A 125,306-nucleotide genomic window follows, 5' to 3' on the forward strand; every position below is an offset into this window, starting at 1 on the left:
GCTCAACAAATCTTTGTTAAATGAATGAATGAAAAATTAGCCAGTTCCCCATTGGGAAGGTACCTCACACATTTTATGCTTGAGGAAACTGAGCTGCAGGAGGGTTATATGTTTTGCCCAAGGTCACACATTTAGCATGTGGCAATGCTGAACTTCAAACCAAGATCTTTTCACTTCAACAGATGGATTTTCCACTTCTGTACACATTATATTAAAGAATATGTTAAAGAAGCATTTTCAACAAACAATATCTTGTGGGGATATTAGAACTTAATAGTGACAATAGCTAACATTTCTTTGAGGACTCGTTATGCGTTAGTGTTAAAAACAAGATAGAAGGCCCAAAATGGCGTCGCTTATGCTAAGTCCCACATCACCAAACCAAGACTTAATTACAGTTGAGTTCTTCCAGAAATGAAATCTTAAACCAGTCAATCAGGAATTGCCTGATCAGCATTAGTTGGGTCATCTGCTTGATAAGCCCTTGTCATCCTCTATAAGCAAGGAAAGTAATCTTGAAATAACTAACCTGCTTTTTTGCTCAGCACGACTTCCTTATTCCTGCTCCTTTCTGCCTCTACAATCTCTTGCCTTGTATAGCTCTTTGAAAACAGTCAATAAGGCCTTTAAAACGTACTTGGTTGAATTGTTTAATACTAGATACTCATCTAATCCTCTCAGCCACCTTATGAACTGGGTACTCTCATTACTCCCATTTTACCGTGAAGCAACTGAGACACAGAGAGGTTAAGTAGTAACCTGTCCAAAGTCACAGAGCTGGAAAGTGGCAGTGGCAGCGTCCAAGCCAGGATCTGCATGCTTAATACCACACCGCCCCTCAGGTTGTTTGCCACTTCATACCTTATGCTGGAAACTTAGGCCTGTCTCAGAAAGGAGAAGACCCTGATCAGCAGGTTGATGGGTTCTTAGGACTCAAACACAAAAATTCTCAGGACAAGCAAGTCCAAAAAAAGTGAACGCAACACTGTATCTGACCTATGAGATGACAACGTCTCAAAAAACACAAAAGCAGAGAATTAAAAGGAAAAGATTAAAAATAGAGAAAAAGAATTAAATAATCTAGAATACAAAACCACTGGGCAACAAGAAGTTTTACAAGTTAAAGATGGTATTTATTGTCTGGGAAACTTGTATTGCATTTCCTTGACAATTACATGGTGAAATTATTTCAAAATGAGCCATTCCAGTTTATCAGCATTAAAACAAACAAACAAAAAAAAACACAAAACAACACTCACTTACAGGAACAAAACAGCTTAAATCAACTACTTTTATTTCATTTTTCTCTTTTTCTTCCTGCTGAGAGAAGTATATTTTGCACATGGATCTTGTATCTTTCTCTTGGATGTGCTCCTGGGTTTTTCAAAGGCTCCCAACAAAAGCCCAGGAAGGTCTATGTCACACTCAGCACTGCTCTAGATGCTGATGAACTGGAGTTAGTGTATAGTCTTTTAGAAAGAAGCATCTTCAAATTATTTTGGATCCAGTTTTGACATGTGATGGCTTCTACATGTAGCATCTGTCTAGGCTGTTTACCTCGTTATCTAGATGCATGATGAAAGCCTCATCAGAACATTTTTCACAGTTAATTATGTTTTTTCAAGGTGTATATGTGAGCTTACATTAGAATATATGCATGGTGGAGCACAACAGAAAACAAACTCTAATTTGAAATGTTACATGTATGCTGTATAGAAAATAACTGTCTACATTCCAAAAAGACTTAGCAACTGAGAGAACCAAACATTGCCAAGAATGAGAAAACCTGAGTTCCTTCCACAGTAATGCCCCATGTTTTGGGAAAACTATTTAACTTTATCATTTCATTTCCTCATTTGTAATAATAAACTAGGTAAGATTGCTTTTATTTCCATTATTAAAGCTTTTCCCCAGAGCTCTGATTACTCTCAGTGAGATTATTTTCTATTATTTTAGCAGAAATTTCATATCATGCACATATCAGCTAATTTGTGCAGTACAATATTTTCAATTGGTCCCTAAAAAGGGGCTCCCTGCCCCATTTACATTATGCTAGATTTGTTCTTCAGCTGAAAAATATCTAGTATTTCAGGGGTAAATAACTAGAGTAAGGCAATAAGTAGTCTAGCCAAGTTGCATCACTGCAAGTAAGGAATAATCCTTATATTCCACTCTTTCCTTATGGTTCCTCAGGGTACACAGAAAGGGAAGGGATTTCTCCCCAATTCTTTGCTTGAATCCACTTATTTGAGCCAAGAATCTCTTGCCTACAGCTGAGAATGCTGTAGTTGTCTTTGCAGTTGTCTTTGGCTTGTATCTGGCTTGTATCTGCTCATTTCAGAGAAGGTTCTCTTTATCTGCCAAGGTCCCAAATGAAAGTTGTTCTCTGTGAGGACTCCTCAGACCACCCCCTCTGACCCTCTCCTCCAGAAGGTTTAATCATTCCTTCCTTCATGTCTAATAACACTTTGTAACCACCATTTGTACAGCACATAAAACACTGTACTATTTATATTTGGAAAGGAACTCTTTCTTATTTATCTTTGTATTCCCAGTACCTAGATTTATGGCATGTGTATCAATGCCAAGCATAATGCTGAGCCCTGTTTATTGAATTTATTAAAAAGAATACAGTGAAGGTTTAGGGACTTTACTTAAGGTCCTTGAGTATAATGAATATAATGAGGAGAAATGGATGGCAGAGACTGTTTTCAGTACTCATTTCCCTTTTCCTCCATTGTAATAGAACCCCTGGTTTTTGGCTGGGGACATGGCAATACAGAATACAGATAGGATTTCTCAGCATCCTTTGCAGCTAGGTAAGGCCATATGACTCAGTTTTAGCCAATGGGATGTAAGTAGAAGTGTCATGTGACAGCTTCCAGGAATCCTCCTTAATAGAGAGCTGGCATGTACCATTTACTCTTTTTTCTTTGCCACTTTCTATTTCCTACTGCCTGGAATGTAGATTTGATTGCTGGAGCTAAGCAGCCCTGTTGGGCCATGAAGTGATTGAGGAAGGCTATGGATGGTAGAGCATCAAGACAGAGAGAGGAATAACTTAAGTGTCCATCAATGGATGAATGGATTTAAAAAATGTGGTATCTATCTATCTATCTATCTATCTATCTATCTATCTATCTATCTATCTATCTATCTATATTCAGCCATAAAAAAGAATGGAACCTTGCCATTTGCAACAATGTGGATGAACCTAGAGGGCAGTATGCTAAGCGAAATAAGCCAGACAGAGAAAGACAAATAGTGCATGTTATCCCTTATATGTGGACTCTTAAAAAACAAAGTCACTCATAGAAACAGAGAATAGAATAGTGGTTGCCAGGGACTGGGGGTGGGGGAAATAGGAAGGTGTCAATCAAAGGTACAGACTTTTAGTTACAAAATGAGTAAGTTCAGAGGATCTAATGTACAGCATGGTAAGTGAATAATAATGTATTGTATGATTGAAATTTGCTAAGACAAGTGTTATATCTCAAGTGTTCACACAAAAAAAGATAACTATGTAAAGTGAGGAATGTGTTAACTTGATTGTGGTAATCATTTCACAATGTGTACATATATCAAATCACTAAGTTATACACTTTAAATATATAAAATTTTATTTGTTGATTATACCTCAATAAAGTTTGGGGTGGGAGGGAGAGAGAATCTAGATCCCTGAAGCCCTCCTAGAGTAAAGCCCCCATACCAGCCCTAGACTGTCACTTCTGAACTTCTACGTGAAAGAGAAACCTCTATGTTGTCTAAGTCTTGGTTATTTGAAGTCACTGTTACTCACAGCTGAGCCTACTCCTGATACTGTATTGCATTTTGCTGCTTCCTGGTTGGTATATTTTTGTAATTTGTTATATAAAAAAGAAAACCTTCCCCCAGAGGTTTAGATGAGTCATATCTGGACTCTCTAGACTGGAAAATTAAATGTATTAATATTGTCAATTATACACACACACAAACACACACATTTTGGGCATCAATTAGTAGCTTTGGTTATTGAGTGCTTACTGTATACCAGATAGTATGCTATACTTTATATGCATGCTTTTATCTAATCCTCTTTTTAAAAGCTTATGATGTAGGATTATTATTATCTCCACCTTCTCAATGAGGTAGCTGTAGATTAGAGAGGCTAAGTAAACACCTACCCAGTAGCCAAGGCAGGGGGGTCTTCCCTTTAAGCCTCTGAGTTAACCACTCCTGGGTAGAGTGGTTTCAGCTGTTTCAGGAAGAGATGAGGAGAGACCTCTCCCCTGCCACCACACGACCTTACTTGCAAATCTATTGAGCATCATGCTGCAAATGCCAAGTTATCCAGGATGGAATTCTGCTATCAGCAAGGGTACACCCCAGGGAGAGAACCGGAGAAAACTGAAGAGTAAGGAACTCCTCTGCTGAGTTCCTGATAAAGAGCAAGAGGCCAGAGGAATTCACCTCTTCATGGGTAAGTTGGTGTGTAAATAAGGGAGTAAGAGGGGTGTCACTGCACAGGCGCAGTGGAACTGAAGTCTAAAGTCAGACATAATGACACAGGAACATGGAAACCATCAATCCAATCAGATTGATATTTAAAGACTGGAGGATCAAAGACCTAAAATTCATATTTAACAAGAAAGGCATTTGGAAAAAAAATGATTTATAAAGTTTGCTACTCTGACCTCAATGATAACATTCCAAACATACTGAATGAGTAATTAATTCCCTTTCATTATCCAAGGCATAAACAGTCATTCATTCGTGAAATAGGTATTGAGGGACTGCTATGTGCATGGGCTGTGCTAAGCAGGAATTGGGACACACAATGGAATGAGGGCTTCCAGGATGGCACAGTCAGGTGGGGGAGACCCACCTGTAAACACATCTTTACAGACCCACGTGCCCTGACAGAGGTATGTACAGGGCTGCGTGGACCCTAAATGAGAAGCATCCTACCTTAGGGAAGGTCTCCGAGATGATAGAGGAGAGTTTTGAGGGATGACTAGGACTTCACCAAGAGAAGGGGTGACAAAGAGGAGAAAACATGATCCTAAGAAAGGGAGGAGCAAGTACAAGGCTCAAGAGAGCCTGTCACCTTCCAGGAAATGCGCTTCCTTTGTAAAGCTAGAGCCAAGGCAGAAGGAAAGAAGAGGCAAAGAAGAGAGTTGTTCTTAAAGTGATCAGTTTAATGATATGCTACAGTGTTTCCCCAAAAATAAGACCTAGCCGGACCATCAGCTCTAATGAATCTTTTGGAGCAAAAATTAATATAAGACTCGGTCTTATTTTACTATAAGACCCAGTCTTTATAATATAACATAATATAATATAACATAACATAATATAACATAATATAATAACAGGTCTTATATTAATTTTTGCTCCAAAAGACACATTAGAGTTGATTGTCTGGCTAGGTCTTATTTGGGGGGAAACAGGGTATATCAAATTTATATTTACATAGTCCACCAGCATTCCTCGTCCTTTTCTTTGTCGTTCATGGTAGTTGAAAAGACAGTGGTTTAAAACTCCACTCCTCTGAAAAACAAGGCGGTGAACCATTGTCTGCTACGAGTGTCATCTTTCTTCTTCTGTAACAGAGCACATTTCCCAGTTCTTCACACATATCCATTCCTACTCCACATGACTCCAGAGGTGTTGGTTCATCTCCAGGTTAAGGGGTGGATGCTTGTTAGTCTGAGCCAGAGGTCTGCCCATGGGCCCACTACCTGTTTTTTTATAAATAATGTTTATTTAAAAACAACCACACCCATTATTTCCTGTGACTGCTTTTGTGGTACAACAGCAGAGTTGAGTAACAGAGACTGTATGGCTCACAACACCTAAAATATTTACTACCCGCTCCCTATCTGAAAAAGTTTCTTGACCCCTGGTCTAGACCAATCAGAGCACTGAATTCCCCAGGCAAATGTTATTGGTCCAGTGGTGGGCTTATTGCTTATATCGGCCAGTCAGATTAAAGGGAAAAACTTATACTTGGAGCAAAGATTCTCTCATTTCCATCACATGATGACCCCAGTGCTGCTAACAGCCATCTTAAAATCATGAGGTGTTCTAGAGATCGCAGAACCAAGAGAGGGAAAGATCTCGGTCCCTGATAACAGCGTTAAAGCAAGCAACTTGGAAGCCTGCCCTAACTCTGGATTTAGTGGCACATGACATAATCCATTTCCCTAATGCTTAAATCAGTTTGAGTAGAACTGTCTGTTACTTGGAAGAAGAAGCATCCATCACTGCTGTGTAAGGAATGCCATCTTGTTCAAGGTCCAGGTTCACAGCAGGCTAAGAATCTAAAGCACAGTCACAGACCCAGAGTAAAAGAAAGGAGAGAATAATAAGAATAAGCACCATAACAAACCCATACACACTGCCTGCAGGGAGTATCTCGAGGCAACCACACCCCGTTATCCACAGTTGATTGAAATTTTTTGAAAAATAAAGTTTTTAATTCAATAAATTCATGATGGTTTTCAAAGAACAGCAGATTTGAGGCAGTAAATTGGAAATTGGGGGAGTGGGGAACTTCTACCTGAAGGAGTCCCTTTGACAGCAGGAAAAGTGACAGCTGACTGCCTAAGAGGAAGGAGAAAGACAGCTTAACCAGAAATAAAAAACATAGCTTATGCCAATTAATATAGAGTAATTACAAGTAGCCTGCAATATCCCTACAAGTAGCCTGCAATATCCCCAGGAGCGACACTATTTATGTTAGACAATCACAATCCATGCTTATAAAAAGTGGCCTTGAAACACCAAGAATAGAATTAGTAATGTCCAGTCGACTCTATTTAAAGAAGAACAAAGGCTCTTTGTTTCCCCAGATCTTCTGACTCTCCTCACAAAAGTTTTCTCTTAAAAACAAAGTGACAATTCAGTGATATGGGACACACACCCTGTTTCTAAAATGCTAGATGAAAGGAATCTTTGCAGGAGGAGTCCTACTTCAAGACACATTTTCATTGTTCCTGGGACTGCAGGACTGTACTTTTCTAACATTAAACATGGGCTCAATTAGACAGTATCTCAGAAAGCAGGATCTAGGTACGGAATCACATTTTTGGTGTAGAGGCCAGTACATTGAACAAAGCACATGCACTGTAGGCAGGTAGATCTGAACCCAAAACTCAATTCCATCTCCAAACTAGCTATATGGGCTTCTATTTACTAACACATCAGACAGGAATAATGACATATAGATGCATGATTGTTGTAAGACCGCAGTTATATACAGATAACATATATAAAGCATCTAGCACAACATCTGACATCTATTAGGCTTCCATTTACGGAAACTATCACTGTCTATTATTGTTATTGCTATTATTATTGTCATTCTATTCCAAGCATTCCAAAACTTTGCGTTTAAGAGGCAAAGTTGCTATAGGACAATTTCAAGCTACAGATGGACAACCTCATCTGCCTTGTTTGAATCTTAAGTGACTTTCTATTGGTTCATAAACTGGCCTCCACACACAGAGGGCAAGGAGAGCCCAAAGAAAGAGGCAGACCACTCCAGATTGGCAGGTGGCATATTATATAAGTGAAGGAACTTACTTACAAGGCTGGCCTTTGGCGGCAGCAAGACAACTAGATCTCCACACTCACCTGCTAGCATCTTAATATTTATATAGGGGCCTAAATAGTGTGCAGTCAGGTATACCATCTAGATGGTCTCAATGACACCTTGCTCTCTCAGGACCACGTCCTTGGAACAGTTCTCACTGAGGGAACAGTGAACAGAGCATAGATTCCAAGGACAGGGGAAGGGGCGAGGAGCCTGTGATTGCCTGGGTCCAGCTCATGGGTCAACCAGTGGTCATATCCTCTTGAAGACCTCTCCTCTAACACCTTCCAGGAGAAGCAGAGTGAGCCAAAGTGCTATGACCAAGAGCCAAGTCCTCCGTAACAAGAACGAATCTACTTTATTCAGGAACAAGAATGCCATGAAAACCTATTCATGGATTCGGAATGATTTCAAATAGCCACTGGATCCAGACACCCACTGCCACTCCCAATGTGCCAGAGCTGGGGTGATCATTTAAATAAACAAAATGCAGCAAGTGGCTGAGGCAGGTGTCAATATAGCCTCTAACATGCCCTAGACAGCCCAAACCATTCAACAGTAACCAGCAATTAACAGAGACATGCAGAAGTTAACTGTGACCTCTGGAGGCCAGGAAGTCCAAGATCAAAGTGCTAGCTGATTCAGTTCCTGGTGAGAGCCCTAGTCCAGACAGTTACCTTTCCACTGTATCCTCACATGGGAGAGGAAGTGAGCTCTCTCTCTTCCTCTTCTGATAAAGCCACTAATTCCATCATGAGGGCCCCACCCTCAAGATCTCATCAAATCCTGACTACCTCCTAAAGGCCCCACCTCCAAATACCAGCACATTGGCGGTTAGAGTTTCAACACATGACATTAGCGTCAGGGGTAGGGGTGGGGACACAAATCAGTCCATTGTGTGATCCTTCTGCGGCTTCTTCACCTAAAACACTCCTATAATTCAATTCTTCACCTAAAACACTCCTATAATTCAATTCTATAATTGTCATATAGAAAATTGTCTATATGACAATTTTCAAAGTCATAAATAGTTTCTGAAGTGAGTTTGGTCAGACTTTCCAAACTATTTCTTATTTTAGCCATGATTAAGCATGAAGAATTTCATCTCAGCTGGGAGAACATTGGCGAAAATAAGCTCTGTATGAGTAGGGTACTTTTATAAAGGAAGACTTCATGACATTCTTCTCCACTGCAGAACATTTCGAAATTACATGAGGTCAAGGGAGGGTCAGGGAGAAGAGAAAGGAGGATAGAAAACAGGCCCGTGTCAGCGAGAACTCAAGCATCCAAACAACAGTTCTGTTCTCTCTCTGATTAGCCAGAGTTGAGCTCTGGAGCCAACGGTGCTCCAACCGAGACACATGCAGTTTTGATGACCAAATATGGTATACTCGTACCATAAACCTCAAATTTGTGAGACAATTAGTTGAGGGGAAGAGATTGAAAACAGTAGTCAGCTGTTGACTGGCCAAAAAAATAACTCCAAAGGAAAATCCACCAAAAGAGCGGTTTATTCGGGAAAAGAAAAAGAAATGAGATCACCCCAGTAGTGTGTGAAAGTGCACTTTCCACCGGTGCTCCAACCGGCCGCCCACGTGTATAAAGCCCGAATTCCCAAATGTCTATTCTGTTTATTCGCATCCCTCCCCCGGAAGTTACCACAAAGTTTAATAGAAAGTCAGGACTAGAGAGTGAACAAGGGGCCCAGTTCCACCCATAGTCTTCCCTGCTCTATGGTTAATTATCTTAAGATGCCAGTTCACTTTTATCACAGCATTTAGTGACTTTCTTGAGCCTAAGGGGGTTCTTCTCTGAAAGAATTTCGTGAGAAAGTCCCAGCTGGTGCAGGGGCTAAAGGGCTGTTTTCATGTTCATTCTAGGTTGACTTCTGCAGTGGTTGGGGAGAAAAAAAAATGAAACAAAATGAAACAACTCTGGCTAGATCAAACATCCATTTCTTGGTACCTGAAAATGGAGTGGAGAAAGAGAATCCTGAGTAGAAGGTGGAAGCAGAGAAAGTCTTAAAATATGTATGACTGATTCGGTTACCTCTTGGGACGTGCAGGGAAAGGAGGAGGAAGTGAAATGACATTTACTGAGAGCCAACTAGAAGGAAAGGTTTAGATGGAAGGGCCTGCCTGTCTGGTTCCCAGTGTTTTCCGAGCTTCTGACATGAGCCCTGACAGGCAGGATACACTCACTGCATACCTGTTGCAGGAAGGACAGATGTGGCACATAACCCATTATACAGCGGGCACTCATAGACATTTTTGAAAGAATCGATTAACTAATCGATTAACTAATCGATTAACAATACCAGGCATTGTTTCATTCCTTCATTCAATTTACAAGTAGTTTATTAAGCGAGGTCCTATCGTTTGCCAATCACTCTGCTGGCACTGAGAACTCAAACCAGTAAAGAGATAGTCCCTCCTCCTCGAAGAGCTTACAGTCTTGGGGAGATAGATGCGCGAGCAATAGTGATGCAATTTACAATGACCACAGGCTGTACCTGAATGCAGGGAAACATAGGAGAAGGGGATTTCAGTTTCCTGGGAGAGTCGAGGCCGTCTTTATAGAGTAGACAGCTGTTGAACTGAGACTTAAGATGAGCAGAGGATCTCAGACATTTCAGGCAAAGAGAATGGTGAGAGAAGATGACAAGAAGTTCATCCTTATAAAAGAAAGAATTCGGTGGGGCAAAGAAAGTAGGAGGGTGAATGCAGAAAGAGATGAGGCATAGGCCTAGTCATAAGGGGTCTGGTATTTTGTTTGAAGGAGTTTAAACTCACCCTGTAGAAAACAGGAAGCAGGACTGGCTTCATGGGCAGGTGACCTATGCATTCCCACAGAACTGCACGCTCAGGTGGGCCCCATGCTTGCTTTACTGCTCTGCTGTTAGCTGCCTTCAAATTCATAACTTTGTCTTTGAACTTGTGTTTTGTAAGTGAAGTCCAGTGGGACCATGGAGCAGGCACATGAGCAGAGAAGATACATACATTATGCATGTCTGCGTTATCTTGCTGCTTCATTCGCCTGTAGTGTTCACGAAGCCCCGTGGGAGCGGAATTCCAGTACACCTACCCTGTGTGGGAGCTTAGCAACTCAAAGCAAGTACAAAGTAAGCATGTTATGGAAGCCACCAGCTCCCACTGAATGTTGATAAATGTGTGCATACTAAGAAGTGAAATGAAACAGTTGGATTAGTTTTGTGCAATGGGCTACAAAATACAAATTGCATCATTTCAGTGATTCCACATGAGTCAAAAACCCTATGTTTGCATTTAAAACTGGCATTGCCCAAAATAAGGATGAGCAGTAAAGTTCATGCTGATAATTTATAATCTGAATTTTTCTTTACTTAGAACATTAAATGACAAAAACACTATGACAAGTTGAGAGAGAGACACTACCCAAAAAAAAGGAAAGGAAAAAGCTTCATATTTTAGTACATTTAATGGCCCTTTTCCCTTCCTTTCTAAACACTTTGTACCAGGCCACAAAAATTATGTAGCTGGCTTTGATGGGGAGCCATTGAAAAAAAAACAAAAAACAAAAAAACATTTTGAGCAGGGAAAAGACACAAGACTATTATTTTGGAAAAACAATTCTCACCAGAATGTGGAAGTTAGAAGAGAAGGAGGTAGAATGAGGAGAAAGGTTGATGAGGTCTACATGAAAACAGGGGCAGGGAGATGGAGAGAAAGGAACAGAGGTGTGAGGAGTTGGTGGGCAAAATACTAGGGCTGGTGATTTAATCCATAAGGGAGATAAGCAAGAGGGAGGAATACGGCTTGACTCCCACATTTCTGGCTTCAGCCATGGGGTGATGCCATCCACTGACATGTGGAGGAGGAGGAAGAGGGAGTCTGGGACACGTGAGGGAAAAAGGAAGGGTTGAAGGTCAAGGTTGGTCTGGGACTTGGGATAGACTTCTCATGCCTGGATATGTTCGGTGCTTCTCTCTCCACCTTCTTCTGATAACTGATCCCACTCTTCTGGCCTCAGGGGTATTGCTATAACCTAGGCTGGGGCCCATCCTGGTACCTGGTACACAGCCACACCTAGTGGTCCAAGGAGTAGGCAGGTAGGTGTCCTAAGCCAGAGTAAGCAGAATTTTTCCCTAGGCTTTTTTCGTACTAAAGCTGGAGTCATCTCCTTTCCTCTCTAGCACCAGAAGTGAGTCTGCAACTGCCAGGAGACCTGGTTCTAGTGACCCTGAGACTCAGGTCTGGGAGTTAAGCCAACACAGAGAGCATCAGTAGTGAGAGCCTGCCCAGGGCTTTGAGTCTCTAGATCTGGCAGTTCCCAGCTTCACTCTGCCCTTCCTGGTAACACAGTCTAAGAAATCCAGCCTTCCCTCACTCCCCTCCATGCTCTCCCAGCCTTTTATGTTTTTCTTAAGCTAATTGGAGGTAGGGCTGTGTCACTTGCCATTGATTAATACAGGACACATGGCTAGGTGCCCATGGAAACAGCTTGTGCTAGAAATTATTCCCATATCATGGAGAAGTGAACTGAGGCTCAGGAAGGTTAGAGAACTTGCCCAAAATCTCATGGCTAGCAAACCCAAACCACAACACCAAGACTTAAATGCAGGTTTAACTCCAAAGTTAGTGATTTTCCTATGATGCCACATTTTCTTCTTATCTGTTCCTGATTCTTAGCATCTCTTTCTCTAAACTTGGGGCTTCAATTTTAGGAATATTCATACTACTGAACTTCCAAGTTTCTTGCTTAACGATGCAAAGCAATGATGGCCAGACAATGAGTTCTCTGGAATGTTTCCCAGGCTCTGACTACTACCATTTAAAAAGTCACTGGTAGCAGAGGGCCGAGTTGCTAATTTTGCAGAAATTTAAAGTCAGTGACCTTCTCACTGAAATCTTAGTTTTGTAAACTCTATTGTGTTTTATGAGTTCAAATGGAAAGTCAAGTCTTAATTCCCAACAGAGTTAGAAGGAGATGATAACAAACGGAGCCCAAGGCTTCAGAATTTGTGAACAGCTCTCTCTATTACTTTTTTCTCGAGCCTGACTCTGTTCACTGTCCTGTCCCCTTCTTTGTAGAATCTTCTTTTCTTTCTATTCCATTAATCCAAATGTAGTCTAACGAGAACCTTTTCTAATTCATTTTAGGGAATTGTGGCAGAGACCATTATCCACAAATTGTTATTTACCCCTCTTTTCTCTCAGTAACAGAACCCCACATTTAAAAAATTACTTATTTTTAATTGAGATAGAATTCAAATATCATAAAATTCACTGTTTTAAAGTGTACAATTCAATATTTTTGTAGTAGATTCACAAGGTTGTGCAACCATCATAACTATCTAATTCCAGATCATTTCATCACCCCCATGATAAACCCTACACCCATTAGTAGTTGTTCCCCATTCTCTCCTCCCTCCAACCTGTCTGGCAACCATTAATCTTTCTATCGCTATCAATTTTCTTATTCTGGACATTTCTAATAGTTCGAGCCATATAATATATGGCCTATGTGTCAGGCTTCTTTTATTAAGCATATTGTTTTCAATGTTCATGCACATTGTAATATATATAAGTACTTCATTCCTTATAATGGCCAATTAATGATGATGATGATGATGATGATGATGATGATGATGATATTCCATTGTATGGGTATACCATAATGTTGATCCTTCTATAGTTGATGGGCATTTGGGTTATCTCCCACTTTTTGGCTATTATGAATAATGCTACTATGAATGTTCACGTTTTTGTGTGGACAGATGTTTTCAGTTCTCTTGGGTACACACTAGGAGGGACTTCCTGGGTTGTATGATTACTTTATGTTTAACATCTTGAGGAACTACCAAACTATTTTCCACAGTGGCTGTGCCATTTTACATTCCCATCAGCACTACAGGAGGGGAACCCTTGTTTTTAAGCACAGTATACTAAGCATGGCAAAAGGTCAACTATCCAGTTTTCCTATAGCTGTGTGTGGCCATATGACTAAGTTCTGGCTTATAGGATGGGACATAAGCAGAAGCAGCATGTGCAATTTCTGGGAAACATGACCTCTATTGCTTCCTCCAACCTGCTAGTTGTAAGGTCAACTTACTGACTGGATGGTCAGCAGCTATCGTTGGCTATGGAGTGACTTTGGGAAGGAAGCCAGAGGACAGGATAGAAGGAATCTGTGATGACACCGTGGGGGTCCATGCTCACCTTGGACTGACCATGTCTGGACTTCTTAAATATGAAAAAGAAATAAATTTCTATTGTGTTTCAGACACCATTATTCTTTTCTTATTAATTAAAGCCAAATTTAACCATGATAACATTACTGAATTCCTCTGCTCACTGGGCAAATTTTCTCTGAAAGCCAATTAAAAGCCATCTTGGTCTTGGTGTAAAGAAACAAAGATGCATGAAATAAGGACCTAGTAATTTAGGGGCTCACAGCTGAGTCAAGAGAAATAGGCATGTAGATAATTACGACAATGGGAGTTTGGTCAAGATGGCAAAGTAGGTAAATGCTGTGCTTATCTTCTCTCATGACCACATCAAAATTACAACTAAACTACAAAACGACCATCATTGATAATTGCCTGAAATCTTGCTGAATCAAAGCCCTACAACTAAGGCCATACAGAAGAAGCCAACTTGAGACTGGTAGGAGGGGCAGAGACGTGGAACAGGCTGGTTCCACACTCATATGTGACCATTAAAAATTGGGAGGGGTATCTATGCTTCAGGTGCCTCCTCCCCCCAAAGGAGCAAGGGGTCCTAGTGCCACACCAGGCTCCCAGCCCAGGGTTCCAGTGCCAGGGAGAGAAGTCCCCATAATTTTCAGTTGTTAAAACCAGCAGACATTGTAGCTGAGTGAGACAGAGGGTGACTGGAGTTTCAGGAGCTCCTCTTAAAGGGACCACACATGGGTTTACTCACTGACAGAATCACTGGCTCTGAGTTCCAGTGTTGGGGCAGCAGGGAGAGGTGACAGGGACATAAGGCGGGGAAATGAGCTGTCTGGCTTCAAGGCAAGGGCTACAAGGGCAGCTTTTTTCAAAATGGTGGAGCTGGCAGAAGTCATAGTTTCTTTGTTGAATCCTCCCCCTTCCTGGCATGCAGACACAGGTGGCAGCCATATCTGAGTCTTCACCAAGCTGGCTGACACCATTCATTCATCACAGTCTGGTGATTCTGAGATCCTGCCCCACCTAACTTTCAGGCACACCCAAGCTACTTCCAGTGGCTTTTTCATACAAACTGCCTGCCTTGGCTCATGCTGCAGGCTTTCTTAGGGTCTCTCAAAGGTTCTCAGAACCCAGACGAGGAGCATCTGGCCTCAACATGTCCTATACTTCCAGCTGAGCCCTAAGTCTGGCATTAGAGGCAGATGGCCTTGGTTCACAGCTTGGCCTCTCAAGGCATTCCAAGCACAGCATAGGTGATGGCCATCTATGGATTGCTGTGTGGCTCCTGCTGGGTGGCCCTAGGCAGAGCTTGGGCTGCAGCTGAACTTTGTCTGCAGCGGGTCCCCTTGCAGGTGGCCCTGGGTCTGGCACATCTAGTGGCCAGCTTTGAAACAAGCTGGAGCATCACTCAGCCACCTCTAAGGATGACACACCCTTAGAGGTGGATTGGGCAGGTACCAGAGCCCTGCTGAGGCAGGTCCTGCTCTATATAGAGGCAGGTTCAGCCCCTCCACCACAACTCCTCCACTGTAGTCATGGCCAGTCCTCACAACCAATGAGTCTGAGGGTCAATCCCTCCCATTGACCCAAGGCTCAATTATAAGAGGTGGGCACACACAACCCACATAAGGGACACACCTGGACTGTGTGGCTCAGGTGATCAGGAAGACGACACCACTAAACACCACAGCACACCTACTACATAAGGCCACTCTACTAAGACCAGAAGACATAGCAGCCCTACTTAATACATAGAAACAAACACAGGGAGGCAGCCAAAATGGGGAGACAAAGAAGCATGTCCCAAATAAAAATAGAACAAAGCTCCAGAAATAGAACTAAACAAAATGGAGACTAGCAGAGATGGCCAGTTGGCTCAGTTGGTTAGAGCATGATGCTCGTAACACTGGGGTAGCCAGTTCTATCCCCCACATGGGCCAGTGTGGGCTGTGCCCTCCACAACTAGATTGAAACAACTACTTGAATTGGAGCTGATGGGTGCTGGAAAAACACACTTAAAAAATAACTAAAGTTTAAAAAAAAAATGGAGACAAGCAATCTACCAGACATAGAGTTCCAAACACTGGTTATAAGGATGCTCAATGATCTCAGGGAGAACTTTAACAAAGAGATAGGAAACATAAAAATAGGGAGAACTTTAACAAAGAGATAGAAAACATAAAACAGAACCCGTCAGAAATAAAGAGTACAATAACAGAAATGAAGACTACATTACAGGGAATCAACAGTAGATTAGATGAAGCAGAGGATCAAGTCTGCGATTTAGAAGATAAGGTAGCAGAAATACCCAGTCAGAACAGCAAAAAGAAAAAAGAATTAAAAAATGAGGACAGTTTAAAGGGCCTCTGGGACAACATCAAGTGTACCAACATTTGCATCATAGGGGTACCAGAAGGAGAAGAGAGAGAGCAAACTTGTTTGAAGAAATAATGACTGAAAACTTTCCTAACCTGGCAAAGGAAATGCAAGCCCAGGAAATGTAGAGTCCCAAACAAGATGAACCCAAACAGGGCCACACCATGACACATTATAATTAAAATGCCAAAGGTTAAGCACAAAGAGAATCTTAAAAACAGGAAGCAAAAAGCAGTTAGTTACCTACAAGGGCTACCTACCCATAAGCCCATCAGCTGATTTTTCAACAGAGACTTTGCATGCCAGAAGGGATTGGCAGATATCCTGGAGTGTAGTAGGCACAGTCCTGGCCTTTGGAACTTTGGCTCTGTCATTTGTTTGAGCCTCAGTTGCAGCATTTGTAAAATAGAAATATTAATACTTGTGCCTCATCTCCCCATGCCCAAAGATGAGTTTATTATACTCTTTCCTTCATCCTCAAACTTCCAACACCCTCTCATCATTGCTTTGAGCCAATGGCCTTGCTTCCTATTTTCCTGAGAAAATAAAAGCAACCAGAACTCCTTCATCCTCTTCCAGTTAATCTACCAATCTACTGTCATGTGCATCAATCTGAATGCACTGACCCTGCTTCTATCCCCTTCATGTGTGATTTGGAACCCACTCCTTTTAGTCTGCTCAAGGACTGTGCTTCTGCAATTGTCACTTCACTCTCCTGTACCTGCATTCCCCCCCTCCCCACCCACTGGATCATTGTCATCAGAATACAAATAATCTAAGACATACAGTCTCCTCACCCCTTAGTCTCTCCCAGAGACTGAGGAGTGTTTATGTTTTCTTTAAGTTAACTGAAGTCAGGTTTCTCTCATTTGAAACTGAAAAACTAAAAACTCCAGGTTAATATAGGACACACAGATAGGTGCCTATGGAAATAGCTCCTGCCCTTTTCCCAATTGGCCATCACCAGGTAAAAGGTTACAATACAGCTCCATAGAGTTCATCCTTTCTCTCCCCAAAGGACATGGTAACTCTAAATTGTCCATCTTTGTATTTCCTGTTACCAACCTCCCAGCTGTCCAGGGATTTCAGGTACAGTTGGGTGGATGTTTGAATTCCACCCTCACAATAGTTTAATAGGAACAGATACTTTTTAGTGAAACTTAAAAATTTGTGCATGCTTATATAAAAGTTCCTCTTATATGATTTTTTGCAGATTATCTGTTGAAGGGAAAATATTTGGCTTCAGAATTTAAATGAATCATAATAAGGACAGTAAAATAAATAGGAGACACAGTGCTTAACATTAAGTGATCTATATCTATTAAATGAATGGATGATTGGATACACTAATAAAAGAAATGAATTACATGAACAATTTGAAAATGTGTTCTAGTCCCAGAGTTATTTTTGTAACTTACTTGTTTTAAATTTAGGATGCATTTACCCCACAGAAACAATGTTATAAATGATACTTAAGTGCCAAGTAATCCCACTAAGGCCATTTAGCCTACAATGTAGCAATAAAATGTGAAAAAGTAATGACATTGTGTAAAAACATAGTTTAAACAATTTTGAATGCTGGTGTTTGAGGAAAAATAACTTTAATTAGATGAGGTGACACATGAAATATGTGGTGATTCCCAAGGGGACTTGTGAGAACTTCCCAGGTATCTGGAGGGCATAGCCTCCTTTTAAAATCTATTTTCAAACTAAAATGTGTTTCTTTCCCTTGGTACAATCTTATACTATTCTTATCATCAGCAAGATCATGATTGTTTTCCTAGTAGGCAACTAATAACTGTTGTGTTTTCCAGTTGGATGGAAGGATACGAACAAAGCAAGATAGAAGGTTGGGGAAATTTTCTCTTAATTGGGAAAGAGTTGACCGAGCATGTCACGAACAGCAAACATGTATTTGTTATAATGTGTCTCAGTATTCAGAATAAAAGAATGGTGACATATTATGCTCTTGAGAGAGTTATTATGTAAAGAGGGAGTAAGACCTACACATAGAAAGAAAAAGTGCTACAGGGTAAGATATGCTAAATGACAATCAAGGCGCTGGCTGTTCAGAGGAGGGAATGATTTTGGGGGCCAGCAGGGGAAAGGAAAAATTTGCATATGACCTTGTGGAAGAGGATTTCAGAGAGGAGAGAGTTGGAAGAGCGTATGAGGTGAGAGTAAACTGGATAATACTTGACAGAAAATACAGGAAAAAGAAAATACATGACATGAACATTATTCTACCCAAGAAGAAGAAAGAATATAATGGGGAAAAGGATGCTGGATGATTTCCCCATGGAGGCCACACAGTGGCTCAGCAAAGATTGTGCTGGTTAGAGCCCACTGGGAAAAATGGCCTTGGAGTTTTCAAGTGATCAGACAGGATGTGACCAGACTTTCAGAGATGTCTGAAAATCAGATTTTGACTTAATATACCTCGGTGTTTTGTAGAATACAGAATATATAATTTTTCATATCCTGCCTGTTGATTTTAGTGACATGTGTCCTTGTCATGCAGGGTCTCTGGTCCCTCTCGCCACACAAGAATGCAGGATATGGTGAGGCCAAAAAGGAACACCAACGGAGCCATAGATAGAGGAGTCATACCACTATATTCTCGCTGGCAGCTGGGTTGGTATCGTGCAGGAGACCCTGCTTGCTATGCCATTTGTTGTGCAAGGTGGCCTGAGGGGTGAATGCAATATCCTGGATACAGCCTGGCTCTCTGGACACAGCCAGGGTTTCTCAGGGCACTACGAGTACTTCTGGGCACAGCCAGACTTCCTGGGCTTTTTAGGTACCACCAGTATCCCTGGGCACAACCAGAGCCTGTCAGGGCATTGCTACTCTCTCTGGGCACAACCAGACTTCCTGGGTTCAGCCAGGGCCTCTCAGGGCACTGCCACTCTCTCTGGGCCTCTCAGGGTACCGTGCTGGAACAACAGCAACTCACAGTCAAGGTGCTTACATATTCTCAATGGCAGCCGGACGAGACACAAAAACAAACATCCACCAGTTCTACTCATGGTGGTATGTTCCCAAGCAGTCAAGCGGTCCATTAAATTAGGAATGGAAGGCAATTCCCCACAGTCCATAGTCATTCACCAGGGCTGTCCTGGGGTGAGGGATGACCTTGAACTCACCCTTATCTCCCAAGGAGGACTCAGCAAGCATCCACAATGACCTTCGCTTTCTCCAGCCTGTGCTGGTTGGGGAACCGTCCACATCTTTCCACCCCTCCAAGGGGTTCCAGCTCTCCGGCAGGCGCTCCTCCTTGTCTACCTGCGACTGAGTGTTCATACGCACAAACTGCTCCAGCGCCCTTCTGAGAGCTTTGGCCAGCACCGTACTATGCTTTCTGCGCCATTTGTCATGTGGGAGACCCTACTCGCTGCACCATGTGTTATGCAGGGTGGCATGCGGAGTGTCAGGCGGGGTCTCTGGTCCCGCTCCCCACATAAGAACGCAGGATATGGCTAGGTCAAAAAGGAACATCCACAGAGCCATAGATAGGGGAGCCATACCACTATAGTCTCACTGGAGGCTGGATCCACACCACCTGCAACCTGCTGTCCGCTTCTCTGCCTGCCAACCAACCGACTGACCAACCAACGTAGCCACGGCAGTCATATCAGTGACCAATTTGCCAACTGGTTACAGCTGACGGCCAACTAGCCACAAGTGATGGCCATCCACTACTTGAACCAGCACTTTTCCATGTGAGGCAACTGCTCTCTGGGACTCCTTCCTCACAGTGTCCTTTGGACAAATTCTAATTCCTAAAGAAGAAACTTCTGAAACCCCTGCCTTTGATATTAAAAAAAAAAAGAAAAACAAAACAAAAAAACACCAAATTACACTTGCCAATCTTCCCCCATCACTCCCTCTCTTCCTTCTTCCTCTAGCTTTCATTAACTGTTTGACCCTGACCAAATCACTTCACTCTCTAGGTCCTCTTTTTACGTTTCTAAGTGACAACACTGAACTAGACGCCTAAATTTTCCATTTCTAAAATCTTGATTATGAAGTTTTCCAAAAATGACAAAACATGGCAAACCATGAGGACGAAACGTTAAGTTATATTGCTCACATCAAAGTGCTGTGGTTTCAAAACTGGTTACGTCTGAAAATCACAAATGATTCGGGTATCCCGTTTTTCCTAGAATTAGGTGACCTCTCTGTTCTCACAGCTGTTTCGGGGATACTGAGATTTATCTAGAAAAAGTGGTGTAGAAGTATAAGGGTTTTCCTTCCGTTAAAAACGTGGCGAGTCACAGCAGCAAAATCTGTTCGCACCTATCTCCTTCGATTCAAAAGTTTTCTGGGTACTCACAGAGATTAAAATCTTATCTTTCCGCCCAAGGTTCCCCTACTCGGGCTGTCTATGCACTGACTAGCGTAAGGACCGGGGCCCCTTAACCGCGGATGTCGACACCCCTGGCGTTCAAATTGCTGCTCGGCGGCCGGGAGGGTCTGCGGTTTCCCGCGAGCGGCGGGCGCGGCGGAAGCGGGTCGCCACACTTCCGGTGGCCATGCCGGGCGCCGGCCACACTTCCTGTTGATCCTGCTCCGCGGAGGGCAGGGCTGGGAGGAGGGCCGGCGGGCGGCCGCGGCGGCCACTGGCTGGGCGTGGGCGCGCGCGGGCACTGAGCGTCTGCCTGGTCGCCAGAGCCCGGAGCAGCCTCCTGCCCTCGGCCCTTCCATCCAGCCCTCGGCCCCGCCGCGCGGCATCATGCCCGCCGTAGACAAGCTGCTGCTGGAGGAGGCGTTGCAGGACAGCCCCCAGGTACCTCCCGCCGCTCCAGTAGCCCTGGCCGGAGCGCTGAGGCCGAGGAAGCCCCTCCAAGCCCTGGGTGGAGGCGGGGACGGGGCGGGCCCGGCCCTGCGTCCTGAGCCCGGGATGATCCGGGAGTGGGCATCCCTCTGGCAAAGCTGGAGACCCCGGGGGAGCCCCCTTTTGTGTCATGACCTCTTTCCCAACTCCACTGAAACTGAGGCTGCCGGCCTGAACTTCGGCTCCTCCACTTACTAGCCGAGCGCCCTGGGCAAAGAAGCTAACCTTTTGGTCATCTATAAAATAGGGATAATAGTTGTGCCAGCCTCGTAGAGTTGTTAGAATTAAATAAGGAAATAAATGCCTGTAAATGTGCTAGCCGACAATGATACAGAGTAAGGAGTTACCTCTATTATTACTACTGCTATTACTGAGCTGAGGGAACTGGTGGATTTTAGGGCCACTGAGGGAGGCAGCGCCTGGATCTCTTTCCCCGCGGTACCAGGCCTCCCTTTGGCACCGTTTTCCCATTTGTGAAGACAAAATTAACAATACCAGCTCCATTTTTGGCACCGGAGAACTCAAGTTCTTTGAGCTCTGCAAGTGAAAGTTTGTATGTAAAGATAGCGAATAAGTGCAGAATGACATTAGTTCATAATTCAGAGCACCTTTTCCCCAGGGAACGTTTGTTCTTTTCCATTAACATTTCCCCAGCTTCATATCTACTCTCCTGGTTCTCTATGCCTGGGTTATTTAAATAAGTCTCTTTATTCCCTTGTGTCTCAACTCGTGAAAAATTAGAATAGGATTGACCTGTTTTCCTTTCACAGTTTCCCTTCTCTTTTTGGTTCCTTTCCTTTTTCTTGCAGTGAATTGTGGTCCTGGGATGGTCCTTTGATGGGCTTAACTACAGCCACTCTGCCTCCCTCCAGTTCAGAATAAGTAGTCAAAGGGCTGTGTGCTTAGTTGTCTTGTGCTCCTTTCTTTGTAAGAAACTATAGGCAAGCTGTGATTTTTTTTTTTTTAAATTAGCATCTGCTGGTCTAATTGACTTTTCAAAGGCCTCTTTGAAGTCTCTAGACTTCTGGCATTTTAATGGATCCCAAATGGGACCCTTAGTAGAAGTCATTCCGTCCATCCTCACGCATACTCTTTAGGAGCGAAGATAATACAGAATTTCTTACGACACGATTTTGAATGAGGATTTCCATTTGCTTTTAGTTGGAGAAACTGAGGTACAAAGATGTATTGCTTTCCTAACTGAACGTGGAGATGGCTGAGCCAGGTTAGAGAGGTTACACTAACCCATAAGTTACCTGATTTTTGGACTCTGACATAAATCAATATGCATTATTTCTGAGTGGTTTACAGGATTTGCTCAGCTGTGAGGAAGTAGAAAGAGGCCTGGCAAACAAGTCAGGAGACCTGGGTCCTAATTCTAGCTCTAACACTGACTTATCATTTGGACAGGTCACTTATCCCCATCCTATGACTGGCTCAGTTTTCTCATCTGCAGGAGAGGGACATGGAGCAGATAATCTTCAAGGGGCTTTAGAAGCTTAAATTCTTGTCATATCTGCATAGTTTGTAACTCTGAGCTTGTATGTGGAAGAGGAGGTTCCGCGGAGTTGTCATTCCTTTTTACTGTTCCTCCTAAGGTAGGGAATTTGTGATTGCTTTTGAGACTTGGATGTCACCCTACTAGGGTTCTTGGTGAGGTTGATGGATGGCAGCTAACTTTCAAGAAGGTCTTTGATAATTATCAGAGCATATTTATTTAACACTCTTGTATGGGGAATGTGCCTAATGCAGCTTTACTCCCAAGGAAACTCAGGGACTTGGAACTGGAAGGAACCTAATTCAACGCCTTCATTTTGTGTATAAAGAATAAGAAGAATAGCAAACACCTATATCATACATGCATGTTTTGTGCCAGGCACTGTTCTAAATGCTTTACCTATATTATTAATTCACTTAGTCCCCCCAACACTCTTTTGAAGTAGGTGCTCTGTTAAAATTACCAAGGAGCACAGAGGTTAAATAACTTGCCCAGGGTTATCCACTACAAAGTGGCAGAGTCAAGATTGGAACCCAGACAGTCTGTATTGTTAAAGGTAACTCAGCCACCTACCACCTGGCTTTATTGTCATTGGTGACCTAAAATGTTGTTTCACTAAAAGGGAAAAGATCCTAAGAAACCACATATTGTTTGTTTCCTCTAGTTTTATGCTAAGTCTTTATGAGGGTTGCTCTAGTAACCTGGTTGCACAAGATTCATTAAATGAACACAAAGCTTTTGTATTTGAACTCAGTGACCCAGGAAGAGCTGAAGAGCAGTTGCTTGACCTTGGACACATCTGTTCATTTTCTCCTTTTTATTACTGCATGATGTGCTGTTATATGACTTGTCTATGTGCCTCCACACGTTATCTCTGGTTACCTCTGATACATGAAAGGTCGAATGTTTTAGGAATTAAGATACCCATCCCCATTGCTGTCTGGGAGCCTCTGCTCCTCACCAGGCGTGTTAGATGCTGGGAAGTAGCGACAGGTGAGATAAGGGTGCCTGCCTTCCACTGGTTCACAGTCTGTTCCGGGAGACAGATAAGGAAAGCAGCAGTCCCAGTACAATGTGAATACTGCTGTGATAGGAACACAAATGCAGCTTTGAGCTGCTGCAGCTCACACTTCTTCAGGGGCTTATTCTCTTTTGTGTAAGGAGTCTGCTTTTGAGGCAAGGTGAAAACAAAAGCACTATTGCTTTGCTGTTTTGATTTGTTTCTTTGTTTCCTTTGCAGTTGGCATAACTGAAGCACAGAGAGATTAAGTAAAGACTTAGTTCTGAGATGATGCAGTGAGTGGTCCAGCTGGGAACAGCCTTCTCTGACCAAACCAGGCCTTTCTTTACTCAAGGAAAGGCCTCAAATATAACCTGGTGGTTATGTCTTCATTGTGGAGGGGTTTTGCCCTGCTGTTCTCTATTTATAATACATTTTTCCTTCAGTAGACTTGGTTATACTGAGACATTTCCCTTCCTCTGCCAAACTATGAGTATAAGAACTTTATTTTTACTTTGAAATATACATATATATATATATATATATATATATACACATATGTATATGTATGTATAATGACATATATATACTTACCTATAATTTATATATATATATGTATATATTTCATAATCAGGCTATTAAAATGATGCCATTCTACAATTAGATGCTATTCTTGAGTAAAAAATGTCTATGACTATTTTGTTAGGTGACACCCACTTTCTTTCAGATAGAGGGATGAGGTGGAGTTGAGCCTATATCCATAGGGGGTTTGGTTTTGCTTTCCTGGCCAGGCATACTCTTGCGAGTGTAGGGTAGTAGGAAAAGGATGAAATTTACATCCTGATTCTACCACTGCTACCTTAGGCAAGTTACTCAACCTCTCTGAGCTTGTGTTTCCAGTCTGTAAAATTAGAATAAAAAGAGTTACTTAATGGAATTCTTATGAAGAATAAATACCCTATGTGAAGTGTCTTCATGCCTGCATGTCACAGCAACTCTATAAATGATTGCTGTTATTGTCTTCATAAGTGACATGCACCGTCTTTCAGACTTTTTTGTAGCATTTTTGAGCAACTCGTGTACCTTTGCCTGTTCCTTGGTCTCATTCCTTCTTTACGTGTCAGACCATTCCTGTTACAAATATAAGTTTAAGCAGATGCGGAGCTGATAAATGTGGATATCAAAACAGTGTCTGAGATAGCTGGGGGTATTTTTTTTCAGGTGTGACCATGGCCCTAGTTGAATTAGAAACAGAAGACTGGAGTTTTTCTGTCAGCCCTAATGGGTGTCCAAACTACAAAGAAAGAAAAAAGACAACACTTGTGATGTAGTTCTTTGGCAGTTATCACAGGTGAGAGAGCATGGCAGTAGGATGACCACAGAGAAGCCAGCTCCAGGCAGGATCGCAGGCTGCAGACCACTGGTCACACTCACCCTGCTGGGTGCGGATGCCGCCTCCTGCAGTGGAAGAAGCGTGGCCAGTTGGTACCAGGCAGGCGGGGGTGTACATCAGCCCTGCGGCTTCCCAGCTGTGGGCGTTGGAGCAAGTATCCCAACCTTGATGAACTTCAGTTTCATCATCTGTAAAATGGGGTTAATGTAACCATGGTATCTACCTCAAAGCTGTTGGATTAAATGAAGCAACAAATATTTAGTGCTCAGCAGTGTCTGACACATAGGTACAGAGTAAACGGTAGTTTTCATTTTCTTTCCGTTCCTTTTGTGGAGGACATTAATACAAGTCCTCTCTTTTCGTCTTACCTCTCATTTTTCATTCTGTTTTATTCCTAAGAGTATTAAAAACAATAAATAGGACTTGACTAAATGAGTATTAGCTGTAGTAATCCAGTTATATCATTTTCTTCCCTTCCCATTCTCCTAGATATATTAGTTAGAGCAAAGAAAGGTGTCAGAATCATAAACTTTGGCGGGATCCCAGCCTTGGCACCATGAGTCCAAAAAGGTCCTCTACGATGCGATGGCATTTATGGATAACTGTGTCGATAAGTGTTGCTGAAGTGTTAAAACCATGTGTAAAGCTCTTAGTGTCCAGAATACAATAAGCAACGAAAGTTCATTATCTTCTTCATAATATCATTTGTGATCACTCTGTTTCAGGCACTATAGACACTTTATGTACATTCATTATCTCATTAACTCTGCAAGTTTGGATCCAGGACTGATGACACAGTCCCAAGGTGATCCCAGATCCTCTGAGAGGCGCCAGCAGGCTATAAGCTCCTGGAGAACATAGGGTCACTTCTTATCTGTTCCCAGCACAATATTTCATCAGATATTGGATGAAGGCAGAGATGTGTGCATGAATGAATGTAGAGTGATAGACCACCAGGTGCTGAAAATGTCTTTTAACAACTTTTATTTTTTCCAAAAAAAAAAAAAGTATTTTTAAAAGATGGAATGAAGAATTCAAAACCATTATTTTTCACCCACTGGTTGATATCCATTCATTGATTATGAGATCCAGTGGATCACAACCATGATTTTTGTTTAAAAGGGACTAGAACAGAAAAGAATGGAATAGGAAATAATCAGAGTATGTACGCATACTAATGATACTGTTTGGTAAAATGTGTTTTGTGGTGTGGATTTTAATTTTTAAAAGTTTGAAGAACGGTTCTAACACACGAATGCACCCTGTAGTGTTTACCTCTCATTGAGAGCTTTTAAAAAAACCTTTCTTACATTTTCATTATTCTTTGCGTTCTGATCCTTCTCTGGATAAGGACTGGTACTGAAGAGAGTACATTGGTCTCAGAACAGGTATTTTTAGCCTTAAAGATCACCTGGGGCAAAGCCAGGATAAGCGTATACTGCTGTGAAGTGCACCCGAGTTTGTGGAACAAAATCAAGGGTGGAACAAACGATCCAAATGCCTACGTTCCCGTCCTAGTTTATTGGAGGTTCTTTGAGGTCAATAACTGCTCTCTTACCTGAGATAGGCTAGAAAAAGAAAGAAGGATGTGGAATTCATTTGCCCGGAAATAATGAGCCTTAATGGATTGTTCTTTGTGAAGGATTTTGATATCACCTCATTAAAGGCATTTCTGTAACTTTGCATTTTAGACGTGATGGGTTATTTTCTGAAATGGAAATCCCATTATCACTAACGTTGTATTTTAAATTCTCACCATGCTGAGCACGTTAACAAAAGTACCTTGAGTAGATGTAGCCTCTTATGTGACACCTTGATCCTTCCGACACCGTCCATTAAATAAATATTTCGTTAGTGCTCAGCGTGTGTCAGATAGGAGAAACCTTTCATCTAATGACATGGCTCCACTGTTCTCGGAGCACTGGGTGGTTAGTCTTCCCGAAGAAACTGAGCTAGTAGTGTTCTTGTTAAGTTGCTCTTTGAGCTTTGTGCCCAGATGTACCGCGAGTGGGCCGAGGTTACACGAAATTTCCTGGCCATGAGTTTGATATTGGTTGAATGAAATATGACGAAAGACATGAAAACTGACTGTACATAGTCACTTTCCACTATAAGAGGAAAGAATGACACACTCTTGTAAGATGTCCAGGATGGCAGAAAGCCAGTCAGATGGTTAGCTGCTGGGATGACACGGTGCTGAGTGTCCACGCCCTACTACTCACACAGGCCCGGCGTCGTGTCAGTTTATGGGCTTGAAGGGAAAGGCTGCCCTTGTAACACTTGTCTTTTTTTCTTTTTTAAAGCCCCTGGTGCTTGGTACTGGCTAACGGCAAGACAGATAAACAGCCTTTGAGTCTTAACCTTTTAAAAATTGGCTTTCCTTTTCTGGCCCCAGTACTCTGTTGTATTGTTTGCTTCATTCTATAGTCTAAAGGATTAAAAAAGTAGCTCTTAATTCAAGCTGCAGGAATCATCTCGTACTGGTATTACCAATAAAAGAATAAAGCCATAGAACAGGCACCTTCCCCCCATTTCTGTGTGTGTGTGTGTGTGTGTGTGTGTGTGTGTGTGTGTGTGTGAGCGGGGGGGGGGGCGGGGAGGGGTTGGTTCTACCTCCTTTGTAACTTTCCACTTAGAAATAAAATTGGCTTCTTCTTTCCTTGCAGACTCGCTCTTTACTGAGCGTGTTTGAAGAAGATGTTGGCACCCTCACGGATTACACTAACCAGCTGCTCCAGGCCATGCAGCGCGTCTACGGAGCCCAGGTAGCCGGCTGCCCCCTCACCCCGAGAGGAGCAGGGTAGGGACCCTCTGCCCTCACCTGGAAATTTGAATCAGAACACCACCACTTAAAATTTTGCAGAATTGTTTTCTCTTCTGCTTATCTTCAAAAACTGCGGACAGTCTGTTTGCATTGCTGAAGAAAGAGGGTAATTTTCCGATAAGTAGTGGAACCAGTAGAGAAGGGCCACATCACTGCTTTTCATTTTTGTTTTAAATTCAACCCCAAAGGGAAACATTTGAGTCTCCTCTTCCTACTTGTGAATGAGTGGGTTGAGTATTCTGAAACATGCTCTTTGTCTTTCTCATAATTGGGCAGTCTTAGATGTCAGTGCAGGAGGGTAGAGATATTTGTTCAAATGCTTCCTCTGAAAAGACTTGAGTCACAGTTCTGAAACTGTTGGGTGGCTTCTTTGTTTTGAGGAACAAGTATCTCTGGCTTGCAAAACCAGGGAGAATAAATTGCCAAGTAGCAAAAGTGAATCTTTTTAGATCAAGAAGTGCCTGTGTATGTTACTTTCTAAGAGAAGACTTACGGTTTACTTAAAAATAAAATTCATTATGTTACATATCAAAATATCATGGCCGTTGATGCTTTGGATTATGAATTTTTTTGCTGACTTAAGTCTATGTGTTAATGTCTCTTTTTCTCATTGATGATCTCTAAAGAAATACCACAGTCAGTATATAATAATGTATATTAATACTGTTATCTAGTCATTTATTATGTAGCTCTTAATATCTGTACATAATCATTTGTTGTCATTGTTTTATTAGTCATTTATTCATTTCACACAGGGGAGGAAGCCTCAGTCCCTGCCATTAGGGAGCTTATAGTTGGGTAGGGAGTCAGACAAAACAACTACCTAAGAGTGTTTGTTAGCAGCGCTAAGAGAGAACATCAGCTAAACCGGAGGAATTGTGCTGGGCACCGAAAAGGGAGAACGACTGATAGTTGAGGTGTATTGAGTACTTAATAGTTTCCAGGCCTGGTTTCAGGGGCTTTTCCATGGATCGTTTTATTTAAATTCCCCAACAACTCTGTGAGGTTACCATTGTTATTATTCTCATTTTATATCTTATCCTCGTTTTAAATAGGTAAGGGTTCTGACGATGAGTAACTTGTTTTAGTGCACCCCTTAACACGTGGCAGAGCAAGCAAGTCAGCCTGAAGGCAAAGCCTAAGCTCTTACCCACGAAGCCTGGGGATAGTAGCCTGAACTAGGGAAGTGGCATGAGAAATGGAGAGAAGTGGATGAATTTCAGAGGGCAGTTAGGAGGTTGAACAGTACTTAGTTGGATGTGAAGGGGTGAGGTGGGTAAAGGATGCGTCCAGAGCAATGCCCAGGTGTTGGAGTTGGACATCAGTGTGGATAGTCTGGGAGAACGCAGGAAGCCTAATGTGTGTGTGCAAGGGGAGGGAGGGGATGTCAATCATAATTTTCTTAAAAGGCTGATTTTGAGGTGTCCATGGGACATCAACGTGGGGAAAGAGATTTTGTTAAAAGTTCAGCCCCAGAGGTCAGGCTGGAGAGATGGAATTGGAAACTACACTGTATTATACAAGTGTAACTGATTAATTGGAACTCATTTTAATGGCCAAATTGATCGTGCTCATTTATAATTTTGCTTGTTGGTTGGGTAATATGTTCAGAAACGGGACATATTTTGTCGATTTTTTTTTTAAGCCCTATTTATTTTTTATTTTTCCCTATTCAAAATTTAAGAAACTAGAAAAATTTTAACTGGGCTTATACCTGAACTTGCTTGTTATTCAGCCATTTGAATATTGTCATTAAATGATTTGTTTTCTATTTAAGGTGTAAGAGTACTTGCGGGACTGTGTCTCCACTCCTCCCAGTAGCCTCTGTTCTTTCCGTGCCTTTCCCTGTCTGTCAGGATCATTTACTTGGAGATGTCCAAACACTCTCTTACGCGTTTTGTCTTTTGAGCCAGAAAACTACGTCTTGCCAAAATTAAGTGGGTCTTGCAGTCCAAGAGGCTTTTAATTCACACCACATGATCATCACACGGGTTCTGCTGGCCAGAAACCTCCCTCCTGCTGCGGCATTTCCTGCAGCAGAGGCTGGCGGGGACGGCTGGTTAGTGCTGCCAAGCTCAGCGACAGCTTCAAGTACTGGTCAGTGGCATTCAGATCAGCTGGGTCAGGGTCAGCTGGTTTTTCAGGTTTATTTGGAGACTTAGGTATTTTGTTTTGTTTTTAATTTAAAAAAGAGAACTTTTCTGACTCCCCTTTGATGGGTTAGTTTATATATGCATAGTATGTAGTAATTCTTAGTGTTTTCATTCAACTTTTTCCTTAAGTTATATTTTCTTGGTTTATTTGTTGTACTTTACATATTTTATACCTAGGTCTATTGAATCAGATTAATGTAGTTTTACAGTTTTATTTTTAAAAACAGAGGCACTTAGCAAGATGTAGTATTTCATTATTATATTTTAAAAATCAGGTTTATGCTGCTGGTAAATGATAAATGTTCATAAAAGATATTTAAAATCAGACTGCATGCTAAACTTCTTTGTTCTTGATGTAGCAAATGCCCTTCGTCCCTTCATTTTAGAAAGAGGAAGAGCAAGAAACACTGGAGGAAAGTTCTGTGAGCAGTTTTGCTGATTGTGGCTGGTTTGGGGGAAATTTAAATTTTATTTGGCGTAAGTGCTAGAATGAAACTACAGTCTGTAAGCTGCCTTCAGCACTTTACAGCAGCCCTACAGTCACATCCTGGTCTTTGCATTGTCAGATGCGCCTTTGCACGCCGTAGGAACACAGTACTCCAGTATAGGTCATTTTCATGAAGGCAGCTGCACACATTTCTCATGCACTAACAAAGCAGAGACAGGTTACTTAGAAAGATTTGCTGTCTTTCAAACTATTGCCTAAAGAGGTTAAAAACCTCCATAGTGTCTGAATAGAAGCATATGTATGCATAGTCTTACCTGAGAGGTTGCAGGCTCACCCAGTCTTCCTGTCTTCCCCCTTTAGTCCCCCACAGCTAACCACACCCAAACCTCCCACCCCGCCCTGTCTCCAGACGCTTCTGTGGCTCCCTGGAACCACCAGGCAGAGGCTAAACGCCCAACACGGCACGCAAAGCTCTTCATGAACTGAGTATCGGTCTACTCCTCTAGCCTCGCCTTTGGTTGTTCCAGAACGTGCCAAGACTTTGCTATGCCATTCCTGCCGCCAAAAATCCCATCAACCCCTTGCCCTGGCAAATGGCCTTGCTGGCTTTTAAGACTGGCCTCAAGACCGAGGAATCTCAGACACCTTTCCCTTCTTCTGTCCCTGGACAGAGCGTACCTATGCGCCGAGATGCCCCGGGTACTTGTTGGTCAGAGCATTTCAGGTGCAGCCAGTGGGCTTCCCTTGTCCCCCTGTGGACTGTGAGCTCCCACAGAGCACATTCTCTTTGTCTCCAATGGCCAGCACCCTGCCTGGTCCCAGTGAATGTTTGTTTGATACATATGCGTATGTGTTAAAGAAGGACTGAATTCAGGATGTCACCTAAACATCAGCACGTGCCAACTGTACACTTCCTTGTCACTCCTAATATATCCCCTCCTCAGGTCCTTAGTTAGCTGACATCCATCAGGCATCCAGACTAGAGCCTAGTTTTCTTTGACCCCTCTTCCTTCCTCACCACATGCCATTGTTTTTTTGCGTCAGGAATACCCCGCAGATCTCTGCCACCTTCTCCACTTTCTGGTTCGGGTTCAGACCCATTTTTGTCTCTCACTCGAGGTCTTCAGGTGGTCTCCTGACCCTCACGCCATTCTCTCCCTTCGGTGATTCCTTTCCACCACAGCCACTCATTTTTCTTCTGCTCATGTCCGATCTTGTCATTCTCTTGCCCAAGTCCCTCAGGGCTTCCTCGTTCCCAGTGCATTCCTTGCTACTCCCTGCGTGCCTCCACCTCAGGGGCTCCTGAACTTGTGGGACCATGGCCCCAGTGTTGTGGCGAGAGCTGTGGTGAATGGGATGTTCAGTACTTGGCTTCAGGCAACCTTTGGCCAAATACTTGGTGTAGATCAAAGCATGCCTACACGTGCCTTTGACTCAGTGGATTTCCTCTGCCCCTGCTCCCAGCCTTCCATCCACACTCACCATGGGTGGTGCCGCCCTCAGAGCCTTTGGGGGCGTTTCAGGGGACATTTGCAGGTAGTAAGCACTCTGAGCCACTGGAAGATAAACATTCCTTTGCCGAGAGCTCAGTGTTCCTTCCGGGTTTGCTAACCGGGTCTTTCTGCCTTGGCGACAGCCTTGGGAGGTTCTGTTTACCAGAGGAGATCCTGTCGGTAAACCCTTGGTCAGGTCATCTTTTAAAGGAGTCTTAGGAGACATCAAATAGCATAGATGGTAACCAGAGAACTGTTCCAGAATGTTGAAGGAATCTTTCAGCATTCCATTAAGAGTCCAAATTGTGGGCCACCTCTTTTGCTGGACTGCAGCTAGAACAGCATGGGATTTGTGTTCCTGTCGTGGGCCCTGTGGGGCCTGCTCACTGAGGACTAACTGGATAACAGTTTAGACTTCGGATCGGAATAGCACAGCGTTCAGACTTGGGCTTTAGATTTGGAGTCTGCCAGATCTGAATCGAGTCTTTCCCTTGCCAGTTACTAGTGTGATTTTAGAAAGTTACTATCCTTTCTTCTAGTCCCTACCTCATAGGTGCATTGTAAGGATTCAATGTGATAATATAGGAAGAACACTTAACAGCAATGTCAGGTACCTAGAAAGGACTCAGTAAATATTAGCAGGTATCTTTATTATTGTTATTACTGCTATTTACTCCATCCAGGCTCCAGTTCCGCAAGTCTTGTTGCAGAGATAATTTGTGGGCTTACCTGACAGGGTGTGGATTAATTAGCTCTTGTTGGTAAAGCATGCCATAGAACCTTTGTGTACAGGAGATTGAGTCAGACTGCTCTAGTTCAAAGACTTTTCCTGTAATGTGCTCTGTACAGCATAGGTTCATTTCTTCTGGGCAGATGACAGGCTGTGTTGTACCTACAGTTTGTTCCCAGTGAAATCATACCTGATAGAACAGAATCTTGCAGGCTGAAATCACACATATGTGAAAATATATAGCATTTTTATAAGGTATTTGTAGGAGCAACCCAACAGAGTCCAATTATACACCATAGTTTTGAACGCAGCTGTTATGTGTTGTGCTTCATGCTTCCTTCCTCCCTGAGTGACTGTGCAGATGTGTGAGTGGCACGTACGTGGCTCTCTCCTTTAGTCTGGGTGCAGTGTGATACTGGCAGCTCCCTGGCCGGTTTTTCCATTACATTTGGAGCACTTGCCAGTAAGCTCTAAAGAAGAGAAGAATTCAAGTAGTCTATGACCCTTGCGTGTTTTGAAGGCAGAGAGGGTTATCAATCTGACTGGTCTCTAAAGGATACAAATATAGGGGAGTCATGTTTTAGACTTAGCTAAAATAAAGAAAAGAATCACTTAGAAGAGTAGAAAATGTTCCTTGAATCTGACATGTCGTAGCTTAAAGCAGAGCCTCCTGAGGGAGGTGTGGCAGAGGAGTGGGTCTTCTGAAACATTGACTGTCTAAGGCAGGATCAGCAACTTACTGCCCTTGGCTGGCCTCTTATTTTTGTAAATAAAATTTCATTGGAACGAAGTCATAGTCATTCGTTTATGTATTGTTTATGGCTGCTTTCACGCTACAGAGCAGAGGCTGCGTAGTTGTGACAGAGACCCTACATCTCAAAAGCCAAAAATAATTAAACTATCTGCCCCTTTACAGGAAAAGTTTGTCAACTCTAGTCTTATCTCTTAGCAGGACTTGGGACCTTAAAGAGTAGTATTTAAGGTTGTAGATTTTAAAATCAGACAGACTTGGATTCACATCCCAGCCTTGCTGCTAACTAGCTGTGTGACCTTGGACAAGTGTCTTAACCTCTCTCTCTTCATCTGTAAAACTGAGTTTAATAATTGGAACTCGCCTTACACGGTTGTCAGAATTAAATGAGGTAATGCCTGGAATGTACTTAGGGTGGCGTCTGGCGTGCATTAAGTGCTCTGTAAATGTTGCTGCTATAGTTAGGATGATTCTGTGGGTCTACAGATCATACATAATTTGCAGGGAGCTGCCCCCAGGCAGAGGCCGAGGTAGCTTGAACAAATCCATCCTAAACCCACTGCTAACTCAGAGGAGTAAGGAATTTTCCGATAGAGCCGCGAATGAGCCCAGGGAGTGGGCTCAGACCCTTGTTTCCATGAACTCTGATCTTTAAAACAACTCTGCCAAAGAGGGTCAGCAGGCTGCTTCCTGGCCGAGTGCTTCATCCCTGTCCAGTCTGTGTATTTTATTGCCCATTTGAGATGTTTCCTTGTAGGACTAGGAAATGTTTTTTCCCCTCACACCATGATTCCAGGTGTTGTTTTAAACTTAGACTTCAGATGAATCTTCTGACCTTGTTCATTCATTCATTCATCAAACATTTGTCAGGTGCCTGCTGTGTGCTGGGAACTGTTGCCCATTCCTGTCTAGCTGCCTGACAGTGCTTGTGGATTTGTTCACTTGCCTTCCTCTTGGCTGTGTGGCTGCCAGCTCTTGTTCGTTTTGAAAAGAGTAGCGTCCCCGTGGGATGCGAAAGCCAGGAACTTTGCCTGACTTTATTCTGGGGAAAAAGGGAGAGAGCCCATGTTTCAGGGTCTGTTAATGCCTGTTCCTTGGGACAGATGAAGGAAATCAGGGAACAGGTTGGCCAGTTGTCTGCAAAGAAGGCCCAAAAAAGTAGGATTAGGCTCTGCTGGGTCTTGCAAAGGAAGACCATGAAAAATAAAAGAAGCTCCTGCAGAGCTCGGGCCCTTCTTCTAAAGGAGCAGCAAACCCAGGAGAATTAGAAAGTAAGTGGAGGCTGAGGCCAGGGTAAGCCAGTGCCCTCCCCTCATCGCTTCAGGTCAGAGCTGGTGGCTCCACCCTTCTCTTAGGAATAAGCCCTGAATCTGAAGAGAAGTTTTAACTGAGCTTTGGAAATGCAAGACACATTTTCTAGGCTGGGTGCATTGATGGTGGGAAATAGTGGTAGGAAACTGCTGTGTATCCAGAGATTGGAGGAATAAATAAGAGAAGAGGAAAATGGACAGTATTGGCCAGTGAGAAGCAGCACAGAAGAGGGCCTCCTGGGCATTGCCGCCATGCTTCTGTGTTACCATCCATAATTACGAAGCTAGTCTTCTAAGTCCGGGTAGAATCTGATCGTGTCGTGGTGCTGCCGAGGTTCCCATTATGCTTAGAATAGTGTAAATCTGGGCCACGGAGTCCTCCATGCCCTCGCGCTGCCCCAACTGCCCCCACACCCTGCACCCCTCGCTCCAGCTCCGCTTTAGAGGTCTACAGACAGGCTGTGTGCTTTTTCCACTTGTTGGTCTCTACTTCTGGCAAGCTGTCCCCATGGCTCACTCCTAGTCTTCTTGAGTGGTCTGCTTAACACATCTCTTCCTTAGAGACCCTCTGAGGCTTCCTGTCCAAGCACCCAGTATTTCCTTTGCGGTTCTCATGATGTTTGTAACTGTTCTTTGATGTCTGCTTCCCTGGTAAGCCCCGCGAGGACAGGGACCATGTCTATTAACCGCATTATAATTGCTCACCACATTTGTTCACTGACTGAATGTCTGGAAGGAGCAGTAATTTGTAAATGGTGTGTGTGTGGTGGGTGGGGGGCATGGGGGAGCAAGCTGTAACCTTGGACTGTTTTGGTCTTGTTATCCACATCGTTTCTGAACAAAGTATTATTTTACAGCCACGTAGTGTTTTTAAGGGATCCTCTGAGGTACCATTTTTCAGTGACTATGTATGCACTGGACAAATCTCACTTGCTTCTCTCTTCTCCCTGCAGAATGAAATGTGCCTGGCCACTCAACAGCTTTCTAAGCAGCTGCTGGCATATGAGAAACAGGTAACTTGATATTTATGTGGTGTATGGTGCTGTGCTCAGGTCTCTCTTAAGTGGAGTTCTTCTAAAAGAAATTCTCCAAAGGCATCCTTTAGAGACTGGCCTTCCTTCCTTCCTTCCTTCCTTCCTTCCTTCCTTCCTTCCTTCCTCCCTTCCTTCCTTCCTTCCTCCCTTCCTTCCTTCCTCTCTTTTTTTCCATCGTCCATTTCCATTTTTTCTTGTTTTCTGGCCCTTTCCTTTCCTCTGATCAGTTCTAAGCGGCGATTATCTCAAAGTCCATGTGATATAGTCTCATTAGCCGCCAGAAGTAATTAGCTGCCCTTGAGGGAGAGTTCATAGTCTCTGAAGAAGTACAGGTAAATCGACACTAACCATTCCAGGAAATAAACTCAGAGATACCATTATTTCTGAACAGAAGGTTGATGAGCAATGAAGGAATCGTGTGGCGGGGGCGGCTGAGTGCATCGCTGGGGCAGGACCAGGGAGAGCTCTAGTTTTCTGCCGTTAGACACACTGACATTATGTGTCTTGGGAGAAGGAAGGAAGCCAATGTTGGGGGGGGTGGGGGTTTGGGGGAGGGGGGATGCCGTGGCGCTCAGTTAACACCTGGCTCTTATTCTTAGAATTTTGCTCTTGGCAAAGGCGATGAAGAGGTAATTTCTACACTCCACTATTTTTCCAAAGTAGTGGATGAGGTAAGACAGCAACATGGCAAGTGTTATTCGATTCTTTTTTCAAACTTTCTTTGATCTTTCATTTTGGACAACTTTCCATTTCTAGAGATCTACTTTAATATCTGAGATGGTATCTCAACTTGTTGATCTTCCAAGGTCTGTTTCGTAAGAGAGGGGGTATAATATCATATTTATTTCTTGTTTGAGGGGAAAGACTTTGATAATAAATGAACAAGAGACCAAAAGAAAGATTTCTAAGAATTCAGTTTCCTAAGGAAGGTGTATGAGTCTCTCAGGGCTGCTGTAATAAATGACAAGTAGGTGGCCTAAAACAATAGCAGTTTATTCTCTCCCAGTCCTGGAAGCCAGAGTGTGAAATCCCGTTGTTGGCAGGGCCCGCTCCACGGCCCTAGGGGAGAATCCTCCCTGTCTCTTCCAGCCTCTGGGGGCTCCAAGTGTTCCTTGGCTGGTGGCTGCATCCCGTCAATCTCTGCCTCTAACTTCACAGGCCTTCTCCCCCCACTCCACCCCTGTACGTTTCCTTTTCTGTCTGTGTCTTATCTACTTATAAGGACACTTGTCATTGGATTTACAGCCCACCTGGATAACCCAGGATGATCTCATTCCAAGACCTTTTTCTGATGGTTCATCTGCAAAGACCTTTTTCTCAAATATTCATGTGTTCTGGGTGGATATTTCTACCTAAATGCAGAGGGTTTCATACACAACCCAGAAAGACCAGGGCTATTGGGGGAGATCTGTGTGACCTCTGGCACTGCTGAGGGAACCTTCGCCAAATGTTTACTCCACAAAATGATCACTGGGTGATTTCCCCTTAATCACCTAGCAGGAATCCCAGAGCACCCTCAAAAGTCTCTGGAAGTCTGGGGCCCAGAGTAAGAATCCCTTGCTAAAGGAGCCCACATATTGTCTGTTTACTGTGCAAACTCTGGTCCTGTGGTCTTTCACTGCCGCACTTTGGAAGTTTGCGCAGCTTTGTGAACATGAAAGACAAACTACATCCCAAACAGATTAGTGGGAAGAGTATGGCTTTTAGATCCCAGTAGCCCGAGATTAAAATCCCAGCCATGCTGCTTATTTGCTCTCTGGATGTGGAGACTTACTTGCCTGTCTATAAAATGGGGTAATAAAACCTAACTCACAGAGTGGGTGAGAACTAAGTGGTATAAGGCACGCAAAGCTGGCGTAAGGCATACAGGAGTACTCCAAAGTGGTAGTGCTGGTGGGGATAATTTTATTTTTCCTACACCAGTGACAATGACAGAATTTAGTAAGGCCTTGAGGTAGAGGGCGAGAAAGAATCAAGGGCTGTTAAAGTTATCTGGTAAGGAGGATCACGTTTGAATACAGTCACCCTGTTGTTCTTAGAAAGGTTCTGTTCTAAAGAGCAGAGGCCTGAAATCTGGCTGAGTTGTGTCAGTGGGGAACGTTCTTCTCCAGAGTAATTCCCAGGCCCACAGCCGGGTGTGGTTGTAGCGTTAGGATCCCAGCAGGCCTGTCTTTCAAGTGTGACTTCAGCCCGCTCTGAGAGTGTCCTGGGGACGTGGTGACCTGCGATAAGCTGTGTTCCCTGCAAGCACATCAAAGCATTCTCCTTCCCAGGTGGGCGTGGCTTAGCCTGAGACCACAGGACCAGAGTTTGCACAGTAAACAGACAATATGTGGGCTCCTTTAGCAAACTTAACTGGTCAGTCAGAACCTTTTAGTACCTGTAGGCCTTTGTCATTTACTGCTTTATCAAGGGTATTTATTTGCTAAGGAAGTAGAACTGAGCTCTTTAACCACAAGGAAGTCGGCAGTGTGATTGACTCCTTGGTGTTAGTAACGGTGGATATAAATTTTTTTCAACAGATTTCTCTTTCTTTCAGCTTAATGTTCTCCATACAGAGCTGGCTAAACAGTTGGCAGACACAATGGTTCTACCTATTATACAATTTCGAGAAAAGGACCTCACAGGTAAAGAAACTGCGTTCAATGCCAAGTTACCTTCAAAACATGATTCATTTAATAACCATTTTCACTGCATTACTTTCTTTAAATGTGTGGGTCATTGAGAAACGCCTTTTCTTTTTGAGGAGTTCAATTTAGCTAACTTTATTGAGTCCCCACTGTGTTCTTGGCTCACCTAAAGGAGGCCACAGGCTCATAAAACAGACTTGGAAACACAATTGTAATGGGTAGTGAGGGCAGCAGGACAGAGATGTACGAGGAAAAGAAAGAGAACACGGAAAGGCATGGGTAGGGTGCCAGGGAAGGCTTCCTGGAGAAGTGGTCTCTGAGCTGGGTTTTAAGAGATGAATTAGTGTTTACCAAGTAGACAGAGATGGCAAGGCTTGTATTACTGACTAAGAGCATTTGTGAAGGCACGCTGTTCTCAGGGAGCCATGACTACTTTGGAATGTAGAGGAATGTAGTGAAAACGAGAAGCTTCTTAGTATCAGTGAAAAACGGTCATCAGAGTCCTTTTCTGATGACGCCAAGACATGCATTTGAAGTGTTTGTGCCAATCGTGCATGAGTCTACATCTGACCCAATTTAGAATCTGTATCCCCTTCTTTGACGGTGGTGCTTCATTTTGCTGCCTTTTTCATTCATGCACCGATACAAGTATGTAATCTGAATGAAGACAACACAAAAAATATTAAGGAGGTTACTTAAAATTGATAAGGCAAGAACACCACAGCTCTGCTCTAATAGGAAATAAAAGGTGAGAGAAAGAAAGAAAAATGCAAGAAGAGAAAGGCAGAAAGCAGCCTGATACCAGAAAGAGAAAGAATAATGAGAAGTTTTAAAGCTGGAGGTAGTTTTGAGGCAAACTGGAAAACAACATAGAAGATGTGAAAATGCTTTGCTTTGTTTGAAAAAGGAAAAATGGATTGCTTTAGAATTGTACAAAGTATCACTTTCTTTTAAGTTTCTCTATTTTTAAGTTTTTAACCTTGGACACTCACTGCTCTCATTGACCTTTTTGGCTCTTTGGTCTTGGACTTGGTACAACCATCTCTGTGTGTGTGATAGCTGTTGCACCCACACAGGGAGTAGTTATTGGTGTTGGCTTGCTGCAAGTACTAGATTGCTTCATTTTGTTAAAACGAGCACCCTGTATTCCTTTGTCGGATGTTAAAATAGCAACAACAGGAAATTTTTAGGTTCGGGGTATAGTCAGGGCAGTCTGAGGAAAGATGTACTAAAACGGTTTTTTGGGGGCTGAAGAATCAGAGCCCACCTTTATACTCCAGGTCCCCATGAATCGTACCTGGCCACACGCACTCCAGCCCGCGTCCCTGAATCCCCTCTCACAGATCTCAGAGGCTGTCAGGAGAGGACGGGCTTCATGGTCAGTCATGCTCACTTAGTGTGGGTGCCGCTGAGGCCACAAGCTCCAGTGAGCCCAGGATTCCCAGGCACGATGTCCGGGCCCCATGAGGACAGCGGACCTGAGGGGGTGCTGGCAGGGCCATCCCCTGCCATGTGTACACCTTTATCTTCCTGGGAAAGCAGAGAGTTCCGGGTTGGCTAGTTTTGTTTTTCTTTGCTCTAAGTTGTTCTTTTTCTCTTGTTCAGAAGTAAGCACTTTAAAGGATCTTTTTGGACTCGCCAGCAATGGTAGGCATTATCTTCGTTCTTTGTGTGTGTAGTTAGTGATGCCTGTGGGTTTAGTGTGTCTGTGGGTTTAGTGTGTCTGTGGGCAGAGACACCGAATGAATATTCTTGCCTTTAAACCCATCTGGGTGTTAAAATGTCTCTTTACTTTTAGAGCATGACCTCTCAATGGCAAAATACAGCAGGCTTCCTAAAAAAAAGGAGAATGAAAAGGTAAGAATACCTGCCTTACATGTTTTTGTCACCTCATTTATTTAAGCTCCTTTTGTGCCTTCCCATTGTGAATTTGTGGCATTGAGGGTGTTCTGATGAATGTCTTCTCTTTTTTTCTTATACATGGATTTTTAAATCACTTATTGTGAATCTCATAAGTAAGTTTCCACTTCCCAATGTTAGCTTTTCAAACTGGTTTTCAAACACCAACTTGGAACCATTGTAAAATTGTAAAATTACAATCACGCAGTGATTTGAACTTAAGATTGGTACCTCGTGTGACTGACTAATACACACTCAGGCCCTGAACTCCTTGATCTGCGTGTTCACTCTGACTCTGTAACCCATGCTTTCCAGCTTTTTTTTCTTTTTGCTACTATACATAATGTTGACTGTTTTCAGGAATATAACTTTTATTTCTGTTCCATGATTTCCTTAGCATACACTCTCACGCGTGACCCACAGTGTCCGTGGCTTTCAGTGCGCTTAGCGCTCTGTTGTGCTACCAGCACAAGGGGTTGGCTTCACCCCAGTGCAGCCTCACAGACACTGAGATGCCATTTGGTGATTTTAATTTGGATTCTTTAAAACATGAGGTACAACCTTATGTGTGTCTTATTCTACTTGTCACAGAAATGCTTCTGATATATAAATGAACGTGTTTAGAAGTCACATGCTCCTACAGAATTGCCACATCCATTAGACAGCCTGAAGTTTTCCTTTCGCCCCTTAATCAGGTGAAGACTGAAGTTGTAAAAGAGGTGGCGGCTGCCCGACGGAAACAGCACCTTTCGTCCCTCCAGTACTACTGCGCCCTCAACGCGCTTCAGTACCGAAAGCGCATGGCCATGGTGGAGCCCATGATGGGCTTCGCCCACGGACAGGTGCGTGGTCCTTCCCGAGGTGCTAGATCTCAGCCAGCTGTGGAGGACAGCGTGGCCTTCTGCTGAGGGGGCACTGAGGACAAATGGAGGCATCACCAAAGAAGGAAACACAAATGCACACCCTCCCTGGAACCTTTCTGAGGTTCAGCACTCATCGTAGCTGGACTTGACAGGCTGTGCGTGCAGGAAACGATGGTCTTGATCCCAGGCCTCCCGTGGGCAGGAGCCGGTGTGGCCCTCTGTCTGGGATTTAAAGGGCAGCCAGGCTGGTCCGACTTTCTCAGAAGCAGCTGACTGTTCAGGCTGGTAGAGCCTGGCTTACAACCTAGGACCCCACACATTCCTTTGCTGCCCTGGTGGTAAGGTCCCCTCGGATGGGCTGTCCTCAGATGACACATGGCTGAGCTTGCTGCCGGCACCTTGGCACGTGGCGCATGCGGACGTGTTGCCAGTGCTTGATGAGTCTCTGTAGAGTGTGTATTTAGTTCTTGCCCCCATTTAGTGGTCGATGGAACGTCGTCTGCAGGGAGCCTCCAGTTTCAGGATGGGCACCAGCCTGGCAGGGACAGGAGTGAGTGTGGGTGTGAGGCGAGCGGCACCTCCCCTCACCCTCCGTGCCTGCCCTGCTGTAGCCCCACTTATGTTGCCTCCGAGCTCACTCCGGCATGTGGCAAACGCACCCCTGGAACCTTCTCTCAGTTGACGATCTAGGAACAGAAAGGGATGTGAGGAAACAAAATGTTGAGAAGAAAAAGTCAGCGACTTAAAACAAAACAAAAAACCCACATGAGAGCACGTATTATTTTTATACTACATTTTAAAAATACACATATTTTAAAAGAAGAAATACAATAGTTTCATTCCGGGAAAAGGGGAACAAGAGAGGATCTTTAAACATACCAGCTCAGTTGTCTGTCATCTTAATATTGTTGTTACATTGTTGAATGGTGAGGACCCTCAAGTCAGAGAATGGCTTCAGAGCCAAAATATTTAAACAGAGCAATATAATCTTTCTGTGTCATCTGAGTAAAGCTGGGTTAAGCCAAAAACTGGCACTAGCAGATCCTTTGGAGCCCGCCAGCTTCGTCACGATGGGCACTTGTGCCCACGCGTGTGTCCTAGCTCCCTCTGTCGTCGTCGTCCTCCGTCTGCTCTGGCAGATGTCCTGGCTTTGCTGGAGAGTGCCAGTGTTCCCTTCTCCGACACCGCCTCATGCATCTGTCCTCCCTGGACTGACAGTGCTTGCCTTTGGAGCAATAATCCCTGCTCAGTAGAAGCCCAGAGTCAGGGAGGGTCCTGAAGTTAAGAGTCTCAGAGAGATGAATGGCTGCAGGCCTGATCGGTCAGTGCTGGGACAGCCTGGTTGGTTAGAGAAGGGGCTTTAAAACGTTTAAAGAATGGGTTTGATTCTGGCTGGTTTCACTCTTTCATGGCCAAGGACTGCCCCGCTTGCGCCAGCCTAGGCTTGCTAAGCGAGTGCTGCCGGCCCCGGGGAAGAGGAGGCTGCAGGTGCAGGAGCACAAATGCAGCCCCGGGCGTAGGGAAGCAGAACAGAGCACAGTCTTGGTTGGGCAGTGGCAGCATCATGTTTGAGGACTCCCCGGTCCTCAAACGAAACAGCACGTTTCATTTTGCATGTGAAGGTGTCCAGATTTCAAGACACAAGACCAAATAGCTCCTTCCCCTGCAGAGTTCAATCCCAATGAAAACTGTAGTTTCTTATCTCGGACTAGGTTGTAATCAAACCCGAGGCCCCTTTGGATGGTTCCGAAGCATTCGCTCTCCTGCTGCCTCGTCAGTCCTTTTAAATCAGTGTTCCTCGAGCGTCCACCTGAGTTAGCCGGGGAGCATGTGACTCACGAGGGTGCCACACAGTGGACGGTGCTCCACTGAATCTCTTCTCAGCCTACCTTGGAGGTCGTTTGACTCCATTTCTGCCTTCCCTGGCCCTTGTTAAACAGGTTTTTAATTAACTCAAATCATCGTTCAGTCCTGATGCCTGCAAACAGGTTTTGTAATCTGTGTACAGGTTTCTGAGAGCACACAGATGAACTCGCGTGGAGTACTGACAGGGTAAGGAGTATGTGATGGGGCTGTAGAAGCCAGTGTCGTATCGCTTCATTCCATTCATTCAGTCAGCCGATTCTGTTCAGGGACTGTGTGAGCCCTGGCCTAGGAGCTTAGAGAAGAGTGGGGGACCTAAGCCATGGACTTGGTGTATAAATTCAGAGAAGTTCAGGGAGGACAGAGGAAAAGCCACGGTGATGTCGTGCCCTTAGAAGTGCAGAATGCTCGTTTAACAGATCGGATATTTAACAGTTCAAGGACCCAGAGTGGCATGTACAGTGTTCATCTCTACATGATTCAGAGGCGACGGGGCCAGAATACCGCCCCGTATGAGTCCCCGTGCCTTAGAACCCTGAGCACGTCTGGTACTGCGAAAACTAAGGACGTGGGTGGGCGTACTTCCCCGGCTGTCAGACCGGGGCTGTAACACCTACTGGCCGCCTCTAGGCGAGGGGGCAGGGTCTGTGTCCACCACCCGGGGCCAGGGCTGCTTCCAGATCCTACGGACAAGCCGGGTGACGCGTGTGACAATACCCATGTCCAACCTGAAGGTCTTCTTTCTCATGACTTAGGTTTGTAACTGTTTCCTCTCCAAACTCAGGCTGTAAAGTGGAGCAGTTCATATCAATATTCAGATTTTTTAAAGCCCTGGCCATAGAAAGAAATGGAAACTTGAGCTGTATGGGGCAGGATGATTGCAGATGTCAGTAAGGCACAGAAGTGGTCTTCCTGCTCTCTTTCCCATAGCCCTGCCCTTCAAGGTTTGTCAGGGGACCCACACTTTGCTGGGAAGTGAATACTCAGGAGTCACAAAGTAAGGAGTCCCTTCAGTTGGTTCCCAGAAGCCAGCGACTGCAGTTTCATTTTCATGATGTACAATTCTCAGGTCTCTTAGGCCCACTCTCCCCTGGGCGGAGACAGCATCCATCATCCAGAGCTGCGTAGCAGGAGGGGACCTCCGCTGTGCTGAGTACCTGTGCCGTTCAGGGTCCTGCTGTGTCCTTCACATACTCAGTCCTCTGGCTGTCAGGATTGGAAAAGCCTTTTAAGGGTCTTCAGCCCCGTTTTCTCTCTGGAATTTCACAGCCAGGCCACCATCGTCCAGCCCGTGTTCAGAGCTGCACCGGCTCTGAACGAGTGGCCTTCACTTTTCTGAGAACTCATGCTGTTTGTTCGTTTCTTGTTGGTGCTGTACATGTCATTTGTCACACACCAGTTTAGCCCCTGGAGATGCAAAGGTGAATAAGACCTAATCCTCGCCCTCTAGAAACCCACTATCTAGAATTCATACAGGAAAGAGGTTGATGATGATAATGTCAGAATGATCAGTAGTAATTATTGACGCACCAAGTGCTTAAATTATTCCTGATCCTGACAGCGTTTCAGCAAGACAGCAGGTTTCACCATCCCCTTTGTACCAGTGCACCAGGGGCTTTGGGAGCAACTCCCAGCTGGTGGGGTGGGGGCTGCGGGCGAGGAGGGGCAGGCGGCAGTGTCCCCACCCCCATGCCGTCAGTCTCACATCGAATGAATTCCTGCGTCACCTTTCGATTTTCACACTATCCTAATTCTATCTTTCAGATTAATTTTTTTAAGAAGGGAGCTGAGATGTTCTCCCAAAGCATGGACAGCTTTCTATCCTCCGTTGCAGACATGGTTCAAAGGTAATGCTGCTCTCCAGCTGGGGTCTCACTTGCCTTTTGCTTTCCTGCTGAATCAGCCCCTCTGGGGTGGGAGATGGGGAGGGTTCTGACTGCGGAGGGTCCCGCGGAGCTTCTCTCCACTCCCCAAACCCTCAGAAACAGAGGCATCTTCTTAGCTACTGATATTTGTGAATATTATGATTAAAAAGCAATGATTTCTGCAATTCCTGGCTTGTATGGAGCCCAGAGTCCTCTCTATTACGTTAAAAAGTTATACATACATGAAAGATTAAAGTATCCGCAGGGTACTTTCCCACTAAGTCCAGCTTCCTGTACTTAGGGTCGCCTTCTGTTAATGTTCAGGTTTCACACGGTGTAAGCCTATGAGTCTGGCTTAGACTTGCTGTGGACGAGCGCTTTGTTTTTTTTCTTTGAGAGCTAATGGGAGTAGCTAGAAGTGCTGCAACTCTTCAGGCAACTATAGTCATCACATTCACTATAACAGACACAAGAGGCATTAAGCCTTTTTAGAATAAACAAACCAGTTCAGCCTTGCAAATGCTTAGTTTAAAAAACAGATCATCTCTTCAGACTGTCCTGCCCACACTTAATGGAGGCTGTGGCTGCTCTGAATTGCTTTACATCCTATCGCCGGCGTCTACCACGGTGAGCTCCCAGGAAGCTCCCAGGCCCTCCAGCGCCAGGCTTTTTCACTAAGAAATAAAACATGGTTCCTTGAGAACTTTTTAGGATTTCTGGGGCACAGAAATTTGCCTTTGTGTGTGTGTGTGTTTGAAAAATGGATATTCAAAATGGAAATCGTATAGGATTTTATAGTGTGGAAAAATGAAGAGAAAGTTGCTCCTTTTCTTGAGAATGTGGCATTTCAAAATACCTCATGAAGGCCAAGCAGTGGAATTGATTTAGGCAAAAGGCTCCCTAAAACGCTGTGGAAATGATGAATCCCGAGAAAAACCAGTGCTGAGCATTCGTGCAAATACAAAGGGAGAGCTGTAGATTATGAAAGCATTCACTCCTTCCTGAGAGCCACTGAGCGGGGTTGGTTGGTTTCCTGACTGCTGGCAGCAGTGAATGGGGCACGTTAGATTTATAATTATGCTAGAAAGCAATTTGTGAAATCTGAATTCAGTTTCTTGCCTTTTAATTTGATTGTTAGCCCCTGGGATGTGTTAGGAAAAAGTAAAAAGAAGGGAAGCTATTAAATTGTCACACGAACGGTATCCGCTCTCTTACTCTCACTCTTTCTCATCCTACTTTAAATCAGTATTCCATGGCTTCCTGTGTTTCTGGGAGACCCATCTGGGCTTCAGGCTTTTTCACGTACTAGATTTTTTTAATGGATGGCGGGTCACGGGTACCCATTTGAGATGCCATGGTATACGCTTTCTGTGGGTGCTGGAGCCTGTGTCCTCCCCCTCATCAGCATTTCTGTGAGCCATTATCAGGACAACCCGAGTGCGACATCAGCCACTCCAACAGTTAGAGGTATGGGGCAGTAAGCCTTGGCTACACAGCCTTACCTCTGGTTCTGTTTTGCCCCTCTGCTGCCTGACGAGGCCTAATTATAAGGGCAGCGGGCAGTGGGCAGCTGGAAACACTTGAACCTGTTAGTTCAAACAGCTAACGCACTCAGTTCAAGAATTCTAACTTTCCTATCACTTGAGTTTTATATTGGTGCCCAAGTACGTACTACACCCCTCTCCAGCCGGGGTGGGTGGTCTGGCTGCCGCGGACTGTAGCCCGGACAGGACAAGGCACAATGTCTCCCGGAGGCCCCAGAGCTCTGGGTTCCTGCTCTGGGGGTGGGTGCCCAGGGGCTCTGCTGTGTCAGGGTGAGAGGATTCTGAACCAGCCTAACCCCAGACAGGGTGGCGTTTTGAACCACCACATAAAGCCAGTGGCTTTATTCCCCTCAACTCCACAGTGATACATTTCCACCTTTTTTCTTGGCTCCTCCTGCTATTCATATGTGGTTGAGGGGCTTTTTGGTTTGTTTTTCTTTTTTAATTAAATGAAACATGCTTTTTAAAAACTTTGAAGAGAACCAGTGGAAAGCAGTCACTTTTCTACCCTGTTCCTGGGAGCCTTGGATTAGCTCAGAGGTTTGGAAGCCGAGTCTGTGGGGGTGGGGGAGAGGCAGTTTCTGAAAATGAAAACACCCTGAAGTTGTGTGCAGCTGTCTTGTTGGTACGCATGAGTACTTTTCTGGGGTTGGAGACAATCCTTACCTTTCGTCCGGCCCTCAAAGAGGTTTCTCACCCACAGAAGCTTAAGATCCTAAGCAGTTTTGCAAACCTTTGGCTCCCTCCTGCCATCTCCTGTACTGCCTGACTTGTTTTCTCATACTGCATTCTCTCAGCCTTGGCAGGGACAAGCAGGTTAGGCTAATGAGCTTGGTTCTCCAGCTGGCCTGTCCTAAGGCCGCCAGTGGTGGAGTCCCCAGTCATTCCATTCAAATGTCAGAAGAGCCCAAAATAACTTAGATTGGCGGCTGGCACCCAGCTGCATTAAACAAGATACAGGCAGTGGACCCTGAATCTCCAAGAGGAGAATACGGCCCGTATAAGCCCAGACTTACGTAACCACCAAACAGCTGGCTCTCGAGGTCCCGTCTGATTTTAACATTTGTAATTCAGTCTTATCTCCTTTAACTCGGTAGAGAAGTGGAACAACGCCTGCCTCTAAGGTTTGCTTTCTCAGTTGGGTGGGCCGTGTTGACAGGTTGCATTCAGGACTTTATAACCACGACTGTCACCAGAGGGTGGGGCAGTTGTGTGGCTGTCAAAGGAAAAGCATTGCCCTGGCATGTCAGTTGCATCTTGGTACCACTTCCTGCTCCTTTTTCTATCTCCAGTGGCCATCTCCCGGCTCCTGCCCAAACCGAGGGGGTCAGGGGACAGGAATGACTGTTTCCTTCCTAAAATTTGTATCAGCAGTTAGCAGCGTGGGTACCACTTTGTCAGCAGAGAAACTGTTCAGCTGGGTTCCACTGTCCAGTAGTGTTCCTTCTGTTCTGTTCCAAAACTGCCGTCATGCAGCACATACACTTAGAGTCATGCAGACTTGAGTTCCTGCGATCTCCAGCGTCCGGGCCCAGGTTACAGGGTGGAGAGCTGAGGCTCCCTTTGTAAGGCAGGAAGCGTGGGGGACAGCTCTGCCACCGCCGCTCAGCAGTGCTGGGTTGGCCAGGGATGAGTGGCTGACCTGACACCTTCTGTCCTAAGCATTCAGGTGGAACTGGAAGGCGAAGCAGAAAAGATGCGGGTGTCCCAGCAAGAACTGCTCTGTGCTGACGAGTCTGTTTACACTCCAGACTGCGATGTGGCCGCACCACAGGTCAACAGGAACCTCGTCCAGAAGGCCGGCTACCTTAATCTTAGAAAGTGAGACTGCCACTGCCTGCCTCCTGTTTTAAAGGCTGTCTGCCCCGGGCATCTCCGACGTACCCCGCGAAAGGGGGGGGGTGGCCGGGCTTGGGAAGAGCTCCCGCCACCGCTGCCCGCCTCCTGGGGCAGAGGCCCAGGCTGCGCCGAGAGGAGGGCTGGGAAGGGGTATGAGAGGCAGAGCCCTGTGTGGTCTCCAAGAGCACAGGCCACCCGTCCCCAGTCACTGTGGCCATTTCTAGATAGACTGCTCTTAACTGTCTTCATGCTGGACTATTGAGAGCTGTCATCCCACCCTGCCCTCCCCCCAGGTCCCTGACAGCTGAGACCCACCACCAAGGCAGGGGCTGAGGGCCAAGAAGCTCAGTCATGTAGATTCAGAGAGCCTGAATCCCATGTTTAACACCCAGGTCTTTAAAGGTCCGTTTTGAGTGAAAGAGACAATCAGGTTTAATTGTGCCTGAGAGCAGGGGGAGGCTGTTGTCAGGTGTGGGAAGACTGGCTGGTGGGTGTCAGTCAGACACCAGGGCTGGGCTGGGCCTCCATCGTTTCATCCGGACCACAGGGCTGTAACTGCACCTACTTTATAAAGTTGTTACCAGGACGGAATGAGGTAATTCCTAGTAGGTAGAAGCACTCAAATGTTAGCTGTTCCCCTTTCTGGAAATTGTAATTATTGAGAGAGGAAACCTAGTGTCTCGCACATGGTCTATATTCAGTAAATACTCAATCAGGTCAACGTGTCTGATTCCCCAAATGGAGGGTCTGCGGAGAGGAACTGCCAGCTGTTTCCTGACCAGGGGAGAGCCCCCAAAGGGCTGTAAGCTTGGTGATCACAGGCCAGCCGTCTCCTTCAATTCTGTACAGGAGAAAACTCCACAAGGTTCTCACGTTACTTGCCAGGAACCGGATTGTCCTCTTGTAAACAGCCCACAAAACAGAAGCATCCAGTTGGGCAAAACCCCGTCTGGCAAAAGCTTCCAGGAAGCTGAAGTGTGTGCTGTGGGCCAGTGACCCTGGTGACCGACTAGATTCAGCTCCATGTCCTAGAGAAACGATCTTCCAGGCTTTCAGTTCCTATAGGTGATGGACTAATTCTGTTTTCACATACGGGGGGGTTAGAAGCCAGAGTCTGGCTGTAGTCAGGTAGGCATGACCTGCGCACACCCTGGCGTTGGCCCTAGGCCTGCACCCCATACTTCAAGCTAAAATGTCTCTCTTCTGCCCCCCTTTGCTCTTGAACTCTTTTCAAAGCACTTTTGCTTTAATATAAAGAAAGACACTGCTCTAAAATGTCACCGCTACCCCTAAAGAGGCAGAACTTTGAGATGCCGCTTGTGCTTCCTAGTACTAATGGGCTTTTACAACACAATTCTTACAGTAAAACAGGGCTGGTCTCCACCAGCTGGGAGAGACTTTACTTCTTCACCCAAGGCGGGAATCTCATGTGTCAGCCCCGGGGCGCCGTGGCCGGAGGTCTGATCCAGGACCTGGACAACTGCTCCGTGATGGCGCTGGACTGTGAAGACCGGCGATACTGCTTCCAGATCACCACTCCCACTGGGAAATCGTAGGTCACGTGGGGTTAGGTGGGCGAGCGGGTGTCGTGACGCCAGCCCCGCCAAGGGCCTCCCAGCTCATTCCTGCGAGCCCGCCCTCAGCGGGAGCCGCCCATTCGGGTGACACTGAGCTTTGGGGAGGACGCACACGTGACCCGTAGGCACCCAGCGCGGATTTGCCTGGCGCAGAGAGGACCCGCGTGTGTAAGAGGGACAGAGGCAGCCAGCTGGCTGCCGGCAGATTCTGAGAGGAGCCTGTGGCTGCTGCTCCCTTCCCTGTTCCTAGACAGGCCTGTGTGGTGTGTCGTGGAGGGGCAGGGAGGAGGCGGAGTCAGGACGGAAACCTGCCGAGGAGCCTGTTTTTCTCGCTGAAGCAGGACATGTGAACAGCACATGCAGCTGCAGCAGTGTCGTTCCGGAACATGCTGTCCCCATACTCATGGGCCCACAAGTCCTGCTTTCAAAGGGCAGCCTTATAATCATTCACAGTGGGTCCAGTGGGATCCCTTCACTTAAAGTAGTGGTTTCAGACTGGGCCCCGTGAGGTGCTTGCTCTGGGGTTCACATGCCTGGCGAGCGGTGGCCCCGCCCTGCAGTCAGAGCTGGTGTCCATGCCTTTGCTTTCTCTGCTGAGGTTCTCAGCTGAGATCTTATCTGAATGACAGCATGTTCAGAAGGGGTGGCGGTGTTGGGATGGCACTGAGGTGTTGCCCAGATTGGCAGAGCAGTTTTAGACATCATCCTTCCTCCCTCAGTGATGGAAAATGACCTGCGGACAGAGATCCTGGATTCTGGTCCTGGTCCCAGGAAGTCACTTAACTCCTCTGGGCCTCAGCCTCCTCAGATGTGAAATGGGGAGAAGATCCCTGTTCCTCGCCTCCCATAGATGAGATGAGGAACAAAGGAACTAGCAGCTGCAGGGTCCCTGTAGAGTTAAGCCTTCACAGAGACAGGGCAGTATTATGTGTAGGTATTCTCTGCCCTCCATATGCAGATTTTTCAGTCCTTGGGAAGGAGTCGGGTGGCTGCGCACAGTGGTTGGGCCCTGACTCATCTAAGGAGCCAACAAGAGGGTCAGCAGTTGAAGAATCGTGGCCTTGGGCCAGTAGGTCTGACTGCACCCTGCTCGTTTTATAGACGAGAAAGCGGAGGCCCAGGGAAAGGAAGTGTTTGTGCTGGATCTCAGTGAATGAGCAGCAGAGCCAGACCCCCGAACCCCATTTTCTTTCCTTCCCTTCCTGCTGCCTTCCTGGCCCTTCCCCTTCAGGACCCCAGCTGAGTTCACATTATGTAACATAGGGAGCTGTAAAGCACTTACTTTGATGCACTTTATTTCAGGGGAATAATCCTCCAGGCAGAAAGCAAAAAGGAGAATGAAGAGGTAAAGATTTTGTTTGTTTCACTTCCCCCCTAATACAGTGGGTGACTGGGATTCAGTGGGTTTTTTTAATGTCCTCTACAGTGGATCTGTGCAATAAACAACATCTCCAGGCAGATCTACCTGACTGACAATCCTGAGGTAATGAGCAGCGCCTGCCTGCACCTCTGCCCTTTCCTCCATCTGAAAGGTAAGCGTCCTCCCCTGGGACTGAGCGTGTCTTCCTGTGGATTTTCAGGCAGTCGCCATCAAGCTGAATCAGACGGCTCTCCAAGCAGTGACTCCCATTACAAGTTTTGGGAAAAAGCAAGAAAGCTTGTGCCCCAGGTAACTAAAGGACACAGGAAAACTAGCTTTTGTGGAGCCAAACTATGTATGAGGAATTTGACACAAGTGGTTCTACAGCAGTAACTCTGGCCCAGAGATGTTGACTATTCCCCACGTTCACACCGCGGATGAGGGCAGGGTTCGGACCTCTGATCTCGTCTTGGCACTGGGCGCCCTGCCTATCGGGAGTTCCCCTCGTATTTCTGTTTATCAACCAATTTTGGAATCAAAACACTTTTTTTTTAAAGAAAAAAATCGTCTTTTATGTGCCCATGTTACTACCCAGGCTTTATCTGCACATATATTGATATTTTCACATATGCATTTATTTTGCATTTTCACATATGTATTTTTCACGTTTACATTTTCATTGTTCCTTTCAATAACTCCATACTATTCATGATTAACTTGAATATTTAGCTTGTCTCCCCTTCCATTGTTTGCTGCTATTATAGTGAGCATTTTCGTGCATATAGCTTTTCTCTCGTTTTGAATATTACCTTAGAATTTGTTCCAGGAATCCCACCTTTTTGTCTTAATGGGAGTTTCCATTTCGTTAAATAAAACAGCTGTACTACTTGCGATGCTAATGAAAGCATGGCATCAAAGGGTAAACTACAATTATGATTCTATTTGATACCCATCTTTTAGTGGCCTGGCAGAAAAGAGCCCCACTCCGTGTTTCACAGCTATTATTTGATGACTCCAGAAGAGTCGTTAGAAAGTTCCGAGTGGTCACTCACTCCCCAGGGCCTCAGTGCTGTGCAGTGTGGAGCTGGTGTTCGCACAAGGAGGCCAGAAAACAGTTCTGAGTCCGACTGTGACAGAATTAGGTGCCCTGCCTAGGCGTCATGGGCAGTGGAGCAGAGCTGAAGCCTTTACGGGGTGGCACCATGAGAACCACGGAGCTCAGGAGGTACAAGACCCCCGTGACTTACTGAGTGTAGAGGAGGGAGAGCGTCAGCCTGGCTCCAAAGGTCTAGTGGGCGCATACGAATTTGAGCTGGTGTTTGAAGGATGGGAGGGCATTGGGCAAGCAGCGGAACTGGGATGGAGATGGAAAGGAGGAAAAGTATAGTGTGTTGGGTGTAGGCCTCGTGAGGGGTGCCTTAGGGGAGCACAGGAGGGGCTCTCGGGAGAAGTGGGAGCCAGCCTGTGGTTGCATGCTAGGCCACAATGTGTTACTCTTCCAGCTAATGTTTTTGACTGCCTACTGTGTATCACAGCTCCATGCCCTCAAAAACCTGCATCACAGGGAGAAAGACAGTTAACAGAAAATCAGTTAATGTAACGGGTAGTACAACCATGCAGAATGCTGTGCAGGAGAGCTAGCGGTCGGTGGTGGGCTTTTAACCAAGGAACGAATGACGTTTTATGGAGTTCTATTTGGAGAGTTGAAGGCTTGATGGAAATCTCCCTGTCTCCATCAGTATTCAGCATGTATCTGTTCGTTTGTAAAGCCATAAAAGGGATTTGACTTTTCCCTCCTGTTTTCCAGCCAGAGCCTGAAAAATTCAGAGATGGAAAATGACAAGGTTGTTCCCACAGCAACAGTCAGTATACCTGAAGCCGAAGAGCTGATTGCACCTGGAACACCAATTCAATTTGATATTGTACTTCCAGCTACCGAATTCCTTGATCAGAACAGAGGGAGCAGGTATGCGCTAAGGGAGGTTCTCTCTGGGAGAAATGGAAATAAACTTTTGACTGTCACCATTCTGACTTAAGAGTTCAAGTGTTAAGTGTCCTTTTAGCTGAAGCTGCTATTTAGCTGATTGGTTATTTTCCTAGGCGTATCAACCCTTTCGGGGAGACCGAGGATGACACATTTCCGGAAGCAGAAGGTAAGTGGTAAGCCTGGTGTGCTTCCTTTCCCATGCACAAAATGACCAGGGCCAGTGGAGTAGGATGTGACTTCATGTTCTAGAGAGCTGATTTGAAATATAAATTGAAATTATGACCCACAGACATGTTCTCTGTGAAAACTCATTAGGACGTACAGTCAGAGCAGCTCCTGAATAAAAACCAAGAGGCAGCTGACAGATTTTCTACAACTATTGCACCATTAGCCACAGTGATACCCTTTTGTAGCTCCTGCATAGATTTGTGATCCCAAATCTAAATCTGGTATCACATTATTACAAAACAAATCCAAAGAGTATAAAATGATCACCTTAAAATGCAGCTTGGGTGAGTCATCAATGTGCTGTCATTTTAGAAAACCAAAAGCACAAGAACTCATTCTTGAATTTGAAGATGACATGAATGGTATTTGATTTGTTCAAATTTGTGTTTGTTGTCTTATTCTTATAATGTACGTCAGAACATACTCAATAGAGCTGACCATCCCCTAGTACTCCATACAGCAGAACTTGAGTTCCCAGGCAAGGCAAGTGAGTAGCTAAGAGTGCTAGCAAGACCTCATTTTAGCATAATTTCATGACTGGAGCCTGAGAATATCATGAGAATGAAATGCCACTTACTTAAAAGTAGGACTTGAGAATTGGTACTCCTTACAGATTTAGGGAAAAATAGTAATTGCCTGAAATCTGTCCACTTGCTTCTAGCTGACTTTTCACATAGTCCAGTTTGTAAAGTCAATATAAAAACTTTCCAACTTTTAAAAACTCTTCATATGGGAGTAGCCATTTATAACACATCAGTTATATTTTCCTAATTTTTAACTCTATTTTTAGGGGTAAGGATGCTAAAGGGAGGACAAGTGAGCAAAAACCTTTCTAAGTTTAAAATGTGGATAAGCGAATTTTTCTTACAGAAAAAAAAGGCCTTTTAAACCTTCATGGTCTTCCAGTTATGGTTGACGTTACTTATTTTTGTCAAGTTATATGCCATTATCCAGAAGCCAACACTGGAAGTTTAGTAGAATCAAATAAGCAAACTATTTTAGTTTGAGCTCTCCATCAGTTTATGGATTATCATCACTGCCCTTCAATAATAAATGAATGAGACCCAACATCAGGTCTTATTTTCTTCAACTAAGTTTTCTTCTGTAAGAAGACTTAATCAGTGGGCCAAAGTAATGAATTTTCTGTTGTCTAGTGGAAAAAGTTATTTTCCGAGAAAAGGTGTGATGCATGTACGACCACCTACATGTAGTCACCTAATTTCAGAGCTAGAAGGATGTTTACCTGGTATCTCGTCTTATAGATGAAGAGGAGCTTTTCAAGTCTAAGGAAGGTGTTCCAAATAGACAAAATGAATAGGTGATTCAGAGCTTTGGTAATTAGGGTTTGTAAAAGCAGAGTACTGAAAATTTGGGTAGAAAGCCCTCCAGACAGCACACCAACGCTGAGGTCTCATAGCTGTTCTCAGACCAGCATGGCTGGCATTAGCTGCAGATCAGCAGGCAGGAAGTGAACATGACCCTGAGCAGAAAATGCTCTCTTGCAGATTCTCTTTTGCAACAGATGTTTATAGTTCGGTTTTTGGGATCAATGGCAGTTAAAACAGACAACACGATCGAAGTGATTTATGAAGCGATGAGACAAGTTTTGGCGGCCCGGGCTATTCACAACATCTTTCGTATGACGGAATCCCATCTGATGGTCACCAGTCAAACTCTGAGGTACACTGTTGCATGTTCAGACTTTCTTACAGCTTCATTCTCATCCCCTTCCAACGCACATTTACGCATCTAGAATGTTCACACTAGGACGACTGGATTAAGTGAAGATGCTACTTCAGTTTCTGCCATGTTCCTTTTTACATTTCATTTTGTAAGATGTGTCGGAATGAACGTGCTCCCTAAAGACAAGAACTGATATCTTTAGAAATTCAGTGGTGAGTGAGTCCTGTTCATAAGGTTATCATCACTCGAGAGTTACTTTCTCTATCTCAGAGCTTGAAAATGGAAGTTTATGTTGTTTTTCATTTCTGAGAGTACTGTTTATAAAAATTAACAATGAAAACAGGACATGAACCTGCCTGAGATAACTAGACTACCATAAGGAAAATGTGGTATTTGTTGGGCTAAAAGTAAAGAAGCCAAGCAATGTAGACTACATGATTTCAGGGTTCAGGTAATAAGATGTACATGAATGATGGCAAATAGCTGTCAGGCCGTGGTCAGCATCGGTTTTATTAAGAGCTGCGGTATCTGTAGTGACATGTAGCACTTGAAACATAACTAGTCTATAGTGAGATATACGGTAGGTGTAAAATACATACTAAGTTTGTGAGATCTCATTCTACCTCCACATGAAGAATACAGAATATCTCATCAATAATTTTTATATTAACATGTCTAGCTGGTAATGTTTTAGACATATTAAAATGAGTACATTAATTTCACCTGTTTCATTTTTTAATGTGGCTGCTTGAAAAATTGTGTAAGAGGCTTACATTATATTTCTCTGGGACAGCAGCATTGTATTAGAGCCAGAATGTCTAGGTTTACTCCTGGCTTTGCCATTTATTAGTTGTATGACTATGGGCAAGTTATTTAACTTCTGTGCCTTGGTTTCTCAGCTGTAAAATGAAAAAGAACTGTCTCCACACCCCACAGTGTTGTCATGAGGAATGAATGAGTTAATACATGTAAAACATTTACAACCGTGACTGGCACATAGGAAGTGCTCAAAAAATGTTAGCTTCAAAAGTTAACTAGGACTTTGGCAAAAATCAGATGATCATTTCTTCCATGCCTTAAAATAAGTCCTTTTCATTTCTTCTAAACCATATACTAAGAATTAAGTTCTTATGAATAAGACCTTATATTTATTTAGTTTTTCTCAAGTATGTCCTGGACCTTCTGTAGGCATTGGCTCATTCTTACTATCTCCACCAAAAAGATCAGAGTAAATATATGTAAAAGCGCACTGTGAAAAACTAGTACATAAAAGAACACTGTCAAAATAAGTGCAAAAACAACCCCCAGGATGGGAATAAATATTTGCAAATCATTTATCTAATAAAGGTCTAATATCCAGAATATATAAAGAAACCTTACAAATCAACAGGAAGACAAAAAAAGCAAATTAAAAAGTGGAAGGACTTAAGCAGACATTTCTCCAAAGATATACAGTGGTACCTCGGTTTTCGAACGTAATCTGTTCCAGAAGACCATTAGAGTTCTGAAACATTCAAAAACGGAGGCACAGTTTCCCTATAGAAAGTAATGCAAAATGGATTAATCCGTTCCAGACCATCTCTAAAACTGCAAATTTAGCATCAATTTTACTATCTAATAATACCATAGATCCATTAAAATTTACAGCGTTTGTAAACTGAAATGTTCATCAATGGAGATGTTCGAAAACCGATGTACTACTGTACAAATGACCAACAAGCACGCGAAAAGATGCTTACTAGTCATTAGGGAAATGCAGATCAAACCCACAATGGGACACCATTCACACCACTAGGATGAATAAATGTTAGCAAGGATGTGAAAAACTTGGAACCCACTGCTGGTGGGAACATAAAATGGTTGAGTCCCTATGGGAAACAGTGTGGCAGTTCCTAAATTAAACACAGAATTCCACTCCTGGGAGGATACCCAAAAGAGATGAACACAAGTGTTGAAACAAAAACTTAACACGAATGTTCCTAGAGTATTCACCATAGCCAAAAGGTGGAAACAACCCACATATCCATCAACAAATGGCTAGATAAGCAAATGTGGTGTATACATACAGTGGAATGTTATTCAGCCTTAGAAAGGAATGAAGTACTGGGACATGCTACATGAATAAACCTTGAAAACACTAAGTGAAAGAAGCCAGACAGAAAAAATCACATTTTGTATGATCATTTATATGAACATACACCCCTGTAGACATTCATGTTTTGAGACTATTTAGAAGTCACACAGAAAATCAGATGCTAAGAGGTAAATTCAGGTTATCTGATTTAGACAGCAAACTTTTAAGTTACAAAATATGATATGCATGTTTTAAGTTTTCATTTAAAAAATTTTTTACAAAATACCTAAGTAAAGAAAGTTGTTCCAACTTGAGGAAATTGTTTACGCATATAATGTATATTTTAAAAAATCATTCAATTCACACCCATTAGTAGGGATATAAATAAAAATAACATTTAACTTTGTAGTTTTCTTAAAATTCCATACTCATTTTCTTTTGTGTTAACCACCTCTTTGAAGTAGGGGTTTTTACCCACATTTTACACACGAAGCAGTTGGGAGAAGTCAGGGTGACTTGTACAAGATCATGATGTGAACAGCCAAAATAGAATTCAGTCTTGAGCCCTCTGATGATAAATCCCATGCTTTCATAAGTATAACTGCATGTTTTTCAAATTGTAACCACTTTTTAGGAAACAGCTTTATGGATACATAATTTACATACATACAGCTCCCCCACTTAAAATCCTGTTTTTCGTATATTCAGCATTGTACACCCACCACCACAAACAGTCTTAGAACACATTTATCATCTCCCAAAGAAAACCCACCCCATTAGCGACCATTCCCCTTTCCCTGCAACCCACCCAGCCGTACACGGCCACTAACCACGAATCTTGCTGTCTCTGTAGATTTGCCTGTTCTGGCCATTTCACAGAAATGGAATTGTAACCATTTTTTTTTCACAAAGAGAATAAAATTTTTGCTTTTACCTATAAAACTTACAGCAAATCAGTAATTAAATATGTAAAATCATGTTAGAAAATAGAAATTTATATAAGGTAGTTTATTTTCCCAGATCCATCAACCTGAGTAGATGATGCTTAAAATGATAAAGAACATAACATACCCAGAATACTTTCTTAAACATCACTCCTCCTGTACCCAAACTCATAGCTTTATTTAAATCTCTTCAATATTCTCTCACCCCTACCCATTATTTTGTTGTTAAACTTAGAAGAATCAATTGGCCCAGCACTTCAAGGGAAACAGACAGTAGTCAGTTTTTGTTGAGAAGCAAGCTGTCCAGTGTAGGATCCCTCCATATTATACAGCAGAACTACTGAAAATGACACCGCTGCTGTTCTGGAAAAGCACAATATTGTGAAATTCTCTATTTGCTAAAATCTTCCATGAAAGACACGCTGAGCTTTACCTACCCAGGCTCAGCAAAGGCAGAAACCATGGCATGTGTCCCCTGAGATGGTCACATGGAGTACCGCACCTCGCCCTCCACCAGGCTTTGTTTTTTCACATTGGGAGGGTACTTGTGAGACTTCATTCTAACCTGCTGCAAACTCAAGTTTATCCAGCATTTGTAAGATAATGAATCTCTTAAAATTTCAGGTTAATAGATCCTCAGACTCAAGTATCAAGGGCCAATGTAAGTATCCTCTTGCTAATTTTACTGATAACTCCTTCATTCACCTCTGTAACCACCCTGAACACAATGTAGGCAGTTTTATAAGTTTTATTTGCCAAATTAAAAGACTGTCATAGTGTACTTTTTTGTGACTTTTTCTGTAGAGAATGACTGGTTTTTTTTTTAATTCCAGTTTGTTGTGTGGTATTCAGTCTGTTTCTTATTTTTTACAGTTTGAACTTACCAGTGTCACCCAGTTTGCTGCTCATCAAGAAAACAAAAGATTGGTTGGCTTTGTGGTCCGCATGCCTGAATCCACAGGCGGGGAGTCTCTGAGCACATATGTTTTTGAAAGCAACTCAGAAGGCGAAAAGGTCTTGTTATTTTTGTCAACTTAAGATTCTATGTCTCAATTCAAAAAAAGATATTTAAACAAGCTTTTTACACCACCTCTCTGGATATTTAGTTAACTATTCTGCAGGTCCCCGTTGAGGTGTTTAGATAATAGCTCCTAGAAAGACCCCACTGAAAGAAAACTGACTGGAGTAAAATTTCCCCACGGAAAATACATATCAACCAAAATAGAGTGAATGGAGAAATTTAATGGTGAGATATAATTGTTTAGTAGAGATATCAGGAAATGTTAAAAGCGGTTCCCCTCAAATTTGTTCTTTTTATAAAAGGTTCAAGTTACAATGGAGAAAAGTCTACTCTTAGAGAACCAAAGAAGCAGACATCAAGAAAGTACATCTAAACTGTTGTTTAGTGTGAAAAACTTTATGGCTGCATTTGCTATTTAGATTTAATTACTCAAAATTAATCAAGCCTTCTTTCAGCAAGTATCTGTTTGCCACAGCGTGTATGGACATGCAGTGGCTAAACATGGTCTAGAGAAAAAGGGAACGGGTATTACGTTAAGAATCTTAAATGCTGGAATAACTTCAGTTTTCACTTACCCATGGTATTTTTTGTCCACACAAATTGGCAAGACGAGACCAGGACAGGTAGATGTTCATGTTCAGAACCCCGTGTGATGAGTCTGCTCCAGCCACACCCTCTGTCCCCATGTTGATGTGAGCAGACAGTGACCTCGCTCTACTTCCATAGTCATGTTTTTCTAAAATACTTTTATCCTTTTCTACCTTTGCCAAATACCGCTCTTCTTGTCTTTTGCAGATATGTTATGCCATTAATTTGGGGAAAGAAATCATTGAGGTTCAGAAGGTAAGGTGCACTTTAAGTGCTGGTTTAACTACTCAGAAGATGCCTATGCACATATTAGGATTTCTCTCCAAAACAGAAACAGTGCTCACTGGGCAGTGTGGCCAAATTTGGGACTTCCTTTTAAGCATTCTAACCACCACATTTTTGATCAGCTAGTTAGTTCCACGGTCACTGGTAACACAGGTGGAGTTCTTAATGAATGTCGCTGCTATAGCTTTCGCATTATCATTTTTTTGCTTGCTGTTGTTAGCTAGTTTTCTGTCTTTCAAATTAAGATGGTCCCAACTTAAGCACCTACCATGTGCGCAGAGGCCTTGCTCCCCAAAGTGGTCCAGGCAGGCCCAATAGCACTGGCACAGGTCACCTGGAAACTTACTAGGAAAACAGACTCAGATACGCCTGTCTTTCTTCCATTCACCCAACAAGTTTCTGAGAGCCAAGTGTGTGTAAGAAAAACCCTGGAATTAGAGCAGTGAGCAAGACAGATACAGTTCCTGCCCCAGGGGCCTCTATAGAGTTCAGCGCTGTCCAGTAGAACTTTCTGCAATAATGGAAAATACGCAGATTGAAAGTGGCTAGTGTGACTGAGGACCTGGATTTTTACATTTTATTTAAATAGTAACGTAGCTAGTGGGTACTGCATTAGTGCAGTCCTGGTCTATGGGGGGAGGACAGGAGGACCAAGGACTGACATGAAATAACGAGAAGTACTACAAGTTAGTATTTTATGGTATAGACCAGGGGCTGGCAGACCTGCTCTGTAACCCTTTGGGCTTACTGTCTCTGTCTCAGTCTCAACTCTGCTGTTGTAACACAAAAGCAGCCACAGATAGCATGTAAAGGAATGGGCAAGGCTGTGTTCCAATGAAACATTTACCAAAACAAGAGGTGAGCCAAATGGCTAGTTTGCAGTCTTGGTGTAGATTAAAAGAGAAAAGACAGGACTTCAAAGACACAGAAGACAAAGGTGTGTTGTGAAAGAAATTCCTGCCCGGACTCTTGCTGGGAAGGTGATTATGATTTGGCTATGCAAATGATATTTTGGCTGAGAGGAAAACCTAGGCCTGGATTCTGGAAGTAATGTAGTCGAGTTGTTTTCAGAGAAGTAAGGAGAACCTCCTGAAGGCACACATACACAAGTGACAAGTAATGAGACTAGGTTATAGAACATAATGAAAGCCAAGCCAAAGGGGTTTTAAGTGCATTTTAAGCGTTTTCTTTTCTCCTTCTTAAACTCCCTTAACTTCAGGATCCGGAAGCATTGGCTCAATTAATGCTGTCCATACCACTAACCAATGATGGAAAATATGTACTATTAAACGATCAACCAGATGACAATGATGGAAGTCCAAGTGAAAATAGAGGCGCAGAATCTGAAGCATAACTCTTGCGCCTTTTGGGGAAGAGCACCCAGGAAGGAAAGCTACCTCCTTAAGGGTTTTCGACTTCTCTGATATACAGGCACTCGCCCTGGTTTCAGAATGCTGACAGTCGCTTGTGGAACGCACTCTCGATGCCTTGGTACTGAGACTTGGAAGGGAAACAGAAATGGTTGACAACATTCCTACCCATCTACAAATGTTATTTTAGGTGCTTTGTGGTAAGTCCTTTTCTTAGATTGTTATTGTTCAGCGCTCAGAATGAAAGTCTTGAGAAAATGCATTGTTCACTTTATTTGAATGTCATCTCTTCAGTTTCCAGTATCCTTTTTTAAAAATGGCAAAAGCCTAGATTTATAATTTGATAAACACTAAATATTTCCTATTAATATAATCTATTTTTGTATTTTACTTAATAAGCTTTAAGTGCCTGTCATTCTGAAAATTGTATTTATAATCAAGCTTGTCTCATAATTGAACCTAATAGCATTAATTTGTGCAGTTAGGTGACAAGCCTTGCTTTGAGGCCCGAGCACTAGCAGAAATGCAGGTCTAGTTTTGATAAATCTTGTTCCAGACATGCAATAAAGACTAGCAGATGAGTACCACAAAAGATGTGTAATGAACCAGCATTCAGAAGTTTACAGCCCTTAGATACTGTTTTAGTGGAGGACCACTGTGGACAGGGTACAGCTCTACCAGGTCCTGTTTGTTCTGAGCCAGACCCTCCTCAAGGAAGGGACCAGTTAATTTTAAGTCACTTGAAGCACAGCTGGTCATGGGGCTTGGTATAAAGATCCTATTTCTACCCTGACACATCTAGTTCCTGGCATCGCAGGCCACTCCACCATCCCTTCCTACCCCTGAAATAAGTATAATGAATGAGTACAGTGTGTTTAATGATAACCAAGTTCAACAGAATATCATTGTCTTTGTAATGAATTAACCTAGCAATAAATGCTAGCAAATAAAATCTATCATTCTGTTTCTTTTGCTTTTTGTGGTTCTTTTGCTTTTTGTGGTTTCTTCCAGTGATGTGTAATGAACCAGCATTCAGTTCATTCACTGAATGAACATGAACTGAAGAAAACTAAAATTGGTTGTGTAGCTTCAACAGTTAATTTCCAAAAAAACGAGGGCATAATGAAATCACAGTAGAGGGGATGACTATCAAAAAGTACCTGTGTTCAGCATAAAAATAGTAATGTGGTTTCAATGACAAGTTTTTAAAATGGTGGTTAATAAAACTTTTGCAAATCCAAATTAGGTTAATGTTATATAGGGCCCATCTGAGGAATCCACTTCTAGAATGTATACACCATCAGAGACATAGTGAGCTGGTCTAAGCCAATATGAAATTATACACCATAAAATTATTAGTTAAATGTTAACTAAAGCCTTACAAATCTGTATATGTATATCATAATTAGATCAGGAAGTTCTCTGACAGGCTACCAAAGCCATAATTCCCTAAATTTCTTTTTCTTGCTTAGGACTACTAAAGGTGGGAGGGGAAGAATCTCAAGTCATGAACAATATCTGGCTCCAGAGTCTATGCTTCTAACCACTATGTGACAGATATACTATATATATACTCATATGCACACATACAAACATACACACCACAAATAGAAAACCAGAAACAGCATCAAGAATACCTAGGAATAAATTTAACCCAGGATGCGAAAGACCTGTATATTGAAAACTGTAAGAAATTAATGAAAGAAATCCAAGATACAAATAAATGGAAAGATAGCCCATGCTCATGGATTGGAAGAATTAACATTGTTAAAATGTCCATACTACCCAAAGCAATATACATATTCAATGCAATTCCTGTCAATTCCAATGGCATTTTTCACAGAAATAATACAAAATCCTAAAATTTGTATAGAACCATAATACCCCGAATAGCTAAAGCAATCTTGAGAAAGAACAACAAAGCTGGCGGCATCACCTTCCTTGATTTCAAACTATATTATAAAGCTATAGCATTAAAACAGTATGTTATTGGCATAAAAACAGACAGATCAATGGGACAGAACAGATAAACCCACACATATATGGTCCCTTTACAACAAAGGAGCCAATAACATACAATGGGAAAAGGACAGTCTCTTCAATAAATGGTCTCGGGAAAACTGGATCACTGTTACATCATATACAAAAGTAACTCAAAATGGATTCAAGACTTGAACATAAGACCTGAAACAATAAAACTAGAAGAAAACATAGGCTGTAAGCTCCTTGACATCAGCTTGGTGATGATTTTTTTAAGTCTGACACCAAAAGCAAAGCAAAAATTAACAAGTAAGACTACAGCAAACTAAAAAGGTTCTGCACAGCAAAGGAAACCATCAACAAAATGAAAAGGCAACCTACTGAGTAGGAGAAAATATTTACAAATCATATCTGATTAAGGGGCTAATACCCTAAATGTATAAAGAACTCATATAACTCAACAAAACATCTGATTTAAAAATGCGCAACAGGTACATGAAAAGATGCTCCACATCATTAATCATCAGGGAAATGCAAACCAAAACCACACCTGCTGGAATGATTATCATCAAAAAGACAAAAAATAGCAAGTGTTGGCAAGAATGGAGAAAAGGGAACCCTTGTGCACTGTTGGTGTGTAAATTGGTGCAGCCACTATGGAAAACAGTATGAAGGCTCCTCAAAAAATGAAAAATAGAATTACCTTATGACCCAGCAATCCCACTTCTGGGCATGGGTATTTACCTGAAAACAAAACACTAACTTGAAAAGATATTTGCACCCCCATGTTCACTGCAGCATTGTTTACAATAGCCAAGATGTGGAAACAACCTAAGTGCCCACTGACGGATGAATGAGTAGAGAAATCTGTGGTGTATCTATATAAAGGAGTATTTTTCAGCCATAAAGTACAATGAAATCTTGCCATTGCAACAACAGGGATGGACCTCGAGGGCACTATGCTAGGTGAAATGAGTCCGAGAAAGGCAAATACTATGTGATTTATATGTAGAACCTAAAAAATAAATAAAATAAAAACCAAGCTCATAGATACACAGATTGGTGGTTGCCAGGGGTGCAGGGTGGGAGTAATGGGTGAACTATTTTTTAGTTTAAACTAAATTTTTAAAAATTTGATATAGATAGGTTCCTCTGGGTGTAAATGTATTAATTTTCCCCCCTCACTTTAATGATAATGAGAGCATTACTGAAGAATGTTTCACTACACACAGACCTTATATGCATTACAGAATGTATAGTCCTTAAAGATGATCCCAGAATTACGACATCCGATCTATACTGATTAGAAGATAAATTTCATCTCCTTTCCTGAGCATGTCTCCACTAATGGGAACCACTGGAGCTATCAAGTAAACTAGGTTGTAAAGAAGAGCCAAACTATTAAAATAGAAGAAAGTATCCGTAAATGTGCCCATCTAAACATTTTATATACTACTCGTATATGTAAGAACTTTTTGTGTAAACTGAACTCTTTGCCACCACCATCTTTGAGTTCACTGCATAAACCATGACTTCACTTAATCTCTACAGATTCCCACGTTTTCTGAAATCTTTGAAATCTTTGACAACCTGTTAAAATTGTTCCTTACTTCTAAAAACCTTTGTTTAAAAAAATTGTAGCATTAAAACTTCCTTAAGAGGAATACCGTCAATCTGAAACTTCTGCAACGTTAACTGGAAAAAGAACTAAAATTATTGAAATTTGGTTAAAGCCTACCTTTTAACATTTAGCCAACCCAGCATAAAAGAACAACATGAAGATGTATGTGATCATATTATATCATCTTTCCCACAATCTTAAAAATTTACTACCTCAGAAAAGGAGCAGCATAGACTTTACCAAGAAACATTTCTTGTTATTTAAAAGGCTTGTGTCTCGTCTCAAGTGTAATATTGTTTCAGTTCAACTCATGTTTGTAAATGGCTCTACAGTTATTCTAACATTAAATACTGCAAACTCATGATCCCTTCCCAAGATTAGGATTTAAACATTCACGTGGGTTTTTTACTTGAAAATAGCAAGCAATAGAAAGATTGAGAATGTACAAAAGAAAGAAAACAAAAGTGCTTCACTTGGGATACATGGAGAAGAATCAATACCAATTTTATACTTGAAAGTTTTTCCCTATGTGCATGCAAGTTTTTTTGTTTTTTTTTAAACATCGAGTCCATATATTTTATTAGATTAAAGGGGACTCCAAAAACATTAACTACTGGTTTATGATACTCAATTCTGAACATAAAAATCCAGGGAAGTAAATTTTTGAAATAATATTTATTGATGTGTTATACATATTGTATTCTATTAGAATTGAGGAAGGGAGAAGCCCCACTCAAGTAACAAACTTGCCATCTCTTACAAAATTTAATTAGAATTGACAATGTTATGGTTAGTGCTTAATTCCTGAGAATTTGAACATTAAGTTTTCTGTGAATTTACAACAAAAGCTCATACTAATTTTAAATTACAGTATGTTTGAAAAAAACGAAAATGTTAACATTAATATGTTAGCCAGGAAAACCATCATCCAAATGTGTTTATTAACTTAGGTGTGAGTCACTCCAGCCCTGTTACTCTGTACTTCAGTAACACTGAAATATGCGTAATCCTTTCAGAGATTTTATTTCAAATGTGTGAATTTATTATACTTTATCCAGACTGCAGTGATATTATTTTGAACTAAAGGCAAAATAAGAATCTGTTACTTCTCGACTGTAGGTATCCATACAGTCAGCATGTGGACTCTATACAGTACTGATAAATAAACGACATGTGTGGAGATAATGAACAAAGACATCTGCTTCTCTTCAAAGTATAATTTCTATTCCTTTTAAAAGAGATGATTTTAGGGAAGTTAGAGAAGACAAACAGAAAAGCAATACTGTTGCTATGAAATGGTGACAAATTTGATACAATCCAATGCAAGATCATTAATATAAACATTTACAATAATGAAAATATAAATTAATTATGCAGCATGCTTTAGGGCCACTTCTACAGTTAGTATGAATTACAAATATTAAAAGCCTTTAATCCATTCACTGTCCAGAACTGAGTTAAGTCATGTTTACATTTAAAAAAAAAAAAATGTCCTACCTATTCTGTTTCTTCTGACTTTTAACAGTGAAAGCGTTTATCGTGGGCTGGGAAAATGACCCTGACCGTAACCAATGAATACAGGGCATTGTACACCTGTTCCAAAAGCTGGAAATCAAACAACAATGTCAGAATTAACTCGCAGTATTTACCCAAAGAAATGCTTAATAGGCAAGTGCTATGGAAAATCAAGTACTCCCCAAAATGATGTTGGCATTACATGTACAGTTTTAAACTTTCTTGTTTTCATTATAAAGGTATCATTGTATTTCATTAAAAGATTATAGGCCATGATTAACCATTTAACTATTATCTGACATAATCTTTACAAAAATAAATCTAGTAGCTTGCGGGGAACTAAATTTACTAAAAATCTTTCTATATTTTTTAAAGCAGTAAATGATTTAATTTATTAGAACTTTATTCTCACAGTGGTAGTTTTTTAAAAGCCTGCACAGTGATTAATCTGAGGTCTTAGATTATACATGGTTTAAAGAAAAAGTGCCCAAACCATCACCAAGATTTCAATTCAACCTATGGAGAAGAAACCTGAGTTTGGATGTAGAAATAGGAATTCATTGTTTTTCTCTGATATCATACATAGTGCCTTCAACCAAAAGTGAAGCTTCAAGTAGACTCTATGGCTTTATCTGAATTTTCTTTCATCTTGCGTATTAAGTAAATCTTAAATTTAAAGCTGTTGTTGGAGGTTAAATGTTCTAAAAGCAATGTAAACTAGTTATAAAATGTCTCACCGAGGACAGCAGCTCTTGTGAGTCACAAGAAGTTAATGAATCTGTTTGTATTGTATATAAAGGGTACATAACACACTGTGCCTCACCTCTAGTATCAAAACCATCTTCATACATTCCTTTTATAAGAATATTGGTATGCATGCTTCATGAATTTTAGGCTCAATTCCTTTTGTTTAAACACGTATTTACTGGCTGTACATAGTGTATGCATTGAATTTCCAATGACTGGACAAATATGGATCAAAGACCTATGCAAATACAAATTATAAACATTCATGTAGATTACAAGAGATCTGAGGTGGCAGTTTAGGAATTTGGACTGGCCCTTCTATAACTTCACTTCAAATAACTGTTCTTAGGCACATCTTCTAGCCTCAAGTCCAGGCAAACATCCAACTTTAAAATCTCATTCTCAACCTCTGAAAAGGAGAGCCTTTAGAAGAAGAATGGACTTAACTATAGAGCACTGCCTTAAGATTTGCAATATCTAAGTACTTCCCAGAGATGTGTCCCATCATCAGCTTACTAACATCCATTTCACTGGCAATAGCATTGACATAATTCTGAGGATTTCACAGGGGCACCACATACCATCAATATCATTTGACAACAGGATCTGCAGAAACAGTGCTGTCAGACAGGTCTCCATTGCTTGTTTTAGTCTCTTCTGGAAACATAAGTGAAAATAACAATGGACATATTTATGTTCATTAAAAAAAATGAATTAAGAAGTAAATAAAAATTGAGAGGAGCTATATTGTTAAATTTCAAATTAAAATGTTGCAGCCACCAAATATTTCTCTAACATTGCAAATTATACTTAGATTACCTTAATTTTAAAAAAAAATCTAAGGGCGGCTGGATGGCTCGGTTGGAGCGTGAGCTCTCAACAAGGTTGCTGGTTCAATTCCCACATGGGATGAAGGGCTGCGCCCCCTGCAACTAAAGATTGAAAACAGCAACTGGACTTGGAGCTGAGCTGCGCCCTCCACAACTAGATTGAAGGACAATGACTTGGAGCTGATGGGCCCTAGGGAAACACACTGTCCCCCAATATTCCCCAATAAAACAAAAAATCTAGGGTTATTATTGCAAATGTAATGTTTTGACTGGTTATTAATGGGAGTGTAGATTTGTGAGACATCAGAATGGCATAGGGGGTGGGATTCCACAATACATGTTTGAAGGCATGCCCCCACAGCGGGGGCAAGAAATCACCTTTACAGTGCTTGCTGTTACTGATAGAAATGTGGCTGCAAATTCACATATAGAATTGTCCATAATGCGTAACTTTCCATTTGTAAAGCAGCTTTTTATTATGACTGATAGATAAAATGAGCTCCTGGCTTTTTGTGCACATGTCACATGCATATATTTCATTAACAGAGAAAAGCTCTCTGACTAATGAATCCAGCAATTCACATCTCTGAGCAACCTTTAGCTAGAGTCCTAAAACAGAAGAGCAGTCCAGGCATGCGGTAATATATGTCAACCAGAACCCTAGAGAGTTCTTTAAGAACAAGTCCAAAGCAAGGTGTTCCACTGAGACTGAAAGATTTATTTTGTGTTAATGCTTTAGGCCTTAAAGTAAATATCCAATCGACCTGCACAGTATTCCAGTCACCTGGGTTGGAGACAAGGCTCTGGCATCATGAAATGCCTGAGCAGAACATAAGCGATAACTTAGTTTCTTAGTAATTTACATTATACTGACTCACATTCTTCCAAATGGATTTGCTAAATATTATCTTAGCCTTGAAAATGAACCCAAACATAATACTTATTTTCATTTAATAAACTGAGTATCTCCCAGGTAACAGCCTGAAATGCTTTTTCAAGCAGTCTAGATTCCAAAAATTCCTGCATATGCTACTTTATAATAAGCAAGATTTAATTTATACAACATCAACAGTGAATAAAGTTGTTGATATAAGTGGTCTATCCAATTGAATCACCTCTATTCAGTATAAAAGACATATTTTAAAATGGTACTGGGAACACTGGAAAGGCACATTCAAAGGAATGAAACTAGACTTCTATCCGTCATGATATACGAAAATTAAAATGGATCAAAGACCTAAACCTAAGACCTGAAACAATAAACTGCATAGAAGAAAACATAGGTACTAAACGGACCTTGGGTTCAAAGAGGATTTTATGAATTTGACTCCCAAGGCAAGGGAAGTAAAAGCTAAAATAAATGAATGGGACTATATCAAACTAAAAAGCTTCTGCACAGCAAAAGAAACCATCAACGAAACAAAGAGGCAACCTACCGAATGGGAGATGTCTGTAAACGCCTCCAATAAGGGGCTAATATCCAAAATATATAAGGAACTCATACAACTCAACAAAAAGACAATCCAATTTTAAAAATGGGCAGAGGAGAGGAACAGAAACTTCTCCCAAGACATACAAATGGCCAATAGATATATGAAAAAAATGCTCAACTTCACTAGCAATTAGGGAAATGCAAATCAAAACCACAATGAGATATCACCTCACATCAGTTAGAATGGCTATTATCAACAAGACAAATAGTAACAAGTGTTGGAGAGGCTGTGGAGTAAAAGGAACCCTCTTACACTGTTGATGGGAATGCAGACTGGTGCAGCTGCTATGGAAGAGTGTGTAGAGGTTCCTCAAAAATAGAATTACCATATGACCCAGCAATCCCTCTCCTGGGTACATACCCAAAATATCTGAAAACATTTATCCGTCAAGATGTATGTGCTCCAATGTTCACTGCAGCTTTATTTATGTTGGCCAAGACATGGAAACAACCAATGTGTCCTTAGATAGTTGACTAGATAAAGAAGATGTAAGATATACATATATATACACAATGGAATACTATTCTGCCATAAGAAAAGATGAAATAGTGCCATTTGCAACAACATGAATGGATCTTTTATTATGCTAAGCGAAGTAAGTCAGAAAAAGTCGAGAACCACATGACTTTACTGATATGTGAGTAATAAAACTGAAAGCAACAAGGAACAAGACAAATAAAAAAAACTCATAGACACAGACAACGTTTTAGTGGTAACAGAGGATAAGGGGGCAATGGTAGAGGAGGGTAAAGGGGGTCAAATATATGGTGATGGAAGGAGAACTGACTGGGTGGTGAGCACACAATCAGATATATAGATGATGTACTGTGTTTCCCCAAAAATAAGACCTAGCTGGACAATCAGCTCTAATGTGTATTTTGGAGCAAAAATTAATATAAGACCCGGTCTCATAGTAAAACAAATAAATAAGACGGGGTCTTATTTTACTATAAGACCCGATATGATACGATACGATACCATATGATACGATATGATATGATGCCGGGTCTTATATTAATTTTTGCTCCAAAAGACACATTAGAGCTGATTGTCCGGCTAGGTTTTAATTTCGGGGAAACACGGTATTATAGAATGGTACACTTGAAACCTATGTAATTTTACTAACCATTGTCACCCCAATAAATTTAATTAAAAAAAGTAACTGACAAAATAAGATTAATAAAAGCATCTGATGTTATGAAATGTTTTATGTTTTGATTTATGAAAGAAAAAAGGAAAAAGAGCAAACACGAAAACTGTCAACTCAGTTGCTACACCTAGTTCTGAGCTTCCAAGCAAAGAGGAAAACCTAAGTTACATTAATTTCCATGATAGAAAAAAGGAAACCTCCATTCCTCAGGGGAAGACAATTGTTCCTAAACTTCAAATTTGAAAGACATGTATCATGGGGAGTGGAGGGAGTCCTTAAGTATGAAACACTGAGCAGTGTTCTTAAACACTAAGGGTAAAATGGACACAATTCTTTCCTTAATGACTCAGTTTCACTGATGCGACTATTGGTCCTTATGGCTGTATTACACTCGGACTCCAAGGTCTGGCTACGGAGGACAAAAGAAGGCTTTTCCTGTCACCAATTCGCCCCTATTAGCTATTACCTTCTTAATCACCTGTCCCACCTATTTGGTCAATGTCTAGTCATCAGCAGCTTTGCCTTCAGCAAAATTTAGCGTTACTCCTCTAAATTATTCCTTTTTATTTGATATAGGTTGAGGAGTGAAAGAGAAAACACTGTGCTTGTTAATTTTATTTAAATTAAGAGATGATGAATGAAAGTGAATAGTTACCCCAGAATGAAATGCATAATCTATGTACCTTTCTTTCCAGTTTCACAAATGATCCATGTATGCTTTATTTTTCAAAAAGAAATTTCTCATCTATATAATTTTTCCAAAGAAAAGGCTAGAAGTCTGACCAGATAAAATGGGGGAGGGGGGTTAGTGTCTACTATTAAAGATTTATTGGTCTTTCCAAATTTAAGCCACTCACTGACCTTCCTTCTCCTTCTTTTCTTGGTTTTCTTCAGCTGCAGTCTTATCAGCTCTGAAGAAAATTCTTGCACTACTCAGTGAGAAATAGAGCAATTCAAATTCCTAAGTAAATAAAAAGATTTTGAAATAAAAGCTGAAAATACTTATTATAACAAAACATCAAAATTATCATATTTAATGTCTCTATTTCTAAAAAGCTCTAGTGGAAATCATAAATACAGAAACTGAACTAAATAATCCATTTTTTTAAGATCTGAGTCAAATGGCTTTCAAATACCATTCATTTTAAAATATATTCTTATTACTACTATTCATTTCACTTGTTAAAATGGGGGTTTTCATATAATTTGCTTTTTCAGATATCAAAAAGTCAAAGTATATTTAACTATTACTCTAACCTGTAGATAGACATCCAATCGCTTCTGAGTGAGATTCATGGTTTGTAGTAGTTTTTCATCTTGATTAGTAGACTGCACATTCTGTTGCTTAGCAACTGCTCTTATCTCCTTCAAGTATTTCTCTCTAACGGACTGGAACCAGTGAAGCGAGTCAAATTCCTGGTACTGATCTAAAAGCTTTAGTATGTAAGCCACACCTGCAGTCATCAGCAAAACCAAAGCAAAATTATAACGAGTACAGTTCTGTTCTACTCCACCAATAACTCCTAACATTAAGCTATCCATTTTGAATTAATCCTCTTTTAAATTACATTTTACAGCATAAATGAATAAGTCTAGCAACATGGCTTAATTCCTCCTTTAAAAAAAAGTGAAAGTATAAAGAATGAAAAACATGTCAACTAAGAAGAAAAAGAGAAATAACACAGCTATGAAAATCACCTAGAGTTTACATATGGCCATAAGAGCAGGTAGACAGCAACAAAGGAAACTACAGGGAAACTCAATACAAGATGCTAAAACTGTAAACAAAGCCTAAATATTAGGTCCAGCTAGACGCAGTGATTAGCAATAATACCAAGGACATGAATGATAGTTATAAATTATGAAAAACAAGTATCAGACGACCCAGCTAAAAAGTAAACAGTAAACACTATTCATGAAAAATAAATCTACAAAGAGCACACAGACCTATTTTCAAGCAAATCTCTCTAAAAATCCATTAGAAGGTGAACATAAAATTAATGGGAAAACAACTCCATTAAGCTTACCCATGGCAAAGCCATCATCAGTAAAAGCAGCTCCAATTTTATTTTTTTTATTCAATTTCTCCTTGCAACTAATGGAATGCTCTACAAAGTTGAGGGTCTAAAAAGATATAATAACATATTAGAGAAACTGTTCTAAAAAACTTGGAGAACTTAGTTCTTAAAACAGAGACTTCAAAAATAATAAGTAGGATCTCTTCTAGGTTCCAGTCCTTGTGATTTGAAACATTTGTCTCACGTACACAGCCTGTTGGTGAGGCCACAATCTGTACAAGTATCTCTCCTAGTGTCCGGCTCTTCTCTCTAAGTCCTTGAAGTATGAGTACTCCCCGCCAATCCCTACTTTGCCCAGGCGCAGTGTCTTTATATAAAGTCACAAAATATGTACACTTAACACATGACGGCACTGAGGCTTGAGAGACTTAGCCACTTGTCCAAAGCTGTACTCTGAAATTTGGAGTCAGAAAAGTAGGCCTGCTTTAACTTCAAAGCATAACGCTCTTAAGCTTGGCAGTTCTTACTTATGCCTACCCAATTCATTCTAAAACACTATTTCTTATCATAAAGGGTCAGTAGTTATTTAGGTAAATGAATGACCCCAAAAAAACGCTTCCCTAAAATTCAGCTCCTCCAAAATACGTTATCTAATCATACACTTATTCAACAAAGATTTACCAAAACTTACTATATTATGATTAAAAAAACTGAATATTGTCACAGAGCTCACACTCCACAGCAGCACTCTCAGCGATGACAGACATGCTACGTATGGACACTGTCCATTCAGTAAGCCACCAGCCACAGAGGGCCGAGAGCACTTGAAATGTGGCCAGTAAAACTGAGAAACGAGATTTTTTGTTTTATAAAATTTTCGTTAAATTTAAGTAGCCACTTGTGGCTACATATGGATAGCACAGCTCTAGAGGCATAAAGAGACCTCTTTGAAAATTATGATGCAGTGTGATAAGTACTATTAACAGCTTACACTGGCAACAAAATATCAAGTTTCACTTTTATTGCCTGTAACACTTAGCAATTATTCACGTGTATGTAAAAAACCCCTATCAACTGTTATTTCAGATATTTCATTTATGTTTATCTTTGTTCTGGAATTAAGTCATAAACTCAAGCACAGTAAGTGTTTTGTGCTTCTTTGTAGTGCTCTTAATCCATCTTTGTTTGCTCCATCACTAATTCTGATAACTGCCCTGCAAAACTCCACTTTTCCCCAAACTTGCAAATGGTTCCCCACTGCTGTTTACTATGGCTTGAGTATATTGCCCTTCAAACTAAAGAAATATGGCGAGAATTCACCCCCAGGTTACTTCATTGTTATCAAAATGTAACTAAGACTCACCTCCAATTTGACACAAACTTAAGATGGAAAGATAATGTTTATCAGATGAATATGGACATTTTTGCTACATACATCATAATTAAGACATAATTATGATAGAGCATTAACAATAAATGCATTAAAAAAACAGTAGAAAATTCACAAAGAAAAAAGTTGTCAACAGACCATCAGCTCCTTTCAATGGCACTAATGGCTATAATAATACGTAAGACGATATGTGTAAATTCAGGCAGCAATATGAGAAGTTATTATTCTTGATTAAAGTTAGATGCAATCAAAGCTACATCTGCTCAGTAATATTTAGATTTTAGACCTATCCATTTAAAAATCAGCTTTATATAGAAACCTTTAGGGAAAAATAACTTATTGCTAGTATATACTTTTGAAATCTCTTAACTCCATTTTCCCCATTGGAACAATTGTTTTTATAATACAATTTTGGGTAACTTAAGCTATTCTGGATGGAAACTACAGAATTAAGAGCATAAAACACTATATACTATGAGAAGGAAGCACTAAAAATTTAGTCTAAATGTTATTATTTACTACTGAATAGAGAAGAGTGGTCCTCTAACTCTGCTTTTAAGAGATGTCTTAGAAATAACTTCATGCTATAACATGTGATTAAACTTAATCTACATTAATTGCTTAAAATGATTATGTGGTATAATTTAGCCCCAAAACGATATATATATACGCAATAGTGTACACTCAAGTAATTTAAATCACACCAGTTTTCTTTGGCAGTTATTAACCAATAAGAATCTATCTTAATTGAATCTCATTCTGCATAGTAAGTAAAAATTCTAGGCCACGTTACTGACATACTTAGTTTCATCTACAACCAGAAAGACATTAATAGTCTGTGTGCACTTCCTGCTGCAAAGAAATTGGATCTATGTATTTTTAAAAATTCATTTTGGATTCTAAAAATACTCACCAGAGGAGGTACAATGATATAGAAATTTCGGAGATGTATATTCTTTGGCCTTCGAAATTCTGGTGCAAAAACATCTACAAGCATTTTGAAATACTCTGTGCCTTCGGCAGAATTTCGTGTGTGATCACTGAGGACTGAATCCAAGTGCCTAAAATGCAAAAAATCATTTATTTGGCTCCTTTCTCAAAAGATGTGGGTTTTTGAACCCATGTTTCATCAGCTTAAATGAGAACACTCATAAGCACGAAACATTATAAGACATTTCTAAGTAAATTTCCTTCCAATTCAGAATGAACTCATTTTCTTAGCAACACAAACTGATCAATATTGTTTAATTAAGTCTCTGAAACAGAGTATGTAGGGCATATTGGCACTTAAAATAACAGTTTTGTATTTCTTCTTCCCACAAGGAGCCCTGTAGAACTCCATTTCATTATAAATAAATTCTTCTTCATCTTAAATCTCTTCACTAATGCTTCTTCTACACCTCCTTACCTCAACTGAAACCTGGCTCTTTTTAAAGAACTTAGCTTCCAAATCTGGGCATCTTCAAAGACAATATCCTAGTATCCCTGGCCTCTTTGAACTGCTTCAAAATATTTTTTAAAGGTCATCAATTTTGAAATGAAATAATCATTTAATAAGAGATAACGGTCTAATTTTCTTCTTTGATATACAAGCCACAAACTCTTTTAATCATTTCAGGGCATGTGATTTCAAATAGCTTATTAACTATACATGGCTTCTTTAACTTGGCAAAGAACTAAGCTATTTATTTCAGAGCAATTAATTCTGTGTTGGGGCCTTCTTTTCATAAAAATGCACACATGCATTTTCCAATACGTTTTTTATTTTAAAAAATTTCAAGCCTATCAAAAGTTAAAATACAGTATAATGAACACCTGTATATCCTTCAACTGGATTCACATTTAATATTTTGCTACATTTTTTTTCTGACATATTTACGAGATGCAGACCTCATGTTCCTTTGCCCATAAACACTTTAGTATAAATCTATTAAGAACCAAGTCATTTTTCTACAAAGCCACACTATATTATTACACCCCAAAATACAGTATTATCTAACATACAATAAATACACGTTCAAGTTTCCACAATTACCGCCCAAATGTCCTTCACAGCTTTATTTATTTATTTTTCTTCTCCATGTGATTAGGGCTCATCCATTGCATTTGGTTGTCAGGTCTTCAGTCTCCTCTAGAAGAGTGTCCTCACCTTTGTCTTTCACGACACGTAACATTTTTTAAGAGTCTAGGCTAGGTGTTTAGTAGAATGCCCCCATTCTGGTTGACTCAAATGGTTTCCTCATAATAAATTCAGAGCAAACATTTCTGGCAAGAACGCAACATGAGTGTTTGCTATCCCACTGACTCAGGAGGCCACATAATTGCAGTGTGTCCCGTTACTGATGATGCTGTTTGATCACTTGGTTAAGGAAAAATATATCAATCTCTCCATTGTAAAGATGGTTTAGCCTTTGTGATTAATAAACAGTTTGTGAATGAATACGCTGCTCTTCAAAAATATTTTAGAATTCATTGATGATTTTTGTCTGATTTCCAGTACTATAGTGGTAACTGCAAAACAGTGATTTTTTCCGTGCTAAATTTTCTCATCCCTTCTATACTTATTAGCTGGCATTCTGTAAAAACATGTGCTCTCTGCTCCTCTGACCTTTCTTATCACCACTATGACCCATAGCTTATTTCTTTATTTAATGTATTATAATTGATTTCTACCGTTATTCTTTTTGATATTGAAATTACCTCCACTTTGTCCAGGGGTGCCCCTTTATGTGTGACTCAAAAAACTATTACAATTATTAATAAAACTTTTCTAAAGAATTTCTTAATTCTGCACGCCTCTCTCAAGTTGTAAACTGTGTTCCAGAATCACTACTGACTCAGCCTATAGACCTGCACTGTCCAACAAGACAGCCATTAGCTATTTAAATTTAAATGAAATAAAATTTTAAATTCAGTTCTCCAGTCCCTCTAGGTCTATGTCAAGTGTTCGACAGCTACACATGGTAGTGGTTACTGTACGGGACACTGCTGCTCTAGGTTACATAAAATGAAGGCCTGGTCTTCTAAAACAGTGTCAGCACAAAGAAATATAAAAACAGTAAAAAGAAACAGGTGGATTTTATTAATGAGCTATTTGGCATTTTCTTATACTAAATCCTCAAAATTAGCTATGTACACGTCAGCACATTTCAATCTGGACTGGCCACATTTCAGATGCTCAACAGCTACAGGTAGATAGTGGCTAATCTAATAGCATGTGTTACAAGATCCCTTTTCAGCGAAGTTGCAAAGATCTCAGAAGAATACAGTTTTAAAAGAGAAACCATTATATTTCATAAACTGAGACCATAACTTGCTTAATAAAAACAGTGACATATATGTTTATACATTACCGTCCAATTTAATGTTTTACATAAACACATACTTTTTTAAAATCTCCAAATTTAAGTTATTCCAAAATTAGACTACCTTGCTGCTTTTAATGTTTCTTCTGCAAGACCTTCTTCTTTTACTAGTTCTTCAAAATTTACAATATCTTCAAGATCAGGTACAAATCTACATTAAGAATTGGGGAAGAAGTTTATTAAGGCAAGATAAGTACCGTGTTTCCCCAAAAATAAGACCTCGCTGGACAATCAGCTCTAATGCGTCTTTTGGAGCAAAAATTAATATAAGACCCAGTCTTACATTATGTTATATTAGATAAGACCTAGTCTTATTTAACTGTAACATAGAACCGGTCTTACATTATATTAGTTATATTAATTTCTGCTCCAGAAGACGCATTAGAGCTGAGTGTCCAGCCAGGTCTCACTTTCGGGGAAACAGGGTATATACCACTGACACAGACGTGACAGCGGTACTGCACGACTGCACATTTTTCAAGTATGTATTTGAAAAGAATTTTGCATTTCAGTTATATTACTAATCTCACCACTGTAGCTCCCAATTTTATATATTAATCAAATTTTAATCCTTAAAATCTTGTAATCATTAGAACCATCACAAACTGTACTGATTAAAATAAATAAACTTTAACTTGAAGAGATATAAGAATTTTCAAAGTCCTTCTGTAGTCTTAAATGTTAAGAAAATTTAACTAGTAGTTAACTAGTTTTCTCCCATATTTTGTATCAAAATACATAAACAAGAAAAAAAACCTTCTCTACAATACTATTTGGAATAGATTTAAATAACATAATTTTTATTGGAATAAACAAGATAAAATGATGTTTGCATCCATACCTAATGGCATTGCTGCTACAATGAAGGCCACCAGATCTTATCATTCGTATGTAGCCCATAGCATTACCTTAAAAACCACACACAAAAATGTCAGATATTTACACAAATAACCCTAAATTCTAATAATCAGGAATACAGTTATACACAGTATCAATTACAAGGTGTCCGATCCTAAGTACCAAAAGATTGTGCTGTATGTATTTTACTACTTCAGTCCTTGCTCCATAAAAATAAAACTTACATATCTGTGCACTTAAAACATAAATGTATTTATTTACACACATCTATGTTAAACCTTTTAAAAATAAATGTAACTCATTTGGTAAACTAATTAAATTCTGACTACATTAAAATTTTTTTAATGACTAAGGCAGGTGATTAGACAAAGAGAGGGACTTCTCACATTGCTCCGTGCTCTCAGACTTCCTTACTCCTTTTCTCACAATATTTAACAGACTCAAAAGCACATTACAATGTTTTATAAGCAGAGTTAAAGAATTTACATTTTCTAAGAAGAGAATAAAGAATAAAATGCTAGAACAAAGTGAAAAGGATAATATTCCCCAACCATGGAATGCATCCTGGTGGCAAATGAGGTGACATTATTAATTTTTTGTGTATTAGGGGAAAGATAGGTATTTCGATGTGTATTAGTGGAAAAAATGACTAGCACATTAATCTTGTGACTTAACATTTCATAGGACAAAAATTATACTTTTACAAAATATAAAAATATAAAATAGGCAGTATTTATATGGGAAAAAACCTCTCATATTGGTACTGTATGTGAATAAATGACGTTTTAAGCAACACTGACCTAGAAAAACAGCTCTGTTTGAAAAACAAATCTGAGGCCCATGGACTCTAACCAGAAGCACCTGAACTCCAACATATTACATGCAAAACTGAATGTGTATATAAGTATGGGCATATAATTCTGCAGGAATCAATCCAGAGTTTTCATCCGATTCTCAAAAAACAATTAAGAACTATTGTGCCAGAAGTTTACAGTCTAATATGATATCAAAACTCCATATAAATCAAACAGAACTTCTTTGACAATACCTCATTATTAAATTGTTTAAAATAATAAATTTACAAAGGGAAAATTCTCTTAAGTTCTTGTACTATTTCATAACAGAAATGTCTAATATTTAAACTAATGAATTTATGAAAGTTAAGTGTTCAGTGACTTGACTCCAGAACTGAAAGTTTATAATATCTATCCCGTTAGTAAATTTACAGGCCCTTGAGAACACAGGCTATTTGCATCCTCAGCATCTAGAAGAATATCTGGTGTAACTAATTCTTAGTAAATGTTTGCTAAATGAATGAGTGAATCTCAGGAGGTATAATTTTACCAAATGTGGCAAGAATTTACTAACTGCTTGGTGCCTACAACTGTGAAGAACATAAAACACCTTTGGACTGAGAGCTGAAATACCCTGGTTTAAGTCCCAGCAATACCACTTATTTATTCCTCTGAGTTTTTCGTTTTATATCTTTAAAATGGTGATTACATGCCCATCTCACAGTTATTGTGAGGACATTAATAGACATAACATATGAAAAGCTCAAGTGAATACAAAGTATTATTAATCTGTGATTATTTTTAAAAGCAGTTCTTGATGTTAAATATAATGTAACACATTTCAGACAACAAATTCTACTTGTAACGCAGGACAACTCAAGAAATTATATATAAATATTAAATAGTGTAGCATAGAAGAATTATAACATTTAATATTTCATCTTTAAATGTATATGTAACTTACTAACTTTTCACATAAACATTTTTTACCTTTGCATTTAGGCTGTAACTTGAGGAAACCTCTTTTAAAGGCCCAAAATAGTGCCTTCAACAGAGTCGATACCTAACAAATAGTTACTAGTTGACTGTTATTATGAGTATGGTCTTTGAGATGAATTAAATATATTTTTAATTTAATCAGAGGTTTTATTTAACTTACATTAGTCCACATTCTATCAATTATTTCTGCACCAATAGTTTAATCATACTTGAAAAAGTTTTGGTAAGGAAGTTACTCTAGTGGAATAAAGTTGAACTCAGACACTCATAAATTATTTGCATTTAATGAATGAGATAGATTCTTGGGATCTGCACTTTATTTCCTAACACTTTGATAATAACTTACCAATTTGGCTGATGAGCTGCCTGAACTGATCAAGGTAGCTTTGTCCCTCTGGGGTTATTCCAAGTTTTCGGATGCCTCGATTGAATTTTTCTGCTCTTTCAAAAGGATACTAGAGAGATAATTTAAAGACTACCTTTATTATAGACTCCCTGAAGCATAAAATGCCTACCAAATCAACCATGCCAATACCCCTTTTTCTCATTTTGTATTTTCTTTGTGCTTAAGAAAAAAAATCACTCAAGTCTATTAACAAAAACTGTACAACATGAAAATTACCAATGTGCAAGGTCAATATAAAATAAATTTCTTTTTGACATTAGCTAAGGGGAATTATTAATGCCACCAAATTTAAGTTTCCCACAAATATTATCAGTCTCCCAACACCCAACTACTCTATCAGATAGAAGAAACCAATTCCTTGTAGAAAGACTTGTTCAGTGATGTGTGTGACCACATTTCTACGGACTGAATAGGTATTAGGGACTTACATAAACATACTTCTTCCCAAATAACACACATCGGCTAAGCTAAAATGTCTAGTTGCCAATCACCAATAAGAAATGATTTTTCAAGTCTCTTAGCTGATTAAAATATTTAGGAGGGTACTAGTTTTACACTAATAACAAATGGAAACAATTCTTACACGACAGTATGATTATTTATCTGAATACTAGTAATTTCTGTTCAATAAAAATGAGATAGCTACTATTAAAATTCTCTACTGATAACTGTCATCTGAAGTTTTATTATTTTACTAGGAAGCAGTATTTTTCTGCTCTGACATTGGAGAGAACTACCAACTAGTATACAAGGGGTTGGAACTAACTGATGCTTAACAAGGGTCATCAAAATAGCTCCGGATGTGGCAAATCCAAGATATGACCCCTCTAAATAAGACTGTTGGTTCTCTATCCAAATGGCTACATGTCTCTGTACTGTTGCCACTCATACTTTTTCATCTCAGTATGAGAAAACTCAACCTGGAGGGTGAAGAGAAAACGGCATTCTTACAAATTGTAAGTAGGAATGTCAACTGGTGTAGTATTTTTAGAGTGCTTGGCAGTATGTATCAGAATTTCAAATATTCATATTCTTTGCCCTAGAAATTTCTCTTTAGGAAATCTGTATTTCAGAAATAGTTTCCCAATACAGAGATAAATGTGTAAGGATGTTACTTGTAGCAATGTTTTTAATACTGAAAAATCAGAAAAACCTAAATATTCATCCATAGGAAAAAGTTAAATAAATTATTATATACATTTTTACCATCAACTCTTAAAAAGAATGAGGTAAATTTACATGTACTGACATGTGATAAGCACACTGCAGAACAGTATATATAGTATTCCTCTATTTTTGTTAGGAAAAAAGTGATATATGTATATGCAAGTACATACGAGTATGTTTATCTCACAGACACTTGAAAGGCATCACATCACATTGTTAATAGCAAATGCCTCCAGAAAATGGAATTGGAGGAAAGAGAAGAGGATATTCAGTTTAGGTACTCAATATTGTTTAAATGCTTCAAAATGAGCATGTACTGCTTTTATATTATTGTAAAATAAACGAAGAAAAGTAATACCTGGCTACATTGATCATTTAATTTTTCCTTAGACTTTAGCCTACAGAGAATGCAAAAAGTAAGAAACTATGAGGGAAAATAGAGGAAACATGGAGGTCTAATCTAGGAGATACTATGTGAAAAATAAAGAAAATTAAAACCCCAGTAGAGACAGATGCTCACAATGGATTTTAGCACAACCATTTGCTATATACGCAACAGTTATACCAAACTAACTTAAAAAGATTATGTAAAATACCTTATGATCATTTTGGTCCTTGATTTCCCTGAAAAATCGAATGTCTTTAATCAATCTGGATTTGATATGTTCATCATACATAAACTGGCTAAATATATAGAACTTCTTTTTCAAAAACTGGTAGGTGAAATTAACCTGTAAAATTAAAATTCAAAAAATTCGAAAAAGTTAATATAAAAATTTTAAATCAATGTTACTTAACAATTATTTATATTATAAAGTCTAATTTATGAGAATTTATAAAGTCTAATATTTATAGTCTAATTTGGACCTGAAATATTTAAATAAATGAAGTATTTTAATGCCCAAGTTTACAGAACTTTCTATAAGCTCCTCTTAAATATTTTTACAAGAGGAAAAAAAAGAAGAAAAATGGAAAATACTCTCATAATGGGACTAAGAACTGTAGTGAGAATCACAAAACCAGATTCAACAGTTTTTTTTAAGTCATAAACCAGTCAGAAGTTTCTATGTTCCTCCATCTATGATTATTTATTACTAATCTTCACATCTAGAATAATACTAAAGTAAGAAACATGGTGCTCTTTGAGCTTTCCCAAAGATGACAGTAAACACTCAATAATCCATAAATACTCTTGAGCCCCTCTCAGATGCAAGGCGGTATGTGCCTGCTCTTACGCTAGATATGGTCTTTGTCATCATGAAGTTTATATTCCAACAGGAATGACAGACACTTTAAACAAGTGTATGTTAAATAAATTATTAAATCTCAACTGCAATAATTTCTAAAATGAGAAGTGTGAATAACAGAATGACCTAGACTCAGAGAACCCTGAAAAAGCAGGATATGAGCTGAGATTAAGTCAAAATAACACAAGATTAATTCTGACCTACAGATGGAAGTCCTGTACTAAATTTCAACCCACCACCCTCAAATACTACTAATTGTATTAACAAATGTATGTATGCCCTTTTTAAGTTTTCATTCAGCCAGTTACAGAAATGGGTTCTTTCTCAGAACTTTTATTGTGGTTTAAACATTGCTTTTTCTTGGTCACCTTAGTAGTAGTAGGCTTACTAAAAGTAGTCTCTTCTTTATCCTTCCCACTCTTAATAGTGGGTAACTCTGCCAGCCTCTGATCTTACTCTTCTGTGCTCACTTTATCATCATCAGACATCAGGAATTTACTTTCATTAGTGTGATTAACTGATTAACAGCTATATCCCCTGCCAGACTATAAATCCTGTGAAAGCAAGAAATGTCTGTTTTTCTCACACTAATGCCCAGCACAATGCCTTACGTATAAAATGTTTACATAATTTTTTGTTACATGACTGTTTGATAGATAAGATAAAAGTTTATTTATCCTTAAAGGTTCCGACATGATTTCTATATGGATAATTCCTTATTTTAAATTTGAAACTGACTTTCTATGGCTCATTTCCATAGCGGTAACCACTGCAATAGAGCTCCAATCACATCACTGATCAGCTCAAATACTTGAGTGGCTCTTCCACTGTATACTAAAAAGATCCCTGCATTCCAGTTACCTAACTTCCCTATTCCCTTACTCCCAAATATGCTTAATAATATTTTACTATTTAAGCATTCACATTTTTCCTTCAAGAAGTGTGCTCTGAAAAACAGGTAAATTCAAAGACTTCTCTTTCTCTATAGAAGGAAAAATAGTATACAAGTTCAAGTGATTTCCTCAAGTGACTGATGGGCAATTTCTAAGATTCAAAATATTTTTAGTAAATTGCTATTTTTATGGCTATCAAATCATTAGCAAGACCCCCCCAAAAAAAGCATAACTGATGTTAAGTAAACTGCTATCAATGATTTGCTTTCCAAAGCAACTGTCAGAGAATATCAGACAATTCACCAGATACACACATACACACACACAATTTATGCTGATGTCCTCAAATCTCCAATGCTATTTATAATGATGACCTGAGATGGTTAAGATATTCTAATGTGCCTTTTGTATCACAGAGCTTCCATCGCATCCAACGCAATTTTAATGCCAGACGTTTTAATTATACCAATCAGAAAAATGCAAATTCAAATATAATATAAATAGGTAGTAGTGTACGTTAACCAGAATATTCTATCAGAAAACTATTTTTCAAACTACCAAATTAAACAAGGCTCTATTACCCATCCAACCCCCAAAAAAGGTTCTTACAGTTGTATTCATGATTCCTGTGCCATGTGTTCGAATTGAATTAGCAATATGCCGAATATTAATAGTGTTCAAATGTTTGTTATTGCTTGTCCGTTCAATAAAAATCTGCAATGAAACAAACTTATGCTAAATAACAACACAATTCATAGCAAAACTGGTCAGTTATCCAAATAAAACTTTAGAATCTACTTCATTAAAGATAATTACTTGAAAAGTCATTTAAGGTAATACAACCAAAGCAAAGGAATAAACAAGATGACGTCTAAGCAATTCCTTTTTCCTTTTTTATTTTACCAATTTTCACTATTGAGAATCAATTCTTTGCCCCTCAGCCTTCCTACTATATATCCACCCACATCAAAAAAATTTTTGTTCTAAAACCCACTCACCTGATTGTTGAGATTATAGAGATATCGAGATACAAATATATGAATGTTTCTCATAATTTCCAAAACATCCAGGCCCTACAAAACAGTCCACACAAAAGCTCTGTTATTATTGAGATAATCAGACTTGTAATATAAATAGTACCGTGTTTCCCCGAAAATAAGACCTAGCCGGACAATCAGCTCTAATGCGTCTTTTGGAGCAAAAATTAATATAAGACCCAGTCTTATTTTACTAAATTATAAGACCACGTCTTTAATATAATTAATATAACATAATGTAACAATATATATAAAATATAACATATAATGTAATACTGGATCTTATTTTATTGGGTCATATTAATTTTTGCTCTGAAAGATGCATTAGAGCTCACTGTCTGGCTAGGTCTTATTTTCGGGGAAACAAGGTAAGTCACTATATTGATACGTTTCCCAATACTATTTATTTTAAAAAACTATACAAAAAGCATGACCAAAGGTTAAAAGAGCCTTCTAACATGTACAATCAGGACTATCTATCTCCATGAGGAAAGCCGGCTGCTTGACATCTCATCCTTTTGTAATAGACAGGAACAGTCAAGTTTAAATATTCAAAGATCCATGACTCAAAATCATTTCCCCACCATTCTGGACAATATTTTTGTCTGTCTTTCTGATCATCTATATATTTTTTACGAAGTAAATTAATGGCCAGATTCTAAAAGGTAGCCAGGATATGTGGTGATAGTTACGAAATACATGCTATTTTTCAGGTACTGTGCAAGATTCTTTATATGTAATTCTCAAAAAATGAGGTAGTCTTCCAAATTCCACAGCTGAAGAAAATGAAACTAAGGGAATTAATAGCTAAGGGAGCTATTTAAGGTCAAATAGATTGAAAGAAGCAGAATCCAGGGATTTTAGGAAGTCTAATTTTAAATCCTTATGCTTCTTTGAATTGCATTAGACCACCTTTAATGTAAAAATTACCTATTAAGAATCCTTCAATCTTGAGTTATTACTGTAATACCTAATGGTATCATATAAATTGTTCTAAAGCAAAATACCCCTTAGATTAAATTTTATTATAGCTTTCCTCATGTTTTAATTTGAAATTTTGTTTACTCATTCTTTCTCCCATAGGCTATAAGTATATGAGCTGAGACTATTTCTATTTATTTTTGTATTCCTAAACATAATTCAGTGCCTAGCCATGTTTTCAGTAACTATTAAACGTATAAATGAATGGAAGAATATGCCACATTTTGTCATGTATAATGCACTCCCATGTATAACGCACACCCAGGTTTTGGCCCAAACTTTCAGAGAAAAACATCTTTCATTTTAATTGTTTTATTTGAAATTTTTATGTTTACATTTAGGTACTTGTTTTTTGTATTATAAAGGAATTTCAGCATTTATTTTTTAACATATTATGGTACAAGAAATTTTATGTAGCAAATAATTACAAAACATAAGAACATATACATGGCGTAAGAAATTTCATGTACCAGTAACAAATTTACAATGTTTACACATCACAGAAGGCCAAGAACGCTTCCTCACTGCAAATTTGTAGTAAGTTCCACAAAACAGATTATCTTATTCCAGGGTATTATTTTGTATCCAGATTTCATTGATTTCTAGAGTTACACTTTTAAATCATAAGCTTAAATAAAAGAATTAAAAACATTTACATATATATCGACTTAGTACTACCCAGGTATAATGCACATCCTTATTTTTCCCTCACAAATTTGGGCAAAAAAGTGCACATTATACACGGCAAAATACGGTACATACTAATCCCAGAAATGGTCCCTATGTGCAGTAGAATAAAGGAAAAAAAATTATGATCCTCAAATTTTGGAACTAAAGAAATGTTTTCTGGTAAATATTATATAGATTATCTTAGAAAGAATTGCATGGAAATTAACTGAAAACAAACTTTTGCACTATGAGATACTGCCATATTAGTAATTAGCTCATTGAATTAGTGAAGCTAACTAAATGCTTCTTTGCACTCCTCATTTTACGAACAAGTATATTTATAATCAAATAAATTTAACCATTTTTCCTAAGATATTAAAGTTTATATGTTATATGTAGGTATAAAATTCTTAACTGTATGACCTATAACTAAGCTTTTTACTTTAAACTTTAAACTTTAAATTCTGCAGAAGTCACCTCACTATCCCAATGTTTCTGAAAAGCTGAATCTAAATATATGTATACAGACGTGCCTAACTTTTTTGTGCTTTGCTTTATTGCACTTTGCAGATTAAAAGTTCGTAACAAACCTGTGTTGAGCAAATCTATCAGCACCATTTTTCCAATAGGCTCAGATGATGGTTAGCATTTTTAGCAATCAAGTATTTTTTAACTAAGGTATACACACTGGTTTTTAGGCGTAATGCTATTGCACAGATAATAGACTACAATACAGTGTACACCTAACTTTTATATGCACTGAGAAACCAAAAACTTTGTGTGACTTCCTTTATTGTGATATTCACTGTATTGCAATAGTCTGGAGCCAAACCTGTCATATCTCTGAGGTATGCCTGTATTTCAAATGTTCAACAAAAGGGGACATATAAACAGGAAGCCTGCAGTAAATTCTTTCATAATGCAAATTAGCACTATATAATTCTTATTCTTGTCAAGTACGAGGTTTTAGATAGCAAATATTTTCTTTAAAATAAACATGTAATAATAATGTAAAAAGAAAACACAGATTTCTTGAAGAAATACTGTCATCATGCTACAATCAGACTATGCTAGAAACATTTTATACCATACCTGTTCCAAAGTCTGACTAGGAAGATGTGCCTCTGTCATAACCAATCCATAACGCTGAGTAGCTAGATTTCTCATTTCACTATACGTGGCCCAGTCGTGAAGAGCCACTGTTGTTAGATTGTAGAAAGTCTTGTCTAGGTAGTGAGTTACATAAGCTACCAAAACAAAAAACAAACAAAAAAAAATTCAAAAAATTTTTGATTTATCAGACAGTAGTAAAGAGAAATGAAACTAAAAAAGGAACCAACTTGTCTTTGAACACTAAATTTCTTCCTTTAAAACAAGGTGATAGGAAAATAAAAATGAAGAAAACAAAAAAGAATTCCAGAATAAATGTACTAACACAAAAAACATACCCTCAAAGTTCTGTTTTTGTTATTTGTTCTTATAGTTAGGTCAAAAAGATACAGAATATGACTCTAAGAAGGAAAGCAGAATACTCACCTCGAATGTCAATGAAACGATTGAAAAACCGGATTGGATTCAAAGAGAAAAACAGGGCCAGGTCTTTCATGCCAACTTTGAAAGGGTTCCGATCGTCCAGCTTTAAGTGAGTGTGCACAGAAAGCCGCAGGTCTTTCTCAATCTCTTTGCACAACTTGTCCAGCAAATGCTATTCACAAAAGAATTAATACCTTAAGTTTTCAAAATATTCCAATTGTACTGTTCTTCTAGGTGTCTATGCTTTAACCATCAGTTTTATAATCAGTGCAGTGATGAAAAATTTGTCAAACTGCTTTAAGAGTCTAAATATTCTATGGTAAAATATCATTTTTATTGGGAAAGTGAAAATTACTTTGCTCTTTATTTTAAAACAATGATTTTTCTGACTAGAAAGCAGTGAGATAAACTCTAAGCTTTTAATTACATTAATCCTTTAAGTTTAACACCTTGAAAGAAAATCAGAAGCTAATGTCTAATGGCTTCATTATAAGGAATGTGAAAATATACTGTAAACCACAAAATTTATGGGAACAATCAACCAAGGAATAAAGGTCCTAAGAACATGCAAGAGAGGAAATTTTCAAAAAGTTTTGGAATAATCATTAAAAATCACAAAATTCATTGAGATAAAAGTAATGAAATTCATCACATTTTCTGGTCTACCATGGAGTTCTAAATACTGGCATGACATGTATTTTATTTTCTAAATAAGAACATTTAGTACAATAAGTTGTATAAAAATTTCCCTAATAAGTTTTAGGGAAATATATAAACAAGTTTTATATTGTGAAGTTTACTCATTTTTACTTCTTCCCTCCAAATAAAAATATCTTTAGATGCAAATTTAATTTTAAAGATATCAGTGTTTATAATACACACTTCATTAAAACAGGGAGGGATGTACTATATTGAATTTGCATTATTTCTGTTACACAAGTAATTTTTTAATACATAATTTCCTCCTTTTAGTCAGTAGCTCTCCAAATAAAATTCAATAAAATATTGATAGTTGGGAGCGGCCGGATGGCTCAGTTGGTTATACCGTGAGCTCTGAACAACAGGGTTGCTGATTCAATTCCGACATGGGCCAGTGAGCTGTGCCCTCCACAACTAGATTGAAGACAATGAGCTACTGCTGAGCCGCTGGAGGGGCAGCCAGATGGCTCAGATGGTTAGAGTGTGAACTCTCAACAACAAGGTTGCCAGTTCGATTCCCGCATGGGATAGTGGGCTGCGCCCCCTGCGACTAAAGACTGAAAACGGCAACTGGACTTGGAGCTGAGCTGCGCCCTCCATAGCTAGATTGAGATCCAACGACTTGGAGGTGATGGGCCCTGGAGAAACACACTGTTCCCCAATAATATTAAAATATATATATACATGTATAGAGAGAGATAGATAGGTAGAGATAGTTAAGTTGCCTTAACTGTATTACATTATCAGCATTCAATATTCAAACTAATTTTGATTTGCATTCTTCTAATAAACAGAACTTTAAATTCAAATATACTATTTACTAAAATAAAAAAAAAATTGTTCCCAATTCTCAGTCTGGATTTCTATGTAAAAATTAGGAATTAAAAGACCAATTTAAGCACAACAGTGATACTGTAACTAAAAATCATTCATCTGTTCTAGTGACTTATACTTAATAATTTTAAATATGTGAAAGCCTGCTTTAATCCAAAAAGTTTTTCCAAACACTGCCTGCATTCCAAATACATGTTTTAAGCTTTTCAATCTTAAATATAATGTTACCTCATTTAAAATTTCCATAATTTCCTTGTCATAGCAATCCAGAAGTATTTCATAGGACTCTAAATGCCTTGCATGCATCATAGCGGGTACACAGTCACGTAAGGCACTGAACATGTACTAAGAAGAAAATTAGAATGTACAAGAGTTAATAAAAACCAGATCGCTAATCTAAATAATATTAAAAGATTAATTATCTTGAAACACAACACCTCAATCTGAAGGCTGTTTTTTTATACATGACTGTCTTACTATCATAAATACGAGAAGTGAGATTTTATTCTTTAAAGCATATACTTTAAATATACAAAAAAATTCACACACTTGTTCTTGCCTATCTTGAGCATTCAAATACTTATTTTCTAAAGAAACAAAGATCTGAATAACATACCTTGCTGACAAATAAATGTCAGACAATTGTGACATAAACTAAATTCAAGTGAAATGAGAATGATTAGGACTATGAGGGGAAGAGTAAAATATATTAAAATTAATTTATTAGTATTAATATAAAATTTAACTACAGACTGTATATAAATGTTTATTAAATATGCATAGCATTGTACAAAACAGCATTGGCAGTAAATTTTAAAATAATTTATTAAATCAAATTATTGTAAAACTAATTAGAATGGCTTGTATAGTGACTTAAAAATGATGGGTTTATTCTTCCTATTATTCTTTACTTACATGTAATCTGGCTGCATCAACCGCATTTTCATATACGTCATCTAAATAAATTGGGAACACAGCTCGATGCCAGTATAGAAAACAACAGTCACACTGTGTTTGGACTCTACAATGTAAAGTAGTAATTAGTGGTACCAAAACTGAAGTACCCCCCAAAAATGTCTTACTCATTTTTACCTTTCCTACATCACTTACACCAAAATTAGTACAGAAAGCCACAAAATCAATATTTCAAATTGAACAAATGTAGCAAAACACTCTAATACCTGACACTGTCAGAATTCTGCACATACGCTTTTGTTTTAAAGCATACTTAAAAAACAACATAACTATTTTCAATATCATTTGATATGTGTAGAATTACAATACTTGCATTATTTGCACCATTTTACCTATCTCAAAATTGAAAAGCAGAAACCTTTTAAAAAATTATGAACCCAAAATAAAAACAACCAAGTTACACTTAATCTGCCTACAGACTTAGCCACATGACTATTTCAAACCTTTGGCGCAATAAAAGGATCATTAAATATCTTATAATGAAGATGATTCAGTATTTCTTCCAAGTATGGTATATTAATTCCATGCCACTACTACTACAAAAAGCTCAGCTTCTCAGAACAAAAACATTAAGTTATAAATATGAGCATTAAGTGGAAATTGTGCTGTAACCTCAATATGAATGGCAATTAAAATTCAGCAGACCCATTTTCCCATCAAAAACGTACTGCTTACTCTTTAAAATAAAAATAAATTTTAAAAAAACAACAATAAAGCCACAAGGAGCTACAAAATAAGCCTTCCAAAAACTAATTCATCTTAGTGACTGGCTGTGAATACTGTTATTCAAATTCATATCTCACAATAAAATTACAGTAGACTATTTGACATGGGTCTCTAAATCCCTCACAAACAGATGAAGCATAAAAAGCAGCCATGTTACAGGCCCACTGAGAACACCCGTCACAACAATCGCAGTGTGCACCAGAGTCTGCCAGATGCTCGAAGGGCTACATCATGTTGTCTGATGTGAGTTCTTCCAAAAGCTAAATCCTTACTACAGAGGCACAGCTAAAGAACTATGCTCCCTAGTCATAGTCTCATTTGGGTCATGCTAAAGGAATTACAGACAGGAACTAATGGCCTATCTGGATTGTATTTCTTGTGTTGCTGTCATAAAAAGAAAATCAATGTTTCTACTAGCCCTACCTTTTTAGTATCATTACATATCCCTACTTACCTTTCTCTAAGTTCACTGATAAGATCCAGCTTTTTCATGACTACTTGAAGTGGAAAGAGTTCTTCATCTTTAAATGTCTTCTATCAGGGAAGGGGAAAAAAGGCAGAGAAGTTGCAGTCAAAGTAAGGACATGTTTCTTGGGTCAATAAGAAGGGAACGGTGAAATCTCAGATCCCCTTTTTATTACATAACTAATAGCAATATGCTTACCAACTGTGTGCCAACACTTAGTGCCAAAGAAACAATAAGTCGTCGCTGCTTTGTGCTTGGTCCATTTAGAGTGTTTTCAGCCAAAACTAGAGCAGAGAGCACATCAAGACGCTGTTCACTATATTTTTTGTCAGAAATTACTCTTTTCTTGAAAAGAAAACAGGAGATATTAGTTTTATTTCTGAGGCAATAACAAAAGACTCAGAAGAAAACCTTCTCGATAATCTTTTCCATGATTCACTTTAAAAGAGCTTCGACAATGCATTCCCTGTCGGCTTCCTCTGATGATGTTACATACTTTCCTACTATCACTATCATTTAGCACTCTTAAGAACAGCAAATGTATGGAGCATACTTTAAAAGTTCCATATTAATTTAAGAAGGAAACCGTTTCTTGAAAAAAGATGCAACATATTTTAAAACTGCATACAATGTCATTTTTAATAGAGATATATTAATGTATTACATGCTACAAGTTCAGAGAAAGATAACCCTAACTATCCTAAGTAAAAATCATAAAATACCATGAAGATAAATGACCAAAAATATTTAAAGGAATGAAGTAAACAGGCTGAACGAGAAAACACATATAAAGCAACAGAATAGCAAACTACAAAGAACATTATGCTGAATACATAATCATGTTCCTACCTTGGCCACAGAAATAGAATTAAGAGCTTGATGCTGTAGGTACTGTGTTATATGTGAAACTGAATCAGCCACAACCATGCTTCTCCTGTAGAACATATGCTCTATTGCCTAAAAAGAATCAGAAGTAAATTTGTAAAAATCAACTCAAAACTTTTAGATAAAATTATAGAATATCTTTATGATCTTGGACTAGGTAAAAAATTTGCAAATGAAATGCAAAAAGCACTACCATAAAGGTAGTAAGGTAGATTCAACTATAATAAAATTAAGCATTTCTGTTCATCAAAGGCACTATAAAGAAAATAAAAAAGGTTAGCCAATGTATGAGAAAATATCTGCCACTAAATAAATTAGTATTTAGAATACATAAAGACCCCAAATGAATGAAAGATTATTTTAAAAAGGCGAATAATCTAATAGAAAACTGAACAAAAGACATGAATAGATTTTTCACAAAAGAAGAAACACAGTTAATAAACTGCAGAAATATACTATCATTAACAATCAGGAAAATGAACAACATTAAAGATCAATTAAAACAATTTATACTGACTAATTCAAAAAAAATAAAAAAGTCTGATAATACCAATGTTGTCTGGTTAAAGAATAAGGGGAAGTCTAATATATTATGGGAGGCATGTAAACTGATATAATTTATTTGGAAAACAGTTTGGAATCATCTTGAAAAGTTGAACTTACATACAACAGCAATCTACTGGTAGGTATATAATACCTTAGAAAAACTCTCGCACAAGTACACCAAGAAACATATACAAGAATGGCAACATTGTTTGTAACAGCAAAAACTGGAAACAACTCAAATGTCCTTCCACAGGAAAGCTACACTGCAATAAAAATGAAGAAACTACAGCTATTCATCCCAACAGGGACAAGTTCAAATACAAAATTTTGAGTAAAAAACAGGCAAGTCAAAGAGTACAGGAAGCATTACTCCATCAATATAAACTTCAAAAACATATATAAGTAAACAATGGATAGTTTATAGATTCATCTTAATGAGGTAAAAAAGAAAAAAAAAAGGGAATGCTAAGCATAAAATTCAGGATAATAGTTTCCTCTCAGGAGGCAGGAAAAGATGCAATCAGGAAGGGACAACACTGGGGGCTCTGAAAATACAGGTAACTTTCTATCTCTTAATTGAGATGGTGGGCTTTTAAATGTTTATTGTTTTTTAATTATGCTGTTATATTAGATATATATGTATCTATACATGCAGATACATATATACATTTATTTATATTTCATAAAAAAATAAATAACTGATAACATATCTTAAAGAAAAAAAGGCTAAAAATCCAAAGGTATAATCTACAAAAAAAATCTCTATTCCCTAAGCAAATCTAACGGCTATTGTTAGCACAAATTTACTAGCAAATTTTAATTTCAGTTTTTAAAAAAGGTTACGTGGGCTCTCCTGCCTGAAGGATTTTTTTTAATTTATAGAGTATGCTAAAAAATATTTTACCATATTTCCAGAAGTATACTCCGTTTCTTAATTTGACCACTCATACAAGTAGCCTACTATTCAAATCACAAGATTACAGCACTTTCTCTAAATTACAAAATAAATAGCCTCAGACTGACTACCCTCAGACGCATTATACACTATAAAATAATGAATAATGTGTCACGGGTCTTATTTTTTTAACTCATCCAACATGCTTAAACTTACATGAGTAAAACTTTACTAATATTTGGGCTAACTTTTTCATTTTCCTTCTTTTCTGTCTCACTACATGTTAACTTTTAACATAGTTTAAATGTATTGGCCATTTATAGAACATTACTCAGAAATTTCTTTCAATGGCCAGTTCCCTTATCCCACTGACAGATAAGTACACTTCCCCCTATTTTTTTATTCTCATATAATCAGAAAGTCAAATCTTACAAGATCATCCTAATTGAAATTATAATGGCAATGTAAAATAATCTAAAACCTACCTTGAGAAGTTCAACGAGCCTGCATAACGCCTTAACTGAAGTTTTGGTCATTGGCTTTTGCATGGACATGTAGAGATTCATCGTGGTTTTAATAATGGTACTAATACTATATGCATATAAGAAGCCCTATAAAAAATAAAATATTGGTTATAATCACAAGAAAAGATTTCATTTCTTGATGATTTCAATCTCTACGTAGTAACAATCTGTTTCCAAGTTCATTTTAACTACTGTTTCCAAAGTTCATTTTAAAGTCAGGTCTTAATGATTTTGAAATACTCTTCCTCATACAATATTATATATGGCAGTCAAGTTTCAAAGCAGCCCTTAAAAGTTTGTTTAATCTATTACATACCACTTTAGTTTCTGTTGAAATTTTAGTGTGTAATCACAGTTAAAGAATCCGTCCATAAAAAAAAAAAAAAAAAACCTCCAGAGAAATTATTTGGATGTCAGAAAGATATCTATTCATCCTTATTTTACTTGCCAAGGAAGAAGATAGAGACTCCTATCTGCTGCAGCTTAAGACAAGAGCTGAGGACTCTTAAGAAACCAGGAATTGAAAAATGAGAAAGAGAGCTGCTCTCTGGCCAATACGTATATCCAAAGGTATTTCTCAGTTCCAAGCCAATCCCCCATTTTCTTTTCATCTAAGCCAATCCCCACTGTCCATCTGGCACCATATCCCCTGCCTTCGTGGGTACTAATCAGACTTTCTTTCCTTCAAACCTAGTAAGAACAGATTCTCTCCTACCCTTCTATTCATGAAGGGAGCACAAAGTACTTGTGAGGTGTTAAAAAAAAAAATAGTGCTAATAAACCCATGGAAACAGTATAGAATAAGAAAACAGGACAAAGGATAGTACCTCTCAAAATTTTTGCATTTAGACCCAAAAAAGGCACAGAAACACAGAAATGATGGAGATGCTTTGAGTTCATAATGAACCAAAAAAAGATACAGTTTAGAAATGAGCCTAAACTATACTATTGTGGATATCCAAGGAGCTGGGACAGAAGCTTCATGAGAGTGATTTTCAACCTTTGTCTCCTGCCCTACCACAGGTGAATGATACAGTACTCTCCCATCTGTAACAGTGGCTCACTAAAGGAATGACACTCAATATGGGGTGTGAATTTGACCTAATAATAGCTCTATGGTAAAGAGATGTGCTAAATTAAGAGAATTTTAAAATGCGAGAGAGAGAGTAGCATCCTGAGAAAGGTGGCAGTAAGACCAAAGCCTGGGGTATACAGGAAGGGAAGAGCCACACTCTTACCTTGTCTATAACACCAGATTCTGCCCCAGTGCAGCCCTGGGAAAAGTTAAAAAGCAGAAACAAGGAACAGCGAAAGTATAATTCTAAGGCAGGCAGAAAAGGTGGGGTTCCCTTGGAGGTAGAAGGGATACAGAACTCATGGGATGATACCACACAATTCCCTGGTGGTCAATAATTTGTGAAGGATATACATGAAGTATGTACAGTGTTTTAAAAATCTTAATGAGGAGAGGGGTGGCCTGGGGCCTGTTTCTGTTAATGGCAGAATAAATAATTTGAACCAACCTTCCCTTTGGCAACAACCAGACAATCTGGGCAAAACATTTTATAAATCTCTTGGAAGGCATGAAAGCTGCCAAGAAAATAAGGCCAAGATCTGGGAGAAGGCAGCAACTGGGAGAAGTGAGCCTGGCATTTGAGGCTGCTTTCCCTTAGAAGCATCTGCCCATTCCAAAAAAGGAAAATAAAAAGCCAAACATATCTTTCAAACATTTCACGGGAAGGGAAAGAGCATAAAAGTCAGAGTTCATGGCCCACCAAGGAGGGCAGGGGATCCTGGTAAACCATCTAGGCTCTGGGTTGGGATCCTGAAAAACTACCCCTAAAAAGCAGGAGTGAACTAAGGAAGAAAAACAGTCGTCATAAGACATACGTCCCACTTCAAATCATCTCAATCTATGACTGGTTTGAGATACCTGTGTTTTACTAGTTGTCCTAGACTAGATATATACCAGAAGCAAAGACAAAGCCTCTTGGGAGGAATAAAAACAATATCCAGATCCCCAAAATCACCTACAGTGTTTCATATATAGTATGTAGAACTATATAAAAAATAACCAGGCATACAAAGAGATGACATATCAAAAAACAAGAGAAACAACAGAAAACAAAAATATCCAGATAATGAAATTAGACATGGGCTTCAGAATAATTATGCTGAATATTTTGAAGAAAATAAAACGAAATTACTTCAGAAGAGAACTTGAAATTATAAAAAAAGAAACTAAAAAGTAAAATAATTAAGAACTCGGTATATGGGTTTAACAGCAAATTAGATATAGCTGAAAAAAAGAATTAGAAGAGAGAGAGAACAGAAGCAGTAGTTGAAGTAAATGGCTGAGAATTTTCCACAAATTCCAGAAGCTCTACAAATCCTAAGCAGCACAAGCACAAAGAACACCACACCTAGGTCATTAAAGTAATATTGGTAAAAACCAAAAAGTAAATCTTATAAGCAATTTAAAAAAGACACATATTAAAAAAGCAACAAAACTGATGGCTGACTTCGCAACAAAAACAAAGGAAGCCAGAAGACAATAATATGGTATTTTTAAAAGCTAGGGGGGAAATCCTGTCAACCCAGAATTCTGTATGTAGCAAGAGTACCTTCAAAAATGAAGCCAAAAATGAAGACATATTCAGACAAAAACTGTGATAATTCATCAACATGAAATACTAACAGGTGTTCCACAAATAGAAGGATGAAGAGATACAGGAAAAAGCAAAACAGAATGGGTAAAAATATGGATAAATCTAAATGAACACTGACTATAAAAATGACAAAAGTAGCAATAATAATACCTAGTGAGGTTTAAAATATAAAGAAACAAAATATACAACAGCAGCGCAGTGAGGGGGGATAAACAGAATTAAAGTGATTTAAGAACCTTGCACTGTTTGGAAAATGGTAAAACTACTAATTTATGTTGAAGTTGAATGAGTAAATCATACATCTTAAAATCTCTAATCACTAAAAAAAAAAAAAAAAAAAAAAAAACACACACCAGTAAATTCCAAAGAGAGCAAAAAAAGAAAACAGATCTAGAACAAGTGATACAAATAGAAAGCAACTAGTCAGGTGATGGTTTTAAATCCAAACACATCAGTAACGACATACAAGAAGCAGTTGAATGGAAAAGAAAACAAAGATTATCAGATTGGGGGAAAATGTATGCTGCTTATAGAAAACACACATTAAACATAAGGAGCCAAACAGGTTTCAAGCAAATGGATCAAAAAAGACATACTGTGCAGACCTTAACTAAATGAAAACTAGTATAGCTATGTTACTATCACACAAAAGAGACCTATGACAAAAAGCACTAGTAGAGATAAAAAGGGACATTTCATAATTCAATATATCAGAAAGATAAAACAATGCTAAATATTATGTACTTATTGAGTCTCAAAATATAAAGAACAAAAACTGACAAAGCTATGAGGACAGACAAATCCACAATAACAGTGTGAGATTCTAACCCAATTCTCTCGGTAACTGATAGAATACGCAGACAAAATCATTAACAAGCATGACCTAATCGACATAGAACACTACAACAATACAAATTACATTATTTTCAAGTGTGCATGAAGTGTTTACCAAAGTTGATCACAGGCTGGGCCATAATGCAACTCTCAACAAATTTCAAACTATTGGAAATTATTTTAGTATTGCCAGAAATCAATAATAAAAAGATAACTTGGAAATACTCATATATTTAGAAATTAAGAAATCTCTTTCAAAATAACCCACAAAGAAGAAATCACAATAAAAATTTTAAAATATTTTGAACTCAAGGATAATGGAAATACACCCATCAAAATTCATGAGATACAGCCAAGAAGTCATGCTTTAAAACAGAATTTAGAGATTTACACACATATATTGGAAAATCTAAATTAATAAGTTACACAGATCCAAACATAACCTAATCAATTTCAATTTTTAAAAACAAAAACATTGCCTATCCTTTCCAGTTCTTTTTGAAGTGTAACGTCCTTTGCACATTAAATTAACACAGAAATTACCCCCACAGTAGTCTAAGTAAGAGGATGCAACTACCTGTATAAAAACATTACATCTATTGGTGAGGTCTTCAGCAAATTTATCCATTCTCTGCTCTTTAGATAAAATAGATTCCATTTTCATCATCCATGAGCTCACAAAGACGTAGTAAGACTGTACATCTCTAACAAAGGAAAATATTGGGGTTACTCAGCACAGGAAAGAAAATTTAATTCCATTTCTTCATATTGGTTGGGATAACATATTTCCTTGCAGCAGCCATTTCATCTTACTGGGTTTCAAAATCCATACATACATATGCAATTTATTCATTCAACAAATAAGTGCTGAATGACTATACATGCCAGGCACTGTTTCTCAGTACTGAAAACAAAAATCAGCAGTAAAGAAAATAGACAAAAATCCCTGCCCCCATGAAGCTTACATTCTACAAAGGTGAGCTGTATATTAAAGAAACCAGTAACTAAAACCTCTAAGATGTCAAATGATATTTACTATGGAAAAAATGCAGCAGGGACAAGGGACAGGGACTAAGGCGGTGGGTACAACTGTAAATAGTGATCGAAGCAGGCTCACAGAAATATTTGACGACGAATGAGTAACCCATGCATATATAAAAGAGAAGAAAACTCTAGGAAAATAAATAACAAATGCAAAACGTTTTAAAACAGGAAGTGTGTCTGGCATGTTCAAGTATTATAATAACAAATAAATCAGTATGATTGGAGAGAGCAGGGATGAAAAAAGATCACAGAGGTACAGGGGTGGGGGGGTGGGGGAGCAGGAAAAGTGGAGCGTGGGGAGAGATTTACATAAGACCCTGCAGGCAGTAAAGACTTCAATGGAAACCCACTAGAGGATTTGAGCTGAGTGCTTTGATCGAACTTTGAAGAGTATCAGTATCACTTTGGCAGGAATGCTGAAAGTAAACTATAAAGGGAACAATGGTAAAAGCAGGAAAACCAGTTAGGATACTGTCATAATGCAGAAAAAAAGGGGATGACAGCTTGAACCAGAATGGGAGAATGGAAATGGTCAGAATCTGAATATAAAAGCTAGTATTTACTGAATGCTTACTATATGCCAGCCACAGTTCTAAGCACTTTACACAAATTAACTCATTCAATCCTCACATTAACCTTATGAGGTAGGCATTACGATCTCCATTTTACAGTAGAGAAAACTGACACGCAGAAGTTAAGTAATGTGCCCAAGATCATACAACTAGTACGTGAGTCAAGATTCAAGCCCAAATCCAGGGAGCTTTCCCATGCTGAAAAGACTAAATCAGTAATATGATTCCACTATGCAGGCTGGTAACACTAAATCACTCTACAAGTGCACCTCAAATCACTCAAGACAGGAACTTTTAGCCCACGTGCTGTTTAAACTATATTTTAAAAACTTAGTGTGGAAAAAATAGACAATTCCCTTTGCAAGATCTGACATTACCAACTCTTTAAAAACCATCTTCAGTTAGATAGGGTAGAGAAATGTCCCATCATGGCCGGTCAGAATCAACTGAATGATAGCTCTTCAGGGCGAAGGACCAGAGAACCACTTAAGACTAGAATCCCATACTGTGACTGTTGGCTAGCCGTACTGCCAAGCCATCTGACAATCAAGAACTCAGTCTGAGGAGGAATTATGCCAAAGTGTTTAATAAATCATATGACATTCACCTTTTGCTGTCTGACTTACTATACTCAGCACAATACCCTCTAGGTCCATCATTGTTGTTTTAAGGAAGTAAAACCCTACCATCCAATCTGAGAAAAAGGATTCTTGCAGAGCCAGGAAACTAGACAAAGACACCAATAGTTGTACTTTTTGCTTCACCTTGAATGGTGCTAAGACGTACTATTGGACTTGTGGATGATTCCATTTAAAAGTCTGGAACACAGAGAAAAAGCAGGGCCCTTGGGCAATGTGTCCTCTGCTGAGGAGGAGGCTATGATCAGGACTCAGCAGGGATACAATGTACAAAAGGGGACAGAAAAGTCATGAGCAAAGACAGAAGGAAGAGTCCTAGACGATGGAGACCTCTCTGACAGCAATCATGTCAATAACATTATGACCCAGTCAAGAGCATTGGCTCAGCTTTAGATCAGAGTATGCAGGATGAGGTTTGTCTGTCACTCTGCCCATCACTCCTACCTCCAGACTCCATATCTTTGTCTCTTGTAAAAGTATACAAATGAAAATGCTTTAAGTTTTAAAAAGCAAGTTAACTGACAAAGGGAGTCCAAAAATGACCAAGGATCCCATCAAGACAGTCAGTTTGTGCTTCAATTCAAAGCACAAACAGAAGGGAAGGAGAAAAAAACAAATCTCCTGCCCCAATATAACGCACTAAATATTGTCAACACTTGTAAGTCAACCGGAGATTTGAAATGAAGGTTCATACCCCTAACCTCTGAAGTCAGTAATCCCAGTGTCAAAGTGGTTGTGAATCAAAAACAAAATGCAGCAACCTACAAATCTTGGACCCCCGTTGAAGAGGTGGCTGGGGCACATGGCCAGTTAGGGTGCAGTGTACAGTGTGGCAGGGAAACTGTGCCCCACTGCTTCCTCCTCGCTTACATAATGAACTCATGGAGCCTGACTGGGACAGCTTTCAGTCACCCCTTCAACTTTTTCTAAAATGTTAGCGCTCATGCTGATCACACCATCTCGCCTTTTCTGAGTTTCATTTTAGTGGAGTGAATTTTAGGTTTTTTTATGGCAGAATTGCCAGAATGAGAAAGACATTGCCCCCTTCAGCTCCACAGAGCTCTACAGTGCCTGTGTATCTTTGGAATCAAAGAATTTGGAAACAAAATTTTAACATGTGGGGGTATTTGAAAGTCAACGTATTCAACCTTCCAACTAGTAAGCCTTCCTACATAACTTGGACAGATGACCATCTATATTCTGCCACATAGGTCTAGTGAAAGCGCACATTACCTCAGAGTAGCCTACCAAACGCTACGTGGCACAGAGGCTGCAGAGGAGACTGGCATGGGTCTGCATGCCCGGACACAGACTTAGCTGAATGACCTGGCAAAGTTCATTTCTCTAAGCCTCATTTTCCTTATCTAAAAATGGGATAAAAGTAATACTTTAGAGTAGTAGCTAACAGTTTGTCCTCTAGCACTGGACTGCCAAGCTCTGCCACCTACCAGCTATTTAAATTTGGGCAAGTTTAATCTCTCTGTACTTCAGTTTTCTCATCTATAAAATGGCAGTAACAACAGTATATACCTTCTATCATTTTCTGATGATTCAAGATAAAAAATGTGACATTCCTGGAAGAGTTGTTGGCTTACAGAAAGCACTGGATATATTAGTTATCACCTTTATTATTTCCCACGTGAAAAGACTGTTAACAGGGTTTACATACAACCATGTGTTTAAACCCTTTGGCACAATGCCTACTAAATAGTTGAGCCTAATAATGCTGGCAATTATTATTATTACTATCTTTCATTTTCATCTTTTGGCTCTAGTTCAATCTTCTGGAACCACAGAGATCAAATCAATTCCCTCTTCAACCTGAATGCCCCTCAAATACTTAAAGAAACCCACTATATTGATCCTCTGGTTTCTCTTTTAAAGGCCAAACTATGCAGACCCCTCAATAACTCTTCAAACAGAATGGTTCTCAGGTCTTTTGACATCCTACTCAGCTTCATCTAGGGATGCTGCAGCTTGTGGCCACTTAAAATGTGGCGCCACCAAACACCAACCATGATATGACAAATAAGAATTCAATGGAACTACCAATTCCCATGACCTAGATATTGTAACTACCAGTTTCCATAACTTGGGTATACTTATTAATGTAATCTAAGTATGTATTCACATTTTTAGGAACTGCATCACACTGTTAAAGAATATTAAGCCTCTGATAACCAAAATGTATCTTTTTAATTACTGCTATTAACCTGATCCCTGTCTCTCCATCTTACTGAACTGATCTCTTTAAATCCCAACTTATCTCTTTATCCCTTCTCAATTCTGCTTTAGAATGCATTAGAGACAATTGCAATCTCTGCCATGGGTAGTCCTGCTTGAGGAGTTGTCATTTTCTGCTGACTTTAATCACAGGACACGGGAGTACTGAGAGATTCCATAGGAAATCTCCTGTACTCAATGTATTCCTCCTTCTCCCATTGGGTAGCAGTGACCCAATTACCCTCAATAGTCAAGATCAGCGTAACGTTGGTAAGTATCCCAATTATCCTTTAACCGTGTCACAGACAGAAACTGTCCAGCACAGTCCTGTGTCACTTCACTTAAAATCTTCATCCAGGTCAACATGTGATTTATAACTATACTCAAGGAAGAATGTGCAGTAAATTTAATTGTTCATGCTAGCAGATGGGAACATTGGGGCTCTTGGTAATATTCTCTTTGCGTATATTTGAAAATTTACAAAATAAAGAGTTAAACAAAAAAATAAGATGTAAATATCAGAAGAACCTAAAAGTTAAAGCATTCTTTTAAGAAAGACTAAGGTACAAAGAATAATTATTTTCCCCTTTAAACTTTAAGTACTTTTTGACTTTTTAAATATGTGCATACGTTACTTTCATAAAAATAAAAATAAAGAAAGGGGATGCATCAGATTAAAGTCAACTCCTCCAAAAAATCGTCATTAAATCACGGACAATGATTTCAATGTCATCAAATGACATCTACGGTACAGATTTCACTTCAAAAAATATTCAATGCATCTGATAAAAAGTATATGTATGTGTGTGCATATTATGTAGGTGTACATACATGTGTATACGTGCGTATATACACACGTATACACATATACACATATATGTATATTGCCAAAAAGTATAACTTGCCTAAACCTTAAATTTTAAGCATAAAATATTTAAAACGAAACAAAAAGAAACTCCTAGAAAATAAATCTGCTAGAGATTGCCCAACCTTTTTTTCTCTAGTAATGAGTAAGTATGTTTGGTTTTGTAACTCAAATGCTTTACATATATTTAGAATCAGTAAAATTTGAAAATATAAAATATCTAAATATTTTCATTATGTAAAAGTGTATTTTCCCAGGTATAAAACCTACTTGCTAAGTGATTGAGCTTTCTGCTGCAGGAAAGCATCTCTGTGTATTTTAATGGCTTGAAGACTTTTTCTGTCTAGAAGTTTGGCAGCTGCTGGTATTTTCTGGATCAAAAAATTATCAGGAAACCAAATAATGTTAGCCGTCAGAGTGATGGCTGGTGCCTGAAAGAGTAAACGTACGGGGGGACAAATCATTAAATGCAGGCTAAACAACAAATTATTTAATAGTTCTACAATACCCAATGGAAGACAATTTATTTCAAGAAACATTAAACATAAAAAACTACTCATTATTATGAGACAAATTATCTTATGGCACAGAGGTAAGGCATTCCTATATCTGGTGTGGAGCGTAACAGTAATTTTATTCTGCATACATATTAAACAACACACACACCCATGTGCACACATACACTTACACACTTGCATGAATTTTAAGATGAGTGAAAATATGCAAAAAATCAAATAGAAATCCTCATGACCTTTACTTTCACTCTGTATTAGTGAAAAAATAAAATACAATAAAATACCAAGATGGCTGGGATCTCAAAGTCACATATCACTTAATATTCTATTCACACAAACTAAAGTTTCAACTTTGAAATCAGGTGTGTCACATTATGGAAATAGCAAAGATATAGAAAAAATTAAAACATTTTTTCTACTTCAATAATGAGAACGAGTGGCAAGAAGAGGAGAAAGAAGAGAAAAAAATAGTAACAGTAATAAAAAGTTAATGTACAGGAAAAAAATGTGGAAATACCACCACTTATATGCATTTATATTACACTGAATTATAAGGTGTTTTCATTTAATATGCTACTTATTTCTGGAATGCTTGGGTTTTTTAATGAATATTACATTTTTGTAATTATTATTACAAAAAGCATTTTTGTAAACAGGAATAAAATACCTTTTAAAATATCTAGTTTCATTCAAAACTTTTCACCTACTCAAATTAAAAAAATAAAGTCCAAGTTCTTACCTTCTTACAAATATCCAATAAAGACTTATAAAACTTTTTATCAACAGTTCGAAAAATTTGAAAGTGCAGTACAAAGAGTCCACAAATTCCAACATACTTGTCTCTCTGGTCAATTTCAGAAGGCTCTCCTTATGCAATGATAACATGAGAGAAAAACAGAACATATGTAAAATTCTGCTTTCAAGGAAACACAAACTTTATAAACAAAAAGCAAAAATAGCACTTCATATTACCAAGTCTGGCTTCCACATTTGCAAAAATTGAGCGAATACTATGTGCAAATTCTTCAGCAAAAGTGCTATTTTTTGACACAGATACTCCCCCATTGAGAGAATCAAACTGCTGCTCTATACAGGCCTAAAGAGGAAACATTTAAAGAGAACTTTAGACTCTCAATAATAAGCTATTAAGTAGATATAAACATAGTATGTGTGATAAACATCAACATTCATCATTTCAATTTTACAAACACTGAAGTTCAGGTTTTCACCTTTATCTAATCAAATTATCTAAATCCTTCTGAATGGAAAATTTGTATGTACTTATATATTTGAGTATCAGTTGTGTGAAAGTAATAGAACTGAACCAAAAATCAATTAACCCAACATGAAGAGACACACAGTGATGTACAGAAGATATATCTGATGAAGCAGTGGAAAACATGTTTTATTCTTTACTTTGCACTTTTAAGAGTAGAGTTTATTTTTCCTGTTTACAATTACTTTCCTAGCACTTTATACAGTATATGTAGAAACGTCTCCTGGAAAAAGAATCAATGACCAAAAAAATTACCTTTTGAATCTAATGGATTAAACGTTAAATTGATATAAAAAAAAGAGTTGGAATCAACCTGTTAAAATTGTGGTCATGTAAAATATAAATTAAAGGTAACCTTGAAGCAGACTTTACATGGAATATAATGCAATTTCTGGTGAATACTACGCAAAGCACTGCTGTTCAATAGAACTTTCAGTGATGATGGAAATGTTCTACATCTCTGGTGTCTGATATGATCGCTGGCCACAAACACGTGGCTATTTTTAACCCCAGCTTTACTGAGATATTACTGACGCATAACATTTGTAAGTTTAAGGTGTACAGTGTGATGACTAGATTACATGCGGCTATTAAGTATTTGAAATGTTGCCAGTGAAGCGGAAGAAGTGAATTTTTTATTTTAATTTATTTATTTAAATTCAAATAATCACATGTGGTTAGATGCCATCTAGACTATGCAGACCCAAATTATATTCTCTGAGACTGGGAAAAATTAAACACTTTTAAAAGGTAGTCTTACAAACCTAAATCTAGAGGTTAACAACACAATATACTTAGATCTTAATCCTTGAGTAGCTTTATCCTTTTACATAATTAAAGAAACAATCCTATTGTTTCTTAGTACACTATTGATTTTGCTTGCTAGTATATACTGAAATATTTTAGTACACTAACAATGTTTTACGACAAAGCACTTTTTAAAGAAAAACACATTCAACAGTATGTTATTGAGTCAACTAATATAAGCCCTTTTACTATACCCCGATATAGCTCTCATACCTGAAATATCATTCCATCAAGTAACTGCCCTTCTAGCTTCAGCAAGAACTTTTCAAATGGCTTTAGTTTTTCTTCCTGAATTCCAAATTTTGAAGGATTGTGATGGACAGATTTCAGTAACCTTGTGGAAGATCAGGAGAAAGACCATAAATTTGCCTAATACTTAAAATTTCCCCTAGAAATCAAAACTTTGTATCTGTTTTTCTTGTTTGGTTCTACATATCTGAAAATTTGAACAAAAAAAATCCTAATGTATTTAATTTCCTAATCATGCCTTTTTATATCATCTTAAATTCAGATATCTGGTGCTCTCTAGATACCAGACACTTATTACTTATAGACTGAATAAAATAAAATGCCTTGGAGTATACAATGGGGAAAAAAAACTCAAGAAAAACAACTGACTCTTGAATAAAAACCAAGGCAAAAATAACTCAAGTCCTAAGGCAGTCAAGAATTAGGATGCTTTATACAAGTATATCACACTCTCAAACAAACCCACTTGAAATTAAAGAATCGTTAGTGTCTTCATAAAAACATCTGATATGAGATCCTTCTAAATATAAATCTCCAAGTCTTTTAAAGGATTTGCACTATTTATATTTTTTTGCTTTTTACTAAAACATTAACTATAATAATATAATAATATAATAATAACATAACTATATAACTATAACTATATAACTATATAATAATATTTTAAATATTTTAATTGGCTCACCTTTTATACATAGTCCAGTGGTCTTTTAACGTGATATGATTATCAATAATTTCATCCAGGGTAAGCAAAACTGTTAGCAGCTCTCCCAAGTGCTCATACATAGTCTGTTAAAAAACCTTTAATGATTACCATTTAATCACTAGTTAGAAGTTAAACTTTACGTGGATTTTTAAAGTTAAACACATTCAAGCTAATCACTGAATTAGTTAAAGCAGTGAATAAACCAGTTAGATGAAACTACTGATCCTCAGATAAAATAATTAGCTTTGAACTAAGAAACATTTTGCCCAGTATTTCATCCTAACTGTGATAGCGCAGATTTGTTTCACTCTCCAAAAAGACCACTTGGAGAATCTGCATTCGGCCACTATTGAGAAAAACAAAGAGTTACACTGATAGTGGTCAGTAATGCCCCATCAACTTCACAAACAAAAAAAGAACAAATTAAAAAAAAAAGAAATCCTTTAAGAGTCTTGCTATAATTGTACAAACTCCCCAATCACACAAACTCCGAAATAAAATATAGTAAAAATTAGCTTTACAGGTCAGGTTAAATTACTTTTACCTGAAAATGAACTCCAGTTGTCTCTATAATTTTGGGTGCAACCCTGTAATAAAATAATACCCATGTTAAAAAAAAAATCACAAAATCTTTTTTGGTCACAATTCATCTTTACTTTAAGGAAAACACATAGCAGCAAGAACTCTTGGGATTTTAATGTGTATTTATCTTTATTTAGGCTTTAGTCCCCCAAATTTAAGGGATCCATGCAATTACTACCACATCCCACTTTCCCAAGAAGGGAACTAACTTGTACATACATAGTCTGGGTTATCCTTGCCTCTACCCAACTTAATGGGTAGGGATGCCACAATACGTGGCCTATGGATAACCTCAGCCATTTAAACCTAAGGGATCTAGCTTGGGAGGGAGGGAGAGAAATAACAAAACTAATAATTCTTTCTAAACTATTAGAATTTCCCAATTCCCAACTAGGATCTTTGTTATCCAACCCAAACTGGCATTTGGGAACTAATCCTCTCTTTAGTCAGGTTTATTTCTGAGTTGTCATTCCTACTAAAAAACAACACATACAACTAAGATTATACTAAAGTCAAAAGGCCTGGGATAATTCAATTTTACTTCCTAGAGATGCAATTTATTCAACAGTAAATAATTTAAGATAGTATTTATCAAAGCACATATATTCCACAAGATAGAATATTTTAAAAATTAAACACAAAATTCAAATAAATTTTATCTTTCTTGGGCAGGAGAGTCCTCTTGAATTACACACTAGGTACTACAGGGATTGGGGGTTATACTCATTCCCTTCGGGCAGGAGGAGAGTTTCAGTGAAAGGACAGAACATAAAATGAATACCTGAGGGGTAAAAATGAGAATGGGAAACATTTAACACTTTCTTACTGTTTATAAAAAAAAAAAGTTAAGATGCAGCATGCTATTGTAAGAATAATAATGAACAGACTGGTGAACAAAACAATCTCCTAATTGCTATGAAATCTTGGCAAACAATTCCTCAGGGCCTCAGTTATCTCTTGTCAAACTTGAGAATTCCCTAGTTATATATCTAAACAAAGTTATTGTAAGTTTATAATTACAGTCATGCTTATCGACAGGGATATGTTCTGAGAAATGTGTTTTTAGGTGATTTTGTCATTATGCAAGCATCACAGAGAGCACTTACACAAACCAAAGTGGTATAGCGTATTGCACACCTAGACTATATGGTATATAACTTATTTCTCTGTAGGAGAGGAAAAATAATTTTCCCTCTACCCTCTCTGTTCTTGGCTAAGATATTTTAGTACAGAGAAGGAGACATCCTTACAAATGGAGATTTCCCTTACAAATGTAAATGTGTTTCACAGAGTAACTTCTACTTGGTTTTCAGAGCTTCTCCCTTGTCTGCTGTTTCTCAAAATTAACAGCCCAAAATAAACCTTACGCCAAATGGACATATTTTGGGGTGACAAATTCTGTTCCCCTACAGCTCCCAGGCTACAAAGCTGGGATGTTACTGAACTCAATACTGTAGGCAACTGTACCTCAATGGTAAGTATCTGTGTAATGGGTTGTGCTACAGCACCACCATGACTGCGATGTCACTAGGTGACAGGAATTTTTCAGCCCCATAATCTATGGAACCACTGTCATATGTGTGGTCCATTGTTGACCAAAACATCGTTATGTGGCACATGACTGTAGTAAGCGGGGAAAAGTTTAAGTGTAAATTACTAATCATGTGAGATATTTTTTTGTGGTAGTAAGAATGGTAAAGACTGAAAATGTGATCATTTTTCTTGATTTAGGGCAGTGGTCCCCAAACTTGTTAGATCATTAGAATTACAAAATTTTTTCAACATAGGTTCCCTAACCCCACTCCCGAAGATTCTGTAGTTTAAGAAAGCTCTCATGTGATTCTATTGAGTCAGGAAACCTTCAATGTAAAGGAGGGAGGAAAGGAATTAGGAGAGAACATGGCATGTTAGCCTTTTTCTATACAATCAAATTTCGTTAAGGTTATTCAGTCAACATTCTCATTCACACAGATACTGAGTTCATTCACCATTGTAGAAACTGTGTCTTATTAGCCTATCATTTTTTTTTTATTAAACACATCAAGTAGTGTTTGAAAGAACATAAGTGTTCAAAAAATGCTGAATAAGTGAATGAAGTAATGAGTGAGTAATAAACAAAAAGCTATTTCAGGTAATTAACTAATTTTAGAAAAACATTTCCTGCATCTCTATTATAAATGCAAAAATATTTCTAAAATCCGTTACTTGTTATTGATATAGAGGGCAGCCAACTGGTGGACTACATTCATCACCACTTCATAGCACCTGGTAACAAAACAAGACAGTTCCTGAAATGACAAGTGAGGTATATGTTACAAAGTTGCTTTTTAAATGTCTCCATTTCTGACTGAATTTTATGGTAAAAACGCTAAACGAAAACAAAAGTTTTCCAGTAAAAACTGGAGTTAACCTGCAGCCAGACAACTTCAAGCATCCCTCAAGCAAACAATTCTTAACTCACCTCCTGCATCCCAATGTCATTTTTATCTCTCTGCCTTCATAGCATTTCATTCATACTACTACTTGAACTCGTGTTTTAGTTACACATATAATTCCTAAGTGACAGAGGACAGTCTCATTTCTTTTTTGAATATCCACTGCCTAGCATAGTGGCTAACCCTCAACTGCTTCTCAATAAAAATTTCTGTCCTATCAAATGAATAAATGAATGAAAATTTGAGTGAACGACGCTCAAAAGCTGCCAGTTTAGAAAGTATGACAACGATGGAAAGGGGTCTCCAGAAATCACTGAAATAACTTCATATGTTCATCATTAAAAGAGCTTGCACCTACCATATCCCACACCTCCTCAAAATTTCTTTTCAGAAGCTTGCAACTTTAAACCTATAGTTTGTATCCCAAAGTATTTAAAACCAGATTAAATTTATGGCTGTTTGAAAATTTTAAGCTCTACATGGGCAGGAATTTCTGTTGGCTTTGTGCACTGTTGTATCCCCACCACTAAAAATGGTTTGTAACATATATGCCAGGCTTAAAAATAGAATTTTATACAGCTGTCAGTGAGACCCAAAAACAATTGAGTGTTTCTGAAAATGAAAACAAGGGACATACAAATGGCAAATAGACATATGAAAAAATGTTCAACATCACTAATCATCAGAGAAATGCAAATAAAAACCACAATGAGGTATCACCTCACCCCAGTCAGAATGGCTGTCATCAACAAGACAAATAGTAACAAGTGTTGGAGAGGCAGTGGAGAGAAAGGAGCCCTCATACACTGTTGGTGGGAGTGCAGACTGGTGCAGCCTCTATGGAAGGCAGTGTGGAGGTTCCTCAAAAAATTAGGAACTGAATTACCATATGACCCAGCAATCCCTCTCCTGGGTATCTACCCAAAAAATCTGAAAACATTTATCCCTAAAGACACGTGTGCTCCAATGTTCATTGCAGCTTTGTTTACGGTGGCCAAGACATGGAAACAACCAAAATGTCCTTCGATAGATGAATAGATAAAGAAGTTGTGGTATATATACACAATGGAATACTATTGGGCGGTAAGAAAAGATGAAATAGGAACATTTGTGACAACATGGATGGATCTTGAGATTATAATGCTAAGCGAAATAAGTCAGACAGAAAAAGCAGAGAACCCTATGATTTCACTGACATGTGGTATATAAACCAAAAAGAACAAGACAAACAAATGAGAAACAAAAACTTATAGACACAGACAATAGTTTGGTGGTTACCAGATGGTAAGGGGGAAGGTAGATGAGGGTCAAGGGGATCAAATATATGGTGATGGAAGGAGAACTGACTCTGGGTGGTGAACACACAATGGGATTTATAGATGATGTAATACAGAATTGTACACCTGAAATCTATGTAACTTTACTAACAATTGTCACCCCAATAAACTTTAATTAAAAATATAAAGAAAAAATAAAGAAAATGAAAACAAGGCATTTCAATTTTATTTAAACAGCTCTAGTTTTACATTTCTTATTAAATTTCTAAAAGTTTAATAAAAGCAGAGAAAAGAACAGAAAATGCAGAATAGCACAAAATAAAAAGGCAGAAACAAGTCCAGATACATAACAGACTATTTATATAAACTAGAAATAGAATTAACAAATTAAAAGACAAATATTTTCAGATTGTACAAAAAAAAAGTCAAAATTCAGATATATGCAGTTTTAAAGAAACACAACTAAAACACTATGACAATGAAAGCTTGAAAGAATGCAGAAAGATAAATCAAGAAAATGTTAACTCAAAGCTGGGGCAATGACATTAATATAAGACAAAAATAGGCTTTTTAGCATTAGTATAGCTAATTACTATATACATTTATATATTAACCACATAATTATCACAGCTTAAGAGGGTCACCACATAACATTAAAAGATTCAATTCATTAGGAATGATGAACTTGTATGCACCAAAGATCCTCAAAGTAAGAAATGCAAAATTTGATAAAACTAGGGGAAGAAATTTACACATTTCTTAGACTCCTGCACAGCAGGATTCCTGTCAACGTCTAACAACAGGTGGCACTAAAAGGAGACTAGAAGGCAGGAAAAGGACATCTTTCTATTTCTTCCTACTTTTATCAACACAATCCAAGCAGAAGTGGTTGACCCCAGCAATGGCCAATTGCTCCAGCCTCCAGCTTCTTCCACCACTACAGAACCAACCTAATATCGCCCGCACAAAGGTAGCAGCAGCCAGGCAGCACTGCGTCCTCAGCAGTACAAGTACTAAGTCCAGGGGGCTCCTCCTCCAAGCTCTCAGGTTCTGGCAACCCCATCTTTTACTGTTTTTCCTCTAGATGTAAGTAAGAGGTGGTATCTGCTTCCTCTGGATTATTTCACTGTTCTTTTTCTTTCAGGCCTCCAAATCTTGTGTAACCAACTCTCTTATTTTGAAATACCTTGTGTGACCTGTTTTCTGGACTGGACCCTGACTGGCACATACCGTAAGAGAGGATAATTTCAACGAAACGCTCTCAGTTAAGTCAAATGACCCAAAAAAGTAGTAGAGATATAAAAGATCTGAACAATATATTAATATGCTTGATTCAATGAAATAATCATATCTTGTACCCAACAATCAGAAAGTAGGTGGGATTATGGGTATTTTTCCCTTATCTCCAATTTCTGCTTTTGTCATATTGTACAAGCATTGCTTTTATAATGGAGAGGGGTTATTTACTTCTTCTGATAAAATTAAACCAAAAGAACTAGAACAGCTAAAACTTTGCAGTGATGAAAAGCAAATCTAAATTGAAACATTTGATTAGAAGCATCAAGTGCAGTTACCTTTAACAACCTCATTAATGCTTATGTAACAACTGAACCATCTCCATTAACAACTTTTTCCTGATACAAATTATCTTTTCCTACCTGATACAAAGTTTAAATTATTTCAAAGGCACAGTAACAAATTGCCTGTAAATTAAATTATACAAAGAAACTTTATTTTGATCCTTATTTTCCTAAAATTATTATGAAAATCTCTCAGGAATTACCATATCAATTATAAGCTGATGACAACTAAGTGTCTTACCTCCACAGTACACATTCTAAGCATTTAAAGGTTTCATAAATCTTTTTTAATTATGTGTAATTTATTCAAACTTTTAAAAAGAAAAACCTCAATAAAAAAGTAAAAATTAGTTACCTGTAAGAACGAAATAAACCTGCCCATTTGAATTTGGCAATCACCTTCCACCATGCTGGAATCTGTGGCTTTAAAAGGCAACATGAAAAATTGTATTTCAATTGTTTTATATACTCAATCAACACCAAAAAATAAAATATGATTTTTATACATTAGTACATCTTCTAAACTGCACAACATTGAAAACAATTTTTACACTGAAGAGAAAAATAAGACAATCATTAATCACACATTGAAAAGTAACCATCTGTTTCACTATTTAATGAATTCAAGTAAAATTCTCATCTAGCTGCAGTGTTTTATAATTAACAAAAATATCACAAATAGACTTAGAGAATCTGTTGCTGCTTCATCACTCAGGTTTTTTTACCTGGTTACCGAACAAATAAACCAACAAAAAATCTGAATGCTTATTTTCTCACACTAATACATTATGATAGTCCTAGAATTGTGTTAAATTTTTAAAGCTCATTTGAATCTCAAGAAAGGCATCACAACATTACAATGTGAAATTTTAAAACTTACCTCCTTCTCCATAAAACAAGAGACCATTATAAAATTTAGTTTCAGCCTGTTTTAAAAAAAAAAAAAATTAAAATAATTGTAAAAAGTGCTATTTTGTTTTTAAATTCCAAGGCTGCTATCCATATTTCATAATAAGCAAAGGATTACATCACTTATTCACAACAAATTCATTTAAAATTCAAAAACTGCTTACAATACAGGTAAATTCAATTTGTCTTTAGAGTACCAAAAATATTACTGATAGACAGTCAAAGTCATTTCTTGATTTCTTAAGCCTTTACTTTGTCTTATCTGACCACTCTAATTGTCCCACGTCCTCCCATTTGTCCATGGGAGATAGAAAGCAAACACATAGTATCAAAAAGGCTGAGAAAAAAAGTTTACCGACTTCTCCCAGAGTTTTAATTGTTCATGGGCAAGGAAATACAAAACATATGAAAAATTCAAAGCTTTCTTAAAAACTCAGTTACATCTAGAAAGTCACGTATATAGGGCAGGTAACACAGACTTTGAAAGTAGGCAGACCCAGACTCAAACAATTACTACCAGTAAAATGTTAGACAAGTGACACTCTCTTTAAGCCTCAGTTTCCTCATCTATTCCTCACATACCGTCCTGCGTTGTTGTAAGCATTAACAGAGTTAGCATGGTGCTTGGTACATAGTAAGTACTCTGTCATTATTATTACTATTACTTCTTTAAATAAATAAATATTCATGCATACTGTATACATTTAAGCACATATTTGCTTTTAAATGTTTTTAACATCTTAAGAATACAAATAATTACCTCATATTTTAATTTCTTGATTTCACAACAAAGTGCAGCATAAACCGTGATGACTTTGTTTAAGACCTAGTTTCATGAATAAAAAGATTAAAAAGAAAATTATAGCAGATCACTAAAGCATTTTAGACATAGATTTTTAGGTTTAGGAATCCGTACCTTATTTTCAGTCTTTATGAGTTCCAAAAGGGAAGACTGCTCATAAGGTAAAAGCTATAGAAACAAGGAAAAGAACATCTTTTTAATTTGAAAAGAATCACTGAAATCTTAAATGCACAAATTGAGACTAGTTCTGTTCTATTTAACTTGCATTAGACCCTATATTCAACCAGATGGGGAGTGACTACTAATGGGTACAGGATGTCTATTTGGGGTGGTAAAAATGTTCTAAAATGGCTCTAAGGATGGTTGCACAATTCTGTGAATACATTAAAAAGCAAAGAATTGAATACTATCTCAAGAAAGCTGTTATTTAAAAAGTCAATATGTGATTTAGGACTAGTACAAAATAAGTGCTCAATAAATGTTATTATTTAAGTGGTAACAGGCTACAGTTTTAGAGATAAAACAAGATAGAACGACCTCAAATTGGAACAAAGCAAGAGTAACCTGTTTTACACATTGCAAAATTATTCCTACATTAAGATCCCCTGAATAACATAAAGGAACTTATGGTAAATGATGAAAATATTCTGTTATCTATATTGAGATATGAGTTGCATGAGTATATGTGTTTGGCAAAATCACTGAACAGTATATTTTAAATTTATGCATTTCATTGTATGTAAAATAACCTCTATAAGAAACAAATACAGCCTGAATATTCTATTCCAATCTTCTTCATTTTCTTGAAAATGAAAAACAAAGGCTAGCTCAAAGAGTTGGATGGACTATGTGACATTCTTGACACTAAAGGCTTTGAGTTTGTGTCCTTCTTTAAAAAAACAAAAACATACAAAAATATCTGCATAACTTAGAAAAGGAAATTAACAATTTTTCTCCAAATTTCTTTAATTTTCTAGATTCCAGATAATACAGGTTCCATTTTTAACACTTATGTTTTCAAGCTATAGTATGTCCTGAAAATGTATACATTAAAAAAAAATCAAACCTTTAATGCAATAGGATCAAGATTGAAATCCCAAACATCTCCAATCGAATCATCTAGTGCATCCTCAATTCTTCTCAATTGAGATGTATACTCCTCAAGAAATTTCCCATAATTCTTAAGTTGAACTTCAGCATGAATTTCTAAATTTAAATTTTAAAACAGTATGTGAGAAGTACAAAAATTACATGACATTTACTTCATATAATCTCAAAAGTCACAGCGAAGTAGATACTAAGCATTACTAAATGTATTACTCTGGAATGTCTGGACTTCTTAAAAATAAAGTTTCAAAGTTAAACAATAATTCAGCTTTCAATATTTTCCAGATAAAATAATATTCAAAGCAGATGTTGCCATATACAGAGAGATATATATCACCTTAAAACTAATTTTAAAGTAGTATGAAAAAGTCATTACCATTTGCCCTATAATCCAGGGCTTTTAAACAATCTGAATAATTCCTTAGACTATGCAATGTTCTAATTTTATGTTTTAGTCATAAACAACATTTTTGCAAAAAATAAAATAAATTCATGACCTGAATTAAGTGTAAAAATCTGTTGTCATAAAAGCAAAATTTAAAAACATAATTCTTAATTCTATACACTTGTTAAAAATACACCTATATATTGTTTTTAAAATGCATTTAGACCTGCTTCATCATAATGATTATTACTGCAATGCCCCCAAATTTACCAAGATTTGCTTTAATTATTTAACTATCATAATAGAGTTGGAAAAGCCAGTAAAGAACACTAAGTACAGAATACTGTGGTGATATTACAGAATTTACACGCTAATAGATGATTCTAAAGAGGCATTGGAATAAACAACAATAAAGCTATGCCTATTGGTCAATATTAATGAAAGTAAATACGTATTCCACCTCATCATACATAAGAATTCATTTCTTATTACAAAAGCAGCAAATTCAACTCCAACTCGGTTTCTTTTATTAACTTTATCCAATCCCTGTCTTCTAAAAAAGGTACAATTTTCTCTCCTCAAATTAGCAATGTGAAGCAACTCTAAGATAAAGCATTTTCTGATACATTAAGGATAAAGATCTGACTCCCCATTTTCCCTTATTTTGCAACTAATGCACTGAATCAGGTGGATCCATTTAGTCCATTAAGGTTCCTATCTCATTATAGCATTAATCTAGGCAATTCTGAAAAACAATTAGTCTAGATAGGATTCATAGTCCAAAAATTAATGAAAATCAGGCACAGAGATTAGAAGTCTCTGCCCTACAGCTTAAAATAAAAAGATTCTCAAAATAGATTCTGTCAGAGTCTCAAAATCCCAAGTACACATCTAATTCTCAGTTACATGGAAAATGACCTTAGTTGTATTTTAATCAAGAAATAAGTTCTTAATGACCATACTAGAAACACATGCCAATAAATTCCTTATTTAGTCTGGGGATTCACAAGGTATCAGGCAACAGAAAACCTGTAAGAACATTCAAGTTCCTTGCTGATAAGAAATAGCTGTAAAATTATTAAAAGTTAAAATAAAAAGATTTAACGTAAAAAACGATGTGGTGATTATCCAAGCGTGAAATTCCCAAACCCAACTTACACGCTTATCTCTTCCGACAGACCACATTCTTTGTTTTATCTGGGTATCCCTAGTACCGAGCACAGCGCCCGGCACACAGACAACGTCTGCTGAGTCAATCAGATCACTGTACTCTAAGGTGAACCGTTTTCAAACCCAGTCACATGCTTTTATCACAATTTTCGGAAGATGAAGGTCCATATTCTATTTTACACATGAGAATTCATTGTTTACTCCAAAGGCAGAGTTGGGGACCTCTGTCCATAGACCGTCACACGTAAGGTGCTGTCCACTTTGTAACAGTCAATACAGAATCCTCTCCCCACAAAAAAATTGGAGAATTTTGTTATTCCCACCAAGATTGTGTTTTAAGGCGGCCTAGGAGCTAAGAGCTTGTAGAGTGAAAAAAACTGCAAACCATCCCTTAATTTACTCACGCTTCTTTGAAACACTAAAACCTAATTACACGCAAGTGTGTACACGAGTCCTTCTTTGCAAAATTAAGCAAAACTCGTAGGTAATTTTTTTAAAATTACATTCACCTTTTAGAAAAATTGCATTAAAAACAAATTCACAAGCAGTATGGTCCCAGTATCTCCAATATCACTTAAACAGATGAATATCACCAAAAAAAAAAAAAAAAGACTGCCAACTCGTGTTAATCTTAAAAGAGTTTCGCTACCATAATTAGTTTGGCCTCTACGTTTTGCTACGTGGAACTGCATTTGTTGGTTTTCTGTCATTGGATTCTAAGTCAAAGTCGGACAGCTCGATTTTACGAAGCAACACGCCAGGCAGACGTGCCGTAATGTGTGAGACCTTTCCAGCGACGATGGAAACTACAGGGCATCACTTCCACGTAACGTACATAAGAGGCAAAGGAGGAGATGAATTAACCATCACGTGAGAAGAGCTCCTTTTCGGAGCTTCAATGGTGGTAAGAACGCGACGGGAACAACACTCCAACTTCCACAAGTTGATTGGGGAGGGGAAAAAAAGAAAAACAGGAAACCGAAACAGGAACCCTCCGCCTCGGCGAGACCGAACGCTCGGACGCTGTGGCGAAACCCCCGCGCGTCCCGAGACAGGACCCGCCCCGCCCGAGGCCCCCGGCTGCAGCAGCAAGTGGACGCCGCTCCCCCGGGGGCGCCGCGGGCTCCCCTGGAGGGTCACCGCCCCGAAGGCCGAGCCCGCACCGCGCCAGCCTGACCCGCCATTGCTGGGACCCTCATCCCCAAAAGTAACGCTTGGGAACGCGTCCCTCTCCACGGGCAGAAAGTGCCCCGAACCCGACGGCTGCGCAGCGACCGCGACGCCAGCCCTCGCGCAGAAACGCCGCCAGGGCTGAGGCCCGAGCGGAAGCTCCCACCCGCAGCCCTATCCCCGCTGCTCCCTTACTCTGTGAGCCGTCGTCGACGCGGTCGAACTCCCAGTCCGGGGACAGAGTCTCCACCGCCATCACCACGACGCCTCCCTCAGTCACAGCTCCAACCAGCCGGGTGGACTACGGCGGCCTCACCCCAGCGGCTGTCAAGACACGTGATTTCCGGCTCTGGCACCACCCCCGTGCGCTAGGGGCGCGGGGGCCGCTGGGAAAGCGAGTCCTACTCGGTGGCCGAAGGCAGCTGCAGTGGAGGCGGCGGTCCTCACCGTGTCCTCCGGTTTCCACTGGGGCTTCGCCACTGCTCTCTTCTGATGCCACACCTATATCCTCAAGTTCGCCCTGCTGTCTCCAGGCTACTTTTAATACCTGGGAGTTGCTCCCTCAGTCGGGCCTACAAAGGGCAAAATGGATGAGGTGGGGGCTTAACAAGAAGGTGTGGTCCTGTCCTCGAGGAAGTCGCTGTCCAGGCGATTCTCCCGAGAAGCCAGCATTTTCAACGCTCTACCTGTCACCACCATCGGAGAGCTGCTTTCTTCCTGCAGGACGTGTGCGGATCGTTCTTGGGAAAAAAAAAACAAAAAAAGAAACTGCGAGGAATAGTTACTTTACAAACACCAAACCATAGCGAGGAATTTTACTACTCTAGTTCTGTGATACTGGCATGCTCTCCACCCCCTCCTCTCAAAGGTGGGGGGAAGGCGAGAAGCGCTATTTAAGTGTGTTTTTAAATGTCTACCTGCTACCTGGTTTTTCCGAAAATAAGAATCTGTGTTACCCAGTGACTCTACTTACAGTAATGTTCGTTGCTGCATGGTTTTTAATAGATACTAATAGGACAAGATCCAAATGTCCATCAACAGGGAATAATTATGTAAAGTTTAATAATCCACACTATGAAATACTAGATATCTGTTAAATGAAATGAAATAGATGTATAGAGGCATGCGAAAACTGTTAATGTCTTCAACCAGTATTTAATCAAGACCGCCTCTGGTTAATGTTATCACAGTGACTAAAACCCTTCAAAGAGTTCGGTTGTCTGGTAAGGGAAATCAGTAAGATATTTTAACCTAGGGATCAACAAAGTACAGTTGACAGATCTGCCACTGCTTTTGTAAATAAAGATTTAATGGAACACAATCGTGCCCATTTATTTGCATATTGTCTATGGCTGCTTCACAATACAATGGCAGAGTGGAGTAGTCCCTACAGTGACCATATTGGCCAGGAGCCTAAAATATTTACTATCAGGCCCTGAAGAGAAAGTTTGCCAGCCCCTACTTTAACTTCAAAAGAGCAAAATAAGAAAAATAAAAAGTCTTTCTATATAAGCTGTAGTCTACAGAGTGGGTTGAAATAATCTAATTTTAAAAGCATAATGATCTTAGAAAAGTCTTATAATTAATACATCAAAGTAATTGACAGGACACTTCTAGGTCCTGGAGGCAAGGAGGCAGCCTAAAGTACCCAAATAGACTTGTTTGCAGTTAATAAAGTAGATAAAAATAACTTTTTAAAGATCTGAAAGAGAATAAAAGCAGGCAGAAACCACAGGAAAATTTATTCAGTGACTGGTAATAATTATGTTTAGGGCTTTTTGCCTGACAGTGTCTTTCATCGCTTCAAATACAGGAGTGCAACACTGCAGTTTTACTGGCTCGAGGTGGTAGCAAAACTAAGTTCAGGGTTGTTGGAAGAGATGCTGGAAATTTGGGGGGTAGGGGGGAATCCTGAAGCAAGGGACACACAGAAGGGATGAGATCTAAATTCCAAATATAAACTCTGACCTAATTCCTGGCTGACCACTAAACTACGTGAAAGAGGGTCTGCTGAAATAGCAGTCAGTAGTCCCTGAAAAACAACTGTGCCTGTTGAGAAGTGTGTTTGCTGCCCTTTGATGCAGATATTCTCCAACAGATGTGCACATCAGGTAGCAAAAGCTAACACCCTGTGGGTTTAAGATAGCAGTGAACAGAGCTTGGGCTGACAGAGCAGCTTGAAATTTAGAAGGAAAAACTGATAATCAAGGGAACTACAAAGGAAGTGAACCCCCAAATCTGAGCAAAACCACTGGCCAAATCTTTGTCTAAATGAAGAACTAAGCAGAAAGATAAGCTGCTGTACTCTACAAGGTTTGAGTCCAAGCAAATTTACTTCTTTCTAAATTAAAACCACAATAATTTTAAGAATATCACAGAGTCACTGACTTGGCATTTTTTGATAATGAGTGATAAAGTTTTATTAACCAAAATCTGAGAGAATAGAAAGAAGAAATAAATAAAATTACAAGTACAGTTGAAAATTTTAACACTTCTCTCTTGGTATTTGATATAACAAGTAGACAGAATATAGGATTGAATGATATCTCAACCAACTTGTCCGAATTGATATTTATAAGACATTCTACCCAACAACAGTAAAAGAGACATTCTTTCAAGCGTACAAGAAATATTCAATAAGACAGGCCATATACTAGGCCACGAAACAAGTCTCACTACATTTAAATGGATTGAAATGTTATAGTTATATTCTCTGACCACAATGGAATTATATTAGAAATCAATAACAGAAGAATCTCAAAATCCCTGAAATTCCCTAAATATTAGCACAAATCTCAAGTGCATTATGTTTAATGAAGAAAACCAGTCTAAAAGTTACACAGTCTGTGATTACATTCATTTGACTTTCTTGAGGAGATAAAACTACAGTGATAGAGAACATTTTAGTGGTTATCAGGGTTAAGGGGTGGTTCGTAAACATGACTAAAAGGGATAGGGGAAGGAATTTGGGGGAGGGGGCTATGGGGAGTAGAACTGTTCTGTATTCTGAATGGTTCCTTACACAGATCATACAGTTGTTAAAACTCAGAACTCTATACCAAAAATAAAGGCCATTTTGCTGTATGTTAATTTTAATACATCTATTTGTGGGATTGGCCTTCACATGTACCTGACTTCAGGATTTAAATGATGTCAGCTCTTGGATTTTCACTTTTTCTTTTTGTCTCTTCACAGCTTTTGCTACATTCTTTAGGTTCCATGGCAGCCCATGGTAGCCCATGGCAGTCCAGTGGTAGCCCATGGCAGTTTCAGGCTCATCACCATACCTGATCTAGCATAAGAGAAAAAAGGAGCATGCTACTGATAGCTTAAACAGAAGTCCCAGAATTAAGTGGCTGGCCTTGATTAGCCTCATTACTAAGACATTGTGTATACTGCTGAACCAATCATTGTAATTCAGGGGATGGGAGGGATGTACGGATTGGCTTAGTCTAGGTCATGTGCTCCACCACTGGATCCTGCAGGGAGGGGTTGAGGGAGAAGTAACTTCATAGGAACCGCATGTCCTAAGAGAGGGGGAGAAGCATATCCTCAGAGGAAAACCAGGATAGGTTATCCCAAGTAGTGGGCTGGTCTAAGAGTAGTGCTCTACCTGTAGATCACTCTCTCTCCTAGGGTGATGTCTTCTTAGAGTAGCAGTTGAGAGCCTGAGGTATTCACTGGACTCCCTTCTTCTTGGCAGGTGTTTCTTGATACTATTCAGTTTCCTGATACTGAAAACTGCTTTGCTTTTCAACATTTTCTTCTTAGTTTATAGCCTTAATCCCATATTCCTTAAGAATCAGCAAATAACTCCAACTGAAAACAGGTGTCATGAACTAGGTACATCTCCCTTATCTTTAAAATCTTGGCTCCTCAAGTCCTAGCCATTCAAACTCCAATTGTTGTTCTTTCTACCCCCATGAGATGGCTGAAAAACTGCTGGTTTCTTTGCCTTTGGGCATGTATTCCCTACCTGGCTTTTCAGCTTCTTTCCCCAAACCAAGCATTGATAAATGCCAAGTTGGAAAGCAGAATGCAAAATGTTGGATTCAATTCGACATTTGAATTGTTGGATTCAATTCAAGTGAGCTTCTTTTTTTTCCAAGACCTTGATACATAAAGTCTTGACTGCTGCATAAGTTTTCTGATGCCTTCAGATATGTGCTAAAATGTTTTTATCTAAATATACTAACTATTCTTGATGAGTGTTGTTCTGCTGAAAAGGATTATTATAGCTTAAAAGGAAGTCTCATTTTATGTTTTTAATGTCTGTATGATCTGGTCTAATGTTCACTTCTCTGTTCTTGATATTTGTTATTTCTGCTTTCTCTATTTTTTCTTCATCAATCTCTTCAAAAGTTTATCCATTTTATTTTCAAAAAACCAACTTTTGGTTTTGTTGATCCTTTTTATTGTATGTATTTGGTCCTCAAAGAAGGAGATGCCAAGATGAGATTAGACATGGGAGGGATTTATTAGGGAAAACAGCTGTGAGAGGAAAGGGAGAGAGGAGCCAGGGAAGACTAAGACAGCCATTAGGCTGCAATTCAGGAGAGATGGAGAGAAGGAAGGAAAGTAGGCTAGGGAAGAGTATTAAAATGCTCTGAAATTCAAAGAAAATCTGGTAGGCCAATAGAGAGTCACCTCATGACCATGATCTACATCTCCCAGGAATGACCTGCCTTAGTATACCTTGTCCTCTTGGTCATTGGCTGGGAATAACCCATGGGAGGCATGGACTCAGTGTGAATGTGGAGATCAATTTTGGAGTACAACAGCTGAACCCATCAGTCAGTCATGCTTCCTGCAGTTGAAGATCTGTCAGTGGATATTCTCAAGGTTGTCATCTGCTATAATTTTGGGTCACAGGAAAGCAGTTGTACTAATGGAAACAAGATCCAAAAGGAATGCCTGCTCCAAAAGCTGGAAGGCTCTCTGCAAGTGAAAAAATAAATAGGAAAAACTGAAAAAAAGTTTATTTCAGGCCCCAAACTTTTATCTCAGATAAGGGTAACTTGCTTTCAACTTTGCTTCTTCAGCTTTCTCCAGACTAGGCACTTTTCTCTCATTTCCGTCATCTCAGCAAAGATGTCTTGGGAATGTCTACAGACACGGTGCTCCCTCAAACACCAGACACTGGGAAAGGCAAATAACATACCATCTCCTCCAGCAACTTTCCCTACTGTTATTTAGAAGTGCATTTTATAATTTCCAAAGAAGTGGTGATGCCACCAATTATCTTTTTGTTGTTGATATCTAGTTTAATTCCACTGTAGCCAGAGCCATACTCTATGATTTAAAGTGTTTAGAGGCTAGCATAAGGTGAATTTTTGAAAATATCTTGTACGCATTTAAAAATAATGTGTATTTGGTAGTTGTGTGCTTCTGTATTTGTTAATTAGGTCAAGTGCATTAATCATCTTATTTAAATATTCTGTGTCATTGCTAGTATTTTGTCTGCTTCGATCAGTTATTAAGAAAAGTATGTTAAAATCTTCAAGTATACTTGCAGTTTGTCTATTTTTCCTTGAAGAGAACTTCAATTTTTATTGTTATTCATATATTTTCATACATGTATATATCATGCATGCATCGCTATCCACCTGTATATATATATGTATACACACACACACACACACACACATACAAGACATTATTATTGTTATTTCAATTCATACAGCCAATGTTCACTTACATTCACTCATCTATTTGCCTTTTTGCTTTTGGTCTTCATTCCTTCCTGCATTTCCAGGCTTTCATGTGGGTAATTTTCCTCCTACTTGAAAGATGCTCTGCAATATTCCCTTTATTGTGTGTCTGCTGATGACAAATTCCTTCAAGTTTTTGTTTCTAAAAATAACTGTATTTTATCTCCATTTTTGCTGGGTATATAAATCTAGATTGGCAGAGCCTTTTTTTGTCTGACTCTCTAATTACATCTGGTCTAATATCCAATTATCAAGAGAACTACACTTTTGGTTCTTAAAGAAGAAAATCCTAGACACCGTGAATATTTCATTATATTTGGGTGAACATAAACTCATTTTATAATATTAGGAGTTAGACTATATAATTATGAAACCCCCACTAAGGAAAACCACACTCCTTGCCCACCCTTCCCAGTTTATACAAATCAGAACAAGTAAAATGAATTTCAATATTTGGAAGTTTAAAAGAAGTCACAAAGTGAAGACAGGGATATGGGTTGAATCGGCGAGGGGTCAGCAAAAAAAAAAAAAAAAAATCCAAAGCAAAACCCTGGATGTTGGCTGCAATTCTCCAAGCTTTAAGGATAGTTCTTTTTCTCTCCCTCTTACCTTCTTAAACATATTCATTCATTCGCTATTTCAACATGTATTTTTTTTAAGCTCTGCTTAGTGATTGATACTGCAAATCCTAAAAAATCAGACATAGACTCAGCCTGCAAAGAGCTCCCATTAGAGAAGATGACAGGTACATAAATACCAGTAACAGATTAAAATATCATAAGAGATGCATAGACAAAACAAAAATCCTTCCAGTTCTGGGGAGTAAAAGATTACTTTGGGGGAATGAGGAGGTTAGGGAGGAAAGAATCAGGAAAAATGCCACCCGGAGGCATCATTTGAGCCATACTTTTAAGAAGAGAAGGAATTTGGTCATGCTGAGATGGTGACAAGTGACAGGTGACAAACTTTTCAGGGAAGCGTTGTCTAGGAAAGAATCCGCAATTACTGCAGTTGGGCTGAAATTATATGTGCAAAAGAGCAGCAAGATCTAAGAGTAATACCAAATGGAAGATGGCCTTGAATGCCAAGCTAAGGAGTTCTGTTTGAGACAAGTGCTCAGCTAAAGCAGGCTGGAGCGTGTTTTTCTAGAGAGGTGAAGAAAAAGGAATCCATCTACCTATCGTCTAGCTAGGTATTATCTATCTATCTACCATTTGTTGGGGACCAACTCTGTGCCAGGCCCTTTGCCAAGTGCTTTATACACAGTCTCTCATGAAATCCTCTTACCAGCCGACGAGATAGGTATCAGGATCCTCGCATAGCGA

At 39.1% G+C, this 125,306-nt stretch overlaps 2 protein-coding genes across 6 annotated transcripts; one reads left to right on the forward strand and one right to left on the reverse strand.

Annotated features, from left to right (window-relative positions):
- The first annotated feature begins 20,678 nt into the window (after window positions 1-20,678).
- APPL2 (adaptor protein, phosphotyrosine interacting with PH domain and leucine zipper 2) lies at window positions 20,679-62,176 on the forward strand. 2 transcript variants are annotated; one of them, XM_081058414.1, is made up of 21 exons: window positions 20,679-20,910; window positions 27,516-27,614; window positions 35,512-35,571; window positions 36,192-36,263; window positions 38,132-38,219; window positions 39,828-39,869; window positions 40,021-40,079; window positions 40,817-40,963; window positions 44,612-44,694; window positions 47,919-48,077; window positions 49,459-49,647; window positions 50,975-51,017; window positions 51,099-51,155; window positions 51,253-51,341; window positions 52,840-52,998; window positions 53,133-53,185; window positions 54,753-54,927; window positions 58,573-58,609; window positions 58,822-58,962; window positions 59,765-59,812; window positions 61,062-62,176. In XM_081058414.1, exons 1-21 carry the CDS (start codon window positions 20,857-20,859, stop codon window positions 61,194-61,196), a joined length of 1,989 nt encoding a protein of 662 aa, XP_080914540.1. In that variant the 5' UTR covers window positions 20,679-20,856; the 3' UTR covers window positions 61,197-62,176. The 2 variants fall into 2 exon arrangements, with proteins under 2 accessions (XP_080914540.1, XP_080914541.1); XM_081058415.1 differs by having other exon boundaries at window positions 61,274-62,176.
- WASHC4 (WASH complex subunit 4) lies at window positions 50,953-118,602 on the reverse strand. 4 transcript variants are annotated; one of them, XM_081058412.1, is made up of 34 exons: window positions 118,466-118,602; window positions 115,505-115,644; window positions 114,553-114,606; window positions 114,397-114,462; window positions 113,608-113,653; window positions 113,083-113,150; window positions 109,641-109,723; window positions 107,398-107,440; window positions 106,833-106,936; window positions 106,112-106,232; window positions 104,788-104,911; window positions 104,555-104,682; window positions 103,571-103,731; window positions 98,536-98,662; window positions 94,417-94,542; window positions 92,455-92,562; window positions 91,804-91,950; window positions 91,594-91,673; window positions 90,354-90,459; window positions 89,667-89,783; window positions 87,909-88,077; window positions 87,465-87,619; window positions 84,684-84,758; window positions 84,295-84,399; window positions 82,142-82,276; window positions 80,319-80,427; window positions 78,163-78,229; window positions 77,386-77,472; window positions 74,870-75,017; window positions 72,576-72,672; window positions 71,806-72,002; window positions 71,410-71,509; window positions 67,657-67,732; window positions 50,953-52,846 (listed from the first exon to the last, which is right to left on the reverse strand). In XM_081058412.1, the coding sequence occupies exons 1-33, from the start codon at window positions 118,524-118,526 to the stop codon at window positions 67,665-67,667; spliced, it is 3,522 nt and encodes a 1,173-aa protein (XP_080914538.1). In that variant the 5' UTR covers window positions 118,527-118,602; the 3' UTR covers window positions 50,953-52,846; window positions 67,657-67,664. The 4 variants fall into 4 exon arrangements, with proteins under 4 accessions (XP_080914538.1, XP_080914536.1, XP_080914539.1 ...); XM_081058410.1 differs by lacking the exon at window positions 50,953-52,846 and adding an exon at window positions 65,268-66,418; XM_081058411.1 differs by lacking the exon at window positions 50,953-52,846 and adding an exon at window positions 65,471-67,313.
- Between the last annotated feature and the right edge of the window lie 6,704 nt (window positions 118,603-125,306).

Source organism: Rhinolophus hipposideros (genome assembly GCF_964194185.1).
Source record: "Rhinolophus hipposideros genome assembly, chromosome: 9".
NCBI classification, from domain to species: domain Eukaryota; kingdom Metazoa; phylum Chordata; class Mammalia; order Chiroptera; family Rhinolophidae; genus Rhinolophus; species Rhinolophus hipposideros.

Coding starts and splice junctions, on each gene's coding strand:
- APPL2 (XM_081058414.1), top strand. CDS start 20,857: ATGCCCGCCGTAGACAAGCTGCTGCTGGAGGAGGCGTTGCAGGACAGC. Junction 40,080..40,816: donor AAAAAAAGGAGAATGAAAAG/GTAAGAATACCT, acceptor CCCCTTAATCAG/GTGAAGACTGAAGTTGTAAA. Junction 51,342..52,839: donor CAAGAAAGCTTGTGCCCCAG/GTAACTAAAGGA, acceptor CCTGTTTTCCAG/CCAGAGCCTGAAAAATTCAG.
- WASHC4 (XM_081058412.1), bottom strand. CDS start 118,526: ATGGCGGTGGAGACTCTGTCCCCGGACTGGGAGTTCGACCGCGTCGAC. Junction 84,400..84,683: donor TCTATAATCTCAACAATCAG/GTGAGTGGGTTT, acceptor GTTTCATTGCAG/ATTTTTATTGAACGGACAAG. Junction 80,428..82,141: donor AGGACCAAAATGATCATAAG/GTATTTTACATA, acceptor TTATCTCTCTAG/TATCCTTTTGAAAGAGCAGA.